General features: G+C 44.3%; 5 protein-coding genes, 3 long non-coding RNA genes and 4 pseudogenes across 11 annotated transcripts; 1 reads left to right on the top strand and 11 right to left on the bottom strand.

The window, feature by feature from the left end:
• Nucleotides 1–32525: 32525 nt before the first annotated feature.
• LOC136486186 (CBL-interacting protein kinase 32-like) lies at nt 32526–39211 on the top strand (annotated as a pseudogene).
• A 177-nt stretch (nt 39212–39388) lies between these two features.
• Nucleotides 39389–40834, bottom strand: LOC136486187 (calmodulin-like). Its single transcript, XM_066483040.1, has 3 exons — nt 40179–40834; nt 39656–40031; nt 39389–39521 (listed from the first exon to the last, which is right to left on the bottom strand). The coding sequence occupies exons 1-3, from the start codon at nt 40261–40263 to the stop codon at nt 39440–39442; spliced, it is 543 nt and encodes a 180-aa protein (XP_066339137.1). The 5' UTR covers nt 40264–40834; the 3' UTR covers nt 39389–39439.
• Nucleotides 40835–41660: 826 nt separating this feature from the next.
• On the bottom strand, nt 41661–48380 carry LOC136486185 (uncharacterized). Of its 3 annotated transcripts, XM_066483037.1 has the most exons (11): nt 48215–48380; nt 47249–48031; nt 47080–47174; nt 44982–46976; nt 44756–44874; nt 43510–44681; nt 43282–43421; nt 43119–43191; nt 42560–42672; nt 42169–42286; nt 41661–42015 (listed from the first exon to the last, which is right to left on the bottom strand). In XM_066483037.1, exons 3-6 carry the CDS (start codon nt 47096–47098, stop codon nt 44163–44165), a joined length of 2652 nt encoding a protein of 883 aa, XP_066339134.1. In that variant the 5' UTR covers nt 47099–47174; nt 47249–48031; nt 48215–48380; the 3' UTR covers nt 41661–42015; nt 42169–42286; nt 42560–42672; nt 43119–43191; nt 43282–43421; nt 43510–44162. The 3 variants fall into 3 exon arrangements, with proteins under 3 accessions (XP_066339134.1, XP_066339133.1, XP_066339135.1); XM_066483036.1 differs by having other exon boundaries at nt 43808–44681; nt 47080–48031; XM_066483038.1 differs by having other exon boundaries at nt 43119–43195; nt 47080–48031.
• LOC136487971 (protein HEAT STRESS TOLERANT DWD 1-like) lies at nt 41860–43548 on the bottom strand. Its single transcript, XM_066485044.1, has 4 exons — nt 43510–43548; nt 43282–43421; nt 42169–42286; nt 41860–42015 (listed from the first exon to the last, which is right to left on the bottom strand). The coding sequence occupies exons 1-4, from the start codon at nt 43546–43548 to the stop codon at nt 41860–41862; spliced, it is 453 nt and encodes a 150-aa protein (XP_066341141.1).
• A 5532-nt stretch (nt 48381–53912) lies between the features above and the next one.
• Nucleotides 53913–63153, bottom strand: LOC136486188 (uncharacterized). Of its 2 annotated transcripts, XR_010766728.1 has the most exons (4): nt 63027–63153; nt 62198–62301; nt 61912–62098; nt 53913–54434 (listed from the first exon to the last, which is right to left on the bottom strand). It is a non-coding gene; the product is annotated as an uncharacterized lncRNA (long non-coding RNA). The 2 variants fall into 2 exon arrangements; XR_010766727.1 differs by lacking the exon at nt 53913–54434 and having other exon boundaries at nt 61471–62098.
• An 858-nt stretch (nt 63154–64011) lies between these two features.
• LOC136486189 (uncharacterized) lies at nt 64012–64897 on the bottom strand. The gene is made up of 3 exons (XR_010766729.1): nt 64790–64897; nt 64446–64586; nt 64012–64228 (listed from the first exon to the last, which is right to left on the bottom strand). It is a non-coding gene; the product is annotated as an uncharacterized lncRNA (long non-coding RNA).
• A 496-nt stretch (nt 64898–65393) lies between these two features.
• Nucleotides 65394–68584, bottom strand: LOC136487972 (protein Rf1, mitochondrial-like; annotated as a pseudogene).
• Nucleotides 68585–71904: 3320 nt separating this feature from the next.
• On the bottom strand, nt 71905–73640 carry LOC136485387 (uncharacterized). The gene is made up of 3 exons (XR_010766438.1): nt 73370–73640; nt 72620–72721; nt 71905–72073 (listed from the first exon to the last, which is right to left on the bottom strand). It is a non-coding gene; the product is annotated as an uncharacterized lncRNA (long non-coding RNA).
• Nucleotides 73641–79162: 5522 nt separating this feature from the next.
• LOC136487632 (protein Rf1, mitochondrial-like) lies at nt 79163–88641 on the bottom strand (annotated as a pseudogene).
• Nucleotides 88642–116583: 27942 nt separating this feature from the next.
• On the bottom strand, nt 116584–118857 carry LOC136487973 (protein Rf1, mitochondrial-like). The gene has a single exon (XM_066485045.1). The coding sequence runs from the start codon at nt 118855–118857 to the stop codon at nt 116584–116586; it is 2274 nt and encodes a 757-aa protein (XP_066341142.1).
• Nucleotides 118858–129754: 10897 nt separating this feature from the next.
• LOC136486191 (metacaspase-9-like) lies at nt 129755–131898 on the bottom strand (annotated as a pseudogene).
• A 2224-nt stretch (nt 131899–134122) lies between these two features.
• On the bottom strand, nt 134123–138581 carry LOC136486190 (protein ZINC INDUCED FACILITATOR-LIKE 1-like). Its single transcript, XM_066483041.1, has 17 exons — nt 138250–138581; nt 137802–137842; nt 137597–137657; nt 137325–137427; nt 137061–137163; nt 136850–136903; nt 136693–136755; nt 136555–136604; nt 136394–136469; nt 135979–136149; nt 135811–135898; nt 135569–135654; nt 135380–135487; nt 135130–135174; nt 134885–134973; nt 134620–134663; nt 134123–134472 (listed from the first exon to the last, which is right to left on the bottom strand). The coding sequence occupies exons 1-17, from the start codon at nt 138407–138409 to the stop codon at nt 134372–134374; spliced, it is 1443 nt and encodes a 480-aa protein (XP_066339138.1). The 5' UTR covers nt 138410–138581; the 3' UTR covers nt 134123–134371.
• Nucleotides 138582–144179: the final 5598 nt, after the last annotated feature.

Genomic DNA, 144179 nt, shown 5'->3' on the forward strand with positions numbered 1-144179 from the left:
CTGACCTGTGGGACCTGACCCTACGGGACCCTTTTGCATCCGACATGTGGGACCCGACAGCTTACGTGTCACATCTATCTGTGGGACCTTTCTCCATCTCCATCCGACCTGTGGGACCCAACGTCATGTGTGCCGTCGGTGTTTAATAAAATCTAATTCAAAAAAACACTGGGACCTGGGAGTCAAACCCGGGACCTAGGGCAAGAAATGGAACGTATTCACCATTGCGCTAGATGTCTGGTTGTGTTGACATGTCTTTGGAGTCCTTATAGTAGTATATTCTCTGTGTGGATGCTTTACAAGTTGACCTATATATTGGATATCCACTGCAAGTGGATACAAATCTGTGCCTGTTGGACTTGCGGCGATGGCGGCTACAGCGGAGGATCCCCGGTGTGTTGTGCTGGCTCAGGCGTCCTTTTGGAGGCAAGGCGGTAGGGCTTCCTGGTGGAGCGCGGTGGCATTGGCGTCCGTGTCCCTTGTGTGTCGTGGCAGAGGTGACAGATCCGATCTGCAGGTCCCCTTTCTCGCCTTTTCCTGTTTGCTTCACTATTTTGGTCCTTGCTTGAACATGAGCTATACAAGAAACATTCTAGTGTTTGAGATCTGGTTAGGCCAATGATGATGAAAAGAACTAGGAGGTGGCGCTAGTTGGTTTTCTACTGATGTCTTGGTTTTCTGCATATGTTCAGTGTTCTTACTGTAAATGCTTATGTGCAAGAAGGCCTATTAATTGTCAAGTGCTTGCTTGATTATACATATTTGTCTAGGCAAATAAACAGGCCCAGTGCTTCTGCCTCTAAAACTATTGTAATTGTCGTCCTCTCAATCTTTGTCTGTCTCCTATGGAAAAGGAGCTCTGAGGTTGTGTACTGATTGTAGGTGTGATGGTTAGACTTGATTTAGCTGGAATTATAATGGTTACAGCTCCATTAACTGCTACTCTAGAACCATGAAAATTGTAAATGGTTATTAAAGTTACACTTTGGTATGAGTTGAGGACTTTGATCACTGATGGATCTTTGTTGGATTATTTTCCTCTTAAGTGATCTCATTACTGAGCAAGCTCTCAATAGATGAAATGGAGGAGGCCATCAACAAGAGGAACGCACTGGCCAGCCTCACGGACGATGCCATTGTTGAGATCCTCCATCGCCTCCCTGCCCACTCCTTGTTCTACTACAAATGTGTTTGTCGCTCCTAGAACTGCCTCATCTCAGACTACAACAAACATAAGGTGCTACCCTAGACTCTAGCTGGCTTCTTCTATGACACCCACCAAGGCCGTTGACACTACACCAGCATCACCGGTGAACACCCCTACTTATCTTTCTTGCCCTTCACCTTGGTTAATGTAGCTGTCTCAGATATCTACAATGGCCTCATTCTATGCTGTTGTTGAGGGGATGATGGCTTATACCGCTATATCGTTTGCAATCCGGCAACCAAGAAGTTCAAGGAACTGCCGCCTAGCATCTATTCTATTGATGAGGCTCGATTGGGGTTCAATCCGATAGCCTCCTCGCACTTCCATGTGATTGAATATATAGAAGAGGAGCAGGGTGATGAGTGCATGGGTGTGGACATCTACTCATCTAAAACTATAGTATGGATCTATAAATCTAAATGGGAACCAAATACTTGTGTGACATTTGAGAGATCAGAAATTGTGTATCTTAATGGTTGTCTGCACATTATGGACTATTCGTAGTGTTACATACTTGCTATGGATATGGAGGAAAATTCCTAGGCCACGTGGCTCTTTACCCTCCATCCATCAAGCTCAGGGTCACTTGTGACTCTTCATGGTCGCAATATGTCCAATCTTAAAATCTGGATCCTTGAAGACTATGGTACTAATAAATGGACATTGAAGCATACTGTCAGCACTCTACAGGTATTTGTGAAGACTAACATTGAATTTGGTTACTGGGATGTTGTTGAGTACTACTCAATGGTTCACCTAGAATGGAATTTGCTTCTCTTTATTAGGGTTGGGGAGGAAAATGACATCATCGCATATAACATGGACAACAAAAAAGTTCATGTCATCACTACACGTTACAGTGCATTTTTGAAACATGGCGTCCTGCCACAAATCAACTGTAGACCTTATTATCTTCCCTATGTTACATTGTTCTTGGAGTTAGAGTCATTAGCAGAGGAGTAAATAAAGTTTCATGATGTGTCTCTCTGTCATGACATGTTTAAATGGATCAATGTTGTTTGATTGTCTATGCATATGTTCAGTGTTGTTACTGTAAATGCCTGTGTGCAACTAGGCCTGTTAATTGTCAAGTGCTTGCTTGATTATACCTATCAGTCTAGGCAAACAAACATGCCCATTTCTTCTACCTTCAAAACTATTGTAATTGCTTCCATGGGCCGATCTGAGGTCATAGTGAGGTGGCCGACGATCTCAATTTGCACGTCGGTAGGGAGTGCCGTCAGCGACATGATTGTCGGCGTGGATGGAGCTACGGCGTGTGATGGCGGTGAGCCAGAGGGGTGGAGAGGCAGAGTGGCGCGACATGTGTTGATTGATGGGGAGGCGGAGGAGGCAGCCGAGCAGTGGTTACAGTAAAAGTTCTCTAAACACCCTCTGCGAACTGGCGTGGGAACTCGCAATGACGACATGGTTTAGATTACCGGGTGGGCAAGCGACTAGGTGCATTGAGTGTACACTGTTTCCAATCCTAGGAATCAAAATGTGAAACAAGGGACGCCAACCAACCATGAAGCCTCCATCGTCATGTCCTATGGGAGAGCAACCATTCGGCTCACCTCTTTAACCATCGTCGTGTCCAGTGGGAGAGCAACCATTCGGCTCTCCTCTTTAAAATGAGTAGTAGGTTGTAGAGAGCACCACTGACTAGGGTATTCTCTCATACATATGTACTAGTACATATCACATCACCTCCTCTGATCCCTACTCACCAGTCGATCCCTACTCACCGGCGGCGCGTAGAACGAGCAATGGGGCACTAGTCATCCGGCAAGTATTCCACCGACTATGAAGACGAGGATGGCAAGGAGGTGAATCAACTAACACCGAGCCTCGAGCATGAGGAGGAGCCCGCCGAAGACAACGGGGATCCCATCAATGGCAAGGAGGAGGAGGCACCGGCAGAGGAGGTGGACAACATCACCAAGACCATTCCACCGGGGTTTGGCCTCATGCCATGCAACAAGAAGCGCAGACTCAACCCTCCATCCCCCAACACGATCATAGAGGACGAGGATGACTCCTCATCGGAGTAGGACAACGAGGAGGGTGGCGACAACGGTGACGGCAGGGGCAGCGGCATCGATCAGTAGGTTTAGTTAATTAGTATAGTAGCAGTATATCTAGTACTAACTAGTAATAGTACAATGGCGGGTGCGTTGTAGTGCACTTTTGGTCTATTTCGAATGGCCTAATGTACCCAGATAAATATTAGGAATTAGGAATCAATATAATGGCGGTTTTAACTATTTTTGAGTGCTTTTCATGTATTTTGGAATGTGTTTTTCATGAGGGCGCACAGGTAATGGCTTTCTTTGAATAGTGAACAACATTGCAATGAAATGAATAAACTGATATAAACACTGAACAAGCACTAAATAAACAAGTGCACTACCAATTACAGATTGAGATACATCAGCATTATTGACATCTAGATACAAACCGCAATTAACTAAGTTCAAACCATTGCCAAACTCACCTTGTTGCCCTTCTGCTTTTGCACCATTTTTTGCATGTCCGGCCTATGGCAAAACGAGGGGGTGACCAGACTTCATATATATATGTGGAGTATAGCAACGATACGAGTTCAGACTACATAACCATGCCTTCATCAACCATAATAAGAGGAGAAACGTGCCACACTAGTCATACAACTACTACATAAACATACTAGCTCTAACTACAGATGATTAACATGACTTCGTAGTAGTAATGAGCACCAGGCAGCAAACTCGTCCTAACTACAAATGTTTATAGGACTTGATACTACTAATTAATTCAATGAGCTGTGCCATCCCATAGCTCTAAGCAAGTCATGCAACAAGGGTACCAACAGGCACGATCAAAATCCAATGCCTGCAAAATAAACCTGCCTAGGTTGAAACTAGCAAACCTCTCCGCCATGTTGAACCAGAGGATCACTTCACCTACTCCCACCGTGAGGCACCGGGAGCCGATCTGGCGAAGGTGAGCTAGACCACGATGGGTCCACCTCTGTAGAGCCCTTGGACATGTCCTCGACGGACGCCAAGCGGGACCGCGATGTTGCAGGAGACCCGCTCCCACCTTGGGGTGCTAGGAGCGGATCTGGCGATAGTGAGCTCGACCACGATGGTGCCACCGACTACGACAAGGTGGACCGCACCAGGAGCGGCGGTGGCGAGCGAACCACCACTGCCGGTGGCATCAATGTCGTCACTGTGGGCGATGGGGAGACCAATGCCAACCTAGGGGACAACGTGCAGGACCACGATGGTGCCTGCGATGATGACAAGGTGGACCGCACCAGGAGCGGCGGTGGCGAGCGAACCACCGATGCCGGTAGTGTCAACATCATTGTCGTGGGTGACTCGAAGACAAATGACAGCCTAGGAGATGGCATACGGGAGCATGATAGGTACCAGCAGTCAAGAAGGGTATGAATAGGCATCGAAGCAGGGTGCGCCAGCACATTGGAGGAAGTGTGGACCAGAGCCCGGCCATGGTTCCTCAAGGAGGACCTAGAGCGCTTCATGGGGATGACATTCATGGGAACCGATGGAGAGGTGGAGGTGGGGACATTGTGAGGCAGTGCGAGGCTAGGGCTTTTGGCAATGCAAGGGGGGAGTGAGGCTAGGTTTTGTACACACAGAGATGCCAGGGCTGGAACATGCTTCTGACATGACCGCATGACGTTCATCATTACTAGTACTATCCAAGTAGTGAATATTTTGGATGGTCGGGCCTTCTATCATCCGGTGAAGTATACATTGTAGTCCATTCCAAGCAGTCATAGGCTCACGGGCAGCCGAGGGGCAGCATCTAGCTAGAGATGGCTACATGGTTTCATAGGTTCTGATCATCTGCACACCCTCGGCTATTTTTGAAGTTGTCGCTTTAGGAATCCAATACCATACTACTTCAAGCATGCAGCCACAGACGGTGCAGCTCCTATTTGTAGCATAGCCGATCCAGCAAAAGTTCTACTCATAGCTGAGTACAAGAGTTACATGTCCAGCCCATTCAAATTTACACTGCTTGGACTATCAGGCGAACATATTGTTTACAAGAAACAGGTAAATGTGATTTCATCAAATATCATAGAGGGACGTGGTTGGGGGAAAAGTTGTGAGCGAGAAGGTTGGTAAAATACAAACAGGTGAGGGAAGGGGGGAGCCAGAAGGTAGGCAATTGATGCAATGCTATCGGATCAGGGAAGGGGACAAGAGTGAAGCGAATGCGACAGCAAAGCTGGACACAAGAAGTGAATCGAGAGAAAGAGCTTTTGACCACCATGACACGCTTAACACCTGAATGCCTAGTGCAGTTGTGATAGGTCTTTGTTATACTTATTTCACTCCAATCCAAGCTATCATAGCAGTCGAGGGGCAGACTGATTGCTACTCTGTATGACACTTTATTCTGTCCTTTGAGATCAAATACTCAGCGAGCGGACTTTCTTGCGTTCACAGTAAAATTCAACAGCTATGGCTCCTCTGTTCTGCATTAGATCAAGGTGAGACTTATTCAGATGAACTCCTTGCTCCATGGTTGTTTCAAGGTCAACAAATTTTACTGAAGACACGAGTTGGCCACAACAGAGATCAAAGGCACTCATGATGTTTAGCATATTATAGATCAGATCAAAGACAACTAGAAAGAAATCTGTAGCGAAAAGCAATCAACAGGGGCTACAAACCAGCTACAAAATGACCAAAGGACCTGAGTTACACCACGCTCAATAGAGTTTAACCCACCTAATACAAAGTTCAACAAAAGATAACACCAACACGCAAATAAGAGTTCACATATTTGCAAGGGTGTCCCACAGATCAAACCTATTCATGACTACTAATACTACTGATACATCCCACAGATAGGGCCGAGGCCAGCATGCAGGATTAGCTCCATGTCCACCTTTGCTAAGATGGCATTGGCAGCCGGCTCGAACTCTTGACCACATCGACGATGTCATCGTCCATCGATCCATGTGGAAAACCCTGCTCTGCCACCCAAAAGTTCACCGCTATGCCAATCTGAAGCTAGGCAACAGCTAGCACTATGGCAGCCCCCTGATGAATAGCTTCGATCACCACAGCTCGAAGGCGGACCGGTAGAGCTCGGAGGCACTCCTCTACATTGACCGAATTATCCACTGTTTCCACAGGGAGGCCGTGTCACAAGCGGCTTGCACGCATAACTGCAGGGTCTAGACCGTGTCCTTAGTTTCATAAGAAGAGTCATCATGTTATGGGCCTACTCCTTAACCATCGCCTAGTGGGCTTGTGCCTAGGAGGCCTCATTCTTGGAAACTTGAAGTGTGTCACGCGTGGTGTCTAGCTCACCGCGTAGCATCTCGGCATTCAGCCTAGACGATGACAACAACGCTTGGACCTTGCGGTAATCCTTCAATAATTGATGGTAGTCTATGTTGTCTGAGTATTTGTGCTCTTCTAACAATTCGCCCACTTTTGAACCAGAGGGATGTGCGGGGACACATGGGCTCAGTGGTGAGCGACGACGGGATGACTCTCCGGCAACACTAGGGGGAAGCCCCACAACCAAGGATGGCGTCATCATGGAGAAAGCGCTGCACAATGCAAGCCAAGTTCAAGCCCATATAGGATAAGGAGGAGAACGATCGGATTGAGAATGCAAACGACTTATGTGGAACTGACCGGCGTAGCATGGTATAGAATCGCGGGTGGCTGCCCCCATCGGTGGATGCCTCATGGGGACGCTTTCCGAGCATGACCGCGAATGAAGAACTAGGCTCTAGGGCCAATGAGGCTTGGGACACCATCACGCCCACATTCACCTATTGAGAAAGTAGGCACATTCCAAATACTAGTTAAATTAAACAGCATGAACACATACTAGCTAGTGTGAGCATTGCTGGCATATTCTAGTTAAATGAAGACAAACAACATAACAGCGGTATGGTGATGATCCACCTTCGAAGGGGGAAATGGTGGTAGGTCAGAGACCACACCAACAAGAGGTCTGTCTGTCAGAGGAGGATTGTCGGCGTGGAAGGCATTTGGGGCCTCCCCATCGCCACGATCCTGTGTGGACACTCCAATAGCTGTCATCATTAGATCATCTACCTCCTCCAAGCAGATGGGGATGCTCGACTAGATTGTAGGGTCCGTCGCACCCCAGAACTCCCACTAGGGGTGGCCCCTCATCTTCAAGGGGAGGACCTGATAGCTGAAGAAGGTACGGATCACCCTCGACACCGTCAGTCCCCAATCCTTTAGATCCTCAATCGCATCCAGCAATAAGCACAAATCCTATAGTTCCAACAAGGTTGGTGGCCTCGACCATGATTTCGGCGTGTCAGGATGCAGCCGGTTGTGAGAAAAAGTCAGCAGTGGCGACCACTCATTGTTGGGGATGTAGAGTCAGCTATGCTCCCAATCTAGGTCTACAGCATAGTGGCAGTCAAGGCTCAGGTAGCGCTCTTCCAATCCAAGATGAACTTCGATCGAGGCACCCCCCATCGAAAAATGACGGTGCCAAGAGGACGCTAATGAAAACACCCAGAAAAAGATACCGCCATAGATCATAATGGGCAGGTATTCCTAGGAAGCCCTCGCACAGCATGATGAAGACCGAGAGGTGGAGGATCCCCTCTAGGGTTAAGTCATGGAGGCGGAGCCCATAGTAGTAGAGCAACCACCTCAGTAAGGGGTGCACCGACAACCTAAACCCAAGAAGGTGGAAAGGGATGAAAGAGATGACCTCATTTTCCTTTGGCCTTGGCTCCACTTCGCTTCTCGTCGAGACTCTCCACCCAATCTCCTCGGTAGCCTCTAGGATCACCCTTCTCTCTCGCAACTGGTCGAACTCAGCCCGGTCGACAGACGACCTCATCCACTCCACCATGGTCCTAGTGGGAGGCATCGGCGGCATAGTAGGGTGGAAGACAAAAGCTTTGGGATGGAATTAGGGGCTCTGGAGAGAGAAGGCAACAGGGATAACCTTCCCTCTCACGCCCTTGTCTCTACTGCTATAGTTTGGGGGCCGTAGACCACCCCACGACTGAGACATTTGCGTGGGTGGGCGGCAGGGCTTCACCCTGTCCTGTCAATGTGACAGGCCAAGAGGCGATGTCCCCTAATGTAACAGACTGCTAATGCCACCCACGCATGTGCGCCTGCGCGGGAATATAGGAGCACGTCGTCTGTGTAGTCAAGATTTTAGACGACCGGACTTTGTGTGATCCTATGAAGTATAGACAGTGCAGTCTAATCCAAGTAGTCATGATAATCGAGGGGCAGACTAAGGACTTGCTTCAATTTCTCTTAGTTTGCAGAGGCACGCATTAGATTATAAAAACCAAATTCTGAATAAAATTATCTTTGATGCATGGTTCTTGCAAGTTCAACAAATCTTATCAAATACACGAAAATAAGACGAGTTGGGTTCAACATAGATCAAAGCCCCTCATGACTACTACTACTACTGATACAAATGCTATGACCGAGTGCACTCCATTGGCAATAGCATTACTCATAGCTTTGTACTGTATACTGTCCGACGAGATCAAATGTGTCGTATCTAGACTTTCCTGCGAGTGCAGAAAAATATGAACAACTATCTGGCTACCCCCTTTCACCTTTACTGATCGCCGCCTCCTCCCTAATCGTCGCCTCAGTATAGTTGCCTTGTAACCTTGCGAACTCACCTTTCCTGATCGTCACCTTCTCCCTAGGACCTCGTTCTTCAAGCTTGAACCATGTTGGTGCAGAAGCATCCAAGGGAGGAGATGATGTTGCAGGGCCTAGACATGACCAGGTAGGCTCTCCACATGGAGAACCAGGAGGCAAAGCTACTATGGTCAAGCCTCCTAGCTGTGGAGACAGCACTCGCTGTAGCTGATAGGGAGACGGACGTGGCTGAAGCCGCAGCGGGTTAAGCGCAAGCATAGCTCACTGCTAAGGCATTGTCATTACCGTATCTTCTTGTTTTGTATGGCACCACATTTTATTAATTGGTATGGTTTTCTTGTTACTCTTTCAATCGTCATGGAGCAGTTGAATGTCGTGTCCATGCTATTGGCGGGGCCGAACTTCCTTGAGCACGCCCGTGCTCTACCGGCATGGATCCGAGAGGTAGTGATGTATGGCCTTCGCCATGGGGCTATGTCAGCCCTAGCTACCGCCCACCTCCGTTCAAAAGTGGACTTGCGTGCGGTGGAGCCAAGGTTCCCACCGGAGCTGCCAGTCCAAAGGGCTTCATAGTATTTTTTCCTATAGGATTTGGATCCTTCGAAATTCCTATTTCTCCTCCATTCCAAAGGAGTCATAGCTTTTTGAACCGTAGTTGGACCCAGATCCCCTTTGATTCATCGATAGTAGGTCAGCTAATAGCAGAAGAACCACCTCGACGACGGTATAGGCCAGATCTAGATCCCCTACTTCGGCACCTATCATGACCTACTGGATCCAAACCCTTGCCGAAGCCAGATCTAGTACCCCTTCATCAATGCCGATCGCACCAGTTCCGCGACCACGATGACAAGACGGTTGTGCCAACGACGAAGCGTAGCCAGGGTATGTGGAGGAAGAGGTACCCAAATTCCTTTTATGATGTATGTTGTATTGTAGTGGTTCAACTTGGGATATGTAGATAGCGATGGGGTTGCATATTTCCTATAGTTGAGTGTAGCTGACATGTGTTTTATTAGATTAATGACTTCTGTATAAGCTGTAGTTACTAGTTAGGCGGTTATTTGCATACTCTTGCTCTCTATTATGTTGACATTCGCTAGAAGCTTTAGTTAATAAATACCTTTGTAATCTAGATGAATAGCCACTAACGGCTTTTGAATGAGAGCGGGAGGCACAAGTCACAAAGAATCATAGGAAGATGGAAGAACCAGGGCTGGTTGTTGAGGGATTTGGTGATGCAGATGAAACATATTTAGATTTACATGATGAGCCAGTGGCCCTTGCAGTTAAGGTGCTTGTTCTACCTTATATTGAGTTTGGGTGGGAGGTGCCGGGGGGTGGAGGGGGGTAGATAGCAATGCAATGCATTGCTGTCTGGATAGCAATGCAATTTGTACATGCTTCCTACTTAAATTTGTTTCTCCAATTTTAGCGTCCGGTTCAAAGAAGCCGCAGAGGAGGCTCCGCCAGCAGGACAAAAGGTAGCACTGATATCGTTCCTAGAGGAAGGCAGACCAAGAGAGTGAAGTCAACATGACCTGGAGAGTTGACTCATGGATCTGAGAAGAACAAGCAAAACCGTGCAAAAGTGAAGTGCCACCAGGCTACAGGATCTCGCTCCTATGATGTACAACTGCAATCATTTGTAAGTGATGGTTGTGTTTTATTGTTACTCTAGCCTTTGTATAAACAGAAACTCATGTGCACTGTTAATAGAAGCAATAGTGGTAGGTGCCTAAGACCCTCTTTGGAACGCAGGATCGGAAAAACGTAGGAACAGAAAAAATACAGGAATATGATTGGAATGCATGTGAAAAACCGAGGAATTTTGTTAGAAGGGGTGTTTGGTTTTGTACTGAAAAAACAAAGGAAACCAATACAATGAGGTTTCACTGGATGTTTTTTCCTATGTTTTTCCTATGAAAGTTGAAGGATAGGAAACTTTCCTATGGTTTTCCTTCCTCCATTTCTTCCTGTGAACCCAAGGCCTTTACGGTGTTGATTCCATAGGATTACTGATTCCTACATTTTTTCTTTGAAAATCCTATGAACCAAGGGAGCCCTAAATTTGGCATCATCATTTAATTTTGAAGTTGCAATACCTGTGCATTGTGCTTATGTAATCCATATCTGTAACCTATTGTTTACTGCTTGAATTTCACAGTATGCAATCCATATCAGTACTTGTGTGTTGTGCTTATGTTGAGGGTGTTTGGTTGAGGGCCACTGGCCGCCACGCCACAAACTGTGGCTCGCCACGGGAACCAGAGTAGTTGTTTGGTTGCTGAACTAAATGAGGCTGCCACAGCTTTACTCAGTAGAGAATGAGCCACAAGAGTGTGGCGGATGAAAACGCCGCCACCGCCACAACTCACCACAGTGTGGCTATGTGTGGCCAAGATCCAAACAGCCCCGTAATCCGTATCAATATGAAACCTATGTTACTTGTTATGAACTAATCTCTTGGGTTTTTAATTAAAGTTCTCTTCCACTATTTGTAACCTAATGTTTACTGCTTAAATTTTATAGGAAGCTATGGAAACTATATGAGCAGAACATGTTGCTGATGGGTATGAACCAATGACAAGTGCTGATGTTGTTCCCGCAGTCCTTTGCCTCTCCCATGACTAGGTCCACTCCTAGGTCAGCGACAACACCCTTTTTTTTGAAGAATACTGGTATCCCGACAAGCTTCGCCAGAACAGAGATATCGGTGAAGAGAATGCTTCGGAAACAGCTTGTTGCTGAACAGGAAAGTTCCGCTAACCTCTTCGAACAAGTGAATGAACTAAAGAGGAAGACAGAAAAGACTAAAAGAGAGTTTGAGGAGTTCAAGATACAGCAACAGGAGGAGTACAATAAGCTACATGAGGATATCATACGCTTCAGCTCTTCTTCTAATAACTCTCAGTCAACTATGTTGGCTTGATGTAGTGAACATTTGTGGTTTCAAGTGTGTACTCGTGTGCTGGTTTGATGTGGTGAAACTATTAGCGGGTTGTTGCCGATGTGTAAATAGTAATTTGTTGTATTTGATTGTCATGCTGAATAATTATGTAGACATCATCGAATAATTATGTAGTCAATCTGTGCAGCAGTGATGATCTTGACTTACTTATATGATGAATTGATTGTTGGGCACGTGGTAGAACCTCGGCAGGCCACATGATCAAATAAAAATACGACACATGAATGAACCAGTGTATGACATGTGAAATAGCCATGTCACGGCACGTGGGCTAATAAAAATCTGACACATGGAAGGAAGCCATCAAGCCACGTGGCTAAATCAAAAAACAAAACGTGGACGAGCAGCACCGTGACATATGGTCGAATAAGAAACGGCCATGTGGACCAATAAAAATACGACACATGGTCTAATGAAAAAATAACACGTGACCCAACCGCAACATGACACGTGTGCCAATAAAAAATAGACGTGTGGAACAACAGGGGCCTGACACCTGGTCTAATAAGAACCTAAAACGTGGAAGAACCAGAGATGACCATGTTATCCAATAACAAGGTGACACGTACCTGAACCATCTCCAATGCAACCGGCTATAGCAGGTACATGTGGAAAGCATCTCCAACAGAAGCAACCGCCAGCGTGGCTGCCCCCCTGCCACGCATGCCAAAGCAGTTCTATGGCGATCAGTTTTCGTCATAGATCTATCCAATTCTTTGATGATTTTCTAGAATCATCATAGGATTGCGAGAGTGACGCGACTTCTATGACGAACCGGTTTTCGTCTTAAATTTATCGTAAAACTGAAATTATGACGAATTTTGCTCATTCAGTGACGAAATCTATTCGTCATAGAAATGGATATTTCTAGTAGTGAGAGTAGAAATCCATCTTGAGAGGCGTGCGGCCCGTGCGACCACATGGGGTCCCAATTTTTGGGGCCCAACACTCTATTTTGCGAACCAACACAAACACATCAACTCTCCATATCTAGTTTTGTTTCCTTGTGGCTCACGCCTATCTCTCGTTTTGTCATCCTGATCAATTGGTAATGTGTTGTTCTGTTGTTTGTCTCATGCGGAAGGGTTGAGGTGTCATGTGTGGGCAAGGGTGAGGTGTTGTGGTGTAGACGACCGAGGGCAAGGCACGAGGCATGGATCTGATAGAGGCAACATGGTCTTGCAATGGCGGCGGTATAGATCTGATCAAGGGAGCACCACGTCTCTTTCCATCCTCTTCCTCTCCTCTCTAGCTCTCACTCACTCCCAATATCCTTGTCCTAGATCCACAATATGCTTGGAGGCGAGGATATGATGGTACGAACGATGATGTCGGCCTCTAGAGATTGTGACTAGGTGATCGGAGGAGGCGACGCAAGCGAGGATTGATGGTCGACAAGCTTAGAGGTAGGATTGGAGAGGGCTCAAAGGTGGGCTTGGAGAGCAGCAAGGACATGGAGGACCATCGTTTAGAGGCGGTTGAGGGATCAACGGGTTGGAGGCGGACTCGACAGCTGAGAAGCATTCTCAACGGGCTAGTAGTGGGTTGGATGGGTTGGTAGCAGAACTTTTGTTATTTTCAGATGCAGATGATAATATCAACTGGCTCTAGAAATAGATTTATAGAGAAGGCTGATATTCTGGCCTGTCTCTAGAGATCAATTTCTAGAGGCATAGTTATATACCCGGCCTTAAAGATGGATGATTCGTAGGGACACTTGTGTAGAGGTGGTTGGCCCATTTGTCTTTGTGAACCAAATCTACCTGCCCCTAAAATGCAATTCCGTACTGGTGCATTTTGTTTCAACTTTTAGGCGCGTTTGGATCCCTTCATTTTGGAGGAATTGAAATCTACGTAATGGATTAGACTATTTGGCTTGGAATTGTATATTCTGTAATATTCTCAAGCTCACAAATAAGCATATCTCAAATTCATAGGGTGGGAGATAGAAATGGATTCTAAAGATCACTATTCTATAATTCTATTCTCCAACTTATAGCACACTCTTCAACTCACTTTCCTACAATAGAAATACAACGTATAAGTATGTCCCTTGTATGCCTAACAATAAATATAAAAATATATTCTATATATAACTATATTAACTTAATTAATCTATGTTTAAATTATAATTATTAAAATAAATTCAATTCTAAGGATCCAAACGGACCCTTAGATATATACGTACAAATTAAATTAAACCCTAATAGCATACGTGTGTCTCTGTATATATTGGAGGTTTGGATCACACGTCGCCATGGACGAATGTGGGTACATGCGCCATGTAGAAGCCGTCGAAGAGCATACGTGCCAATAATATATATATATATATACACACATATTCAGTTCGATGACGGAATTTCCTTTTTAACGTACACAAGCTGAGAGTGTGCGTTCTCAGTCCTCACCACCGGCCGTATCTAGGGCAGGTTCAGGCGGACTATGAGTTTGTTGCATACTTGCATGGATATATGCATATACATATCAACCGGACACTGTATGGATACGGGCGGTGGGGTGGGCGCAGTGTAAGCACTCCTCTACTACCTGTGTGACAATAAAACTCTTCCATGAGTCCCTCCCTTGTCCCTTGTAAGTTTTTATTGACATGAAAAGGATTGGATAAAGCTATAGGGTAGAGATAGAGATTGAAGATGGGTCCTCTCTTCCATCAAAATTATAGATCCACCATTGTCCGTGAGTGCATAAGATGTTTGTTACTAACTTTAAAGCAAAAAGATCAAGCCATTCTTCAAAATTCAAGCGCTAGCTTCATGGTGAAGAGCAGCCGCAACAATAGAGGGAAGGCCCAAACGCGCGCCTCTGTTCTCGGGATGGAAGAGAGGAGGAAGAAGAGGACGGCTGCAGCCTTTTTGTGCTATAGGCTTATCACCGTCGGTTCTTGGCTAGAACCGACAGTGATAGAGCCCAATCACTGCTGGTTTATGGCTTGAACCGGCAGTGATGAGTGGCCGCCAAAATACTACTGGTTCAAGCCACAAACCGGCAGTGATGTGGTGCTTCACTGCCGGTTTTAACCTAGCCCTAATCATTTTCTCATTTTCGAGCTCATAACCGGCAGTGAAGGAATATCACTGCCGGTTCTCACAAATCCGACAGTGATGAGGCCAGCAGTGATGTCCAAATCTGGCATAGTGACTTCTGGCAAGATTTCAAGGAATACAGGTTATCCGAGGAGTACTTAGCACTGAGCAGGAAGAATAAGGAGAACTCACATAAAGTAACGAATCCTCATCATCTCGGCTCTCGTGGCTACGCTAAAACGATGCTAGAATTTGCAGCAGAACTTTAAAAGATAGATCGCTTTGCTGAGGAAGGCGTTCATGTTGAGACAGTCGATTGGGAGCCTAGATCGATATTATACTGTATGGGGAGGAATGTACGGCATGCCGAGGACAGGGGCTTTAGCTCCACAAATGAACCCATGAGCGAACTCATCTAGAGGATCTCCTAGGTAACTGAGGAGGTGAGGCAAGGGACTCACACTTCTAATAGGGAGAAAGACGTGCTCACAAAAGCACTCGGAACCAAAGAGCACCATGGTCGCACTAGAGGAACCAGTGTTGTTTCTTGGAAACTAGCATTCCTCCAAGAATCTAACACTTATCGGAGCCGCTCAAGGAGTAGAGCGAAACAGGAGGCAGAGTATTTGAGATGACTAAAAGAGATGGAAGACATAATGGAAGCACGGATTGAGGCGACTGTTGAAGCATGAGTCGAGCAAATTTTACTATCCAAGGGGTCAGGAGTACCACAAAACCCTACTCCTACTGCCTTTAGCCCACAGTTTAGGGGTCGCAGCAGCTGCGGATCGACCCCGCTTGACGAAAAAGAGGCAACTGTGCCTCAACCGGTGGACGGCATCACTGAACCCGTCAATGTCAAGTTGTACATCCGTCAGGAATGGACAAAGGACAAGGTGGTGCTTGGCCAGTCCTGGCCTGTGGGAGACGGGACAATTAATGGCCGCCCAATTCCATAGGGGTACGCTCACATCACCATTGACAGAATACTTGATAAGAAGTTTAAAAGATACCCATTGAGTACCTTGTAGCGGAAGACAGGCCGAAACTTGGTCAAAACAAGGGCTCTCAAGTGGCCTGGCGCGAGCGCTTCATTAAGAAGACAGACTGTGAGTCTTCGCCCACCCGCGATGATCACTCACCATCTCCCAACAGAGATCACTCCCCTCCTCATCCGGAGCCATCACCCCTAAGAAGACAGAGGTCTCCTTCTATTCCTCCTCGTCCGACTCCATCTTCATCAGCCCCAAGAAAAGATCCTCCTCCTCCCCCTCCTCCTCCATCTTCATCAGCGCTGGGAAAATAGAATTCTCATCGTCATCCTCCTCCACCTTAGCCCAAAACAAGATCAAGGACATCCTCGCAGTCGTAGAAAAGGTCCTTGGATTCGGTCGCTAATGCTCACAAAGTGGACCAACAGAAAAGAAAAAGGCCATTCAGTGGCAGCGTTACCACCTTGATGAAAGAAAAATTTACAGCACACATCCCAAAGGAAGATTGTGTTAGTTTCTTCAATCTCTGTGCCTCACTGCCTTCGTATCTGTTGAAGTCCGAATTCGAAAGGCAAACACAGAATAAATATGCTACAACAAGAGATGAAGAAATACACAATAAAGATTTAAGGAACATATAGAAGTATGTCGAAGACAATCCAGGATTAACCATGGAAGAGGCCGCAAATATCTATTATGATGTACAAGGGATGGGAACACCAGCAATAAAGTATGAAAGGGGCAATCTTTTGGTTCCCGATGATGAGTATAAAAATTTGACAACATATATGCACCAGTTGCATGAATATTACATGGCTCAAGCAATAGAGATGGACGACTTTGGTTTTGAGATTATTATCCGTTCGCCACATGTTTTCTATTATCCTGAAGAAGAGAAGTTCGATGTCGAGTGGGAGTACTTGTTCTAGCTATACCAGAAACGCTCTCTCGATGTTCAAATGTTGACGCTGTGGACTATGTAAGTACCCTACACGCATGATATTACAATTAACTATTCTCTCGAGACAAATTGTCTAGGCCCCTCAATATTACAATTAACTATTCTCTTGAGATTACATAGGCTTCTTGGACCCCTTGCGGGTCAATGAGAGAACATGTCTAGGCCTCTATGGATGTGACATGGAAGACCTGAAACAGAGATTGATTGCTATTTTCGACGAATTCACGATGAAGAAGAAAACCCACATACTTCTAGCCTACAACTGCGAGTATGTGTTCTTGGCTTTTAATTTTATGCTTCTTTTACGTTAAGATTATTCAATAATTAGGATTCTGTGATTGTAGCAACCATTTCGTCTTCATTTGTGTCAATCTTGCCAAAAATCTGATCGAGGTGTGGGACTCAAAGAAAAAATCATTTCATCATCTGGATGCACTGGTGGCAGTGCTAAATTAGTAAGCGATCCTAATAACATATTATTTTCTAATCACATATACTGCTTTCTAATGTATCTCCCTTTAATGTTGTTCAGTGTCCGAAGAAGACATATCGGTGGGACGTCGGTCCCATTCAAGGTTGTAGAAATGGAGGGGAAGTACCTGTCACAGCCGGCGGGAAACAATAAATGCGGGTTTTATGTAATGTGGGCAATGCTTCGCTACATCGGCGGAAAATCGAAAAAAGCCGATAAGTTGGTGTGTATAATCCCCATTTCATTTATGTCTGTTAATAATTCAACAAAATGATTTACTGTTCCTCTTTGGATATCATCTTTTTTGAACGATAGCGCAAGAAATATAACCACCAAAGGTTGTTAGACATGGAGATCGTCGCACTGCAATCGGAGCTCGCAAACTTCATCTTAGCCGAGGTATTGGAAAAAGATGGAGTATTTTCCATTGCACAATCCATGAGGTACAAGGACCGGTATAGCCTAGAGCGGCTCGCTAGATTATTGTAAGAAGTCCGAGAAGCATTGCACAATCTGTGAAGTCCGAGAATATTTCTTTTTTATTTTGAGGGATCGAGATCTGGATAAGAACATTTGAACTATAACCGTAACATTTGTAATGTTTAATATTGATGGACCTGTCATCTACGTAGCGTATATAAAGCAAAACCCGATTCCATGAAAAAATATAAATTAAAATCAATTATAAAACAATAAAATGCGAATGGGCCATCACTACCGGTTAGCAATGAACCGACAGTGTTGTCTTGCAAAACACTGCCGGTTATCAACAAACCGATAATGTTGTCTTGCAAAACACTGTCAGCTTGAGCCATGAACCGACAGTGTTGTCTTGCTCAACACTACCGGCTTGAGCCATCAACTGACAGTGTTGGCTAGCTCAACACTGCCGGCTTGTGCCATGAACCGACAGTGTAGGCTTTCTCAACACTGTTGGCTTGAGCTAAGAACCGACACTCTTGAAGCAACCATCACTGTCTTTTGGGACTATAAACCGGTAGTGTTGTTCAACTAAACACTATCGGGTGGAGCCAGAAACCGATACTGTTTCATGTAGATCAGTGTCGGTTTTTAAGAACCGACAGTAATGTCAACCCCCCATCACTGCCGGTATGCCACTGTCGGTTCAAAATCCGGCAGTGAAGGGAGGTTTTGAACTGATAGTGATGTCCAGATCTGGGGTAGTGAGTCCTTCTGCTTGCTAAACTGTCCACCATCAAAATCTGGCTCTTTATTTTGGAGAACAAAATTCTTGTACAATGTCCCCTTGAAATTCTTAAAGCATGTCCCCATGACTTCTTTTGCTTTTTTCTTGACTAACTCCCTGTCATACTCGGTTGGGAAAGTGAAATACTCTGGGATCTTGACATCCCATATGTAATCCTTCTCACTTTCAGGAACCCTCCATAGGTCATCATCTTTCTCAATCCACTTTCTATACCTAATCGGGATGAAGTCCCTAACAAGTAACCCGAGGATAGTCTTGTATTTGGTTAAAGCTATAGGCGGTGAGAGTGGATCATCGAATTCATCGAACTCAGTAATGTGTCAGTGTGCATTCCTACCAATAGGAATCTTTGACACGCCTCGCTTGGATCTGGCCTTCCTACTACCCGAACCCTCTGGCTCCTCGGCCAGCGGAGGCTCCTGCTAGAGACACTAAGTAAGCTATGACCCTCTCAATTGATTAGCGTGTGTGGCTACATAGTCACATGATACCAAAGTTACCTGGCCATCTTGGTCATTTTGACCCAGATTGAGCAGGCCGGACGAGGTCCATGGCTGCTCATTCTCACCGACCTGATTGACACCATCACCGTTTGTCGGATCATGCGGCTCTCCCATCCTAGCGATATCAGGCACTTCTTGTTGCCGATCTGTTCTTCGACAACGGGGTAACAGACGACGATGAGTCATGGCTGTGACACGATCGTGGTTAGTTTTGGCCACGGACAACTACTAATAGCATATGTTCATATATATATATATATATATATATATATATATATATATATATATATATATATATATATATATATATATATATATATATATATATAATGTTTAATGCAAAGTCTAATAATAAGTCAACATACAACAAAGTCAAATAATAGCATATGTTTACCTAAAACAAATTCATTGTTTGATTGACCATATACAACAAAGTCCACCTACTGTTCTACGAAACTAAGCCTACATCAACTTCCAAATAACAAAAGCAATGACCATAGCTATAAATAAAAGCATGACATCTTTCCAAGACCAAGGAGTATTTCTCCTAATCTTCACATCTCCGATGGATGGCTTCTCTTCGATCTCCAGTGCCAGTGGATGGCCATGATTTGCATTCATTGGACCATAGTAGGCCGGATGCCCATGGTTTGCAAGGTAGGCCGGATGACTATAGTAGGCCCTCAAAGCTTCAGCTTCTGTGTTGTATTTTTTATGCAAATTACCAGGGTAACGATTGACTTGAGCATAGCAATCTTCCCAGGTTCGATAAATCCTAGGCATGTGACCAACATGCACTACATACCATGCCATGGTTGCCTATACATTTAAGTAAATTAGGTTGTCATTCAAACATGATGTATTCTTATACAATTTAATATATTTACGAATAACACACAACCATTGCATAGATAGGAGTATTTGGAAAATAGCTATTCACATGCCTTAGTAATAGTTGTTAGCTGTAGGAAAGATATAAAGAATATTTTTTATTCATTAAAAAACAAATGATGATTTAGAGAGCCAGTTTAAGACTTTTGGATATACTCCTAGAGATGTCTCAGAGTCTTCAGTCTCACTATAAATCCCCCAACCATCGGCGCGAGGTTCTTTCACAAGTATCAGTGCAGGTAAGCATCTTTCCAAATTAGTGATACTTTGATCTGAAACTTACATGGTTGGTAGGGGCAAATATGCATCTCATACTATCCCAGGAAAGTGACATGCAAAAACTCATAATAAGATAGGATTATTGGAAAATATTCCCAGTTTAATGCACAAGGCTACATAACTATGTATTACTTGTAATCTTGCATAAGTTAATAATTATGCATCTTTATGCTGATAGCATGGAGAATTCCATGACAAGTTTGGACATATATTAGTTCTATAGGTCTAAAGTATATATAATCCATCCTCACATCCAAAAACATTGAGCATTGGTGGCACAGTTCCAAAAATATTGAGTATCCGTCTAATGGGAGCGCAGTTGCAATTGCAAGCTACAAGGTGAGGCCAGCCATTGGTTTCACATATGTATCCGGCCAAGCTCCAATGATGCACAAGATGGTTTCACAGAGAAAACATAAGTTTGTTTCACAGAGAAAATGCAAGTACTCCGAAAATAAACTATCATTAATGTTCAGAGAGCAATTTTTGTCAAGTATTACGAGTCCCTGCTATGATTATAATTGTAACCAAAAATAAAATTACACTTTTGTTCTTATTAGTATACTGATGAATAGAGCTGAGCAACATGCTACTAAGTAACAATGTACTACTTACTAGCAATGCGTCCAAAAACATAAAGAAACAGACAGCACACACTGTGTGGCAAACCTAGGTTCCAGCATTCACAGCTGCATGATCAAACTGTATGACAACACACACTGTATGATCAAACTGATTCAAGTAAGCAGCAGTGGGACATTTTATCAGACATGTAGCGGGCAGTGAACCACGCACTCACCGTGGGGGTGGGAAAGCAGCTGTCCGTGCGCTCCTAAAGGCCTCGGCGATGGGACGGACGACGCGGTGCTCCAGCTTGGGGTGGTGGACAGTGTGGGGCGGTGCTCCGGTGCGGGGTGGTGCTCCAGCGGCGTGGGGGGAGGGGTTGGCACGGGGTTGAAATGAATTGGGATAATTTCAACCCACGCCACTTTTATAGCAATAGCTCATCACTACCGGGTCACTCCCCAAACCGGCAGTGATATTCTATAGCAGTTAGGTGTTAAGTAGGATAAGTTTTTGTTTTCTTTTGAACTCCTACTGGCGCAACGGTTAAGACCCCTCAACTTAGCCCCCAAGACCCGTGTTCGAGTCCCAGGTGACCCAAATTTTTTTGTTCTATTTTATAAATTATTAATTTATTTCAGAAAATAGCTCATCACCGCTGGTTTTGCTTGCAAACCAACAGTGATGGGGTACATCACTGCTTGGTCATTCCCCAAACCGGCAGTGATGTTGTGTAGCAGTTAGGTGTTAACTTAGGTGTTAAGTAGGACAAATTTTCATTTTCTTTCAAACTCCTCCTACTGGTGCAACGGTTAAGACCCCTCAACTTAGCCCCCGAGACCTATGTTCGAATCCCAGGCGGCCTAAATTTTTTTATTCTATTTTATAATTTTTTAAGCGGCCTAAAGGTTAAAAGGAAAAAGTAAATAACCCTTGGCACGCATCCTATACTAGCGTAGCGGTTAAGTCTCTGAACTCTGTAGCTCGAGACCCACGCTCGAACCTGAGGACTGGCATAATTTTTTTTATTTTTTATATATCACTGTTAGTTTTCAAAAATAAACTGACAGTGATAACCAGTATCATTGTCGGTTTATTCTCATCAATGCTGGTTTTTTGAAACCGACAGTGATGTTTATATGTATTAAAAAATTTCTTTTATATACTAAATAAATAGAAGCATATGTATTCTTATGTCAAAATGGCTTAAAATTTTTTTGGCAAGCTTGTACACCCAAATTAAGACCCCACACAGGATCTTAGGTTTTTCTGATCAGTTTTTTTATTTATTATATTTTTCTGTGTGCTAAATGAGACAAAAGAGGGTGAATTTCATCTTGGACCCAATAGATTTTTTCATCCACCTCCACAAAATTCTTATCCCTAGGGCACATTAGAGACTGTGTAAAAGTTTGACACCATTCCGGATCTTTTCGTAGGTAGACTCAGTTCAACCTATAATTAATCGGTGTCGTCGTGTGAAAATTCAATTAAATCTCAAAAAGTAGCAAACCATCTCTGGAAAATCTCAAACTTGGTGTTTCCTTCACACGTGGTACGTGCAAGCCTAAGAAAAAGTTTGAGACGAATACGACATTGGAATGCCTATGAACCATAGAAACCTTGATAACCTATGTGTATAGTCATGGTTCGATAAAAGGGCACGTATACCTCTGTGAAGCATATATACTCCGCCTATGTCGAAATGACTTGGATTTTTTAACAAACATGTACACCCAAATTAAGACCCCACACAAGATCTGAGGTTTTTCTGATCTTTTTTATTATATTTTTCTCTATGCCGAATGAGACAAACGAGGGTGAATTTCATCTTAGACCCAATAGATTTTTTCATCCACCTACACAAAATTCTTATCCCTAGGGCACAATAGAGCCCATGTAAAAGTTTGGCACCATTCCGGATCTTTTCGTGGGTAGACTCAGTTCAACCTATAATTAAACGGTGTCGTCGCACGGAAATTCAATTAAATCTCAGAAAGTAGCAAACCATCTCCAAAAAATCTCAAACTTGGTGTTTCCTTCACATGTGGCACGTGGAAGCCTGAGAATAATTTTGAGACCAATACGACACCGGAATGTATATTTCTAGTTGTCCAACAAATATTACACGAATTACATACATGATAATAATTAAAATACACAAAGCCGTACATATTAAAATTAGAACCCAATTAAACTACGACCTTGAAAATCTAGCTAAATAAACATTAATTACTATCGGAATCACTGTCGGGATCGATCGGGCCACGCACACTAACATGCCTCTGTAGCCATATATGGTAATTGATGTCACGAATTATGTATCAGCTTGTATCGATGAAGTCCAATGCCCGTATGAGTGCACTCTCTCATGCCTCACAATACCGAAAGAATGGTCGACCATAGATGTAACTTACTGAATGACCACCACCCCTGTTAGTAATCCTTATGCAGTACTGGCGTCCTTCTATAGTGAGCTAGCCGAGGTTTCCATTGTAGAAGTCCCAATCGTACCCGAGTTGCTCCGTAGCTTGGTCTAGAACGGCCCACAAGCCACATGCAACATAGGTAAGGTCCTGGAGCGCAATCTGTATGCGGAGAAAAAGAAAAAAAAATTAGAGAATGTTATTACAATAATAAACAACAAATAACCATGACTCAGGTATAAGTGTCAATTTTACCACATCCACATGGTTGTAGCTTGCAAACCACTCGCTTGCTTGCGGGACGGGGATATCACCAGCATTCAAAGCAAGTGCCATGAAGTGCGAGAAATCAGGCACATCATAGCAAATACGTCGAAGTGCCTCTAAACAGATGCGCATGGCACTTAATTGGGCGCTTATCACGTCCAGGCTCTGTATTCCCGTCCCGTGGATATGGTTCCGATGATTTGAACCCCTCACAGGGATGGAAAAACTGAGTTCACACGTGCATAGCCAACCACTTGCATTAGATGCCGTGTTCTCAACGATGTCCGAGATAAAGAACCAGCTAAGTGTTGTTCGCAGCCAATCTATTAGGGATATAGTCTGCGACATATATGCATGCAACAATGATATTAAACTAATTACACTTATTTGCTAGCATCAAAAAACAAAAGATGTTGGAAAATATTTCATACAATAGCTAGAACAGGGAACCGTGGAATGGCCACATTAGGAGCGAATGGCTCATCGCCAAGGTGAAAACCTGGTTCTTGTGGTGGGGGAGGTCCGTTGTTCATACCACCTGATCGATAAAATACAAAAAAAATATGAACATAAAATATATGCACAAAAAATTCTTCCAAGTAAAATGTGGCAACATAATTAAATATAGATCAAATGCAAGGAATAAGAATATATATAAATATAGAATGCAAAGAAACATGAATATAAATATAGATCAAATGAATATAGATAGAATATTGTAGAAGACAACATATCAATACCATTGAAAAATGCTGGAGCCATGACCAAATCACGTAGAGAGAGTGGATGTCTTGAGAAGTGAGAGTGAAACGTGAAAAATGAGACTGAGAGAGTTCATGGGTGGGTTGGATAGATGTATGTGGCCATCAGTTTGTTTTATATAGGGGGGGGCATGGACACCACTGCAGGTTTTTAAATAGAACCGACAGTAAAAGTTACTATCACTGTCGATTTCTAAATAGAACCGACAGTGAAGGTGCATATATGTAAATGATATATTTATTTAGATACTACAGTGGGAAAGTTTTAACAACAACGATATATTTATTTAGATAATAATGAAATACATCAAAAAATTACAAAAAAATAGAAATAAGTTACATATACGATAACAAAGACCTTACACTAAAATTCCATATACGATAACAAAGACCTATTTGCGTACTGGTCAATGTTACCATCAATGTGGATCAACACATTATAATTTAACCACCTCAGTAGCATTCTTCTAACACCAACTAGGGTCAAACAACAACACTGAGGTGGTCTACGAGCTATACCGGTTGGAGATGATAAGGTGGCATCAATGAATCCATGCCTCTGCTGTACATGGCCTTTTTCTTGGTACAGTCCAGAGCACATCGAATTCATCTCGGCACCGCACCGATGAACCAATGCTACTCCGGGACAGGAAATTGTCGAGAGCACACCAGGTCTCTCTGGACATATAGTCCAGAGCGCACCACAACGGATGGCTCTGTGAACCTCGTGGCATCTCTAATCTCCGGCGTTGCTCTATCTTCAGTAGCATTCTTCTAGTACCTCATGCGTGCACTATTTTGGTGGACTACGATGCATAACGATATATGTGATTTGTTGTGAGAGAAAAACATTATATCATGGTTGATAAGACCTGGCTAAAACCAACATGCATGGAGTGGCTAGCTCCTGGCCGAGGGCCATTTTATAGGGGCTAGCAGTCGTGATACATTTTTATTTCTGAACTAAAGTTATCGAGATAGGTGGGAGCAGTGTTCTAACTGTGTGTGGTCATGGGAGCACTGTTGGCATATGAGGAGCATCTACACATCACTGTTAGTTTTAATTTAAAAACCGATAGTGAATTGGGCCTTCTGTGTTGGTTTGAGCAACCGACTATGATAGAAGCTATCGCTGCCGATTTTAAAACCAAAACTTACAGTGAAGGGCCCTGTCGCCATCTTTTAGTAAAAAAATATAAAAAAGTTTGGCCTGCCTGAGATTCGAGCGCGGGTCGCGGGGTCAAGAGTGTGCGGCCTTAACCGCTGAGTTAGGATAGGGAGTTCGGTTAGAATGATTTTATTTGTTCCTTTTATCCCATCGTAATGCACTACTAAATAATAAATGCAAAATCAAAAAAGTTTGGCCCGCCTAGGATTCGAGCGTGGGTCTCAGAGTACCGAGTGTGCGGCCTTAACCATTGAGCTAGGATAGGGAGTTCGGTTAGTTTGCTTTTCTTTATTTATTAATTAATAGAAATAATACAGTTAGTTTATATTCTAAAATAACACAAAATTTTGTGTCTTGATTATTTAATTCTATAATAATTAATTAATGGTCTATAATTATCAAATAATAGTATTTGTGAACATCATCTTAATATTTGATTACATAGTCCATAATTAAATTGTAGAGATGCGCACAAAATTTAAATTAAATATTCAGTGCGAATTACTGATACAACGTTTGCATAATGATTACATAGTTAACAATAATCTAACTATCTTTAGGTGCATCAACAATGAGGGCCTCATTGTGATCAATTCGTACGGAAGCAGGTTCGTCACCCTCTTGAAGGATAGGTAGGGGTACGTTCGCCCCGAATGGATGCATTTTCTGAGAGCCCCTATAGTCTTCTTCATTCGTCACTCCATTGACACCGATAATCTTTCTTTTCCCTTCTAGGACCACTTTTAGCCTTTCTTTTGTCTTGTTGTCCCTTCATAGAAGACTTGCATAACATCTTTTGCAAGCATAAAGGGGTCGTCTCTGTATGCGGTCTTAGTGAGATCAATGGTAGTGAACCCTTCGCTGTCAATGTTTATTTTCTCGAGCCAGACCCACTAGCAGCGAAAAAGAGCTGCCTTCAACAGACCGTAGGCTAGCTCCCATATCTCCTCTATGAAACCATAATATGTTGCCTGCACGTTGCCGTTTTCGTTGTGCACATCAAAATAAACACCACAATTTTGGTATGTGCTCTTTCCATCTTGCTTTTTTGTGTAAAATGTGAATCCATTGATCTCATATCCTTGGTACTTAAAATATGTACTCGAAGGCCCCTTGGCTAAGGCATCCAGTTGATTACCCAACTTTATTCCAAGCAAGCGATGTCGCAACCAGCTGACAAATTCTTCCTTATGTTTTTTATCCAGCCAAGCCTGTGACCTGCTTGGATACAGAGTTTGCAGCGATTGCCTGTGCTCATCAATGTATGGCATCACACCCTTGGCTTGCCGGAGAACAACGAATTGTGCCTGTCTGAAATAAATAGGGTCGTCTATTGTAACAGATTTCTCTCCGATCGTTCCTTTGCCACGTAGTCTTCCCTCGTGATGAGATTCTGGAACTCCGACCCTTTTGATGTCCAGATAATATGTGCATAACTTAATGGCCTCCTCCGTTGACCATCCTTCAACCATGCCCCCTTCTGGCCTGAATCTGTTCCTAACATACCTCCTAAAAACTTTCATCAATCTTTCGAAAGGGAACATCTGGTGCAGGTACATTAGGCTAAGGGCTCTAATTTGGTCAACAAGATGAATGAGCAGATGTAATGAGATATCAAAGTAAGTCGGCGGGAAATGCATCTCAAGCCTAATGAGAGTTTCGGCTATGTCTTGCTGTAGCTGCTCTAGCATGGACACATCAATGACCTTTTTTGAGATCGGGTTGAAGAACGAGCAAAGCTTTATGATTGGGGCACGGACCTTTGGGGGGAGGATACCACGCAGGGCAACAGGGAGCAGCTGAGTTATAATGACATGACAGTATGGGCCTTCATAGGGCCAAAGTTGAACTTAAGTTCTCTCATGTTCACTTGCCTCTTCGGGCTCGCACAGTAGCCTATCGGGACTTTGAGTTCATTGAAGAAAGAAATAAGCGCACGCTTTTCTTCCTTCTTCAATGTCTATGACGCAACCGGAAGTTTAAACTGGTCATTCTCTAGCTCCATGAGATGCAGCTCCTTCCTGATTCCAAAGTGTTGCATGTCCAAGCGTGTGGCTAGTGAATCCTTCATTGTCCCCCCCAGTGTCCATCAAGGTGTTAAGAGTGTTAGCGCACACGTTTTTAGTGATGTGCATGGGATCAAGACAGTGGCGTACACTTAGAAATGGCCAGTAAGGTAGTTTCTAGAAAACTAATTTTTTCTTCCAAACGCTCCCATCAGGCGCTACTACTACATTGTCCCCCTTTCCAAGGACAACCTCTAGTTTGTTGAGTTCTCGAAGTATCGCAGGCCCGTCTCGATATTTTGGAGCTAAACATTTCTCAGTAGTACCGCTGAAATCTTTTCTTTTCCTGCGGTAAGGGTGATCATTAGGTAGGAACCTACGGTGTCCCATATAAACTATCTTTGAGTTATTTGGCAGATTTACCGCATCGATGTCGTCCAAAAACTCGACACATCTAATATAGCCTTTTGTCTTCTCTCCGGACAACGAACCTTGACCTGGCAGGTTGGTGATTGTAGCGATAAGTACTCCCTTGATCGTGACATGTTCCTTTTTGTACTCGTCTCAAACATCCGGCACACCCTTTTCAAACATCTCCACTAGTTCATCGATCACTGGTTCTAGAAACACATCAATGTCATTCCTAAGTTGTCTTGGCCCTTGGATCAGTAGTGGCATCTGGATGTACGACTGCTTCATACAGACCCAAGGTGGAAGGTTGTATATATAGAGCATCACTGGCCAGGTGCTATGATTGCTTCTAACCTGGTCGAAAGGATTCATCCCATCTATGCTCAAAGCAAACCAAAGGTGCCTTACCTCTTCACCGATGTCCTTATAGAACATAGTATTGTCAGTCCTTCAGTCATGCCCATCGGCGGGGTGCCTCATCATTGTATCTTTCTTACGCTCTTCGCCATGCCAGCGCAATAGCTTGGCTGACTTTGTACATGCAAACAGCCTATGCACCCGAGGAGCTATAGAGAAATACCAAACGACCTTTACGGGACCTCCTCTGGTCTTGGTACCCTCATCTAACGGCCCTTCCTTGTACCGTGGAGCTCCACACTTGGGGCACTTATCCAAGTCTTTGTATTTTTCTCCACGGTACAATATGCAATCATTAGAACACGCGTGGATTTTATCAACCTCGAGGCCGATGGGGCAGATCATTTCCTTGGCCAAGTATGTCTTTTCTGGCAACTTGTTTTTTTCTGGAAGCATTTTCCTTATTATACCTAACAACTGATCGAAGCCTTTATCGTTCAATCCGTTTGTTGATTTAAACTCTAACAGCATGATGTCGGCTTTCAGTTTGCTCATTGGACAATCCCCATGCAATGGTGTTTTGCCATCTTGTCTCATTTTCTCTAACTTTCTCAACTGTCTTTCACTAAGACATTCGGTCTCTATATTACGTAGCAGCTGAGAAATGCTATCGTTATCCTTGGTGTCATCAGCTAGTGTGTTCCTAAACACATTATTAACTGTGGGTATAGGTTCCGTGTTGACACCAGGTTCCTCGTCACCATCGTAGATGGCTACGTCAGGTATGTCCACATCATCATCGTTTTTCTACAGAACATTCACACCAACCTCGCCATACATAGTCCATATCGTATAGTTTGGCATGAATCCCCTGGTAATCAAGTGCGATCGTATAGACTCAATTGACGAAAGTTCCTTTGATTCTTGCAATCTTTGCATGGGCAGAAGATAGGGTTCCCATTCCCAGCATGTGCTTTGGCATCGGTGATAAACTGGCTGACGCCATGCATGTACCGCTTGTCCGTTCGGGACAGATGCATCCACTCTCGATCCATCTTTGCATAAAAAAAATACTGAGACAGTAATTACAAAGAATTAATAAGAAATCGAGCTTCATGAACAACAATTGTAGCTCGAAAGTACCATTTTTGGAAAACATTATTGTACACTAATTATTAAAAAATTGAAATTGGTAGTCCCGGCCCTATAAATTAAAAATCGTAGTAAAAAACAATTATTGCATAATATTAAAGAACAACTATTCTACTCTACTTCTAAGAGCTAATTATAGCATCACATACTAACAATGATGATCTTGACCACCATGGAATAATTAACCACGAATTTAAATGTGTTCATAGACACCAACTGTTTTGATGATGGATTCACCACATTTTGAGCCTTGCATAAATGTCCAATTAGAAAAGTGCTCTCTAGATTGGAGAAAGAACTAGAATGAGAATCAAGCAATGTAGCCATCAAAACGAAGCTAATTAAGCAACTAAATCAAAGGAGTGGATGTTTGTTACTAACCTTAAAGCAAAAAGATCAAGCCATTCTTTAAAATTCAAGCGCCAGCTTCATGATGAAGAGCAGCCGCAACAATAGAGGGAAGGGCCCAAACACGCGTCTCTGTTCTCGGGATGGAAGAGAGGGGGAAGAAGAAGACGGCTGCAGCCTTTTTGTGCTGTAGGCTTATCACCGTCGGTTCTTGGCTAGAACCGACAGTGATAGAGCCCAATCACTGCCGGTTTGTGGCTTGAACCGGCAGTGATGAGTGGCCGCCAAAATACTGTCGGTTCAAGCGACAAACCGACAGTGATGTGGTGCTTCACTGCCGGTTTTAACCCAGCCCAATTATTTTTTTATTTTCGAGCTCATAACCGATAGTGAAGGAACATCACTGTCGATTCTTATAAATCCGGCAGTGACGAGGCCAGCATCGATGTCAAATCTGACGCAGTGGCCGTACATAACACGGCGTGCACATATGCAAAGCTTGTTTGGTTCACACCCTGACCTGGAATGGAAAGCTGTGCCAGGCAGATAGATCCAACTCGCCGTTCGTTAACTGTTTCTCGGATCATGGAATGGAAGGCTTGTTTGGTTCAGACCAGTTTCTCGGATCGGGAAGCAAACAAGCTCGCTACTCCCTTCGTCCCGATTTAACTGTCGTTTTCGGTGTCCGTGCCACAACTTTAACTTAATTTATACAAAATATGTGTAACATTTATGTCTTCAAATAAATTTATTAAAAAACTAGATTTAAAGATCTTTCCAATGATGCTTATTATGTATCATAAATAATAATATTTTTTAATATATATTTTGTTAAAGTTGTTTCTCGGAAAGCGAGAACGATAGATATTCTGGGACGGAGGGAGTATTCGTTAACTGTTTCAAACAAGGAATCTAATGAGCAGACGCTACCTTTCAAAAAAAAAATGAGCAGACGCTCGTCCCGCCATAAACGTGTGTGTATCCAGCCGTAGCAAGGTTGAATCGGAGTAGCGACAAGATGTCGTGGTCATTCCTTTCAAAAAAGATGTCATGGTCATGTGGCCGGGTCATTCGCTCATCATCACACACGACTGTGCTATACGTTTGTCCTGGCCATGGTTCGTGCCTGGCGCCGAGGTCGACATGCATGCATCGTTCTTCAAGCTTCTTTCAGTCCTGCTCTTGGATCGGAGCTGTAAAGAAACGAACTGATGTTACAAAAGGGAAAAAGTATCATTCTAAATTATAAGATGTTATGATTTTTTTAAATTCATAGTTTTTGTTATGTATCTAGAGATATCAAAATGTTTTATAATTTGAGATGGACAAAGTAGGTCCTTTTTCTTTAGGTCCATTTCAGTTGTTACAAAAAAAAAATCTACTGTTCCTTAAGGTTCTGTTTGGATCCTTGGAATTAAATTCATTTTAATAATCATAATTTTGACGCATATTAATTAATAAGCTAATATATGGATTATATTTGTATATTATTATTGGCTCTACTAGAGAGATACTCATGTGATGCATTTCTACCGTAGGGGAGCGAGTTAAAGAGCATGTTATAAGTTGCAAAATAGAAAAATAGGATGGTCATCTATAGAATCAATTTCTATCTCACCTTATGAATTTAAGATAGGCTTATATATGAACTTTGGAATATCAAATTTCAAACCAAATAGCCTAATTTATTGTAGATTTTAATTCATCTAAATGAAAGGATCCAAACAACCCCTCAGGGTTTTTAAAAAAAAAAATCTTTTTCCTTCAGGTTCATTTCAGTTACACATATAAAAGCCCATATTTCCTTCAGCTTAATTTCAGTTTTTTCTTAAAAAGGAGGGCTCTTTTTCCTTCAAGTTCGTTTCAGTTACAAGAAAAATAGGTCCTTTTTCTTTTAGGTTTATTTCAGTTTCTTATTTTTATTAAAAAAAATTGGCGCTGAAGTGTTCGGATTAAAAAGCTCCTTTTATTTCCTTTAGGTTAATTTCAGTTTGTTTGTTTGTTTTTTCCTAAAAAGCTCTTTTCCTCCAGGTTCATTTCAGTTATTACCAGAAAAAAGGGTCCTTTTCCCTTCCTTCAGGTTAATTTCAGTTTTATTTTCTTTTTAAAAAGTTCCCTTTTTCTTTGGCGCTGCAGACCTGCAGTGTTCCTGTTCGTATCAGCCATGATACAGGCCCTGTTCGCTTCTCTTATAATCCGTCTTTTTAGCTTATTTTTTTAGCTGAAACCGTATTTTTTTCTCACGACAAATTAGTCAGAATGGTGTTTCGGCTTGTTTTTTCAGCGAAGCGAACGGACAACAAAACAACATCAACAGGCTTATAAGCCACGGAACGATTAGGTTATTGCTGTCTGCCGTGCGAGATTTCTGACGGTGATGTGGCAACGGCGACTCGGCGAGCAGCATGCGTGCAGACTCTACGCAGCATACGTGCATGTGGCGCTGCCACCCACAGAGGCCGGCCGGAGCCGGACCGTACTGTCGGCTTCACCGTCGCCGTCGGAGATATTAAGCAGCGGCCAGCACTCAGCAGGTGCCGCTGTCGCGAGTGAATAAACGAGCTAGCTCCATGCCCCCATCGCCGTCGCGGCGGCCGGAGAGGCGGCCGGCGACGGACCAATCATGCACCCGCGCACCGCACGCCGCACGCCGCGCGCACAGTGCAGTCCACGACGACGGCGCGCGACACGATGGCACCCATCCGTTCCGGTCCGGTCCCGATGTGGACGGCTCCGTACCAGTCCCGCGGAGCCCACCACCTCTGACTGACATCGCAGGCCACTCCTTTTTTTTTCTTCTTTCTTTCTTTCCAACAAGAAAAGGCTTGGCTGGCAGGAAGCTTGTCCATTTCCCGTCAGCTTGTGCAGTCCATGTGGTGGATGCTGTTGGAATTCATTCATTCCTTCCGGCCGTCCTTCGTCTTCGTCCCCCACCTCTCGCTCTATCTCCACTCCATCTCCCTCCCTGCTCTGCTGCTGCTGCCACTGCCACTATAATACTATAGAGGCCATCAAGCTGCCTGTCCTCCCGTGACAGCAGCTGCTTGTCTGCCTGCTGACCCCGAGGCGCCACCGCCCCAGCAGCCGCTTCCCGAGATCCTTTTCGCCACCAGGATACAGGGCATCTGCGTGCTCTGCGCTCCTCGGACTCGACTTGGTTCATCCATCCAGCTGCCGGAGCTCGATCAATACCTCTACCTGCCTGTAAGTTCCCCTTCACCTTCCTTGCTGCGCTTGCCCTGATGCTCTCTCCTCTGTCCTCTCTGCAGGCCAATCCCTGCGCTCTGCGTGCGTGCGCTCTCATCCTCCCTCCCCAATTGAATTCCTGTCGGTGTTTGGATTAACAAAAAAAGAATTCCTTTCTTTTTTTTCGAGATCCATCCACGGCCTAAATTGGAATTTCTTTTCGTGTTTGGATTGATGATTATAACAACAACAACAACCAAAAAGGGGAGAGATTTCTTTCGCCCGTGCTTCGTCCCAGGCAGCAGCAGCACCGCCTGAAATCTGGCGGGCCTCGGTTGAAGTGTCTCCGTCCACGGCCTCCCCTGCTTGCTGTTGTTAGCCTTTGCTGCAGTGCAGAGCTTCTTCTGTCTCTCCGTCCGTCCTGCTGCTTCATCTCCCTTCCCCAGCCTGAAAAATGCCTTTTTTCTGCTGACCATGTTTCTTGGATAGTTGTTGCCAAACTCGTACGGATGGATTAGGAAAAGGAATATGGACATGAATATGCCCCTCGCCTGCTGTCTTGCCCTTTGTGGATGACTGACTGAATATTCAATTCAATGGAGTGCCTAGCTTGATTATTCTCTGCAGTTCCCATCCTGTCTGATGATATTGGCATATTGCCACATACGGAGTACTCCAATATATTCTGTCCAGATCCCAAGGAGGCAAAGCCAAAGCCAAAGCCAAAGGATGGTCTAACTTCTCTTTGACTCCCAATTGATTAGATTATTCTAGTGGGACAGAGAGACAAGGGAAGAAAACAGACTTAGGATTTCGTGAGATCTTGTCTAGGTACTTAGCAGCCCCATGCATGAATTGAAATGTTGAATTGTTCACCAATTTTCTGAGGAAAAAGTCTACCTGACCCCCCCAACTATCATACTTGGTCTACTTCACCCCCTCAACTATGAAACCGTCTGTTTTACCCCCTGAACTATCTAAAACCGTCTGTTTTACCCCCTGGGGCGGTTTTCAGCGGCGGTTTTGCTACAGTAACAGCGGGTTTGCTACAGTGACGGTGGGTTTGCTACAGTGACCCGTGGATTTGAATTTCCTTTTTTTTATTTATTTTCGGTGAATTTTTGAAAAATCATAGTAAATCATAGAAAAATCATAAAATGAAAAATCTAATTTTATTGGACTCCACATGAGTAGATCTACATAGTGAATATACAATATGGTATACTTTAGTAGAAAATTTTTACTGTAGCCTTAGATTAATTGGAAAATCTAATTTTGTCTGTAATTAATTGAAATAATTCATAGCTGCAGCTTCTATGGTCCAATTGTGGTGAAATTTTTATGGTACGCTAATTATTGTATGCTTGAACTATAGTAAAAATTTCGTACTCATTGGACTATGTATAACTTAGTTATAGATAAATTATAATTAATTACAGACAAAATTGGATTTTCCAATTAATCTAAGACTACAGTAAAAATTTTGTACTAAAGTATACCGTATTATATATTCACTATGTAGATCTACTCATGTGGAGTCCAATAAAATTAGATTTTTCATTGTATGATTTTTCTATGATTTACTATGATTTTTCAAAAATTCACCGAAAATAAATAAAAAAAGGAAATTCAAATCCACGGGTCACTGTAGCAACCCGCTGTTACTGTAGCAAAACCGCCGCTGAAAACCGCCCCAGGGGGTAAAACAGACGGTTTTAGATAGTTCAGGGGGTAAAACAGACGGTTTCATAGTTGAGGGGGTGAAGTAGACCAAGTATGATAGTTGGGGGGGTCAGGTAGACTTTTTCCAATTTTCTGATGACTTCCTGTTCGGTTGGCTGGTTCGTGAAGAAGTACTGTTGGCTGGTTTGTGTGAGAGAAAAAATACTGTTCAGGCTGAAAATTTACGATCGTTTACGACAAGCCACAGCCAAACGAACAGGTTGTCGTGGACTTTCTTCAAACAAGCTGAACCGACGGCTGTTCACCTGTCGACTGTCGTGGACTTTTCTTCAATTGGGGCGCCTTCTACTTCTGCAGGCCAACATAACAATTGACTACTGCGTATCATTGTCCTTCGGTGCTTTCATCAAAGAGTAGCTAGACGACATGCAGCATGCTGAATGCATCACGCACGCATCCTGATTCAATTCAACTCGTGTCTATCCTGCTGCCATCTTTTTCACCGTCAGCTGTACAGTAAGCCCTGTAACAATCTGGGTGAATTTTTTTTCCACGCAGGACAGTGAAACCACAGGACCAGGCGTAGAAGATTCCTGATCTCCTGGTGTTACATTCCAAAGGGAGTGAGAAGGCAGGGAATGAGTACAACCAAGGTGAAGAGACGTGTGGGCAAGTATGAGCTCGGCCGCACCATAGGCGAGGGCACATTCGCAAAGGTCAGGTTCGCGAGGGACACGGTGACCGGCGAGGCCGTAGCCATCAAGATCCTAGATAAGGAGAAGGTACTCAAGCACAAGATGGTTGAGCAGGTCAGGTCGCTTTCAGTCACGTACTTTGAATTATTGCTGTGTTTTTTCTTTCTTTCCAAAGTTTGGTGGTGGTTCACATCTCGTTGATTGTGGGGTCTGTCTCTGCCCGCCACCCCCCCCCCCCCCCCCCCCCCCCCACCCACCCTAGTGTCTCTGCTTTTGACTAGTCTACTATGGGCTTAGCAACTTTGTTCAGCATTGAATTAGCAGTTCCTTGTTGGTGAAATGTTTATTTACATGTTTGATTGAAAGCAGATTAAGCGGGAAATCTCGACGATGAAGTTGATCAAGCACCCTAATGTCGTCCGCATATACGAGGTACCTTCTTGGTCTTTTAGTTGATCTCACAAAGTCGTTGATCAGAAAAGAAAAGGCAGAATATTTCCTAGCATAATCATTTAGTGTGCAGATTTTCTTTTCACTGGGAGCATGCGGAATTGATGTTTTCATTAATTTGTAGGTAATGGGAAGCAAAACAAAGATCTACATTGTGTTAGAATTTGCTACCGGTGGCGAGCTCTTTGATACAATTGTAAGTGATATGCACATTGCCCATTCCAGTTTATGCAGTTTCTGCTATACCCACCGCCTTACTGTTTCAGTGTCCACAGAGTTCAATGTACCAGCCGACAGGTTTTTATTAATTGTCTGTATTCCTCATTGTAAAGGTTAACCATGGCCGAATGAGGGAAGATGAGGCAAGGAGGTACTTCCAACAATTAATCAATGCAGTTGATTATTGTCATAGCAGGGGTGTGTACCACCGGGATTTAAAAGTGAGCTCAATTTCTGTCTCTGTGTGTGTGTGTGTGTTTTTTCTGCAATTGAGAACTCTATTTCAGAATCTAAACTATGATACTTGCAGCCTGAAAATTTACTGCTTGATTCATATGGAAACCTGAAGGTCTCTGACTTTGGGCTGAGCGCGCTATCTCAGCAGATCAAGGTAATGACTTCTTGTATGCCTCCAAGTTACCAATGAGTACTTGATTAATTACAGGGTAAAAATTAACACATTTTGCTCAACAAATAACCATAGCCCTTCAAGCTTGAAAATCTTCAGACCCATCAACATATTTTTAAGCATGTTTTTTTTTTGTCTTTTTTACCTTGTTCAGGATGATGGACTGCTGCACACGACTTGTGGGACTCCAAACTATGTTGCACCAGAGGTAATGCCAGAAAAGTATATAAAATGAAGCGAAAATGCATATTATGGAAATTACTGTTTGTTGGGAATACAATCATTTAAATATTTATATATAAAATGAAGCAAAAATGCATATTATGGAAATTACTGTTTGTTGGGAATATGATCATTTAAATGTTTATATCAACTTCGTTATAGGTCCTTGAAGATCAAGGCTATGATGGTGCAATGGCTGATCTGTGGTCATGTGGAGTTATCCTGTTTGTTCTGCTAGCAGGGTATTTGCCATTTGAGGACTCTAATCTCATGACTTTGTATAAGAAAGTGAGAATTTCATGGCTTTTAGGTCACTGGTGCAGTCTTGCTTATTCATGCTTATTTGACTTTACCCTTCTTTTCCTGGCAGATATCAAATGCAGAATTTACATTTCCACCGTGGACATCTTTTCCTGCCAAGAGGTTGTTAACAAGAATACTTGATCCAAATCCAATGACGGTATGCCAGAGCACAAAAGCTGCTTGAAAATAAAAATACTATTGAAGCAATCCTAAGATAATGGAATAGAACAGATCTGCATTCACCATATAATGTATCCCACAGTAGGCTCATAAATCACCTGATGCTGCCAATATCCTTTAATTAATTGGTATTTCCATCGATCCAGCATTTGTAATGTAACTCAAATCAACACAAATTTTAGAAGTTCCTAATTCACTTATGAGTATGCAGCCGCTGTTAGATGCAGTTGAGGGAAAAAACTATTGGTGAAAAAGTATAGGCAATTTGGCAATGCACATATCACAAAATGAAACCCTTTGTGCCAGTAAAAAATTGCAAATTTGCAACTTCCAGTAGAGGATGGGTTGAGAATGTGCTGAGCCTGAGTCTGGTTTGAAAATGAATGAGCCTCCATAATTTATCTTACTCCATTGGATTAGACTCCATTTGGTAAACCATGGCAGAGAATAACAATTCCAGAAATATTAGAGGACTGAGTGGTTCAAAAAGGGCTACAAGCGCCCAGAGTTTGATGAGACAATATGACACCACATTGGATGATGTGGATGCTGTCTTCAATGATTCAGAAGTGAGTAAATGGTGCATTTTTATTATCCTTCTCATGCATAACGTCACAGATTTTACTTACTAACTAGTTTTACAATTGTTATTTGCCATCATTCAGGAGCACCATGTGACAGAAAAGAAAGAAGAAGAACCAGTAGCTCTGAACTGCATTTGAACTGATTTCAATGTCAGCAGGCCTAAACCTTGGAAACTTATTCGACTCAGAGCAGGTAAAGAGATGTTCTTGAGTGCTCTGTAGTAACATAGAACTTCTAAATTGCAACGTGTGCAATAGCTTAAATCATCATGATTTTCTAAGGACATTGTCTGCTGTGTGCTGTGCACTTGGTTTCCTTTGAATTATGCCAGTAAAAGCCAATTACACAATTGCAAAGGATGTGGCAAGCTAATTCTAGTTCTATATGCCTATGTGGTCAAACTGTTAGTTCCAACAGTACTTACAATTTTTTTTTCAGTTTAGGATTTCCCATCATGGTCATCATGATTTTACAATCCTTACTATTATGTAGTCTCTACTCTAATTTTTAGTCACTGTATCTGCAGGAGTTCAAAAGAGAAACAAGGTTTACATCAAAATGTCCACCCAAAGAAATTGTCCGCAAGATTGAGGAAGCTGCAAAACCTCTAGGATTTGATGTTCAGAAGAAAAATTACAAGGTACCTACACGTAACTCTGATAACTTATTATTTGAATATTTTCTTGAGGGCATGACTTCTTGAAACGAATACAAACTTTGAATATATCTTTCTGCATGCTAAAAGTTCTCTTTTTCATTGTGTGATCAGTTGAGGCTCGAAAAGGTAAAGGCAGGGAGGAAGGGAAACCTCAATGTTGCTACTGAGGTAAGCTTAATTGTTTTCCTTAACTGCAATCTTCTTTTTTGTAAACTTCTTCTGCCTAACATTTATTATTCATATTGATTCAGATACTGCAAGTTGCACCCTCTCTTCACATGGTAGAAGTCCGAAAAGCAAAAGGTGACACACTGGAATTTCATAAGGTAACTATGAGTCATGCAAAGATCATGCCAATAAAGAAACATATGTATTCATGTACTACAGTTCAGAAGCTGAATCATAAGCTGAACAAGCTGATTAATCCCTATCCATCTGCTTGCCCAGTCACCAGTAGTTTGAATTCACTAAGTTACTGGAATTCATAGTTTGTTTATTCTTTTAGCATCTTTTGTTTGAACAGTATGTACTTAAATGTGTAGCTGTAATTCTCTGCAGTTCTACAAGAACCTTTCCAAGACCTTAAAGGACATCGTCTGGAAATCCGACGATGTTCAAATGCAATATGCTGCTAAGTAGAACCTCAGAGAGGAAGAATGGCAAACTATTTTGTGTACCATCCTTCCAAGCAGATTCCGATTCCGTAGTCTGTACTGTGCACTGCATTCTGCATGTAATGGTGGATGGCCTGGGAAACGGTGCTGGTACTCCGCCATTGTTGTAAATGCTGCATTTTGAGAGATTCAATTGCTTGCTGTAGTTGAAGGGAAGTTCATTCAGTAGGTTTTGAGTATGTGAGTTGTGTATATCCGTATATTCCTATGAGTCATGTGGAAACACTATGATCAGTATCTACGAAATGAAGCCCAGAATGTTCTTGCCATCTTGCCCCAGTTCTCAGCACTGAACAGAAGGGCTTAATCGGCCTTGCATTTTCAAGAAAAAAAAATGGACTATTGAATTGGGAACTCATATTGGTATTCGGTCTTCATTTCAGTAGTTTTTTTTCCCAATTTACACTGCGAATCATGCAGATTCTTGCTTTGCTTTCTGTTAGTTACATTTCTTTCTCCTGACAGCTAGAAACTAAGGTGGCAGAGTGAGTTGAGTTTCAGAGGATTGTACAGGAGGGGCAGAGTCTCTTGGAGTGAGACGATTCACTCCCATGGTCTTCCAGCTCCTGGTTCCTTCGTCTGCACAAGAACCCAACATTACATTTCAGACTCCAGGTACAAATCATGCATGAACAATTCTGATGCAAAGGAAAAAAAAAAGGTTCTTTTTCTTCTTTTTGATCAGGATGAGTGGATGACAGACGGCGACTCACTTGGCGAGCATGACCTTGGCGAACTCGGTGTAGTTGATCTGCCCATCGCCGTCGGCGTCGGCCTCGCGGAGCATCTCGGCGAGCTCCTCGTCGGAGAGTTTCTCGCCGAGGTTCTGGAGGACATGGCGGAGCTCGTCGCGGGAGATGAAGCCGTTCTGGTCCTGGTCGAAGACGCGGAAGGCCTCCCGGAGCTCGTCCTCGTCGGCGCCGTTGGCCTCCCGCATCTGGCGCGCCAGCAGGGTGAGGAACTCCTGGAAGTCGATGGCGCCGCTGCCGTCCGCGTCCACCTCGTCCACCATCCCCTGCAGCTCCTCCTCCGTCGGGCTCTGCCCCAGCGACCGCATCACCGTGCCCAGCTCCTTGGTCGTGATCGTCCCTGGTTTCATTCATTCGTGCCGCCCTCCACTGTCAAATGCTGTTGCAATTGCAATCCATCGACCAAGAACGCAATGCAACCAAGAACGAATAATGCGATGCAGAGATTAGAAGAAGAGGAAATGGCCGACCGGCCGGCCTGCCGTACCGTCGCCATCTTTGTCGAAGAGGCTGAACGCCTCCCGGAACTCCTCGATCTGTTTCTTGGTCAGCTGCTGCTCCACCTCGTCCATCCTCCCTCCCTCCCTCCTCGCTCTCGATTCTTCAATCCACCGCTGCTCGATCGATCGATCTCTTTAGTTCCATTGGAGACGCCTCATGATCGATGGACGACGCATTGTTCGTACTCAATCACAGATTCACAGGCAACTGTTGTACGGACGGAGGCAAATTTGTTTCGATTGATCGAGGAAGGGACAAGGTGAAATTCCCCTCTCTTTGTTCCTCTGTTGTTCGCGCTCTTGCGTTGGCTAAAATAAGGAGTCTGGACGAATTATATACCAGCTCAGTGCTCACAAATAACAAACCTTTTTTGTGTGTTTTGTTTTATTATTACCAGAAAAACCTTTTGGAACTTTGATTCTGACCTTCTGGGTAACTATATGAGTTCAGAAACATTAGTACTTTTATGATGTTGTATATTTTTAGTATGATGAGTTCTAAACTGTATTGTACACAACAATTGTGTTATCTTACGATTTCATATGGTATTTTATAATAAGTGTATTAATGTAGTAACTTCTATAAAATGTTTAGTTTGGAAACTTAATAATACCATAAATGCATGAGATTATAAATGCATTTTATTAGAAAGTAGTGGTTAAAGTTGCATCCTAATAAAATTATATAAAAGGATAAGTGTTCTTCAGTTAACGCACGCAAATAGTAAAACATAGGCGTTTTTTTTTTGTCACACGTTACGTATTCCTTTGATCCTTTCTTTAGAGTTAGGTATAGTAAAACAAAAGCGTTCCTTTTTTTTTTTTTTTTTGCCATCAGTTTGGAAGTCTAGAAGACTAAATAGAGCTGATCAACGCTTCAGGGAGGACCAACTGCTTGTCACAGATACGCGCTACTTTATGCAAAATCTCACAACAAATGTTCTCAACCTTTCTTTTCGAGCACGTTTTTTTTATTGACCGCAGACCAAACTATTCTTAAGCCTGTTTTCAATCTCTCTCTTATGATATGTATATTCATTATTTAATAGAAAGAATATGTGCCTACCTGATATATTTAATTTTCTATTCTACAAAGTGAGCACATACTCAGCAGCATTTACAAATGGACGGCTGCCAAATTTTCCAAAACGAACAAAGCCAGCATCAGACCGCCGGCCAGGCTGTTGTCGTCCTTCCCGTCTATGCCTATTGCCTACCAGTGAGCCAAAACCTGCAGCAATTCTGTTTCTTACTTTCACAAACATTGCTACGGAAAATAGCATCAACCAAATCTAACCATGCAGCATGACAACAAATCAAATTTGTCCTTCTAGTCTCAACACCAGCACCACCTAAGCTGCTAGCTTGAAGCAACACCACAACATCAGGTGATATATGCTGGGCCAACATCCACCTGAATTATCAGGGGAAGAAACATAGGGCGTTCAACAGAGGACTGCCATCCAAGATACTATCAAAAGCATGTGCCTATTATATCTTATCATCTATATATACATATAGCATAGAATCTCAGACAATCAAGATTTCTCATCATGCCCGAACACGTCAACATTGCACTCAAGCTAAACTGGGACGCAATATACACACTACTGCAAGTGTAAACCTAGATGCCAGGACTTGTAAGTTGAAAATTGCTACCAAAAGCACCTATGGCTCAGAAGATGCCATGGTTGTATCAGTGTTGCCAGGAATGGTTGTATCAATGTTGCTAGGCATCAAGACATTGAAGCCATCAATTGCCGTCGATATGATCATCGAGGGTATCTGTGGATGCCAGTGCAGTTCTTTCAAATCTCTCTGGCCCTGCTCATACAAACAGATGTCATAAGTTCGCCTTTTCACATGTAACAAAAAAAACGAATAAGGCAAATCATATGCCCACAAAAGATGGGAGCCAAAAGTAAGTAACGTCCAATGCCATCATAATAAAATGAGCGGATAATTTAATTGTACTACCTGATGAACAAATAGAAGTTGTGGGGGCAAATCTTCTGGTGCATTTGCCTGCTCTTTCATCTTCGCTCTGAACTCAGCCTCCTCTTCTGCATCTCTTTCCAATGAAAGGTCCCAAATTCTAAAACCCAAACAATTCAGGAGATGTGTCAGCAAATAAAAAAAGGGCATACCCAGTGCAGAGAGCTCCCGCTCTGTGCGGGGTCTGGGGAAGGGTGTTAGTGGCAAGCCTTACCCTCGCCTGTGCAATGCGAGGAGACTGCGACTCGAACCCGGGACCTTCCGGTCACAAGCGATAAGACTCTACCGCTTGCACCAGCAAATACTAGGCAAAAAAATCAAGTAATCTAGTGCATCTAAAAAATGAATGACAAGGAAAAGGATGGAAAGTTACGTTAGTTGATGATCTTCAGAAGTTACAGCTAATGATGAAGCTTCATGTGGACTCCACTAGATTGATGGAATTGCTTTCTTGTGGTACTCAAAATGTGCAACCAACGAGCCCTCCTACCAGTACGATAAAAGGGGACAGGGGAAAAGATTCACAACTATTAAGCAATACTTGAAAAGGTACGAAACCAAAATTACTATCAGCAGAAGATAAATTGGGCAATATGGTACAGCCATGGTAGTTTGTCAGCTGCACCAATTTGCGCACAGTGACATACACATACTAGCAGTAATAGAACATATTTAGTGTAGGATACCTAACTTAAAGAAAATCTCGTGGCAAAATCATAGCTCATCTATTTTTCTTTATCCATGAGTCGCTTTAAAAACTTTCTAATATCTTCAGAACACCAAGTCGTGTGTAATTTTGTTACCGCATATTACACAGAGGCAAACAGAAGCCCAACTTAAAACAAATTATAGAAACAAAAAAAAAATGACATTGTTGGCTACATCTGACACTCACAAGCACAAAAAGTGTGGTTTATCAAGAAGGAAAATACCTGAATTAATCTAAGATTGCGAACTGAGAAACTGCCATCATCACACCCTGACGCTATCATGCGGCTAGCAAGCCTGACTTGCGAGTCAAAACCGTGAGTAAAACATTATGCACCACTAAGTTATAGTACTCACAAAATCAATAGATTTTTCGACTTGATATACCTATTCCATGAGATAACATTCACATCAGCTTTATGAGCCTTGATAGATATACGAGGTTCCTTCCCTGTACGTACATCCCATATTGATATCGTTCCATCAACGGAACAAGAGGCAAATACGTTGGCTTCCGTGGGACTCCACTGCAAAGATATAGATGTAATAGTTCAGACAATCACATTCAAAGAAAGAAACATGCGAATAGATATATGATACAGCATTCAGACATGCCTGTAAATCTTCAACACTGGCTGACAAATGGATTCGCATCTATGTTCCAGCTAGATGGAGTCGGTTCCAATGTTTTCAGGTCGTCTAGTCGAACCTAGTCGCTATAGGACCGACCAGGCGACTAATCGTGATTAGTCGTCGACCAGGCCGATTAGTCGAGCCTAGTCGACCCTGGTCGTCCATATAATCGTCCTATGCATCAGGACATATACATACTATATATATACCTATATGTACTATATAGTGTACACAATATAGCAAGCATCAAGACTACATTAGTGTTTAGCAAGTGACTTACTTGTGTCCTTGTGGGAGTTGTTTTCTTGCCTTTTCTTCACTGTCCAACTGTCCCAAACTCCATTCCTTTGCTGACTTGTTGCTGGAAGCCTGCAATACCAAAGAACACCATAATTAGCAACACTAATGTAGTCTTGATCTTGAGTTATTGACACATATCAATAGCAGCACTGCTGCAGTAGCAAATATCTAGCATTTAGCAGACCATGGCAGCCACACGGGCAGCATATTACATAACCAAATTAGTTTAGTACAGATAAGCAAATTAGTTTAGTACAGATAAGCAAAAGTGTTCAACACAAAGTCGCAAACATCAACACACAATAGTCCAACAAAAGTAGGCAACTAGTAGCCATCTAATAAAGCAAATCATCATTGAAATGGAAGCCTCCATGTCCATCTGCAGTTGCTGTTGGTGGTGGTGCAGATTCTTCATCCTCATCCATATGTGTTGCTGAATCAGATTCTACTTGCTGATCTTGTTCTTCATCATCTATTTCATCAAGATCTTGAGCCACTGTGTTCCTTGGACGCTTCCTAGCATAAGTATGCCTCATAGGGGCAGGAATAGCAGTACGAGCAGCAGCAGCCCTAGGCAAGTTACGGCCCTCTAGACCCTGAGTTGCACCAATAGCATCATCCACATTAGCCCAAGTAATAGCATTGGCAGCACCTTCATGAACTGGTTCACAATTGTCATTGACCCATTCATTTTCCCAATGAAATTCATCAAGCAAGAGTGGATTTGATCGCTTTCCTTTGGAACCCAGCTCTCTAATGTTTTTAAATCTGTTTTCCATCTTGCGGTTGTAGCTGACATATACCAACTTATTTAACCTTTTGTGCTCTAACCGGTTTCTCTTTTTTGTATGGATCTACACAAAAGATTGCAGAATTAGATACCATACTCAATTACTTAGCACAACAATAGCTGTAGCATAGCACTTACAGTAGAAAATTCACTCCAATTACGCTCGCATCCAGATGCAGAACAACAAAGGCTAACAATCCTTTTTGCTAAACATTGAAGTTCATATGTCAGGCCACCATATGCACCCCACCAAAGAACTGCAAATTCCATTCCAAAGTATAGAAATCCATTATTAGTTCATTGCTGATATCTTTCAGAAAAGGTAAGGAAATAATTATACAAAATTTCAGATTGGAGAACTTACTAGGATTTTTTCTATCTCTGTCTCTTATTGCTCCTGGCTTTGAGAAGGATTGGCCTTCAGACCTCTCATAGTCATCTGCTTGCTTGCTTATCTTGTTTTGGTCCTCATCATCACTCACCATCTTCCACATAACTTGATTAAACATAATTCTCAGCTTTGTGGCTTGTCTCCTATCTTTTTCCCTTATGGCAAAGTACTTGCCTGGATTCAAGTATAGGGCTGCTCCATACAACTGCTGCTCCATTTGGTTTTCCCATCTCTTGTCAAAATATTCTAGTACCTCTTTGAGTAAATTTGGTTTGTCTTTCAAAGAATCCTTGATTGCAGCCTTTGCATGATCCATGGCTGCCATAATCTCAGGAGCCGCAGGTGTCTCATCTCCATCTGCAATCCTAAGAGCAACAAGAAGTGGCTGTGTAGCTCTTATGCATAATTCCACTTTATTCCAAAATGGCATTGAAAGGATAATGTTCTCAACTTGCCGGCCTTCTGTAGTGCTAGAGAAATTGGTAGCTTGCCATTCCTCACTAACCACTAAATTCCTCAATCCAGTCTTGTTCTTATGCATGCTTGCCAATGTGAGAAATGAAGTGGCAAAGCGAGTTATAGCTGGCCTCACAAGATCTCCTCCAATCTTATCTCGCATGAGATCTAGAATCCTCCCATGCTTGTACATGAACCTACACACCTTCTTTGCCATGTTGATGCAAGTGTTGAATTCCTTGATCTTCCCAATGTCCTCTAATAACAAATCCAAGCAATGGGCAGCACATGGTGTCCAAAATAGATGTGGGATCCTCTCCATTAAAAGCCTCCCTGCAGCCTTGAAGTTGGCTCCATTGTCAGTGACAATCTGTACCACATGTTCCTTCCCAACCTTATCTATTTGCTTCTCCAACAAATCAGCCAACAATGGTCCATTTGCTATCTCACTTGAAGCATCAACAGACCCTAGAAAGAAAGTCCCTGCTGGACTGTTAGCAAGGAAATTGATGAGATGGCGATGGCTTGTGTCAGTCCACCCATCGGACATCATGGTGCAGCCATATTCCTTCCAAGCCTCCTCATGCTTCTTCCTCAACTCTGATGTCCTGTTCACAGCCTTTTCAAGCAGTGGTACCCTTATATCATGATATGATGGTGAGCGGTACCCAGGGCCGTATTGTCCAATTGACTCAATCAAAACTTCCCAGCTTCTAGAATTAATGACTTTCAATGGAATGCGATTCTCATAGAAGAAATCTGCAACATGATCATCAACAACTACTTTGGCCTCCTTACTTTTCTTTGTGCAATGCTCAAGTGTAGGTTGACTATGCTTGGATTTGTGCCTCTCTTCAACTACTTCTTCCGGTGACTTGCAAAGCATTGAGCTCACTGATCTGGACATTTTTTGATTGGCTGGTTTTGGTGCAGCAGTGACAGTGAAAGAAGAGATGGCAGCCTGAGCAATCCTCTTCTTTTGCTTGACTTTTGTTCCAGAGCTTGGTTCTGGTACAGCTGCTGGTTCTTCTGCAGCAGTAGCATCATCTTGTTGCTCTTCATCTTCACCTAATGTAGGATTCAAAGCTAGAATAGTTCTTGAGTTCTTTTTCAGGTAATCAGCCATCTCCTTCTTAACTACTTCTGGAGCACTAGGACATCCAACTGCATCTCCATACCCCCCGGCAAGGTGCTGCTTGAATCTTTTTATTCCAGAGGGGACAATCTTTTTGCAAAATATGCACTGCACAAAATCCTTCTTCGAAGCATCTGGCCACCACCCATACTTCCATCCTGGATCTTGTGATTTTGCCTTCCTCTTGGTGTCAACAGCTTGGGCAGCAAGCTCTGGAGGTAGCTTTGCAATAGCCCTCTCAACTAGTGTTGCAACATCTGGACTAGCTGAGGAAGCCGTGGCAGCTGCACCTGACCCAGATGATGAATGTAGAACACCTCCGTCAAGGTCAGGCATCGGCATTATCACTTCCACGTTTGCACGTCGTTGCTCCACAGCTGTACAAGCACAAGGCTGATAGTTAGCAGCATTACTAGCAGAGCCAGAGAGGATGCAGCCATGTAGGTCAGGAGAGCAGATGGGGAGGGAAAATGGACATACAGTCGTCAGAGCAGCTCATCACCAACGAGCAGAGGGCCGGCACCTTCAGGCCTTCAAATCAGAGGAATGCAGCTCTAACTCTGAGCCCCTGACCCCTGAGAGAACATGAAGCATCCAAATCAGAGGAGCAGAGATGAGAGGGCAGAGGAGCAGGGGATGAGGGAAGGACCTGAACGGCAGGGAGGCAGCTGCGGCGGGAATAGATCAGCAGAGGGCCGGCCACCTGCTGGAGCAGAGGGCGGCGGGAGGAGATGGCAGGCGACGGGAGCAGACACCTGAGCAGAGGGCTGAGCGACCAGGCACCTGCAGGAACAGAGGGCGGGCGGGCGCAGAGCCGCAGATGGCCAGCCACCGCGGAGCAGAGGGCGAGCGGACTGGCGCAGATGGCCGCCGGCGGGAGCAGGATGCAGAGGGCTGGGCGTCTGGCCACCGCGGGAGCAGAGGGCGGGCGGGACCGCCGGAGCAGAGGGCCGCCGGCAGGAGCAGGCTGCAGGGGCGCCGGCCACCGGCGGAGCAGAGGGCGGGCGCGACTCGCGAGTCGGGAGCACAGGGCCGGCGACGGCTGTTAATTTCCCGTGAAATTTTTGTCGCTACCAGCCAAAACCCCTTATCCCTCCCACGCTCGCGCGCGCCCGTGACCCGCGCGCCCGTGACCCCGCGCGCGCGCGCTCACGCAGCTGCGTTTTCGCGCTCTGGCGCGCTCGCCCAGTGGCCCGCGCGCGGCAGCCAAAAAAGACAGCCAAGCTGGTCGTCCCACCCCTAATCGGACGACTAATCGCGATTAGGCGACGATTAGTCGGACGACCAGGCCCCTAATCGAGCTAATCGGGTCGAGGTCCCTAATCGAGCACCCAGGACCGATTAGGACGATTAATCGCGATTAATCGCGATTAATCGGACGACTTGAAATCATTGGTCGGTTCCCACAGGTGAATGCTCTTATTGCAGTCACCTGCATAGAAAATGAATTAATTTAATCTATGAAAATGTGTACACGCCAAATTAAATGGTACCAATGATTTATGAGCACGGAATAGAGGGGAAGACATGACGTGTTATGTTCTCAACTATGGAAACATTTTAAACATCACAGCAGATGACAAATATTGTGAAATGTGCAAGATCATATGCACACCAGAAACAAGCCTTCCGGTAACAAGTGGACTCCAATCGATTGCATATCCCTCAGCTTTATGGCCACTAAATACTTTCACAGGTGTCTGTCTGTGGATTATGTCATCTTCTTTGGGTGCAGGTGTCGCTGACTCTGCTAAAGAATTAAGGATGGAGCTCAAGTCCCACACCTGCATATTTATCAACCAGGAACGGTTTAGCAATTCACAAAGAACTAGTCAGCATGGTGCACTCTGTTTCTAGACATATGTATTCAAAAAGAAATATAACACATATAGTATCCATTATGTTACTAGGCGAATATAAAAGAAAATTGCTGTACAGGTTTAGGAAGGCAACGATCACAGCAGATGAAAAGTAATGTGAGGTATGAACTGAATTACCTGAACATGACCAGTAGCTCCCCACGTAGCACATATATGTGGTTTTTGAGTCATTGAGTGTATCCGATTTACACAACCCGCATGAGCCACCTTTTTAGCTGGTACATTCAAATAGAGCAACAGAACAAACCACAAGCTAGTGAGCTACATATAAACATAGAATGCTGGATAATTGTTTTTTTTTGTAGCAAAGCCTAGAGTTACTATCTTGATTTAAAAAGAACATACATGTAGGATGGGCCTTGTATCCTCATTAGTTTCTTCATCTTCTTCATCGCTGCTGCTCTCACTATCCACATCAGCGTCACCATCAATGGCTGAAGATGGTGCAGGTTCCCGTTTCTTCCCGCTTATGTTGGAAAGCTTGAAAATGCCAATATAATTACTTGAAGCCTTGTCAGCCTGTCAAGCGTAAGCTCCATCAGTAAGAAAGAGTTTACCTCAATCATGGAATAAGAAGTTATTATCATGAAATGATTATTTATAACTCCACCAGTCGTATGCCATTATTTAAGCTGAAATGTCCAACATAAGCTCAATCCATTCAAGAAAGTGTTGAATTTATTATCTTACTATTTTAACCATCCAAATTTGCTCAATGACAATCCATCACAACTTCTAGCAACAATCAATATATAAGTGCAAGCAATCAATCACAATAAGTTTCTGGTACGGTTTTTCTGAGAATAGAATCAGCAACGGCACATGTTTTCAATTGAAAACAAACAAATCAATGTTCCTGTAATTCAGAAACTAAAATTAATACTCCTGTTTTTTAAGGTGTGAAGAGTATTGCAACCTGCGTTCCTGCAACACCATAGAATGTGTGGGGAAACTCTGATCGGACAAGTCCAAGTTGATCGCGCACAACATCAAAACTGTGACGGAAAGTTATTCATTGAGAATGGACAATGTATTGGCCTGAAGTTAAGGATACAGAGGTAATGAATTGTGCAGAAATTTTACCTCAAGCAAGACCAGCCAATGCCGAACCCTCGGATATACTTGTAAGCCTCAGGATCAAAGTGGAGCTCCTCTCCATCTTCCAGTGCATCGACACCCGGTTGCCAGACCTGAAACGAAGCACTAAAGAGGTAACTAACAAATTGGAAAAAAGAACAAATTAGAGAGAATTTTTTAAGCAGAAAAGGCAATTCAATTAGGCGTAACTTTATAAGAAAACACCAGTAGTTCAGATGCGTGACGTGAAGGATTAAGGAAAAAAAAGGTCAGTGATTTCTCCCTCACCTTAGCCGGACCAGAGGCGACCGCAGGATTAGACGATGACGAGGAAACTGGAGCTTTCCTCAGCCCGGAAACAGAGCAGAATTAGGTGGAAACTGGAGCACAAAACATACTGAACACAACGAAGAAGAGCACATCGATCAGAGCTCGAGGAACATATAGCATCTGGTTTACGGTACCTTGGCCTTCTTGGGTCCGGCCTTCCTCTTGATTTTGCGTCCCATCAATGAGGTGTATGTATCAGGGCTGGTGGCCGGCCAAATTTGCGACTGCGAGGGAGAGGGGAGGGGGAGGTCGTAGGCGGAGGTGGAAGGGCGGTGGCCGGACTCGGACCGTCGCCGTCGCCCGTCGGAGCGCGCGGGTATTGGCGGGCGGCGGCCTCTTTTATTCCCTCAGGTAGGGTTTCCCGTGTGGTGTGGACACTGGTCTCAAAAGCATTCCGGCCCAGGAAGATTTTTCCTTCCGGAACATTTGACAGCCCATGAAGTTTAAAAAGGTTGATCTATTTTCTCATAAAAAAACAATCAAACAAAACAAATCAAAGGGGAAAAAATAATCAAATGGGGAAAAGATATGAGTTGCACATACAAAATTCCCCAACTAGAGAACGTTTCCCTTTCTCTACAGAATTTCATTCATCATTCAAATCATACCATACAGCACGGGCAAAATTTTACAGCACGCGAGGAACTGAATAGACACTCAACAAATTTACATACTAGGCCATGTTTAGTTCCACCAAATTCCCAACTTTAACACTATGCAAAAAGAAGATTCTCCGTCACATCAAACTTGCGGTACATGTATGGAGTACTAAATGTTGACGAAATCAAAAACTAATTGCACAGTTTGGTTGTACTTTGCGAGACGAACGTTTTGAGCCTAATTAGTTAACGATTGGACAATTATTAACAAATAAAAACAAAACGCTACTGTGATTTTGCCGGCGCCAATTCGGGCCAACTAAACACGGCCCTAGCTACCAGATCACAGTGGATAGAAATTCAAAACAAAAAAGAGCAAAGGGGACCGAAATGATAGATATCCACAAAACAAATGTCTTTCCAGTAGCTACCCGTTGCCTTTCTATCGAGGGAGAAGAGTCGTGATTGCCGATCACCATGATTCCTCGAGTTTAGATAAAAATGAGATCCAGATCATTGCATGATTCCTTTGGAGAAATCTCTTTGACGCTTGAGTAGCTCATCTGGTAGCTCTTCCCCATGATTCCTTTGATCCATTACTGGACTATTACAGCCTCAACCCAGATAAAGCATCTGAAAGATCAGAATCAGACATGTAGGAAGCATTAAGCCCTTTGATCCATTACTGGACTATTACAGCCTCAACCCAGATAAAGCATCTGAAAGATCAGAATCAGACATGTAGGAAGCATTAAGATCTCTACTGCCACAAGCACTCATATTTTCTATGTTTGACATGAAGCGATTCTGGATATTTCTGTGATATTCAGCATTGCCTGGATCCATACCATATCTATCCAAAGTGAACCCATGTCAAATGCAGAGTAGTTTGCCATACCGCCACCACTAACTCTGCTCGGTCCAAACTGCCGTTCATCCAAGTCTCATTTACCATTAATTAAACAGGAGGCCAGGTGGTCCAACAGATAAAGATGCAGAATTACCAAAATGTTCCTGAAGCAAAAATATAAAGCCCAAAATTATTCCAAATGAACACATAATGAAAAAGAACTATAGAAAAAGTAATTTGTTGTCCCTTCTATGGAGCATTAGGCAAACAAGAATAAGGCATTCTCTTCCAACAGTTGGCAAACAAATGAAAATCAAAGTTAAACAAAAGAACATGAATCCATCTTTAAGAGGTTTTACAAAAAAAAAAAATGGGTACAATTAAATCATTAAGCATGCAAACGTAACAGTGAATGTCAGCAGGATACAAGGCAAGTGGACACAGAAAACGTAGTTCAGCACCAACCTAGTGGAAAGGAAAATTCCAGTTCACATTGTAAGCACTGGTTTTAGTCTCAGTACAAACACAGGAGTTCTAAATTGCAAAGAAATCTTATGATGTGATCATAGGAAAAACTGCTCAGTTTGCAAAGTTATAGGGTTTCATAGCCAACAAGTTCCGACCTAGTAGAAAAATGGGCAAAATATGCCCATAGTAGACAAGTGTCTAGTCATCCAGCTCAATGATCTTCACAACGGATGAATCTACCACTTTCTAGTAAATAGCGACGAACAGTCATGGGACTTGATCACACCAGAGACATTGCCGTGGTCAAGAGCAACCATCAGAATCCACTCATTTGTAGCACTGGTGGATTCTGCCAGAAAGGCACAATGAAGATTGACTAATACCAAGTGACCAGACAATCGCTCGTTAGTTCAGCCAGGAGTAAAAGGGCGTACCCAGTGCAGAGAGCTCCTGCTCTGTGCGGGGTCTGGGGAAGGGTGTCAGTGGCAAGCCTTACCCTCGCCTGTGCAATGCGAGAAGACCGCGACTCGAACCCGGGACCTTCCGGTCACAGGTGGTAAGACTCTACCGCTTGCACCAGGCCCGCCCTTCTAGTTCAGCCAGGAGTGATCAATCAATTTGCATCACGCAATAGAAATGCATGAAAACATGGCAAACTAACTTAATATCTGCTCAGTGGACTAAGACATAATCAGAGCCTAGCTGCAAAGCTGCAAGAACAAGCCAAGTAGGATCACCACGTCAAGCCTTATCAATTAAGGTTCACCCTAGCCTTCCTCTGTGATCCACCAAGCAGGTCGGGCTCTCCCTCTTTGATCCACCCCTGGCCTATGCATCCTTTCATTGTTTGTACTGCTGGGGAACCGCAAGAAAAGGCTTGAAGGGGAGTACGATCCCGATGGCCTCTATCAGATTCAGGGGCATGTTGCCTGCATGTATATTGTTGTTAGAAAATAACAATGTTGTGATTTTCAACCATGGAGCCATAGTTCATACTTCATACAGGGTACTTTCAACTAAGTTTCAGCAAGCCTTATGAGAGAAAGCAGAGTATTTTCGACAAAGTACTACAAATATATCATTGAGACTCTAGATTTCATTCTCTTGTTCATGCTTCTACAATAGCGACAGCAGCTGCTCAAATATGATGCAGTGAACCTGGAGTTCTATTAAGCAATGATCTGAGAGTTTGAAGAAGGCTTGGTATGCTTGTATTTGAAGGTCACGCACAAAAAATAATGCCAAACACTCAGGTCTTTGCTAAAACCCCCGCTCCAGCCTCCAGATGCCATCATGAAACCAAACTGCTCGAGTTCAGATAACCAGGATGGTTAGATGTATTGGCACCATATATGAAGGCCATGATGGGACATCCAATGCTCGATCTCTCTTTATAGACATGGAGCTGCAAGGAATCAATGGCATGGATATCAGGAAAGCGAGCCAAAGGAGGATGGTCTAACACAAAAGTTAAGCAGAATTTGAGGTAGTTCAGCATGGGCTCCCTCTAAAAAAATGTGAAGACATAGGAACAGGAGATTGTGGCGAACAAAGAAAACAAGTCATGGGAAATAGGCCACAAAAGCAACACTAGTATATATTGGATTTACCTGATCCATGGAACTACAGACAGGAACAGCACACGCTGCTAACAGTAGATATTAGTGTGAAAAAAGGAACTGGTAGCACTCAGGGGGGGGGGGGGGGGGGGGGGGGGGGGGGGGGGGGAGGGGGGGATACTTCTAACAGTGGGGGAAAACACGAAGCTTAGTGTATAGAAATCCATCAAGAAGTCAAGATGATTGACTTCATTCCTGGCTGTTAAGAATATCTTACAAACTAAGCACACAAAAGGAAGAAACTTATCTGCTCCAAATAGTTTGAAAATTGATTCCCTTTAAGACTGACGACAAGATAATTTTATAGGAGATAAACAGGATGCTGACACACACTAGCAGTACAACACTTCCATAGAGAATTTCACAAATAAATGTGACAACACCACATGGCAAGCAAATTAGAGCATGATGTAGACATTACCACTCAGCTGAGGATTTATTTCATTTGCCATAATCCTCATTTGTTGACCTCCTCAAGAAAATGGTACTTTTCAGGTAGGGACTTTGCATGGTGCTTATATTCCTCCGTCGAGAAAAGTGATATTAGCAAGGAAGTAGTAGAAGCCTCAAGTAAGAAGTTAATTTCATCAATTTTAGAGAGGTAAGCCCCAGTCCTCAATATCTCACCTCGACCCAACAGCCTCCTAACTATAGCATTTAGCATGCCTGAGTTTGGAGTGCATCCACTCTTTTCCATTGCTAAAAATAGATTCTCAAACTCATCAAGCAGCCCTTCTTATGAGATTTTCCATCATTAAGCCATAGGTCACCACATTCGGAACTAAACCATGGGCAGGGAAAGCAGCGAACAAATCCATGGCATCTTTCTTTCTGCCGCCTTTAAACAAAGCGTCAATCATAATGGTGAAAGTAATAATGTCAGGTCGAAGATCCTTAGAATCTCCCACTTTCTAGTAAACAGCGACGATACAGGCTTTGCCATGGTCAAGAGCAACCATCAGAACATAGGCTCTGGAGTCTGGACATACATAATCAGGGCCTAGTGGCAAGCCTGCAAGAACAAGCAAAGTGGGATCACCACGTCAACCCATTTTAAGTTTACATTCACCCTAACCTTCTCAAATCATTACATAGATAGACTCAATAACCAGTACAGTTTTTTTAGGAAAAAAAAAGGAAATATGCTTTGATTAGCCATGTTCTGTTAAAAACTGGACTGATGAACTGCATGAGTGGTCTTGCCTTCAAGCTGCATTCAGCTTATTGGAAGCAATAAGACCAACAATATTATTATGTTAACAAAGAGGGATATGTGTAGAGACTCATAGCACTCTCATACTAGTTTCCACAGAGCATCAAACTTCCATACTGACATCATATTACCATAGATAAATTGAATCACGGTGACATCTTATTACCATATATAAATTGAATAAACACTACTAGAAGAATATAAGGAATAGCAATGGTTATGTGCTTTGAAGAATCCATCCATCCCCAATTAAGAGTTCTCCGCCTATGTTGTCTCAACATAGCAGATCCCAAGCCCTGGTAAAAGAGGAGGGTTGTGATAGGCGTGGCGAGCCAACGTTAAATCTAGCGATTCTAATGGAGATGAAACCCGAAATTCTGGACTTCGCGGTAGCTTTTGATCTGATGATAGCCAACACTTTCTTTAGAAAGAGAGAATCTCATCTAGTGACCTTTAGTAGCGGACAACACTCTAGCCAGATTGACTTTGTCCTCGCAAGAAGAAAGGACAAACAAGCATATGCTTGGGTTGCAAGGTGATACCAGGGGAGTGTGTTGTTTCTCAACATAAGCTTTTGATGACAGACTTTCGTTTTCAGGTGCATGCCTGTAGAGATAAACAAGCTAAGATTGAAAAAACAAAGTGGTGGAAACTGAAAGAGAAGACGTCAGAGGTATTCAGGAAAAGGGTTATCAAAGAGGGCTCTTGGAAGGAAGAAGAGAACATAAACAACATGTGGGAGAAGATGGCAACCAACATTCGGAAGGTGGCCTCAGAGGTGTGTGGAGTAACCAAAGGAAGTGAAGGCGAGGCTAAAGATACTTGATGGTGGAACAAGGAAGTCCAAAGGGCTATTAAGGAGAAGAAAGAATGCTATAAACGCTTGTACCATGATAGGAGTGTGGACAACATAGAGAAGTACAATGTGGCAAAGAAGACTGCTATGGTAGAACCATCCGAAATAGCACCCTTACGGAGGCACTCGTCTTCTAATAGACACTAAGCGCCCCGAAAGTGAGATACTTCGAGCAGTTCCGTTGAACACACCCCAAGGGAGAACCCGAATAATCCATATTTTTCATCCAGGATCCAATAATAAGAATGAGTTTACAATACTTAGTCCATTTCATACAACAAGAGTTCTTGGAAATGAATTATTATAATACCAGAGTTCAGAGTGCGAAAATTAAACAGCGGAATTAAAATAAACATCTAACGGTAGAATACAAGGATCCGTCCATGCCCACCTGAAGAATCCTCCACACAACAGCTACTCTTGAAGCCGCACCTGCAACAGGGGTAAATAAACCCTAAGTATACAATGTACTCGCAAGACTTATCCGACTAGTGGGAATAATTTCCCGACTCCAAAGGATATGATAAGCTTTATGGTTTGCTGGGTTTTCTTTTTGCGGAAAGCAATACTAGTAGTGAATCCTTATGTATGTTTCTTATTAGCAGTCAAGATTAGTTCATTATCTAGCCATTCTATGTAAGCACATGTTCTACTTTCAAGCAAGAGTTGAGCAAATAGATCCATTTCACCATCTTTCATCTTCTATTTCTTATTACGGTGCTAGGTTGTAGACAAGCCGTACCGGATTACCCAGCGATTCATGAATCAATGTGCCCAGCTAGTTACCCCGAAACACACGCTCCGCTGGTGCCCCAGGCACAAGCAGGACCAACCCACCACTCTCCTATCAAGAGGTCCAGGTCCCCGTCCAAACTTGGACTCCCACACATGAATTCCGGACTCAGTGTGGTGCTTAGACCTCCACCATCCCCGCCTCCAATTAGTCGGTCCGGAAAGAGCCGAAACCCATGACAAGAGAGCAACGAGCCTTCCCTGCTCCCATAAACAAGTATGTGCTCAGGATAATAAGTCTGTGACTTACCTAGAATCTAATGCAACGGCCGGTCTTTAACCGACATGGACAGGGAAAACAGTGTAACCAAGCTATGCCCCGTTGGCCGCGGGACACAACCTCTTACACCCACCAATACCCGTATCATATCCCTGCCCGGTCTCCATTTTTCCTTTCACTATTTTATTATGAGAGTAGTAATGATAATCACCTGTTATGAGTAACGGCATGTTACTCACGCTACCGAAAAACATAAGCATAGCAGCTACTCGATCTATACTAGTAGGACTCATAGGTAGATATATTTATGCATGTAGTTTTCACCAAAGTTCTAAAACGTAATGCACATCTCATATATATATACCATGATTATTCAAAAATAAGGGTTATGCACCGGGGCTTGCCTTGGACAGGCGGGGTGTCAGCAAAGTCAGTCGTTGGTGGCTCCGAGGCTCCCTCCTGGATGAGGACCTCCTCCTTGTATTCCTCGATCACCTCCTCATACTCATGTTCTCCCGCGGTCACGAACTCCACTAGCTCGTTCCCTACATGCATGAAATGATGATGCAATGCTTTGTATTACGACAATAGCAACTCTTAAAATACAACTACATCTATCAAACTATTAAGCTAACTCTAATGGCTAAGATGCCAAGCTATCTACCATTTCTATTAAGCAATTACGAAACCATTCGAGCATTAACTTAATGACAGAAATGCATCTCCACTTTTATTAATGGTTCCATATATAGCAAAACAAAGGGTACTTAGCTTCCTCATTTCTTAACCTACTCTAGGGCTACAAAAATTATAGTAGGCACATAATAATCCAATTAACCTACTATAAAAGTTCCATGGCTAAAACTATTATCAATTTGCCACAAAAATTCCTACAAATATTAATCTAAATAATGCTAAGCTTTCCTAAATAAATTAATGGACGTAACATTCTCACAGATAAATGTAAACTAACTACATCAACAGATACATCACATGTTTATGAACCTAACAAATTTTATTTCACTATTTTTGAACACCTGCTCGAATTGATATGCTTTTTCCAAAGTTCTACTTACAACATAAAATAATAAGCTATTTCTAATCCTTAAAAGGAAAACGATTCCCTCTCGCACGGCCCAACTCGGCCCACGCAGGGCGCGGCCCACGCGCGCAAATGGCCCGCGACGGGGGAGCCCGCGTGCGCCGACCAACTTGCAAAAACGCCCTCGTGTTTTTCGATAATACTACTAACACTATGTGCACTATTTCAACAGACTACGACTTTGCAACAAAACCCTCACTCCTCTCCTTCGCAATGGAGAGGTCCTCGCCCTGGCCGCACACGCCGGCGTGGTGGGCCGATGGCACTGGTGACCCCCGCCGACCAACTGGGACCTTCACCGCCCTATCTAAGGGACCGGTGCTCACCTAGGCGTAGACGCGAATCGATGGGCGGTGAAAACATGGGCCAGGACGCCGTAGCAAGGCCTGGCCACGCCGGCGCGGATCTTGCGGCAACAACAAGGGCGTTCTGGTGAGCCGCCGTAACCACAAGGCGATAGGGGGGCAGGCGAGCAATGAAGACTCACTTGAGACCTATTCGGGGTGCGGGCTTGGCCAGAGCCAACCCAAGCGAAGCTGGCCACGTGCGCACGGCAGGGGTGACCGACGGCCGCAATGGCACAACCGCGTCCACGGCGAGGAGACGGCACCAGGGCTGCGGCTAGCATGCGCACGGCGCAAAGAGGCTTAGGGCGAGCTAAAGGTGTAGTCCATTTTACCGGGGACTCAGTGCGGCGGCTGACCACAACACGGGGGGGATGGGTCTTAACGGTGCGGTGGCGGGCGCCACTCCAAATTGGGGCTCGACTGAGCCGCAAACAAAGCGGGTGGGGCGGGCGAAGAGGGGCGTGGTGGCGAAGCAGTGGCGCAATGAATGGTGGGACGCGACATCTCACCCCAGGCGCATAGGCACCGCGCAGCAACGACAAGGGCAGGGGTGCGGGTAGAGAGGGAACAGACGATAGTGGGGACGCAGCCGCGACTCAACATGGCTTGGCGTGACGCTGTTGGCGCGATGGGAACACCCCGCGGCCAAGCACAAGCCGACGGGCACACCCCCACGGCCGGTGCAACCCGCGCGCCTCAACGCCATTAATGACGAGGCGACAGTGGCTCGGCTGCGCGCATGCCACCCCAGGCGAGCCAGAAACGCAGCGCTGAGCGAGGCCGTGGCACAGCGATCGGCGCACAGCAGCGCAGCGTCCGGAAGCACGCGGTGCGGTGCAGGGTAGCACGCAGCAAGGTGATGCGACGACAGCGGCGGCAGAGGCAGTGACGGGCGCGCAACAGGCGGCCACGCGCAGGGTGCACACGCGCCTACGCACCGGCGCCGCGATGTCGGGGCAGCGGGCGTAGGGACACATGGGCACGACAGCTGGCATGGGGGCAGCATCAGCGATAGCCAGCCGCGCATGGCAGCGCGAGTGCGCGCGCCAAGTACGCTAGGGCCGCGACATTGAGCTCGCCTGGCCCGGTGACCGTGCTCAGACAGAGGCGGCGGCCGGGAACAATGCATGCACAGTTTTTCAAGCGTGAAAATTTCCTAAACCGTTACTCCTACCTCCAAACCACCTCTTCCACCCCCAAGTTGGCACATAGGTCTACCAAACCGAGCTAAAGCACCCCTTCACTCCCTAACCCTATTCTCCTAAATAAATTGACAAACATGGTTATGTCAAGCTGTTCCCAACGTGAAATTTTCTCTAAGTCTTGAAGCAACTCTATTTCAGATTGCATTTCTAAGCTATTAGAAAATACGACTTAGCCATATTGTTTTTCAATAGCAAGTATTTCATCACCCTCTACAAAGTTTGCACTCCCAACCTTATTTAGGCCTCTCATGCATGTTCTATAGTGTTTTTGTTTAATAAAAATTCGCGAACATCCTTACTTGATAATTTCATAAGTCGCGAACAACCTTTCGTTTTAAGTTTTTACGGTTCGTTTAAATTACAATGCTTTACCTATCCATCACACCACATGCAATATCACTTAAGTATGATGCTCATGCCATGTTTTAGCAAGTGATTCACTGCGTAACACCGAGCGTGTTACAACTGCAAAGTGAGCTATAAGTGTGGCAAAGGGTAGAGCGTACGATGATCTTTACCAACATTTGAGTACGAAGGAAGTAAAGAAGGATATTTATAGGATGGCTAGGGTTCATGAGAGAAAGACAAGGGACTTCAACCAAGTTAAGTGCATTAAGGATGAAATGGGGCATCTCTTGGTGAAGGAGGATGAGATCCAACATCGATGGTAAGAGTATTTTGACAAATTGTTCAATGGTGAGAATACGGACACAACCTTTCAGTTGGATGACTCTTTTGATGACACCAATAAGCGTTTTGTGCGGAGAATCCAAGAATTTAAGGTCAGAGAGGCGTTGAAAAGGATGAAAGGGGGTAAGGCGGTGGGACCGGATGGTATCCCAATCAAGATGTGGAGATGCCTCGGGGACAAGCTATAGTATGGCTAACCAAGCTGTTCAACCATATTTTTCGATCGAACAAAATGCCTGACGAGTGGAGAAAAAGTATATTGGTACCGATCTACAAGAATAAAGGGGATATTCAAAGTTGTACTAATTACCAGGGAATTAAGTTGATAAGCCATACTATGAAGCTATGGGAAAGAGATATCGAGCATCGCTTGAGAGCAATAATGCGGGTCTCTATGAACCAATTTGGTTTCATGCCCGAAAGGTCAACCATAGAAGCCATTTTCTTAATAAGTCAAGTTATGGAGCGGTATAAGGAGAAGAAGGACCTACACATGGTTTTTATTGACTTGAAGAAGGCTTATGATAAAATACCAAGGAATGTTATGTGGTGGGCTTTGAACAAACATAAAGTCCCAACGAAATACGTCGGGCTCATTAAGGACATGTACAACAATGTTGTGACTAGTGTTCGAATAAGTGATGGAGACACGAATGACTTTCTGATTAGGATAGGACTACATCAAAGGTCAGTTTTGAGCCCTTATCTATTTGCCTTAGTGATGGATGAGGTCACAAGGGACATACAAGGGGACATCCCTTGGTGTATGCTTTTCGCGGACGATGTAGTGCTAGTTGATGAAAGCCAGACATGAGTGAATCAGAAACAAGAGTTATGGTGGGAGATTTTGGAGTCCAAAGGTTTTAGACTCAGTAGAACTAAAACTGAATATATGAGATGTGACTTCGGTACTACTACTCGGGAGGAGGAAGATATTAGTTTGGAAGGTCAAGTAGTGCCTAGGAATGATACATTTTGATATTTAGGATCAATGCTATAGAGAGACGGGGATATTGATGAAAATGTTAACCATAGAATCAAAGCAGGGTGGATGAAGTGGCGCCAAGCATCTGGTGTCCTATGTGACAAAAGGGTACCACAGAAGCCAAAAGACAAGTTTTATAGGACAACGATTAGACCTGCTATGTTGTATGGTGCAGAATGTTGGACTACGAAAATACGACATGTTCAACAGATAAGTGTCGCGGAAATGCGTATGTTGCGTTGAATTTACGGTCATACAAGAAGGGATCGAATTCGGAACAATGATATACGTGATAGATTAGGGGTAGCACCGATTGAAGAAAAGCTTGTCCAACACCGGTTGAGATGGTTTGGACATGTCCAACGGAGACCTCCAGAGGCACCGATGCGTAGTGGAATCCTAAGCCAGGATAGTAACGTGAAGAGAGGCAGAGGAAGACCGAAGTTGACTTGGGTAGAGGCAATAAAAAGAGACTTGAAAGGATGAAATATACCCAAAGACTTAGCCTTAGATAGGAGTGCTTGAAAAACAGCTATTCATGCGCCTGGACCTTGATTGCTTCTGCTGGGTTTCAACTCTAGCCTACCCCAACTTGTTTGGGACTTAAAGGCTTTGTTGTTATTGTGTTTTACAAGTGAGCAAATCCAACCAGTATGTGTTGCACATGTATACATTTAGTTAGTGAACTGGGACTGAACATAAGATCGTTTTTTTAACTTTAACAGGACAACATTTGTCCAGAGTTTGTTCAAACAAAAAGGAGACCGCGGATCATGGCCAGTAAATTAGAAAGAGCAGGAGCCAGACATAATCACTGCACCAGATCTGCCAGGTCACTTTTGAGCAGCTGACTGGAAATAGTCTCATTCACACTATAGGCTGGTGGTTAAAGGCGAATAGGGTGACCGAGACAGGGCCTGGTATGAGGGGACAATTTGCCAAGTAGCTGGAGCGCGTGGCTGAGGCCCAAGCTGCTCGACAAATTAGTCCCACACAGTAGGCCAGCAACCCCAGGAGCATCGGCTGCGAGCGGCACTCACGTGGCGGGAGGTGCTGGAATGGTGTGGTCGGCAGCGTACCTATGACAGAACAAACGCAGATGAGTGAAGGTAGCCACATATCTGTGGCACTCCTTGGGCCTGTTTGAGGTGATGCTGCGCCACTGTAGTGCACAACTGCACGGCAATGTCCATCTTTTGCTGCCTCATGGCTCTCACTGGTCTCGTACATCAGCTGACCGAGCTGAGAGGCAGGAGGGTGGGTTCCCTGCACATACAGCAAAGCAACATTACACCATTTAGAAACTTTGTTGGTTTGAAATTGGTTAGAAACCATACAATTAAAAGGGCACTGTGCTTTGGCCACCTGCAATTGCATTCTCCATATCTAGAGTTGGAGCCTGATCCTCCTCGCTCTGGATCAGCCAAGGAAACCTCAAACACTCTGTGCTTTAGACCCTCAGAGGCAATCTGAAAACAGAAGGAAGAGATTGAGATACAAGCAATTCTAATGAGAGCGCAGTGCAGGTGGACCAGAGATGCAGCGTATAACTCAGATAATCTAGTCACCGCCACAAATACATGTATACAGCTAAGGGGTAAGGATACTTATGCAAGTGTCTTGAAAAAAAACAAATGAATATAATGGCGAGTGCAAATTGCAAGTCACATGCATATAATGGTGGTTAGTTGCCATAGTCATAGCAGTGTGCGTTCCATGGAACACAAAGTGAAGGGATGCACACATGCCACGTTTTATGTCTTGGTACTGCTACTCCAGCAGTGCAGTGCACAATCTGAACTGAATGCAAGATCTAAAAAAATAGTTTCTTCCATCAGCATCTATCATTCATTCTCTTGTTTACTTGAAATCCATGATTACTTGAAAAGAAACAAATTGTGGCAATATGGGACTGTACTAGTGTACTATCAAGACATACAAAACAAAAACATGACTAGTTAAGATTGCTATCTTATGCAGTCCCACCATAATCCTGTTGTATGCACCACATAAACTTTTAATGCAAAGGAATTCACTGTTTGCTGTGTTTCAGACCAGATTTTTAGCTGACAGCGTTTTGACAGTTACCGCTTCTGATGTCTTGAACATTGGCTGATTTCAGTAATTAACCTCTACTATGCCCTAATAATATTGTTTTCACCCACTTGTTTATCAGAAAAGAAAATTTACTTACACGGACTCGTTCAGATAGTGTTTGATTCAAAATCCAAAACCTTGAGTGCTCCGCTAACATCGATCCACCACTAGTTTCAGAGAAATATGAAGAAAGCAGGGTCAGCAGAGAGAGGTTCTGGCCAAGGAGAGATGAAGCCCAAGCTAAGCATCTGCAGTTTGCTCCGTGTCGCCCCTGTACTACTGCTTGTCCGCTTTTCTTGCTGATGCTCCCATGGTCATTCCTCAGAGTTTTACTGTTGTTGCTGCCACCTTCATGAGGATACACATAAGTGGACAATTCTAATGAGAGCGATGCAAGTGCAGTGCAGGTGGACCAACCGCCACAAATATACATAGGGATAAGGATACGTATGCAAGTGTCTTGAAAAAAAATGAAAAGAAAGGTCTCCTAGCAATATAGTTTGTAATACTTAACTGCCTTGAAAATGGTGAGTGCAAATTGTTGAATATAATGGTGGTTAGTCGTCAGAGTCAAAGCACAAAGGGAAGTGATGCACACATGCCACATTTTATGTCTCAGTACTGCTACTCCAGCAGTGCCGTGCAGAATCTGAACTGAATGCAAGACCAAGCAAAAGTTTCCTCCATCAGCATCTATGATTCATTCTCTTTTTTAGCACTTTCAGTAGGGCCGAAATCCATGATTACATTAAAAAAAACAAATTCTGCCAATTTCGGACTGTACTATCAAGACATACAGAACACACAAACATGACTAGTTAAGATTGCGATCTTAGGCATTCCTATCATACTCCTGTTGTATGAACCACATAAATCTTTAACAGCAAAGGAGTTCACTGTTTCCTGTGTTTCAGAACAGAGTAGAGCTGACAGCTTTTGGACAGTTACTCCTTCTGCTGTCTTGAAGATTAGGCTGTTTTCAGTCATTCACCCTATTATGTCCTAATAATATTGTTTTCACCCACTTGTTTATCGGAAAAGGAAAATTTATTTACATGTCCTTGTCGAGATAGTGTGCTCAATTCAAAATCTGAAACCTTGAGTGTGCCACTAGCATTGATCCACCACTTGTTTCAGAGAAATATGAAGCAGGGTGAGCAGAGGGAGAGTCCGGGCAGGGACAGATGAAGCCCAAGCTCAGGAGCCACAGTTTGCTCCATGGCGTCCCTGCACTACTGCTTTTCTTGCTGATGCTCCCGCGGTCATTCCTGAGAGTTCTACTGTTCTTGCTGGTCATACCTTCATGAGAGGACACAGATAAGTGGACAGGGACACAAGGCACGAGAAAAGGTGTGCAAATTGCAAGTCACATGAATATAATGGTGTGCAAATTGTTGAGATAGTGTGCTCGTTTCAAAATCTAAAACGTTTTGAGTGCTCCACTAGCATCGATCCAACACTAGTTTCAGAGAAATATGAAGAAAGCAGGGTGAGTAGAAAGAGCTGGTTAAAAAACCTCTCTTGTTGGCGACGAGAGATGAAGCCCAAGCTAAGCAGCTGCAGTTTGCTCCATGTCACCCCTGCACTACCGCTTGTCTGCTTTTCTTGCTGATGCTCCCACGGTCGTTCCTCAGCGTTTTACTGTTCTTGCTGCCACCTTCATGAGAGGATACACATAAGTGAACAGGGGAACAAAAGGCACGTGAAAAGGTAAAACTCATCAAGCAAGAGATAGCAACAAATAATCAGAACTCTGCTCTCATAGTTTAGCCCAAGTAATCAACAATTCATTATGGACCAAAAAGTATTTCTCAGTGGGAAGGGTAGAGAATTCAGCTTTGAGCTTTTTTTTCTTATTACCTTTTCTCTTGTTGATGCTGTTACAATAGTGACATCAGCTGCTTGAATATAATGCAGTTAACAGAGAGTTCTATATTAAGCAATTCTCTGAGAGTTCGAGGATAGCTAGGTATTCTTATATTTGAGAATCATGCACAACAATAACGCCAAACACTAAGGTCTTTGCTAAAACCCCTGCTCCAGATGCCATCATAAAACCAAACTGCTCCAGTTCAGATAACCATGATGGATTGATGGTTAGAGGTATTGACACCACAAATAAAGACATGATGGGATTTCCAGTGCTCTACTTTCTTTATAGACATGGAGCTGCAAGGAATCGATCAGTTGGATATCAGGAAAGTGCAAGCCAAAGGAGGATGGTCTAACACAAAAGTAAATACAAAGGTTAAGCGAAATCTGAGTAGTGCATGGGCTCCCACTAATACAAAAGTGAAGGCATTGCAGTGAACAAAGAAAACAAGTCATGGGAAATAGACCACAAAACTACAAAAGCATCAGAAAACACTAGTATACAAACAAACTGTGAAAAAGAAAAATTAAGAAAGTATAGTTTGAAAATGAATTTGTAGGAAAGGGGTACCAATTGCTGCAAATTCCCACTTCCCAGCCTCCAAAGTTGAATCAAATATTCAACTTCATCCAAATATGGCACATATGAAACATAATATTCGACTTAAGGAACAAGAAAAAGTTCTAAAAAGTAATACATGCATCTGCCTAAATGCACCAAGTCAACAAGTATTAACAAGGCTAACCAGAACGGAGGACGGAGCACTGGTTCTACATCAACAGAGAATATAAGATGAATATCTATGAAAACATCTAAGCAACAAGCAATGTAGAAGAAATCAAGTCAAATTTGGTACATCCACTACTATCTTGTTAACCTCTTGATCCATGGAAGATGATATATATTGGATTTACCTTTTCCATGGAACTACAATCAGCACACAGTGCTAGCAGGATATTTGGGAAAATAAAGCTCCAAACAGTAGTTATTAGTGGGGAAAAAAGGCACTGCTAACAACAAATATTCAGGGGTGGCGGGGGATACTGCAAACTGTGGGGAAAAACACAAAGCATAGTGTATAGAAATCACCTTAAGGATTAAGAAGTCCAGACGATTGTACTCCCAGCTGTGAAGAATTTCTTACAAACTAAGCAACAAAAGGCAGAAACTCATGTGCTCCCAATAGTTTGAAAATTGATTCCCACTGTAAAGATAACTGGGACTGAAGACAATATAACTTTATCAGGTGATAAATAGGATGCTGACACGCACTAGCAGTACAACATTTCCCTAAAGAATTTCATCAAACAAATAGAGCATGAGATAGACATACCACTCAGCTGAGAATTTATTCCGTTTGACATAATGCTCACTTGTTGACCTCCTCAAGAAAATGGTACTTTTCAGGTAGGGACTTTGCAAGGTTCTTATATTCCTCCCTGGAGAAAAGTGATATTAGCAAGGATGTAGTGGAAGCCTCAAGTGAGAAGTTCATTTGATCAATTTTGGAGAGGTAAGCCCCAGCCCTCGCTATCTCGCCTCCACGCAACAGCCTCCTAACTATAGCATTTAGCATGCGTGAGTTTGGAAGGCATCCACTCTTTTCCATTGCCAAAAACAGATTGTCAAACTCATCTAGCAACCCTTCTTTTATGAGATTTTCCATCATTAAGCCATAGGTCACCATATCTGGAACTAAACCATGGGCAGCGATAGCAGCGAACAGATCCATGGCATCTTTCTTACTACCACTTTTGAGCAAAGAACCGATCATAATATTGAAAGTAATAATGTTAGGATGAAGATCCTTAGAACACAGGCTCTGGAATATTTCAAATGCTTCATCAACACAATTATTTTTGCAAAGCCCATTTAGAATTATGTTGTATGTGTAAATGCCACAATGTTTTCCACTTTTAATCATATTGAGGTAGACTTCCTTTGCTTCAGAAAATCTCCCTGTCTGAAATAAACCTTGCAGTATAGTACTGTAAGTCACAGCTCCAGGCGTAACTCCCTTCCTCAACATTTCTCGGAAAAGACAATATGCATTATCTATCCTGCCAGCTTTACAGTAGCCATGAAGCAATGTATCATAGGATAAAATGTTCGGTTTCAAGCCAACTGAGAGCATAACATCAAGTAACTTTGCTGCTTCATCAGTTCTACCAGCTAAGCAGTGGCCACCTATTAATGTAGTATACGAGATAACATCAGGTGTCATGCCTACACATTCCATCCAGTCAATGACACTCTGGGCTTCCATGACCCGTCCTTCTTTGCATAAATTAGACATTATTGTGTTGAAGAACACAACGTCGGGACGGATTCCTTGATCCAACATTTCAAAAAATAATTCCTCGGCCTTCTCCCATCTGTCAATAGTGCATAGTCCATAAACCAGGGAGCTAAAAACAACAATGTTTGGAGTCACCCCTTCATTGATCATCTGATTGAATTTAAGCACAGCATCATCCACTCTTCCCAACTTGCAAAGTGCATCGATTAATGTTCCATAAGTGACTACATCAGGACTCAATCCTTGCTGCCTCATTTTTCTAAGAATGTGCATTGCCTCATCTATCATTGCCTTTTTAGCATATGCATAGAACACTATGTTGAAGATGTAATGATCAGGTGAAATACCATTTGCTACCATCAGATCTAGGAGATCAGTCAAATCAGCAAGGGCTCCTTTAGCAGCATACCCGTGAATAAGAATGCCATAGATAGTTACATCAGGTTTTATGCCCTTCCTAATCATGGAATCAAAAATCTTTCTGGCCTCTAAGCATTTTCCATTCTTGCAGAGATAATCCAGCAGCAAACCATAAGTAACAACATTTGGCTGAAGACCACGTGCGGACATTTCTTCGAGCATTCGGACCACCTCTTTCCATTGTCCTGTAGAGACATACCCAAGGACCAGACAGTTATATGTCTGGACGTTTGGCTTGACACCTTTATCAATCATCTGCTGAAGGACACCCTCGGCCTTGTCAACAGCTTGAGCTTTGCACAGGCCATCAATCATCGTAATGTATGTCACAACATTTGGTGTGCAGCTTCCATGTCCATCATCAGCCATCATGTGCAGCAGCTCAAGTGCCTCCTCAGCTCTCTTTTCATTGCATAAACCCTTGAGAACCGTGTTGTAGGAAACTACATTCGCCGTGCAGCCAAACTCAGGCATTCGTCGGAGCAATATGTCCATGGCCTCGTCCACCCTCTTCACGTCACAGAGGACGTTGAGCAGTTGATTGATGACTATGTTACTGACCCTCCAGCCCGTCTTAAGGATGAGGCCAAAGGCGGCGAAACAATACTCCAGGTGTCCCATGCGACCAAAGCATCCAATGAGGATGCTGTACTGGCGCGGGCCATCCGCTTGAAGAGGGAGACGACAAGCTCGGATGTTGAAGAGCATCGGGCGCGAGCGACAACGGTAAGCAGGTGGTTGAAAGCATGAACCGAGGTAGGCCTGGCGTGGGGCAGCAATTCATCGAACAGCTTCAACGCATCGTCGACGCCAAGGCTCCCCGACCTTGCTCGGTCTACGATGACGCGCTCCACCTCCAAGCACCGGTTACGGCGTTGCGTGGTTACGGGCGAGCTTTTGTTACCGGGATAGGACGGGGTGCCCTTATGTTACGTGGAGACGGGAAAGGGCGTGATCGATGCACTCGAACGGGAGCCGCGTTCGGGCGCTAGCCCTTCTAACATATATTTTAACAAACACCTTCTCTTATTTCTTCATGATTAACCTTGGACCCTTGGTCCATGCAATCGATGGTCTAGAAGCACTCTCTTCCACTAAAACCAAAATATAGCTCTTATGCTAAATCCACCAACCAACTCCAAAACCTAAACATGCCTCAATATCCAATGGTCTAGAACCTGACCAAAACACATTTGTTGATTCGATAAAAGAACATTGACGGTTGAATCATGGGTACTACACAAGCTACAGATTGAGTATCTCACTACTGGAAACAAAAAATTTCCTGTCGGTAAAAAACCGACAGAAAAAAAGCAAAAAATCGACAAGAAAAATTAAAAAAAATTTGTCGGTATATCGATAGAAAAATTCCGACATAACTAAAGAGACAGGGGAATAACTTTTTTCTGTCGGTGGTATTATTTTACTGTCGGTTTACTATTTTTCTTGTCGGTGGGCGTCGACAGGAAAATTGTGGGTCGCCAAGTCTAGAATTTTTGCTTCTGTCGGTAAATGACGACAGAGAAAATATGTGTACCGACAAGGAATAAAATTTCCTGTCGGTGTTAAACCAACAGAAAAATAAACTCGTACCGATAGGAAATATTGTTTTTTTTGTCGACGAAGCCACGACAGGAGAATTACAGTTTTCCTGTCATCCCCTCCCGACTGTATAATTACAACATACCGACAGAAAATAATTACAGTCACCGGGCCATAGAAGCACCTCATTTATTTATAATTTCATACAATATTCATGATAACAGTATAGGCACAAACATGACATCTGATTCTATAAGGTTTTCAACTAGAACACAAATATATTGCATCAATTTGTCATCATCCACATGCCATACATATAGATTAGATGCCCACGATTGGCATCAACAGCCACAAATTAAGATGTCCATAGGTATTGCATCCACAGCTACATAATTAATATGTGGAAAAAGTCTACTTAACCCCCCACCTATCAACCATGGTCTACTTCACCCCCAAACTATAAAACCGTCTATTTTACCCCCTGAACTTTTCAAAACCGTCTATTTTACCCCCCTCGGGCGGTTTTCGACGGTGGTTTTGCTATAACGGTGGTTTGCTACGCTACCTGTGGTTTCACCTTTTTCTTTTTTATTTATTTTCGCTGAATCTTTGAAAAATCATAGTAAATCATAGAAAAATCATAAAATAGAAAATCCAATTTTGTTGGACTCCACATGAGTAGATCTACATAGTTAACATATAATGTGGTATGCTTTAGTACAAAGGTTTTGCTGTACCTTTAGATTAATTGGAAAATCTAATTTTATCTGTAATTAATTGGAATTTATCTATAACTAAGTTGTACATGGTCCAATGAGTACGAAATTTTTACTATAGTTCAAGCATACAATAATTAGCCTACCATAAAAATTTTACCATAATTGAACCACAGAAGCTGCAGCTATGAATTGTTTCAATTAATTACAGACAAAATTGGATTTTCTAATTAATCTAAAACTACAGCAAAAATTTTGTACTAAAGCATATTATATTATATGTTCATTGTGTAGATCTACTCATATGGAGTTCAACAAAATTAGATTTTCTATTTTATAATTTTTCTGTGATTTACTATGATTTTTTAAAGATTCACCAGAAATAAATAAAAAAGAAAAAGACAAAACCACCATCACTATAGCAAAACCGCCGTTACTGTAGCAAAACCACCATCGAAAACCGCCCGGGGGTAAAATAGACGGTTTTGAAAAGTTCAGGGGGTAAAATAGACAGTTTTATAGTTTGGGGGTGAAGTAGACCATGGTTGATAGGTGGGGGCTTAAGTAGACTTTTTTCATTAATATGTCCATAGGTTTTGCATCCACAGCTACATAAATAAAAATTTCACAAAAGCATCAACAAGTTGATTGTCTTTCCCAAAAACTAGCATCAACTTTTTTGCTACACCTTTACTATCTAAAGGTTAGAAGTGGCAACTACCAACAGCTTCTACAAACACAAAATAGCATTATCTGTTTGTGATGACTCCCACCTTCATGCATGGTTTGGTTCAGTGTTTCCAATGCAGCTCTGTATGTGGCATTGAGATTGTCTTCATCGTGGCCATATGTGGCATTGTCATTGTTGGTCGATTCTGAGCCAACATGAGAAGAACCAGTGGCCTATACATATATGAAGAGAAATATTAGTTAGATTGCTACAGGTAGTAGTAGTAATCTTCCAGATGCTAACAACAACCAGTAGGTAAACACATTCCAGATGGAAGCAAAGAGATTATTTGCCTTCAGCATGTACTACCAATTAGCCATACATAAACAAAAATGTACCACCAATTGTCCATCCCAAGGTGTACTTGTAGTTGTACCATAGATCTATCAAAGCATACACTCAGAACAAATCACTAATTTCACATAATGCTCACAAAATTTATCATCAAGCAATATTACAATCTTACAGAAGACGTCTAAAAAATGCTAATCTTATTGTTTCATTTAACATTTATTCATTCATAAGGAAAAAAATCATACAATTAGCTAATCAGCCAGCTAGGTAAACTAGAGAAAAACTGCCATGCATTTTATAGAAAAGATAATAAGTTAGGCTAGCTGTACTCACAATTGCTTGCGCTGCTGCTGCTGCTGCTACAAGTTGTGAGGATGCCTCTGGAATTTCCTGTCCCTAGGCCATTAGAGATAAAAGCATTTGTTCTAGAAATCTCATAATTCTGTTTTTTACTCTAGAGAAGCTGGCTTCAGAAAGGCCAACACTTAGGACATCAGAGCCCAACCATTTTTATGTGGGTTGAGCAGAGAAGCCCAGCTAGACAGAAAATACAAACAACTCTACATTTGTTGGACTATAATCTATGATGAAAAGAATTTTAAAAGTATAAACACAAGAATGATTTCTGAGATATACGTTTTGAACAATAGCCTCACTGACAACATTATGTAAGTGCATCTTTGGTCATTATCAGAGCATGATGCTGATGAAGTTTTGATAATTAACGTATGATCTTTTGCAACCTTCTTCGGCTAAACCAACATCTTCCAAATTTGTTAGTTCTCTATAGTTGTTACTACTTACTAGTGCATCTTTGGTCTTTTATTAGAGCATGATGCTGGAATAGTGGAATATGTATCATTGGTTCAGTCCTTGAGTTTAGTCACTTGATGAGGGTTACTACTTACTAGGTTGTGACTAGCTTGCTGTGGAACAAATGTTCCACTTCTCAAGTACAAGTAAATGCTTAAGTGAAAGTGATTTATGGAAAAACAACTAAGTAACACCTCAGTTCTACAGCTACTCTTATTCCAATTTTCTCTATGCAAGACAATGACTAATTAATGGAGCAAAACTAAATCTTGAGACACATACAAATTATCAACCAATTTAACAGAAATACTAACTTAGCCAATAGAAAGAGATAACAACAGCAAAGGGTAAAAGTAGTGTTGAATTTGAAGGCATTTAACAAACTTACACTCAGAAGCCAACCCGAAATAGTGCTTCAGAAGTCAGTTGTATAAACAAATTTACTATAAGATGAAATCTGTAAAAGAGAAAGCAAGAGTTCATTTTACCAGGTCTGACTAACACTGTAACCTATATGCAGTGTTCACTTATGCAGCAAATAAAGGAACATACAAAAGGGTGGAATTTGTCGAGAACTATTTTAGCAGGTCTGAATTCAGTAAAGGGATTTAAGCTCCAGTTCAGCAGCAGACTAAAAGTGAGGGAAACATGGAACACTAGCACAGACAGCTACTTGCAGGAAATTAGTCCCTAGATTATGCTAGGCCGTTGTGAGCTATGTCATGGGTGGGGCAGTTCCTCTATTTTACAACACATGTGAGACCAACTCATTAAGGATTGAAAGAGATTTCCATATCCAATTTGGTCCAAGCTTATTCATTTGTCTCCATAGAGATAGAAAAAAGGAACTTAATTCACCCTCTAAAGTTTTCTATTTCTCAATCTGAAACAAATTACAGATGAGTATTCTTAACTAGGTATAGGTTTGATTGAAATGCTTTGGAGTATGCAAAGACATAGCTAGATAAATTAAAGAAAGAGTCTGGCTAACCAGTTAACTTACTTTTTTTATCAACAGATAGCGGCTTGGACAAATTCAGGCCCATATGCAGAATTTTTTGCTGCTGCTCTTATTTGCCCTGATTCAGTATATAGTGAAGATCCACTGCATAGAACAAATACATGCCTCAGAAAGCTCATTTTGGTTGTCTGTTACATGTAATGCAAATGTATGATATGTCAAAGGTTGGCCCTTCCAATTCCTTCATACTGACCAAACAGAAAACACCAATGCTAATTTACCAAAATCTAAAACACCCATTACATGAAACATATGCTGCTTACGGTATAAAAACTAGGCCGATGGGAGAGACTATAGTGTGCTGACAGTATTATTAAGTGTACCTTTACACCACTCAGTATAATTCAAGTTTTTCAGTTCCTTACTTCTCCCTACAGAACACAAAATTATGCATAGGCTGAAGAAAGAAAAACAACTTTTATAGCCACACATAGTATTATGTTGAATACACAATCAGGACTCAGTAACTCATCAGGCCAATAAATTATGAGAATAAATGACAACACATACATTCATGCTACAACTGTGTTTGCATTGCATTAATCTATCAGCTATATTGATTTTCAGTTCAGAGTGGAGAAGGATCTCGTTTCCGGCTGGTTTCTATGTGGAGATATACAAAGATATATTTCATAATACTACAAAAATCGGGAGGTTTTTGGCTGGTTTCTGTGTGGATATATGCATACGAAAAATTGAAGATATGAGATTGGGAGAGACGAGATTTAGAACCTGCAGCATGAAAAGCCAACGCTGGACAACCGGAGAGGAGCTGCTGGACGCACGGCACCACAGCATTCCTCGAGCGTGGAGCTAGTGTTGGCTTGACCAGGAACATGGAGAGCACGCGAGGTAGCCGGATCCGCCGCCGTAGCCCCAAAACGAGGTGGAGACGAGGTGAGGGTGCCCGATCTGCCGTCACCGGAGTCAGATCCGGGGGTGGGGGCGCCGCTGCTGCTTGGGGCCACGAGGTAGCAGGATCGTCGCCGCTCGTACCAGGGACGCCGCTGCTTGGGGCCGCGCGAGGGAGTCAGATCCACCGCCGTCGCCGCCCTAGCCTTGCGCGCCACCACTTGGGCGCCAATGGGGAGGGTGCCGCTGCTTGGTGACAGGAGGAGGCGCCGTAGCTTGGTGACCGGAGGAGGCACCGCGGCTTGGGGGTCGCGCCGTCGCGGGGCGAGCGAGCCGAGAACCGGATCTCCCGCCGTCGCGGTCTCACGAAGTGCAGGAGGCGGCGAACGGGTGGGAGAGGAAGAGAGACAGAGTGTGGCGCTTGGGTTTGGGGCACCGCTTTTATATGCCACGGCATAACCCGCCCGTTTTTGGGCCGGCTGAAAGGCCAACGCAGCCCAGGCCCAAGTTGGATGCGCATTTCGTTCTCCGACGCTCGTCAAAATGAATTTTTACGTCGGTGTCACCAAAACACACAGAAAAATTGTATATTTTTCCGTCGGTAGCTGGAAAATCGACAGTAAAATTATATTTATTCTATCGGTTTCGTTATTTTTTTGTCGGTTAGTAGGTAACCGACATAAATATACAATTTCCCTGTAGGTTTGTCTTGAATCGACAGGGAATTTTAAGTTTCCAGTAGTGTCACCAACCATTGGTTCATCAAGGTGGACACCTAATTTCTCCTCTGTGGCCATAATTGATGAGATTGACAACCCAAAGTTAATATCCCATGGGAAGTGCCCGTGAGCATCATTTCCAGGCACCATTTCCCTTATAGATAGCAACTACAAACTAACCTCCTGCCAAGAAAATCCAACAACACCAATGTCGTGGCCATTATTTGGACTCAATCTAAGTAAATTTAAAGAATTGCTTAACTGCAAACAAAGGATGGGGCACTCTCCGTACCACTGGCGGCCTCGCCGAAGAGAAAGAGGATCTCTCCTAAATTATAAGACGTTTTGATTTTTCTAGATATATTATTTTTATTATATATATAGACATAGGGTATATCTCAGTACATAACAAAAACTACTTATCTAGAAAAGACAAAATGTCTTATATTTATAGAATGGAGTATTGTCAAAGCATATAAATCATTTTGAATAAATAATGGCCTGATTGTTTGATGTTGTAATAACCTCTGCACGACTTTCAAAGCAGTGGAAATAAAAAAAACTTTCTGAGAAGCAATTTTTTTGAACGAGATTCTCTCTGCTTATATTAAAAGCAAGTAACAAGATAATCTCTATTTACATCGAGCTGCTTATATTAAAAGCAAGTAACATGCAGACAATCTCTATTTATATCGAGTGTGTTGCTATTGCTCTTATCGCGTCTTGCATATGCCCGGAAATCCGGAATTACTGATATCTTCACAAAGGGCTGCCTTCTCTTGGCTACCTGAAAATTCCGTCCATATAAACATAGGTGATCAGAACCACCACACATTCACACTGTGCGACGTGTTAAACACATTGTATAGTAGGCTATTGGGCTTATGGGATGTCTAGCGCCTGGAAGTCCGGACGCCTCACGCCTGCTGCCCGCCCCGTATTCGGCTTTCCCGCATAGCACCTGCGCGTGCTCCTTCCCTCGTGCCTCTGCCGCTATGTCTCGATTTGACCGTGCACGCTTGTGGGGGCAAATCATCACGCTCGCTGCCATCAGGAGGAGCAGCGACGGGCCACGCCTGGGCGCACACTCCTGCTGCCCGCATGCTGCTGTTGACCGGCCGCATCCAACTGGAATAAGGAGAGACAGAGAGAGCAGCCGAGCATGGATGCAGCTTCGTGCTCCACGCCGCTTTGTGCTCCGCGTCTGCTGTCACGCCCGCTTGGCTTCCCGCGCGCACGCGTGGACCGTTGCGCCCGAGGGGATCAACTCTGCCTCCACCCCCTAGGCCGACTGATGAAACACTTACAACATAAAAAGCATTTGCTGCAACATATGTTCGAAATAGATAAAACATTTACAACATATACTTGCAACATATATGTATGTGCACTGCAAACATATGCAATATATAGATAAAACACTTGCAACATATGTTTGTGCTGAAACAATTGAAACTTGCACTTGCAACATACGTATGTAGCCAGTGCAACATATGCAAGATCGAGTAAAACACTTGCAACATACGTTTAAAACAGCCGAAATATTTGGAACATACACTTGCAACATACGTGTATAGTTATTGCAACATATGCAACATCCAGGGGAACATATGCAACATACATCTGAAATGTATGAAACATACGATTGCAACATGTGCCCATTTACTTGATGCACCACAATGGAGGCTCCTCTACGCGGAGCTCGACGCAGGCACGGAGCTCGAGGTTGCCGACGGTCGACAGGCGGATGGATCTCGGCACGGCAGGAGGCATGAGGCATGAGGCGTGGGCAAGGGTGCACAACGCGAGGCACGAGGCGCGCGACGCGAGACGCGTCCGTCCCGTCCTTTAGCGCGAGGCACGAGGCGCAGGGCGCGCGACGCGAGGCCAGGCGCGTCCGTCCCGTCCTTTGGCACAAGGCACGAGGCGTGGGCGCGCGCGACGCAAGGCGCGGGGCAGGCACGTCCGTGCTGTCTAGAAAGGACGTATGTCCCGAGGGTATCATTATCGTTGGGTGTTTGGGCCCTAGGTGCATGCGCTCGAGCTCGTCAATTGACCTTAGTCCATGTGCATCTTTCCCTAAAAAAAAGTCCTAGTGCACCTGCTCGTTGGTTGCGTGCAATCAATGAATCAATCTAAACTAATCTAATAACCTATACACGACTCCCTCGCTTACACAGCTCAGTGATCTTCAGAACGTATGAATCTTCCACTTTCTAGTAAACAGCGACGATACAGGCTTTGCCATGGTCAAGAGCAACCATCAGAACATAGGCTCTGGAGTCTGGACATACATAATCAGGGCCTAGCGGCAAGCCTGCAAGAACAAGCAAAGTGGGATCACCAAGTCAAGCCCTTTCAGTTTACTTTTTCACCCTAACCTTCTCAAGTAATTACATAGATAGACTCAATAACCAGTAGAGCTTTTTTAGTAAAAAAAAAAGGAAATATGCTTTGATTAGCCATGTTCTGTTAAAAACTGGACTGGTGAACTACATGAGTGGTCTTGCCCTCAAGCTGCATTCAGCTTATTGGAAGCAAGAAGACCAACAATATTATTATGTTAACAAAGAGGGATATGTGTAGAGGCTCATAGCACTTTCATACTAGTTTCCACACAACATCAAACTTCCATAATGACATCATAGTACCATAGATAAATTGAATCACGGTGACATCTCATTACCATATATAAATTGAATAAACGCTACTGGAAGAATACAAGGAATAGCAATGGTTATGTGCTAGTCAAGAATCCGTCCATCCCCAATGATGAGTTCACGTGTTTTACAAGTGAGTAAAATCCAATCAGTATGTGTTGCACATGTATACATTTAGTTAGTGAACTGGGACTGAACATAAGATCGTTTTAACTTTAACAGGACAACATTTGTCCAGAGTTTGTTCAAACAAAAAGGAGACTGCGGATTATGGCCAGTAAATTAGAAAGAGCAGGAGCCAGACATAACCACTGCAACAAATCTGCCAGTTACTTGTGAGCAGCTGACTGGAAATCGTCTCATTCACACTATAGGCTGTAGGCGGTTGAAGGCGGATAGGGTGACCGAGACAGGGCCTAGCATGAGGGGACAATTTGCCGAGTAGCTGGAGCGCGTGGCCGAGGCTCAAGCTGTGCGACAAACTGGTACCACATGGCAGGCCAGCAACTCCAGGAGCATCGGCCGTGAAGGTAGCGACGTATCTGCGGCACTCCATGGGCCCGTTTGAGGTGATGTTGCGACTCTGTAGTGCACCACTGCATGGCATATCCATCTTTTGCTGCCTCATCACTCTCACTGGTAACGTACATCGGCTGACCGAGCTGAGAGGCAGGAGGGTGGATTAACTGCACATACAGCAAAGCAACATTACACCATTTAGAAACTTTGTTGGTTTGAAGTTGGTTAGGAACCATAAGATTAAAAGGGTGCCGTGCTTCGGCCTCCCCCAAGTCTATTCTCCATATCTAAAGTTGGGAGCAATTACTTAAAGAGAAAAACCATGAACAATTTTGTTCTCAGCGTTCCCATAAACATGAGATGTCTGTACTCTCTAGAACTGTTACCTATCTGATCCTGTAAGCCTGATCCTCATCAATCAAGCAAGAGATAGCAACAAATAATCAGAACTCTGCTCTCATAGTTTAGCCCAAGTAATCAACAATTCATTATGGACCAAAAAGTATTTCTCAGTGGGAAGGGCAGAGAATTCAGCTTTGAGCTTTTTTTTTCTTATTACCTTTTCTCTTGTTGATGCTGTTACAATAGTGACATCAGCTGCTTGAATATAATGCAGTTAACAGAGAGTTCTATATTAAGCAATTCTCTGAGAGTTCGAGGATAGCTAGGTCGTGGGCGCGGCCAAGCTTCCACTGCTGCGACCTTCTCAGCATCCATGGTTGAGATCAAGGCCTTGGTCCGCACCAACTCCATCGCTGAGAAGTTGTGGACTCCTTCATAGGTCGCCACTATAGGCGCAGGATGAGGAGGGCCACGGCCAGCAGTGGCTAAGGCACCATATTTAGGAAATAAGGAATAATTAGGGAGGATTTTTAGGATCTCAACTAGAGTTTGTTGGACAATGCACCTGGACTATAAAGGTTGCACTTAGGAATGTAATCAGGGACATCGAAGAAGAATAGAACCTCCCAAGCGGGTGGGGTTCCTCTTCGACGGTGGCTGCGCACGGTTCTGCCGCTGCCGCCGGCGATACCCCCACCGCGCCATTGCCTCGCTACCCTCTCCGTTCCAATTTCCAGTCTCAGCTCCTTCTACGTTCTCCCCTGCGTACTCCACGGCAGCAACGCCGTATCACCCGCTAATACAAAAGTGAAGGCATTGCAATGAACAAGGAAAACAAGTCATGGGAAATAGACCACAAAACTACAAAAGCATCAGAAAACACTAGTATACAAACAAACTGTGAAAAGGAAAAATTAAGAAAGTATAGTTTGAAAATGAATTTGTAGGAAAGGGGTATCAATTGCTGCAAGTTCCCACTTCCCAGCGTCCAAAGTTGAATCAAATATTCAACTTCATCCAAATATGGCACATATGAAACATGATATTCGACTTAAGAAACAAGAAAAAGTTCTAAAAAGTAATACATGCATCTGCCTAAATGCACCAAGTCAACAAGTATTAACAAGGCTAACCAGAACGGAGGACGGAGCACTGGTTCTACATCAACAGAGAATATAAGATGAATATCTATGAAAACATCTAAGCAACAAGCAATGTAGAAGAAATCAAGTCAAATTTGGTACATCCACTACTATCTTGTTAACCTCTTGATCCATGGAAGATCATATATATTGGATTTACCTGTTCCATGGAACTACAATCTGAACACAGTGCTAGCAGGATATTTGGGAAAATAAATCTCCAAACTGTAGTTATTAGTGGGGAAAAAAAGGCACTGCTAACAACAAATATTCAGGGGTGGCGGGGGATACTGCAAACTGTGGGGAAAAACACAAAGCATAGTGTATAGAAATCACCATAAGGATTAAGAAGTCCAGATGATTGTACTCCCAGCTGTGAAGAATTTCTTACAAACTAAGCAACAAAAGGCAGAAACTCATGTGCTCCCAATAGTTTGAAAATTGATTCCCACTGTAAAGATAACTGGGACTGAAGACAATATAACTTTATCAGGTGATAAACAGGATGCTGACACGCACTAGCAGTACAACATTTCCCTAAAGAATTTCATCAAACAAATAGAGCATGAGATAGACATACCACTCAGCTGAGAATTTATTCCGTTTGACATAATGCTCACTTGTTGACCTCCTCAAGAAAATGGTACTTTTCAGGTAGGGACTTTGCAAGGTTCTTATATTCCTCCCTCGAGAAAAGTGATATTAGCAAGGATGTAGTGGAAGCCTCAAGTGAGAAGTTCATCTCATCAATTCTGGAGAGGTAAGCCCCAGCCCTCACTATCTCGCCTCCACGCAACAGCCTCCTAACTATAACATTTAGTATGTATGAGTTTGGAGTGCATCCACTCTTTTCCATTGATAAAAACAGATTGTCAAACTCATCAAGCAGCCCCTCTTGTATGAGATTTTCCATCATTAACTGATAGGTCACCACATTCGGAACTAAACCATGGGCAGGGATAGCAGCGAACAAATCCATGGCATCTTTCTTTCTGCCGCCTTTGAACAAAGCATCAATCATAATGGTGAAAGTAAAAATGTTAGGTCGAAGATCCTTAGAACACAGACACTGGAAAATTATGAATGCTTCATCAACACAATTATTTTTGCAAAGCCCATTTAGAATTATGTTGTATGTGTAAATGCCCCACTGTTTTTCACTTTTAATCATATTCAGGTAGAGTTCCTTTGCTTCAGAAAATCTCCTTGTCTGAAATAAACCTTGCAGTATAGTATTGTAAGTCACAGCTCCAGGCGTAACTCCCTTCCTCAACATTTCTCAGAAAAGACAATATGCATTATCTATCCTACCAGCTTTACAGTAGCCATGAAGCAATGTATTATAGGATATAATGTTCGGTTTCAAGCCAACTGAGGGCATAACATCAAGTAACTTTGCCGCTTCATCAGTTCTACCAGCTAAGCAGTGGCCATCTATTAATGCATTATATGAGACAACATCAGGCCTCACGCCCACACGTTCCATCCAGTCAATGACACTCTGGGCTTCCATGACCCGTCCTTCTTTGCATAAATTAGACATTATTGTGTTGAAGAACACAACGTCGGGACGGATTCCTTGATCCAACATTTCAAAAAATAATTCCTCGGCCTTCTCCCATCTGTCAACGGTGCATAGTCCATAAACCAGGGAGCTAAAGACAACAATGTTTGGAGTCACTCCTTCGTTGATCATCTCATTGAATTTAAGCACTGCATCATCCACTCTTCCCAACTTGCAAAGTGCATCGATTAATGTTCCATAAGTGACTACATCAGGACTCAACCCATGCTGCCTCATTTTGCTAAGTATATGAATTGCCTCATCTATCATTGCCTTTTTAGCATATGCATAGAACACTATGTTGAAGATGTAATGATTAGGTGAAATACCATTTGCTACCATCAGATCTAGGAGATCAGGCAAATCAGCAAGGGCTCCTTTAGCAGCATACCCATGAAGAAGAATGTTGTAGATAGTTACATCAGGTTTTATGCCCTTCCTAATCATGGAATCAAAAATCTTTCTGGCCTCTGAGCATTTTCCATTCTTGCAGAGATAATCCAGCAGCAAACCATAAGTAACAACATTTGGCTGAAGACCACGTGCGGACATTTCTTCGAGCATTCGGACCACCTCTTTCCATTGTCCAGTAGAGAGGTACCCAAGGATTAGACAGGTATATGTCTGGACGTTTGGCTTGACACCTTTATCAATCATCTGCTGAAGGACACCCTCGGCCTCGTCAACAGCTTGAGCTTTGCACAGGCCATCAATCATCGTGGTGTATGTCACAACATTTGGTGTGCAGCTTCCATGTCCATCATCAGCCATCATGTGCAGCAGCTCAAGTGCCTCCTCAGCTCTCTTTTCATTGCATAAACCCTTGAGAACCGTGTTGTAGGAAACTACATTCGCCATGCAGCCAAACTCAGGCATTTGTCGGAGCAATATGTCCACGGCCTCGTCCACCCTCTTCACGTCACAGAGGCCGTTGAGCAGTTGATTGATGACTATGTTACTGACCCTCCAGCCCGTCTTAAGGATGAGGCCAAAGGCGGCGAAACAATACTCCAGGTGTCCCATGCGACCGAAGCATCCAATGAGGATGCTGTATGTGCACAGGTCAGGAGCCTGTTAGATTGATCTACTGACCAATAGGCCCAACGGCCTATTGGGCCTTGGTCTCGCGCCCTGATCGGGGCGCCCAACCCTACATGGTTGGTGGGCCCCCGTCGCACTGCGCTATATAGAGAGGTGGGGGCCGGCGGCTCAAAGTACGAGGTTCGCCGTGAGCCGCAAAACCCACCGACAAACCCTAGACCGATCTTGAGAGGGCGCGCAGCCAGCGACGGGAAGCTCCGCTGATCCTCGCCGTCGTCACTGCTATGCCCGACCGCACTGCATCGATGTCCGTGCAACCTCTACTCCACCCGTCGATGCCCGTGTGCTGCCTCCATCACTGAACCCGCGATGGCTAGCACAACCGCGACATCATCTGGAGGCTCAGGTTCATCACCAGCCCTCTCTCCCCTATCTCCCTCTCGGTGTAGTGTTCTAGGTCTAAATGTGCTTGTGTTTCATGGTTCTATGAGTTCATCCGCCTAGATCTACTCTAGTCAATTCACAGAATTTCAACAATGGTACCAGAGCCTACTAGCACGTAGATCTAGAACGGGTACCGATTAGAAAAGGAAAAGTTGATTAGATCCAGTGTGGATCTAAGCAGAAAAGGGGTCACCTGACGTTCGGTTGAACCCTAACTCGATCCGTCGGATCTGAGAAAAGAAGAAGGGCTCGGTTTTCATGCAAAGAAGGAACCCTAAAACCCGAAGGTGATTCGGGGAAAAGAAAACAGTGGCCGTCTCAACCCTAACCCTAACCCTAATCGTCAAATCGGGCTAAAATCCGAACAAATGAATCAAAGAAAGGGGAAGAGGGTGGCTCGGTCACCTCGCCGTCGAGCACGCCGGCGCGCGGGGTAAAAGGAAAGGAAAGGAACCGATTTCAAATCGGAAAACCAAACCCTAACCCTAAAAAGGAAGCCTACCTGGGCTTCTACCCACCGCCGGCAGCATCGCCACCGTGCGGATAGGAGACCGCGGCGTCGCTCCCGAACGGCGCGCGGGACAGGGCCGAGATCCGCACTGCACCTCGCCAAGCGGTCATGGCAACAGGGCACCACCCTGCGGCCCCTCGACGGCGGCGTGCTCAGCCTCGGGCGAGCACGCACGCCGGCGAGAGGGCGCTGGACAGTGCCGCCCTTCTTCTCCCTCGGCCACTGAGGACGGCTGCTGCTGCGGGTCTCTCAGAGCTGCGCTGCGGGGTGAGAGAGAAGGAGAGGAAGTGAAATGAACCTAGGGTTCACGGAGAGGGGCTGGCCGGGGGGTTTTGTTTGGGCGAAACGGCCGGACAGCCGTCCGATCCGATCCAGCGATCAGGATTTGCTGGACCAGCTTTAGGCCTAGGCGGGCAAACGAAATCCCGGCCCAGGCCCAGGTTGCGGCCTGGGCGCGGGGGAGAAAGCGCCGCGCGGCTGGGCGCGGGGGTGCGCTGAGCGCGCGGATGGGCCGCGGCTGCTGGGCCGTTTTCGCTGACGCGCGCGCGCGCGTGGGCAGACTGTGGGCCGCGCGTGTGCTGGCTGGGCCGAAATGGTCAAATGAACAGATATTGTCACAGTTTTGTTTTTCTTATTTTCCAGAAAACAGTTTGATCAATTTGAATTGATTTTTTATGATAATTTTCTGTACAAAATTTATCCAACGATATTTTTTGTTCAGTAAATAGTAAATTTGCTTCTGGAAAATAGGAAAAAGATTATTAAATGTTAAAGTTTCCGCTGCGTATTTAAAGATGTAATTTTCATTATTAAATTCGAACCAATGGGAGAATTTAATTTTGAAAATGGATATGTTTTAAATTGATTATAATGTTGTTGTTATTCTGACCAACGTTGATTAATGACAATATTATAATGTTTTTTGTTATACATTAATTCTATTTCTGCCCAACGGTGATGTAGAATTAGTGTAGAAAATAATTGTATGTTTTAATTTTGACCAACGTTAAACTAAGGCATGCAATTATTGTTATTTCTGTTCTCACCCTATTTGAATTATGTTTTCAGGAGGATACAACTTGATGAGTTGTATCAAAGAAATCCCCACTCTAAAAGGTGATAACTATATTGAGTGGAAGAAAAAGATAGACCTGGCATTTATCCTCGCTGAGGTGGACTGGGTTGTCACCACACCGTGCCCTAAAGAACCTGAGGCACCGGTGAGGGAAACAGATGAGACTGATACTGCATGGCAGAACAGAGAGCGGGATTTTGCTCCCGTAAAGATGTCCTATGACCTTGAGTATAGGAAATGGGTCACTGCCAACAAGAAGTGTCTGGCAGTGATAAAGAACACGATTGAGCCCGCTATTGTGGGCTCAATTCCAGACTGTGACACGGTCATAGAGTACCTAGACAGAATAAAGAGACAGTTCACTGGCTCTTCAAAGACATATGCAACCCAGCTGATCAAGCAGCTGGTCACAGAAAGGTACTCTGGTGGCGGCAGTGGCATTAGAGAGCACATACTGAGAATGAGCAATCTGGCATCTAAGCTCAAACCAATGGATCTGGCACTCAAGGATGAGTTTCTTATTCATTTGATTTTTGCTTCTTTGCCCAAAGAATTTGACACATTTGTTGTTAATTACAACATACAGCCTGAAAAATAGGATTTGGAAAAGCTCATAGCCATGTGTGTGCAGGAGGAGGAAAGAATAAAAGTTTCACAAGGTGGTTCTGTCAACTACCTAAAAGATAAGAAAAAGAACTATAATAACAGTTCTTCCTCCAAATCATCTGGAAAAGGTCCCATGCAACAGTCTCAGAACCAGCAATTCCCAGTGGCTAAAGACCAGTGTCTCCACTGCAAGAAGACAGGACATTATAAAAAGAATTGTCCTGATTTCTTAAAGATGATTATGAAGAATAAAGGTGAGAACATTATTACGTTCGTAAATGAATCCTTGTATGTAAAGTTTTCAAAATCTACTTGGTGGATTGATTCAGGTGCAACTATTCATGTTGCTAATTCATTACAGGGATTCCGTTCGATGAGAACTTTGCAAAGAAGCGAAAGTTTCATTAAAGTAGCAAATGGAGAACAAGCAGATGTTGAAGCCGTTGGTGATCTTCCGTTAGAGCTTGCTGATGGCTTCATAATTATTCTTAGAGATGTTCTTTATGTACCTTCTTTGCAAAGAAATTTGATTAGTGTTTCAAAGTTGGACCATGATGGTTATGATTGCCATTTTGGAAATGGCAAATGTCAGATATTGTTTAATAATAAATGTATTGGTCTTGCCTTCCGACAAGACGAGCTTTATTTGTTATCACTTCGTGAAAATGTTAATTCCGTATGTGATGTGAATGAAAATGTATCCTCATCGAACAATGGAAACAGAAAACGAAAGAGAGCTCAAGATGCGTTGTCAAAATTATGGCACTATCGTTTAGGCCGTATTTCGAGGGGGAGAATAGAAAGACTAGTTAAGAATGATATTCTTCCTCCATTAGAGCTCTCAGAGTTAGAACAATGTAGAGATTGCATAAAAGGAAAGTATGTAAAGAAAATTAAGAAAGATGCCAAACGAAGCGCAGGAATTCTACAGATTATTCACACAGACATATGTGGTCCTTTTTCTGTGAAAAGTGTGGATGGTTATGATTCATTCATAACATTCACAGACGATTACTCTCGTTTTGGCTACATTTATCCAATTAAAGAAAGAACAGAAGCGTTGGATAAATTTAAAATATTTAAAGCAGAAGTTGAAAATCAGCATGATTTAAAGATTAAGATAGTCAGGTCTGACCGTGGAGGAGAGTACTACGGTCGGCATACCCCATATGGACAAGTTCCTGGACCTTTTGCAAGGTTCTTACAGGAGAATGGTATAGTCGCCCAGTATTCAACACCGGGCGAACCTCAGCAGAATGGAGTAGCTGAAAGGCGTAACCGTACCTTGATGGATATGGTGCGTAGTATGATAAGTTACTCCACTTTACCCACGAGTCTGTGGATGGAGGCGTTAAAAACCGCCATTCATATTCTCAATAGAGTACCAAGTAAGTCGGTGCCCAAAACACCGTATGAGTTGTGGACAGGAAGAGTACCCTCACTTAAACACTTGCGTGTGTGGGGGAGCCCTGCTGAGGCTAAAGTTTTTAACCCAAACATTGGGAAGCTAGATCCCAAAACAGTGAGTTGTCATTTCATTGGCTACCCAGAAAAGTCAAAAGGTTTTCGTTTCTACTGTCCTAACAGACATACAAAGTTTGTGGAAACGAGACACGTTGTCTTCCTAGAGGATGAAATGATTAGGGGGAGCATGGTAGCTCGAGAAATTGACCTTGAAGAGAAGCGGGTGTATGCACCCACTCCGATCATTCATGAGCCATTTTTCTCACTACCTGCTGTTGCTGCACCAACAGTACAAGACACTGTGGTGCCAGCACCTGTTGTTATCCCGCCTGTGGTAACAATGAATGATGATGAGGAACCTGTGGCTCAGGATCCTATAGAACCTATTGCCACACATGAGGGGGAGCAACAACAGCCTCAAACAGAAAATGTGCCAATTGAGGAGGCCCCTAGAAGGTCTCAAAGAGTTAGAAAATCAGCTATTCCTACTGATTATGAAGTGTACAACACTGAAGAATTTCAAATGGAGGATGATCCCACCTCATTTGAAGAAGCCATGAAAAGTGACCATTCATCAAAGTGGCTTGAGGCCATGGAAGATGAGATGAGATCAATGAATGCAAATAAAGTTTGGGATTTGGAGATAATTCCTAAAGGAGCCAAAACAGTAGGCTGTAAATGGGTCTACAAAACAAAACTTGACTCTCAAGGGAATATAGAGAGATATAAAGCCCGACTTGTGGCAAAAGGCTTTACACAAAGAGAAGGGATTGATTACAATGAGACCTTTTCTCCAGTCTCATGTAAGGATTCCTTTAGAATCATAATAGCATTAGTGGCACATTACGATTTGGAATTACATCAGATGGATGTAAAGACGGCATTTCTCAACGGAGACTTAGAGGAAAATGTTTACATGGCACAACCGAAAGGTTTTGTCATGGAAGGAAAAGAACGTTTGGGATGCCACCTAAAGAAATCTATTTATGGATTAAAACAAGCTTCAAGACAGTGGTACTTGAAGTTTGATCAGACAATAAAGAATTTTGGGTTTAAAGATAATGTTGAGGACAATTGTGTCTACGCAAAGTTTAAGAATGGGAAGTTTATCTTCCTTGTCCTGTATGTGGATGATATCTTACTTGCTAGTAGTGATGTCAGTCTACTACTGGAAACAAAGAAGTTTTTGTCCTCAAAATTTGATATGAAAGATCTTGGTGAAGCTTCGTTCGTTCTAGGGATCGAGATTCACCGAGATAGAAGTAAAGGGGTATTAGGACTGTCACAAAAGGCATACATAGAAAAAGTCTTAAAGAAATTTAGTATGCACAAATGTAGTCCCTCACCTGCTCCTATAGTCAAGGGCGACAGATATGGGGATTTTCAATGCCCCAGGAACCAATATGAGATCGATCAAATGAAAGTGGTTCCATATGCTTCAGCTGTCGGAAGCTTGCAATATGCTCAAGTATGTACAGCGCCCTGACTTGGCATTTGTTACCGGGTTACTTGGCAGATTCCAGAGCAATCCTGGAATAGTACACTGGAAATTGGTAAAGAAAGTCTTGCGTTATTTGCAAGGAACGAAAGGCCTCATGATGACGTATAGAAGATCTGATTCACTCAATATAGTGGGATATTTAGATTCTGATTATGCGGAAGATAATAGAAAATCCACGTCTGGATATGTGTTTACTCTCGCAGGGGGAGCTATTTCATAAAAAAGCTCAAAACAAACCGTCACTACATCGTCCACAATGTATGCCGAGTTTGTAGCGTGTTATGAGGCAACGGGGCAGGTGAACTGGCTAAAGAAGTTCATACCCAGTTTGAAGGTGGTTGACGACATCAATAGACCACTGAAATTATACTGCGATAATAATCCAGCAGTACAGTATGCTCACAACAATAGGTCAAGTGGTGCTGCCAAACACATTGACATAAAGTATTATGTTGTGAAGGATAAAGTCCGGGATCAGATGATAAGTCTTGAGCATATAAGTACCGAAAAGATGCTCGCGGATCCGCTTACAAAAGGCTTACCACCCAACGTGTTCAGAGAACATGTAGCCGGCATGGGTTTAAGGGAAAGCCTATGATTCCTGGACCATAAAGGGCCCAAAAGTTAAAGTAACTGTTTCAGATCAGAGACGTGCATTGTAGCTGTCAAATCTATCGGCGATTGACCGAGACGATGAAACATGCTCTATGCATCATCTGTGAAGAAATGAGTAAGGTTTAAAGGATTGAAGTTTAAAGTTTAAAGATAAAAGTAATAGTGAGATCAAAGGGGAGAATGTTAGATTGATCTCCTGACCAATAGGCCCAACGGCCTATTGGGCCTTGGTCTCGCGCCCTGATCGGGGGCGCCCAACCCTACATGGTTGGTGGGCCCCCGTCGCACTGCGCTATATAGAGAGGTGGGGGCCGGCGGCTCAAAGTACGAGGTTCGCCGTGAGCCGCAAAACCCACCGACAAACCCTAGACCGATCTCGAGAGGGCGCGCAGCCAGCGACGGGAAGCTCCGCTGATCCTCGCCGTCGTCACTGCTACGCCCGACCACACTGCATCGACGTCCGTGCAACCTCTACTCCACCCGTCGCTGCCCGTGTGCTGCCTCCATCACCGAACCCGCGATGGCTAGCACAACCGCGACATCATCTGGAGGCTCAGGTTCATCACCAGCCCTCTCTCCCCTATCTCCCTCTCGGTGTAGTGTTCTAGGTCTAAATGTGCATGTGTTTCATGGTTCTATGAGTTCATCCGCCTAGATCTACTCTAGTCGATTCACAGAATTTCAACAGAGCCACCTTGTTGGAGCTAGCGCGGGCCATTCGCTTGAAGAGGGAGACGGCAAGCTCGGAGGTTGAAGAGCATCGGGCGCGAGCGACAACGGTAAGCAGGTGGTTGAAAGCACGAACCGAGGCAGGCCTGGCGTGGGGCAGCAATTCATCGAGCAGCTTGAGCGCGTCATCGACGCGAAGGCTCCCCAACCTTGCTCGGTCTGCGATGACGTGCTCTAGCTCCAAGCACCGGTCGCGGGGGGCGCTCACGCGACGGGACATGCCGACGGGGGGTGCGCGCGAGTGGATACTGGCCCGGCGCGGAGAGGCACGGACGACGCTGCGTCCGCCTCTGGATCTGTGAAGTAGAGCAATTCACGTGGGCTAGGCGGAGCCGCGAGTGCTGCGCCGTGCAGAGCTGTGACGGGGTGAGCGATTGAGCGCAGGAGCGGGAACGTCGGGAGGCGGTGGGCGGCGGCGGGTTGGGCGATGGCCTACGGGCGCAAGTGGGCCGTGGGCGCGTCGGAGTCGTAGGACGGAAGCTTTCAACTGGCTTGTAACTGTTTCTTTTTGCTGCCGTTGACACGTACGGAGAGATTCGTATGGAGGAATTGGAGGCCTCTTGTTTCTTTGTTCCGTTCAAAACAAAAATGCCTCTTGTTTTTCTTTTCAAAGGACAGGGGGGATTATTATATTAAAATTTAGCATAATACATCCTTAAATTACATATGAAAGAATGTAAAATAAAAATACATATTCGATAATGATTAGAATAAGACATCCGTCCACCCTGTCCGCCCGAACGCACCCATCGACCCACTCAAATCCGCTTGTTCAGAACGCCTTATCCACCACGCTAACGACCTCTGTGTCCGACTCCACCAGACGCCCGCCCACTGCTCACCTTCTCCGCTGCTGGGTCGCTCTCTGTGGGGGACCGCACCCACCTGCCCTATCGCTGGAGCCACGTAGCCGCTCACCGGAACCGTGCAGCTGCCTACCCGTTGGCGTCCCCCCTCGCCACTCAGCGTCATCGAGCTTCGCGTCGATGATCCTCCATTTCGTCTAAGCAGCAAGTAGATGTTGCGCTTAAAATCGCATGTTGCAAGCATCTGTTTGAAGTGTTTCAATTGTTTAAGAGGTATGTTGCAAGTGTTTCATATAGATGTTGCAAAAGTAGATCAGGATATTGCATATGTTGCAATGGTTGTATACGTATGTTGCAAGCTTCTGTTCCTAATGTTTCATCTGTTTTTTCACACGTATGTTGCAAGTGTGTTTTCTCTGGATGTTGCATATGCTTCACACGTATGTTCCAAATGTTTTATTCGGATGTTGCATATGGTTTGCAATGATTTTTAAGTGTTTTTGCAAATGTTTCAGATGCATGTTTCAAGTGTTTCATCTGTCTTCAGACGTATCTTGCAAGTGTTGCATCTAGATGTATCAAAAGTAGATCGGGTGTTGCATATGTTGTAATGTGACCCACCTGCCGCAGGCCCCCTGCTGCTGCTACTGGGGCGCCGATGTGGGTTACCATGCGGGCACCTGAGGCCATTAGATGCCTCCGCGACGTGCATCCACAGGCGGGGTGAGGCGGACACGGGGGCACGCTCCTGTTTTGTTACGGCGTTGCATGGTTACGGCCGTGCTTTTGTTACGGGGATAGGACAGGGTGCGCTTATGTTACGTGGAGACGGGAAAGGGCGTGGTCGATGCACTCGAACGGGAGCCGCGTTCGGGCGCTAGCCCTTCCAACATATATCTTAACAAACACCTTCTCTTATTTCTTCATGATTAACCTTGGACCCTTGGTCCATGCAATCGATGGTCTAGAAGCACTCTCTTCCACTAAAACCAAAATATAGCTCTTATGCTAAATCTACCAACCAACTCCAAAACCTAAACATGCCCCAATATCCAATGGTCTATAACCCGACCAAAACACATTTGTTGATTCGATAAAAGAACATTGACGGTTGAATCATGGGTACTACACAAGCTACAGATTGAGTATCTCACTACTGGAAACCAAAAATTTCCTGTCGGTAAAAAACCGACAGAAAAAAGCAAAAAATCGACAAGGAAAATTATAAAAAAATTGTCGGTATACCGACAGAAAAATTCCGACAGAACTAAAGCGACAGGGGAATAACTTTTTTCTGTCGGTGGTATTATTTTACTGTCGGTTTACTATTTTTCTTGTCGGTGGGCGTCGACAGGAAAATTGTGGGTCGCCAAGTCTAGAATTTTTGCTTCTGTCGGTAAATGACGACAAAGAAAATATGTGTACCGACAAGGAATAAAATTTCCTGTCGGTGTTAAACCAACAGAAAAATAAACTCGTACCGACAGGAAATATTGGTTTTTTTGTCGACGAAGCCACGATAGGAGAATTACAATTTTCCTATCATCCCCTCCTGACTGTATAATTACAACATACCGACAGAAAATAATTGCAGTCACCGGGCCACAGAAGCACCTCATTTATTTATAATTTCATACAATATTCATGATAACAGTATAGGCACAAACATGACATCTGATTCTATAAGGTTTTCAACTAGAACACAAATATATTGCATCAATTTGTCATCACCCACATGCCATACATATAGATTAGATGCCCACGATTGGCATCAACAGCCACAAATTAAGATGTCCATAGGTATTGCATCCACAGCTACATAATTAATATGTGGAAAAAGTCTACTTAACCCCCCACCTATCAACCATGGTCTACTTCACCCCCAAACTATAAAACCGTCTATTTTACCCCCTGAACTTTTCAAAACCGTCTATTTTACCCCCCCCCCCCCCCCCCCGGGCGGTTTTCGACGGTGGTTTTGCTATAACGGTGGTTTGCTACGCTACCTGTGGTTTCACCTTTTTCTTTTTTTATTTATTTTCGCTGAATCTTTGAAAAATCATAGTAAATCATAGAAAAATCATAAAATAGAAAATCCAATTTTGTTGGACTCCACATGAGTAGATCTACATAGTTAACATATAATGTGGTATGCTTTAGTACAAAGGTTTTGCTGTACCATAGGTCTTGCATCCACAGCTACATAATTAAGATGTCCATAGGTCTTGCATCCACAGCTACATAAATAATAATTTCATAAAAGCATCAACTAGTTGATTGTATTTCCCAAAAACTGGCATCAACTTGTTTGCTACACCTTTACTATCTAAAGGTTAGAAGTGGCAACTACCAACAGCCTCTACAAACACAAAATATCATTATCTATTTGTGATGACTCCCATCTTCATGCATGGTTTTGGTTCAGTGTTTCCAATGCAGCTCTGTATGTGGCATTGAGATTGTCTTCATCGTGGCCATATGTGGCATTGTCATCATTGGTCGATTCCGAGCCAACATGAGAAGAACCAGTGGCCTATACATATATGAAGAGAAATATTAGTTAGATTGCTACAGGTAGTAGTAATCTTCCAGATGCTAACAACAACCAGTAGGTAAACACATTCCAGATGGAAGCAAAGAGATTATTTGCCTTCAGCATGTACTACCAATTAGCCATACATAAACAAAAATGTACCACCAATTGTCCATCCCAAGGTGTACTTGTAGTTGTACCATAGATCTATCAAAGCATACACTCAGAACAAATCACTAATTTCACATAATGCTCACAAAATTTATCATCAAGCAATATTACAGTCTTACAGAAGACGTCTAAAAAATGCTAATCTTATTGTTTCATTTAATATTTATTCATTCATAAGGAAAAAAATCATATAATTAGCTAATCAGCCAGCTAGGTAAACTAGAGAAAAACTGCCATGCATTTTATAGAAAAGATAATAAGTTAGGCTAGCTGTACTCACAATTGCTTGCGCTGCTGCTGCAAGTTGTGAGGATGCCTCTGGAATTTCCTGTCCCTAGGCCATTAGAGATAAAAGCATTTGTTCTAGAAATCTCATAATTCTGTTTTTTACTCTAGAGAAGCTGGCTTCAGAAAGGCCAACACTTAGGACATCAGAGCCCAACCATTTTTATGTGGGTTGAGCAGAGAAGCCCAGCTAGACAAAAAACACAAACAACTCTACATTTGTTGGACTATAATCTATGATGAAAAGAATTTTAAAAGTATAAACACAAGAATGATTTCTGAGATATATGTTTTCAACAATAGCCTCACTGACAACATTATGTAAGTGCATCTTTGGTCTTTATCAGAGCATGATGCTGATGAAGTTTTGATAATTAACGTATGATCTTTTGCAACCTTCTTCAGCTAAACCAACATCTTCCAAATTTGTTAGTTCTCTATAGTTGTTACTACTTACTAGTGCATCTTTGGTCTTTTATTAGAGCATGATGCTGGAATAGTGGAATATGTATCATTGGTTCAGTCCTTGAGTTTAGTCACTTGATGAGGGTTACTACTTACTAGGTTGTGACTAGCTTGCTGTGGAACAAATGTTCCACTTCTCAAGTACAAGTAAATGCTCAAGTGAAAGTGATTTATGGAAAAAATCAACTAAGTAACACCTCAGTTCTGCAGCTACTCTTATTCCAGTTTTCTCTATGCAAGACAATGACTAATTAATGGAGCAAAACTAAATCTTGGGACACATACAAATTATCAACCAATTTAACAGAAATACTAACTTAGCCAATAGAAAGAGATAACAACAGCAAAGGGTAAAAGTAGTGTTGAATTTGAAGGCATTTAACAAACTTACACTCAGAAGCCGACCTGAAATAGTGCTTCAGAAGTCAGTTGTATAAACAAATTTACTATAAGATGGAATCTGTAAAAGAGAAAGCAAGAGTTCATTTTACCAGGTCTGACTAACACTGTAACCTATATGCAGTGTTCACTTATGCAGCAAATAAAGGAACATACAAAAGGGTGGAATTTGTCAAGAACTATTTTAGCATGTCTGAATTCAATAAAGGGATTCAAGCTCCAGATCAGCAGCAGACTAAAAGTGAGGGGAACATGGAACACTAGCACAGACAGCTACCTGCAGGAAATCAGTCCCTAGATTATGCTAGGCCGTTGTGAGCTGTGTCATGGGTGGGGCAGTTCCTCTATTTTACAACACATGTGATACCAACTCATTAAGGATTGAAAGAGATTTCCATATCCAATTTGGTCCAAGCTTATTCATTTGTCTCCATAGAGATAGAAAAAAGGAACTTAATTCACTCTCTAAAGTTTTCTATTTCTCAATCTGAAACAAATTACAGATGAGTATTCTTAACTAGGTATAGGTTTGATTGAAATGCTTCGGAGTATGCAAAGACATAGCTAGATAAATTAAAGAAAGAGTCTGGCTATCCAGTTAACTTACTTTTTTATCAACAGATAGTGGCTTGGACAAATTCAGGCCCATATGCAGAATTTTTTGCTGCTGCTCTTATTTGCCCTGATTCAGTATATAGTGAAGATCCACTGCATAGAACAAATACATGCCTCAGAAAGCTCATTTTGGTTGTCTGTTACATGTAATGCAAATGTATGATATGTCAAAGGTTGGCCTTTCCAATTCCTTCATACTGACCAAACAGAAAATACCAATGCTAATTTACCAAAATCTAAAACACCCATTACATGAAACATATGCTGCTTACGGTATAAAAACTAGGCCGATGGGAGAGACTGTAGTGTGCTGACAGTATTATTAAGTGTACCTTTACACCACTCAGTATAATTCAAGTTTTTCAGTTCCTTACTTCTCCCTACAGAACACAAAATTATGCATAGGCTGAAGAAAGAAAAACAACTTTTATAGCCACACATAGTATTATGTTGAATACACAATCAGGACTCGGTAACTCATCAGGCCAATAAATTATGAGAATAAATGACAACACATACATTCATGCTACAACTGTGTTTGCATTGCATTAATCTATCAGCTATATTGATTTTCAGTTCAGAGTGGAGAAGGATCTCGTTTCCGGCTGGTTTCTATGTGGAGATATACAAATATATATTTCATAATACTACAAAAATCGGGAGGTTTTTGGCTAGTTTCTGTGTGGATATATGCATACGAAAAATTGAAGATATGAGATTGGGAGAGACGAGATTTAGAACCTGCAGCATAAAAAGCCAACGCCGGACAACCGGAGAGGAGCTGCTGGACGCACGACACCACAGCATTCCTCGAGCGTGGAGCTAGTGTTGGCTTGACCAGGAACATGGAGAGCACGCGAGGTAGCCGGATCCGCCGCCATAGCCCCAAAACGAGGTGGAGACGAGGTGAGGGTGCCCGATCTGCCGTCGCCGGAGTCAGATCCGGGGGCGGGGGCGCCGCTGCTGCTTGGGGCCGCGAGGTAGCAGGATCGTCGCCGCCCTAGCCTTGCGCGCCACCACTTGGGGGCCAATGGGGAGGGTGCCGCTGCTTGGTGACAGGAGGAGGCGCCGTAGCTTGGTGACCGGAGGAGGCGCCACGGCTTGGGGGTCGCGCTGTCGCGGGGCGAGCGAGCCGAGAACCGGATCACCCATCGTCGTGGTCTCACGAAGTGCAGGAGGCGGCGAACGGGTGGGAGAGGAAGAGAGACAAGAGTGTGGCGCTAGGGTTTGGGGCACCGCTTTTATATGCCACGGCATAACCCGCCCGTTGTTGGGCCGGCTGAAAGGCCAACGCAGCCCAGGCCCAAGTTGGCTGCACATTTCGTTCTCCGGCGCTCGTCAAAATGAATTTTCCCGTCGGTGTCACCAAAACACACAGAAAAATTGTATATTTTTCCGTCGGTAGCTGGAAAATTGACAGTAAAATTATATTTATTCTATCGGTTTCGTTATTTTTTTGTCGTTTAGTAGGTAACCGACATAAATATATAATTTCCCTGTTGGTTTGTCTTGAATCGACAGGGAATTTTAAGTTTCCAGTAGTGTCACCAACCATTGGTTCATCAAGGTGGACACCTAATTTCTCCTCTGTGGCCATAATTGATGAGATTGACAACCCAAAGTTAATATCCCATGGGAAGTGCCCATTTCCCTTATAGATAGCAACTACAAACTAACCTCCTGCCAAGAAAATCCAACAACACCAATGTCGTGGCCATTATTTGGACTCAATCTAAGTAAATTTAAAGAATTGCTTAACTGCAAACAAAGGATGGGGCACTCTCCGTACCACCGGCGGCCTCGCCGAAGAGAAAGAGGATCTCTCCTAAATTATAAAACGTTTTGATTTTTCTAGATATATTATTTTTATTATATATATAGACATAGGGTATATCTCAGTGCATAACAAAAACTACTTATCTAGAAAAGACAAAATGTCTTATATTTATAGAATGGAGTATTGTCAAAGCATATAAATCATTTTGAATAAATAATGGCCTGATTGTTTGATGTTGTAATAACCTCTGCACGCCTTTCAAAGCAGTGGAAATAAAAAAAAAACTTTCTGAGAAGCAATTTTTTTGAACGAGATTCTCTCTGCTTATATTAAAAGCAAGTAACAAGATAATCTCTATTTACATCGAGCTGCTTATATTAAAAGCAAGTAACATGCAGACAATCTCTATTTATATCGAGTGTGTTGCTATTGCTCTTATCGCGTCTTGCATATGCCCGGAAATCCGGAATTACTGATATCTTCACAAAGGGCTGCCTTCTCTTGGCTACCTGAAAATTCCGTCCATATAAACATAGGTGATCAGAACCACCACACATTCACACTGTGCGACGTGTTAAACACATTGTATAGTAGGCTATTGGGCTTATGGGATGTCTAGCGCCTGGAAGTCCGGACGCCTCACGCCTGCTGCCCGCCCCGTATTCGGCTTTCCCGCATAGCACCTGCGCGTGCTCCTTCCCTCGTGCCTCTGCCGCTATGTCTCGATTTGACCGTGCACGCTTGTGGGGGCAAATCATCACGCTCGCTGCCATCAGGAGGAGCAGCGACGGGCCACGCCTGGGCGCACACTCCTGCTGCCCGCATGCTGCTGCTGACCGGCCGCATCCAACTGGAATAAGGAGAGACAGAGAGAGCAGCCGAGCATGGATGCAGCTTCGTGCTCCACGCCGCTTTGTGCTCCGTGTCTGCTGTCACGCCCGCTTGGCTTCCCGCGCGCACGCATGGACCGTTGCGCCCGAGGGGACCAACTCTGCCTCCACCCCCCTAGGCCGACTGATGAAACACTTACAACGTAAAAAGCATTTGCTGCAACATATGTTCGAAATAGATAAAACATTTACAACATATACTTGCAACATATATGTATGTGCACTGCAAACATATGCAATATATAGATAAAACACTTGCAACATATGTTTTTGCTGAAACAATTGAAACATGCACTTGCAACATACGTATGTAGCCAGTGCAACATATGCAAGATTGAGTAAAACACTTGCAACATACGTTTAAAACAGCCGAAATATTTGGAACATACACTTGCAACATACGTGTATAGTTATTGCAACATATGCAACATCCAGGGAAACATATGCAACATACATCTGAAATGTATGAAACATACGATTGCAACATGTGCCCATTTACTTGATGCACCACAATGGAGGCTCCTCTATGTGGAGCTCGACGCAGGCATGGAGCTCGAGGTCGCCGACGGTCGACAGGCGGATGGATCGCGGCACGGCAGGAGGCATGAGGCATGAGGCGTGGGCAAGGGTGCACAACGCGAGGCACGAGGCGCGCGACGCGAGACGCGTCCGTCCCGTCCTTTAGCGCGAGGCACGAGGCGCAAGGCGCGCGACGCGAGGCCAGGCTCGTCCGTCCCGTCCTTTGGCACAAGGCACGAGGCGTGGGCGCGCGCGACGCAAGGCGCGGGGCAGGCGCGTCCGTGCTGTCTAGAAAGGACGTATGTCCCGAGGGTATCATTATCGTTGGGCGTTTGGGCCCTAGGTGCATGCGCTCGAGCTCGTCAATTGACCTTAGTCCATGTGCATCTTTCCCTAAAAAAAAGTCCTAGTGCACCTGCTCGTTGGTTGCGTGCAATCAATGAATCAATCTAAACTAATCTAATAACCTATACACGACTCCCTCGCTTACACAGCTCAGTGATCTTCAGAACGTATGAATCTTCCACTTTCTAGTAAACAGCGACGATACAGGCTTTGCCATGGTCAAGAGCAACCATCAGAACATAGGCTCTGGAGTCTGGACATACATAATCAGGGCCTAGCGGCAAGCCTGCAAGAACAAGCAAAGTGGGATCACCAAGTCAAGCCCTTTCAGTTTACTTTTTCACCCTAACCTTCTCAAGTAATTACATAGATAGACTCAATAACCAGTAGAGCTTTTTTAGTAAAAAAAAAAAAGGAAATATGCTTTGATTAGCCATGTTCTGTTAAAAACTGGACTGGTGAACTACATGAGTGGTCTTGCCCTCAAGCTGCATTCAGCTTATTGGAAGCAAGAAGACCAACAATATTATTATGTTAACAAAGAGGGATATGTGTAGAGGCTCATAGCACTTTCATACTAGTTTCCACACAACATCAAACTTCCATAATGACATCATAGTACCATAGATAAATTGAATCACGGTGACATCTCATTACCATATATAAATTGAATAAACGCTACTGGAAGAATACAAGGAATAGCAATGGTTATGTGCTAGTCAAGAATCCGTCCATCCCCAATGATGAGTTCACGTGTTTTACAAGTGAGTAAAATCCAATCAGTATGTGTTGCACATGTATACATTTAGTTAGTGAACTGGGACTGAACATAAGATCGTTTTAACTTCAACAGGACAACATTTGTCCAGAGTTTGTTCAAACAAAAAGGAGACTGCGGATTATGGCCACTAAATTAGAAAGAGCAGGAGCCAGACATAACCACTGCAACAAATCTGCCAGTTACTTGTGAGCAGCTGACTGGAAATCGTCTCATTCACACTATAGGCTGTAGGTGGTTGAAGGCGGATAGGGTGACCGAGACAGGGCCTAGCATGAGGGGACAATTTGCCGAGTAGCTGGAGCGCGTGGCCGAGGCTCAAGCTGTGCGACAAACTGGTACCACATGGCAGGCCAGCAACTCCAGGAGCATCGGCCGTGAGCGGCGCCCACACGGTGGTAGGTGCTAGAATGGTGTGGCTGGCAGCGTACCTTAACAGAACAAACACAGATGAGTGAAGGTAGCGACGTAACTGCGGCACTCCATGGGCCCGTTTGAGGTGAAGTTGCGACTCTGTAGTGCACCACTGCATGGCATATCCATCTTTTGCTGCTTCATCACTCTCACTGGTAACGTACATCGGCTGACCGAGCTGAGAGGCAGGAGGGTGGATTAACTGCACATACAGCAAAGCAACATTACACCATTTAGAAACTTTGTTGGTTTGAAGTTGGTTAGGAACCATAAGATTAAAAGGGTGCCGTGCTTCAGCCTCCCCCAAGTCTATTCTCCGTATCTAAAGTTGGGAGCAATTACTTAAAGAGAAAAACCATGAACAATTTTGTTCTCAGCATTCCCATAAACACGAGATGTCTGTACTCTCTAGAACTGTTACCTATCTGATCCTCATCAATCTGGATCAGCCAAGGAGACCTCAAACACTCGGTGCTTTAGACCCTCACAGAAAATCTGAAAACAGAAGGAAGAAATTGAGATACAGGCAATTCTAATGAGAGCAATGCAAGTCAGCAAGTGCTGTGCAGGTGGACCAGCAATGCGATATATAACTCAAATAATCTAGACCGCCACAAATATATGTATACGCCTAAGGGGTATGGATACTTATGCAAGTGTCTTGGAAAAAAAAACAAAAAGTCTCCTGGCAATATAATTTGTAAGTAATACTAACTAACAGTCTTGAAAATGGTAAGTGCAAATTGCAAGTCACATGAATATAATGGTGGTTAGTTGTCATAGTCATAGCGCTACTCCAGCAGTGCAGTGCAGAGTCTGAACTGAATGCAAGATCCAAAAAAAAGTTTCTTCCATCCACATCTATGATTCCTTCTCTTGTTTACTTGAAATCCATGATTACTTGAAAAAGAAACAAATTGTGGCTATATGGGACTGTACTAGTGTACTATCAAGACATACAAAACACACAAACATGACTAGTTAAGATTGCTACATTATGCAGTCCCATCATATTCCTGTTGTATAGGTTGCATAAACTTTTCTGCAAAGGAGTTCACTGTTTTCTGTATTTCAGAACAGAGTAGTAGCTGACAGCGTTTGGACAGTTACTGCTTCTGATGTTTTGAAGATTAGGGTGATTTCAGTAATTAACCTCTACTATGCCCTAATAATTCTGTTTTCACTCACCTGTTTATCAGTGAAGGCAAATTTACTTACACGGACTTGTTGAGATAGTGTGCTTAATTCAAATTCCGAAACCTTGACTGTGCTTAGCATCGATCCACCACTTGTTTCAGAGAAATATGAAGAAAGCAGGGTGAGCAGAGGGAGGGTTCAGGCAGGGAGACATGAAGCCCAAGCTGAGCAGCTACGGTTTGCTCCATGGTGCCCCTGCACTACCGCTTTTCTTGCTGATGCTCCCACGGTTGTTCCTGAGAGTTTTACTGTTCTTGATGGCCATCACTTTCATAAGAGGAGACACATAAGTTGACAGGGAGTCAGGGACACAAAAGGCACAAGAAAAGGTAAAACTTATCAAGCAACAGATAGAAAAAAATAATCAGTACTCTGCTCTCATTGTTTAGCCCAAGTAATCATCAATTCATTATTGATCCAAAAAGTATTGCTCAGTGGCAAGGGCAGATAATTCAGTTTTAAGATTTTTTTTCCTTATCTTTTCTACTGTTGTGGATATCACAAGCTCATTTGCCCAACAAAACTGTAAAAAATAATCGATTTTCAATCCGCATGAAGGGTGAGAAGTAGAAAAATATCATTCTGAGAGGTGAGAAAGGAAGTACTCTTGCTTACCAACAGAATTGGGTATCATCAATAATCACAACCCGTGGTTGCAGGGCTTGTCTGTAGCTGGCCAAGTCAAGCAGAGACAGTGGGAAAAATTCCTCGACGTGCTAGTCTGTCAGCTGTCCAACATCTATTGTGAGCTACTGTCCACATGAAGAACTTGCACTTCCCTGGGGCTCAGCTCTTCCAGATCAACTCCCAAGGACTGAAATGAGTGGCTCCAATGAACAAGGCCTCATAAGCCGATTTATTAGAATACATACCGGAAGCTGAAAGTTTCCAGATATGTGTATCTTCCACCTCAGGATGCAGTACCACATTTGACAAAAGCCCCCAAAGGTGAAGGTATTCAATCAGAACAGGCACACTTAAAGCACCTCTTATATCAGAAACCCATTTCCCCCCCGTGACAGCATCGTAAACTGATCTTTTCCTTGCTCTGGTTGCTATAGCGCTAAACAAATGTGGCATGGCCTGTTCTAAGCTCTGACCAAGCAACCATCTATCTGTCCAAAAACGAGTATTTTTTCCATTGCCTACTACTGTCTCAACAGCCATAGCAAAGAAGGCTTGGACTTGAGAATGAGCTTGGATGGGGAAAAAACCCCAGGCTTTGTCAGGTTCTGTTTTCTGCAGCCATAACCATCGGAGTTTTAAAGCCCATCCCAAGTTTTGAAGATTAGAAATACCAAGACCTCCCAGATTCAGAGATCTAGTGACCTTTGGCCAGGCTAGCAAACAGTGCCCCCCCCTGACATCTCTTCTTCCTTTCCATAGGAAACCCCTTCTTATCTTATCAATTGCCTTCAAAGCCCATGAGGGTAGATCAAGTGCCATGATGATGTAGATCAACATTGAGGTGAGAACAAACTGAACCAAGACCACTCTTCCAGCTTTCGTAAGCAAATCAGCTTTCCAGCTTGGTAGTCGATCTGCAATTTTCTCGATGATGGGCTGAACCTGTTCTTTGGATAGCTTATGAGGAGAAAGGGGGACCCCTAGGTATTTACAAGGGAAGTCGGAAAGCTGACAAGGTAGGGTTTCCTGCAGGACTGCTCTGTCATCCACATTACACCTTATAGGGAGAACACTACTTTTCTGAAGGTTTGTTGTAAGGCCGGATGCATTTCCAAAAAGTTGCAAGATATCCAAGGTTATTTCAATGTCACTGGTTGTTGGACTCAAGAAGAACACCACATCATCTGCATACAAGGAAATCCTATGCTCCAATGCCCTTCTGGCAAGTGGCTGCAACAAATTCTCATCTGCAGCTTTCTTCACCAAGTAGTATAGCACATCCATGACCAAAATGAAAAGCATCGGTGACAATGGATCCCCTTGCCTTAGACCACGCTGGTGTTGTATCCTTTCCCCTAGAGAACCATTCAATAGCACTTGAGTGGATGAAGTGGCAAGCAAGCCGCTGATAATATCACACCAAACTGATCCAAAACCCAAACGTCTCATAACTTCTAATAGAAAAGGCCATGACACCGAATCGAACGCCTTATTGATATCCAATTTTAAGAGGATACGAGCTTGTTTCTGTTGGTGCAAGAATTTTGTAGTATGGTGAACCAACATGAAGTTGTCTAGAATGAAACGACCCTTGATGAATGCACTTTGATTAGTGGAGACCAACTGATTCAGAGAAGCAGCAAGCCTGTTAGCTAGGATTTTGGTCTTGATCACCCAACGCAGTGTCCACTCTGTGATCAGGCTGGTGAAACAATAGACCATCTTCTGATCTCTTGTGTCTTCGCCCGGCAAACATGGTACAACATTCTGCAATCTTTTGGACTGCAAGATGTGGCTCCACAAATGGTTGATTTGATTTTTGTGGACTGGTGGGAGGGTGCTTGCAGCAGGCTTTCTGGTCAAGTGAAGAAGGGGTTCAATTCCATTATTATTTTGGGAGCTTGGTTAATTTGGAAGCATCGAAATCATTGTGTTTTTTATGGTGGAACTCCTAACCTAGCTAGGGTCCTCTCAGCTTTTAAGGAAGAAGCTCAACAGTGGTCAGCAGCAGGGGCTCGAGGAGTTTCTTATCTCCTTGCCCTGGCTCCTACCTCCTAGCTCTTTTTGGGTCCGGTGGTTTTTTTGATCCTGCCTTATAGTTCTCTAGAGACACAACGTAGTTTGGGTTCTTAGGGTGGGTTGCAGACCCTTTTCTCTGTAACAGTTTTTTGTTTCTGTGTTTTTGTAACAGTTTTTTGGGGCTCTTTTCCCCCTCCTTTTTTCTTCTTAATATATTGATGCGCAGTTCTCCTGCGCGTTCGAGAAAAAAAAGTGGGAAAAATTCAGGACCGATCAACATGGACAGCCTCGAGATGCAATTCATCAAACAAACTGCTCCAGTTCAGATAACCAGGAAGGTTAGAAGTGTTGACACCACAAATGAAGGTCATGATGGGACTTCCAATGCTTGACCTCTCTTTATAGACATAGACCTGCAAGGAATCAATGACATGGATTTCAGGAAACCGCAAGCCAAAGGAGGATCGTCAAACACAAAAGTAAATACAAAAGTTAAGCGGAATTTGAGGTAGTTTAGTTCAGCATGGGCTCCTCTAATAAAAAGTGAAGGCATAGGAACAGGAGATTGTAGCTAACAAAGAAAACAAGCCATGGGAAATGGACCACAAAAGCATCAGAAAACATTAGTATATACTCCCTCTGTTCCAAATTGTAAGTCGTTTTGGCTTTTCTAGGTGCATAGCCTTTGCTATGCATCTAGATATACACTTGTGTCTAGATACATAATCAAACTTATGAATCTAGAAAAGCCAAAACGACTTACAATTTGAAAAAGATGGAGTATTAGATCTAGTTGATCCATGGAACTACAAATAGGAACTACAAACAGGAATCAAAGTAGGGTGGATGAAGTGGTGCCAAGCATCTGGTGTCCTATGTGACAAAAGGGTACCATAGAAGCTGAAAGGCAAGTTTTATAGGACGATGATTAGACCTGCTATGTTGTATGGTGCAGAATGTTGGCCTACGAAAAGACGACATGTTCAACAGATAAGTGTCGCGGAAATGCGTATGTTGCGTTGGATTTGCGGTCATACAAGAAGGGATCGTGTTCGGAACGATGATATACGTGATAGATTGGTAGCACTGATTGAAGAAAAGCTTGTCCAACACTGGTTGAGATGGTTTGGACATGTCCAACAGAGACCTCCAGAGGCACCGGGGCGTAGTGGAATCCTAAGCCAGGATAGTAACGTGAAGAGAGACAGAGGATGACCGAAGTTGACTTGGGTAGAGGCAATAAAAGAAGACTTGAAAGGATGGAATATATCCAAAGACTTAGCCTTAGATAGGAGTGCTTGGAAAACATCTATTCATGTGCCTGAACCTTGATTGCTTCTGCTGGGTTTCAACTCTAGCTTATTCCAACTTGTTTGGGACTTAAAGGCTTTGTTGTTGTTGTTATTGTTGTTGTTGTTGTTGTGTTTTACAAGTGAGCAAATCCAACCAGTATGTGTTGCACATGTATACATTTAGTTAGTGAACTGGGACTGAACATAAGATCGTTTTTTAATTTTAACAGGACAACATTTGTCCAGAGTTTGTTCAAACAAAAAGTAGACCGCGGATCATGGCCGGTAAATTAGAAAGAGCAGGAGCCAGACATAATCACTGCAACAGATCTGCCAAGTCACTTTTGAGCAGCTGACTGGAAATCGTCTCATTCACACTATAGGCTGGTGGTTGAAGGCGAATAGGGTGACCGAGACGGGGCCTGGTATGAGGGGACAATTTGCCAAGTAGCTGGAGCGCGTGGTTGAGGCCCAAGCTGCTCAACAAATTAGTCCCACACAGTAGGCCAGCAACTCCAGGAGCATTGGCTGCGAGCGGCACTCACGTGGCGGGAGGTGCTGGAATGGTGTGGTCGGCAGCGTACCTATGACAGAACAAACGCAGATGAGTGAAGGTAGCCACATATTTGTGGCACTCCTTGGGCCTGTTTGAGGTGATGCTGCGCACTGTAGTGCACAACTGCACGGCAATGTCCATCTTTTGCTGCCTCATCGCTCTCACTGGTCTCGTACATCAGCTGACCGAGCTGAGAGGCAGGAGGGTGGGTTCCCTGCACATACAGCAAAGCAACATTACACCATTTAGAAACTTTGTTGGTTTGAAATTGGTTAGAAACCATACAATTAAAAGGGCACTGTACTTTGGCCACCTGCAATTGCATTCTCCATATCTAGAGTTGGAGCCTGATCCTCCTCTCTCTGGATCAGCCAAGGAAACCTCAAACACTCTGTGCTTTAGACCCTCAGAGGCAATCTGAAAACAGAAGGAAGAGATTGAGATACAAGCAATTCTAATGAGAGCGCAGTGCAGGTGGACCAGAGATGCAGCGTATAACTCAGATAATCTAGTCACCGCCACAAATACATGTATACAGCTAAGGGGTAAGGATACTTATGCAACAACAACAACAACAACAACAACAAAGCCTTTAAGTCCTAAACAAGTTGGGGTAGGCTAGAGTTGAAACCCAACAGAAGCAATCAAGATTCAGGCACGTGAATAGCTGTCTTCCAAGCACTCCTATCTAAGGCTAAGTCTTTGGGTATATTCCATCCTTTCAAGTCTCCTTTTATTGCCTCTACCCAAGTCAACTTCGGTCTTCCTCTGCCTCTCTTCACGTTACTATCCTGACTTAGGATTCCACTACGCACCGGTGCATCTAGAGGTCTCCGTTGCACATGTCCAAACCATCTCAACCGGTGTTGGACAAGCTTTTCTTCAATTGGTGCTACCCCTAATCTCTCACGTATATCATCGTTCCGAACTCGATCCCTTCTTGTATGACCGCAAATCCAACGCAACATACGCATTTCCGCGACACTTAGCTGTTGAATATGTCGTCTTTTCGTAGGCCAACATTCTGCACCATACAACATAGCAGGTCTAATCGCCGTCCTATAAAACTTGCCTTTTAGCTTCTGTGGTACCCTTTTGTCACATAGGACACCAGACGCTTGCCGCCACTTCATCCACCCTGCTTTGATTCTATGGCTAACATCTTCATCAATATCCTCGTCCCTCTGTAGCATTGATCATAAATATCGAAAGGTATCCTTCCTAGGCACTACTTGACCTTCCAAACTAACATCTTCCTCCTCCCGAGTAGTAGTGCCGAAGTCACATCTCATATACTCAGTTTTAATTCTACTAAGTCTAAAACCTTTAGACTCCAAAGTCTCCCGCCATAACTCCAGTTTCTGATTCACTCCTGTCCGGTTTTCATCAACTAGCACTACATCGTCCGCGAAAAGCATACACCAAGGGATGTCCCCTTGTATGTTCCTTGTGACCTCATCCATCACTAAAGCAAACAAATAAGGGCTCAAAGCTGACCCTTGATGTAGTCCTATCTTAATCGGAAAGTCATCCGTGTCTCCATCGCTTGTTCGAACTCTAGTCACAATATTGCTGTACATGTCCTTAATGAGCCCGACGTACTTCGTTGGGACTTTATGTTTGTCCAAAGCCCACCACATAACATTCCTTGGTATTTTATCATAAGCCTTCTCCAAGTCAATAAAAACCATATGTAGGTCCTTCTTCTTCTCCCTATACCGCTCCATAACTTGTCTTATTAAGAAAATGGCTTCCATGGTTGACCTTCCGGGCATGAAACCAAATTGGTTCATAGAGACCCGCGTTATTGCTCTCAAGCGATGCTCGATAACTCTCTCCCATAGCTTCATAGTATGGCTCATCAACTTAATTCCCCGGTAATTTGTACAACTTTGAATATCCCCTTTATTCTTGTAGATCGGTACCAATATACTTCTCCTCCACTCATCAGGCATCTTATTCGATCGAAAAATATAGTTGAACAGCTTAGTTAACCATACTACAGCTATGTCCCCGAGGCATCTCCACACCTCGATTGGGATACCATCCGGTCCCATCGCCTTACCTCCTTTCATCCTTTTCAACGCCTCTCTGACCTCAGATTCTTGGATTCTCCGCACAAAGCGCCTATTGGTGTCATCAAAAGAGTCATCCAACTGAAAGGTTGTCTCCATATTCTTTTTTTTTTCTCGAAAAACGCAGGAGATCTGCGTCTCATTGTATTAAGAAGAAAAGAGGGTATAAGAACCCAGACTTACAAACACCCTAAACACAACACACACACGACACAAGCTACAACAGCCAAGGCACAAACGCAGCTTGGCTGGTTGAAGTTGACCTGCAGAGATCCCAGGAACTAATCACCTGGGAGATGGGCGGTCAAGAGGGAGAGCCCTCGAGCCCCTGCACTGGTCCACAACCGACGTTCTTCACTGGCCATTACAACAGCCCCAACCACACTTGGAGCTGCTCCATCAAAGACACAGCGATTGCGATGTTTCCAAAGAGTCCAGGCCCCCAAAATAATTAGGGAATTAACTCCTTGCCTCACCATATCTGAAGTAGCATTATTAGCTCTCTCCCACCAATCCATGAAGGAATTATCAGTAGGTTGGGGAGATAAAGCCTGGAGACCGACCTGCCGAAGCAAAATGAACCAAAATTCCCTGGCGAATACACATTCCACAAGGAGATGGCTGATTGATTGATTCCTCTTCTTGATCACACAGCGGACAATAATCTGGGTGAGGCATTCCACGTCGTGCAAGGCGGTCAGATGTCCAACACTTGTTGTGGGCCACTATCCACATGAAGAACCGACATTTTGGTGGCGCCCAAGTCTTCCAAATTCTTTCCCATGGTTCAAAGAGATTAGCTCCCAAGAATAAACCCTCATATGCCGCCTTAGCCGAATATTGGCCATTAGATGAAAGCTTCCAGACATGTTTGTCCTCCTGTCCAGGTTGCAAAACAATGCCTGAAAGGGTATCACATAACTGAAACACATCAATTATCAGTCCAACAGTAATAGCCCCTTGAATGTCTGCTATCCAAGCCCAATTATTAAGTGCCTCCTTGACTGTACGATCTTTGATCTTTCTTTTAGAAACGACAGCCATCAGTCGAGGAGCCAAATCTGTGATGCACTGACCATGTAGCCACCTGTCAGTCCAAAACAGGGTGTGCTCGCCATTACCAACTTCGGTGATAACAGCCACAGCAAAGAAGGCCTTCACCTGGTCAGGGACCTGAATAGGGAGATGCGCCCAGGGGCGGTTTGGCTCTGTTTTCTGCAACCACAACCATCTCATTCTCAATGCCCAACCAAGCGTTTTTAAATCTGAAATACCCAACCCTCCAAGTTCAGTTGGGCGGCAAACCTTTACCCAAGCTACAAGACAATGTCCTCCCCTTGCTTCCTTGCGGCCACGCCAAAGAAAACCACGTGTCTCCATATTCTCACCATTGAACAATTTGTCAAAATACTCTTGCCATCGATGTTGGATCTCATCCTCCTTTACCAAGAGGAAGTGTCTTGAAAAAAAACAAATGAATATAATGGCGAGTGCAAATTGCAAGTCACATGCATATAATGGTGGTTAGTTGCCATAGTCATAGCAGTGTGCGTTCCATGGAACACAAAGTGAAGGGATGCACACATGCCACGTTTTACGTCTTGGTACTGCTACTCCAGTAGTGCAGTGCACAATCTGAACTGAATTCAAGATCTAAAAAAAAGTTTCTTCCATCAGCATCTATGATTCATTCTCTTGTTTACTTGAAATCCATGATTACTTGAAAAGAAACAAATTGTGGCAATATGGGACTGTACTAGTGTACTATCAAGACATACAAAACAAAAACATGACTAGTTAAGATTGCTATCTTATGCAGTCCCACCATAATCCTGTTGTATGCACCACATAAACTTTTAATGCAAAGGAATTCACTTTTTGCTGTGTTTCAGACCAGATTTTTAGCTGACAGCGTTTTGACAGTTACCGCTTCTGATGTCTTGAACATTAGGCCGATTTCAGTAATTAACCTCTACTATGCCCTAATAATATTGTTTTCACCCACTTGTTTATCAGAAAAGAAAATTTACTTGCACGGACTCGTTCAGATAGTGTGTTTGATTCAAAATCCAAAACCTTGAGTGCTCCGCTAGCATCGATCCACCACTAGTTTCAGAGAAATATGAAGAAAGCAGGGTCAGCAGAGAGAGGTTCCGGCCAAGGAGTTATGAAGCCCAAGCTAAGCAGCTGCAGTTTGCTCCGTGTCGCCCCTGTACTACTGCTTGTCCGCTTTTCTTGCTGATGCTCCCACGGCCATTCCTCAGAGGATTACTGTTGTTGCTGCCACCTTCATGAGGATACACATAAGTGGACAATTCTAATGAGAGTGATGCAAGTGCAGTGCAGGTGGACCAGCCGCCACAAATATACATAGGGATAAGGATACGTATGCAAGTGTCTTGAAAAAAATGAAAAGAAAGGTCTCCTAGCAATATAGTTTGTAATACTTAACTGCCTTGAAAATGGTGAGTGCAAATTGTTGAATATAATGGTGGTTAGTTGTCAGAGTCAAAGCACAAAGGGAAGTGATGCACACATGCCACATTTTATGTCTCAGTACTGCTACTCCAGCAGTGCAGTGCAGAATCTGAACTGAATGCAAGACCAAGCAAAAGTTTCCTCCATCAGCATCTATGATTCATTCTCTTTTGTAGCACTTTCAGTAGGGCCGAAATCCATGATTACATTAAAAAAAACAAATTCTGCCAATTTCGGACTGTACTATCAAGACATACAAAACACACAAACATGACTAGTTAAGATTGCGATCTTAGGCATTCCAATCATACTCCTGTTGTATGAACCACATAAAACTTTAACAGCAAAGGAGTTCACTGTTTCCTGTGTTTCAGAACAGAGTAGAGCTGACAGCTTTTGGACAGTTACTGCTTCTGCTGTCTTGAAGATTAGGCTGTTTTCAGTCATTCACCCTATTTTGTCCTAATAATATTGTTTTCACCCACTTGTTTATCGGAAAAGGAAAATTTACTTACATGGCCTTGTCGAGATAGTGTGCTCAATTCAAAATCTGAAACCTTGAGTGTGCCACTAGCATTGATCCACCACTTGTTTCAGAGAAATATGAAGCAGGGTGAGCAGAGGGAGAGTCCGGGCAGGGACAGATGAAGCCCAAGTTCAGGAGCCACAGTTTGCTCCATGGCGTCCCTGCACTACTCTTTTCTTGCTGATGCTCCCGCGGTCATTCCTGAGAGTTCTTGTCAAGAGCAGTGAGCCCAAGGGTAGGAGGACCTCGGCTACGTAGATCATAGCCGCTGTCCGTGGTGGCCGGCCGGGTTATACCCCCCTTGCCGCCGTTCCTCGTCGGTGGGTTATGCCCCCAGCCGCCGGCTTAGATAGAAGAGAGGGAGAGAGATTAGATGGTAATTCTTTCTTAATTGCCAAGTGTCTGGTTACAAGATATGTATAGCCTCCGGCTCAACCAAAAGGAGTAACAAAGTCCACTAATTAAGGACTAACCAAAATAGCTAATAGATTTCCTACTTTCCCTCCTAGCCACTGCTGGAGGACGCCCCCTGGGTGCTGGCCGTGCGCACAGCAGCGCGTTCCTGGGCCCTGCGCACATCTCGGGCCCTATGGCGCCTAGTGTAGACTTGTTTGAACATGACATCTCCCTCCCCGTCGAGAGCCAGCTCGTCCTCGAGCTGGAATTGGGGAAACTTGGAGCGGAGTGTGGCGACGTCTTCCCAGGTGGCCGACGCGGCGGAAGCTCCCTTCCACTGAACCAGTGCTTGATGCACACCCCGGGCCAGCCAGTACCGCACCGCGCGCTCCGGCTCAGGATCAATGGCACCATGGTGAAGTAGCGGCAGCTGTGGAGGCTCGGTCGGCGGTGTCCCTTGGTACTTCTTGAGCAGCCCCACATGGAACACGTTGTGGATGCGGGCGCGAGGGGGTAGTTCCAGTCGGACAGCAACCTCGTTGATGAGTTCGACGACGCGGTATGGGCCGAAGAAGCGCGGCTTCAGCTTGCCGCCCACAGCTTGAGGTAGAGACGACGCCGTGCGCTGACGGAGTCGAAGCAGCGCCCAGTCACCCACCTGATAGGTGACCTCTCGGTGCACGCGGTCATAGAAGCGCTTCTGGTATGCCTGTGCCTGCTCCAGGCGATAGCGGATGTCCGCTAGGAATGTCGCACGCTCCTCCATTGTCTTGGCGACGGCCGGCACCCTGGTGTCCCCAGGTTCATAGGAGCGGATGGAGGGAGGATCACGCCCGTAGACAACGCGGAAGGGAGTGTCCCGCAAAGACATCTGGTACGCCGTGTTGAAGAGGTACTCTGCCCATGGCAGCCACCGAAGCCATTCGCGCGGCCTGTCCCCTACTAAGCACCGGAGGTACATGATGATGACGCGGTTGGCCGACTCGGACTGCCCGTCGGACTGGGGGTGAAATGCCGAGGTCATCTGTAGCTTGGTGCCCATCAACCACATCAGCTCCTGCCAGAACGACGACGTGAACACCGTGTCCCGGTCGGAGACCATGGACTGAGGGACACCATGGAGCCTGACGATGTCGTTGAAGAAGGCCTGGGCGACGGATTCAGCAGAGTACGGGTGTGCCAATGGGATGAAATGGCAGTACTTGCTGAACCTATCCACCACGGTGAGGATTACCGACTTGCCGCGGACTCGTGGCAGCGCCTCCACAAAGTCGAGCGCGACATCAGTCCACACACCCTGGGGAACCGGCAGAGGAAGGAGGAGGCCCGCAGGGTGCTGGTGCTCAGACTTGTAGCGTTGACAGACTTCACATGTACGCACCCGGTCCTGCACAACTTGCTTCATGTTAGGAAAATGGAAATCGCGGCGCAGCCTGTGGAGTGTCCGCTGTACGCCTTCATGGCCGTCCTCATGTATGGCCCCCACGATCTCCTGGAGCAGCGGGGAGTCAGCCGGGATGTACAGCCGCCCAGCAAACTGCACCATGCCGTCCACCAGCGCCCAGGGGGCTGGTCTGGTGCCTGCTGCGAACTCAGCCTGGAGAGCAACAAGTGCCGGGTGTTCCAGCTGAGCTTGCCGGAGCTTGGCGATGAAATCGAAGCGCGGAGAGGAGAGGGCCAGCAGCTCGCCCTCCACTGTGTCGCGCCTGGACAGCGCGTCGGCGACCGCGTTCGTTGCACCCGGCTTGTATTCGACGGAGAAGTCGAATCCCAGCAGCTTGCCAACCCAATGGTGTTGCGGAATGGTGGCCAAGCGCTGGTCCAGGAGGTATTTCAAGCTGTAGTGATCTGTCCGAACGGTGAAGCGGCGCCCCCAGAGGTATGGACGCCAGTGACGCACCGCCTGGACCAAGCCAATGAGCTCACGCTCATATGCTGCCAGGGCGTGATGTCGAGGTGCGACCTGCTGGCTGAAGAAGGCGATGGGGTGTCCCTCCTGGATGAGGACAGCACCAAACCCGTGGGACGATGCGTCGCACTCGACGACGAATGTCTTGGTGAAGTCCGGCATAGCGAGCACCGGTGCCAAGGTGACTGCCTCCTTCAGGGTGAGGAAAGCCGAAGTAGCCTCAGGACCCCAGGTGAAGCCCTCCTTCTTGAGGAGCGCGGTGAGCGGCGCGGCGATGGAGCCGTAGTTGTGGATGAACTTGCGGTAGTAGCCCGCAAGCCCAAGGAAGCCGCGCACCGCCCGTGCGGAGCGAGGTACCGGCCAGTCGTGAATGGCCTGTACCTTGGAGGAGTCCATGGCCACCCCTGCCGCCGAGATCGTGTGGCCGAGGTAAGCGACAGAGGCGACCCCGAAAGCACACTTGGAGCGTTTGACGAAGAGGGTGTGCTGACGAAGCTCGCTGAGGACGGTGCGGAGGTGTCGTAGGTGGTCGGCCTAGGACTTGCTGTAGATCAAAATGTCATCAAAGAAAACAAGGACAAACCGGCGGAGGAACGGCCTCAAGACGTCGTTCATGAGGGCCTGAAATGTTGTCGGGGCATTGCAGAGGCCGAACGGCATCACCAGGAACTCATATAGGCCGTCGTGTGTGCGGAACGCCGTCTTGTGTACGTCCTCCGGCCTCATGCGCACTTGGTGGTACCCCGAGCGCAAGTCGAGCTTGGTGAAGTACTTGGCGCCATGGAGCTCATCCAAGAGCTCGTCGACGACGGGGATAGGGAACGCATCCTTCACCGTGACCGCGTTGAGTGCGCGGTAGTCGACGTAGAATCGCCAGGACCCGTCCGGCTTCTTGACGAGGAGGACCGGCGAGGAGAAGGCGGAGTCGCTGTGCCGGATGATGCCGTTCGCAATCATGGTCGCGCACTGCTGCTCCAGCTCCGTCTTGTGGGCGGCCGGATACCTGTAGGGCCGCACTGCCACCGGCTCGGTGCCGGGCTTGAGGAGGATGCGGTGTGCGTGGCCACGCACTGGAGGGAGGCCCCGCGGCTCCGCGAACACGTCGGCGAACGCGGCGAGCAGCTCCTCCAGGAGGGGCTCGGCCACCGAAGTAGAGTGGAGGCGCGGTGGTGTTGGCGGAGCGACGCTGCGCCAGCAGACCTGCTGGTCTGCCATCTTGAACGCCATGGTCCCTGCAGCCATATTCCAGACAATATCGCCCAAAGTCGCCAGCCACTGGGTGCCCAGCACTAAGTCATATCCGGCCAGGGGCATGATGTACAAGTCGACCGCGAACGGCCGGTTGTCGATGACAACGGGCGCTTGGCGCAGAACGCCCGGACAGGAGATGCGTTCGCCATTGGCCACGGTCGCCGTGAGCCGAGGCCGAGGCTCGACGGGCAGGCCAGCCCGCTGCGCGGCTGCTTCGCCGATGAAGCAGTGGGTGGAGCCCGTGTCGATAAGGGCGAGCAGCGTGGCCGCGCCCACCTGCACCTCAAGCTGGAGGGTGCCGCACACAGGGACGCCGGCGACGGCGTGTAGAGAGTAGACCGGCGCCTCCTCCTCGGGTACCTCCTCATCCAGCACGACCCCGTCGATGTAGAAGATGCGGCGGCATACTCTGTTGTGGCCGCGGGAGTAGGGCTCATTGCAGTTGTAACAGAGGCCGAGTTTACGCCGTTCTGCCTGCTCCTCCATGGAGAGGCGCTTGCCCCCAGCCCTTGGTGGTGGCGCCGGTAGGGCCAGGGGTTGCGCCTGGGAAGCTGGCAGCGTCTGGAGCGCCGGGGTCGGGGTGACGGGCGCTGGCAGGGCCGCCAGGACGCCTGGGCGCGGTGCAGGCGGTGGACCAGGCGCGCGCGGCATAGTCTTGGCGTGGGTGGAGTTGAGGCGGTCCAGTTCGACGAGTTCCAGGGCCCGCGCCAAACTCATGGCCGCCGCCAGTGTTTCGGGCGCGTGAATGCGCACTTGGTGGCTGAGCGGTGGCAGCAACCCGCCGGTGTAGAGCTGCACCCGCTGGCCCTCCTCGAGGCGGCCCGCGCGAGGGAGGAGCGCCTGGAAGCGGTTGGAGTACTCCTCGACCGACCCCGTGCGGCGGCACTCGGAGAGCTCGAACAGCGGGGCGGACCGCAGCACCGGGCCAAAGCGAAGGTTCAGGAGCTCCTTGAAGCGCCCCCATGGCGGTGTGCCCTCATCCTCCTGGAGTTGGATGAACCACAGTTGGGCCACGTCCTCCAGATTGTACGACGCCATCCACACCTTCTCCTCCGGCATGGTGCGTTGCTGGCGAAAATACGACTCACACCGATTAATAAAAATCAGTGGGTCGGATTTACCGTCGAAGCGCGGGAAATCCATCTTCTGGAACCGCGGGGGGCGATCCGTGTGATGCTGGCCGTCGTGGTGGGTGCTAGACTCGGACGTCGAGCTGAGCTTCTCCTGCATGCCCGCCATGTCGGATTGCATCTGGGACATGTTGGTGGTCAGGGTCTGGAGCATCTTCATCATGTCAGCCATGGTGGGCGGATCGGCGTCACCCATGTGTAGCAGCGCGGACGTGGCTGTGGACGGAGATGAAGGGGATGGTGGTGGTGGCTGGAAGGGTGGTGAGGCGGCTGTGGAGGACTGGGAGTGGTGGGAAGAAGAGGATCGTCGGCTCTGGGATACCAGGTTGTCAAGAGCAGTGAGCCCAAGGGTAGGAGGACCTCGGCTACATAGATCGTAGCCGCTGTCCGTGGTGGCCGGCCGGGTTATACCCCCCTTGCCGCCGTTCCTCGTCGGTGGGTTATGCCCCCAGCCGCCGGCTTAGATAGAAGAGAGGGAGAGAGATTAGATGGTAATTCTTTCTTAATTGCCAAGTGTCTGGTTACAAGATATGTATAGCCTCCGGCTCAACCAAAAGGAGTAACAAAGTCCACTAATTAAGGACTAACCAAAATAGCTAATAGATTTCCTACTTTCCCTCCTAGCCACTGCTGGAGGACGCCCCCTGGGTGCTGGCCGTGCGCACAGCAGCGCGTTCCTGGGCCCTGCGCACATCTCGGGCCCTATGGCGCCTAGTGTAGACTTGTTTGAACATGACAGTTCTACTGTTCTTGCTGGTCATACCTTCATGAGAGGACACAGATAAGTGGACAGGGACACCAGGCACGAGAAAAGGTGTGCAAATTGCAAGTCACATGAATATAATGGTGTGCAAATTGTTGAGATAGTGTGCTCGATTCAAAATCTAAAACGTTTTGAGTGCTCCACTAGCATCAATCCAACACTAGTTTCAGAGAAATATGAAGAAAGCAGGGTGAGTAGAAAGAGCTGGTTAAAAAACCTCTCTTGTTGGCAACGAGAGATGAAGCCCAAGCTAAGCAGCTGCAGTTTGCTCCATGTCACCCCTGCACTACCGCTTGTCTGCTTTTCTTGCTGATGCTCCCACGGTCGTTCCTCAGCGTTTTACTGTTCTTGCTGCCACCTTCATGAGAGGATACACATAAGTGAACAGGGGCACAAAAGGCACGTGAAAAGGTAAAACTCATCAAGCAAGAGATAGCAACAAATAATCAGAACTATGTTCTCATAGTTTAGCCCAAGTAATCAACAATTCATTATGGACCAAAAAGTATTTCTCAGTGGGAAGGGCAGAGAATTCAGCTTTGAGCTTTTTTTTCTTATTACCTTTTCTCTTGTTGATGCTGTTACAATAGTGACATCAGCTGCTTGAATATAATGCAGTTAACAGAGAGTTCTATATTAAGCAATTCTCTGAGAGTTCGAGGATAGCTAGGTATTCTTATATTTGAGGATCATGCACAAAAATAACGTCAAACACTAAGGTCTTTGCTAAAACCCCTGCTCCAGATGCCATCATAAAACCAAACTGCTCCAGTTCAGATAACCATGATGGATTGATGGTTAGAGGTATTGACACCACAAATAAAGACATGATGGGATTTCCAGTGCTCTACTTTCTTTATAGACATGGAGCTGCAAGGAATCGATCAGTTGGATATCAGGAAAGTGCAAGCCAAAGGAGGATGGTCTAACACAAAACTAATACAAAAGTTAAGCGAAATCTGAGTAGTGCATGGGCTCCCTCTAATACAAAAGTGAAGGCATTGCAGTGAACAAAGAAAACAAGTCATGGGAAATAGACCACAAAACTACAAAAGCATCAGAAAACACTAGTATGCAAACAAACTGTGAAAAAGAAAAATTAAGAAAGTATAGTTTGAAAATGGATTTGTAGGAAAGAGGAATCAATTGCTGCAAGTTCCCACTTCCCAGCCTCCAAAGTTGAATCAAATATTCAACTTCATCCAAATATGGCACATATGAAACATGATATTCGACTTAAGGAACAAGAAAAAGTTCTAAAAAGTAATACATGCATCTGCCTAAATGCACCAAGTCAACAAGTATTAACAAGGCTAACCAGAACGGAGGACGGAGCACTGGTTCTACATCAACAGAGAATATAAGATGAATATCTATGAAAACATCTAAGCAACAAGCAATGTAGAAGAAATCAAGTCAAATTTGGTACATCCACTACTATCTTGTTAACCTCTTGATCCATGGAAGATGATATATATTGGATTTACCTGTTCCTTGGAACTACAATCAGCACACAGTGCTAGCAGGATATTTTGGAAAATAAAGCTCCAAACAATAGTTATTAGTGGGGGAAAAAGGCACTGCTAACAACAAATATTCAGGGGTGGCGGGGGATACTGCAAACTGTGGGGAAAAACACAAAGCATAGTGTATAGAAATCACCTTAAGGATTAAGAAGTCCAGATGATTGTACTCCCAGCTGTGAAGAATTTCTTACAAACTAAGCAACAGAAGGCAGAAACTCATGTGCTCCCAATAGTTTGAAAATTGATTCCCACTGTAAAGATAACTGGGACTGAAGACAATATAACTTTATCAGGTGATAAACAGGATGCTGACACGCACTAGCAGTACAACATTTCCCTAAAGAATTTCATCAAACAAATAGAGCATGAGATAGACATTACCACTCAGCTGAGGATTTATTTTGTTTGACATAATCCTCATTAGTTGACCTCATAAAAAAAATGGTACTTTTCAGGTAGGGACTTTGCATGGTTCTTATATTCCTCCCTCGAGAAAAGTGATATTATCAAGGATGTAGTGGAAGCCTCAAGTGAGAAGTTCATTTCATCAATTTTGGAGAGGTAAGCCCCAGCCCTCACTATCTCGCCTCCACGCAACAGCCTCCTAACTATAGCATTTAGCATGCGTGAGTTTGGAGTGCACCCACACTTTTCCATTGATAAAAACAGATTGTCAAACTCATCAAGCAGCCCCTCTTGTATGAGATTTTCCATCATTAACTGATAGGTCACCACATTCGGAACTAAACCATGGGCAGGGATAGCAGCGAACAAATCCATGGCATCTTTCTTTCTGTCGCCTTTGAACAAAGCATCAATCATAATGGTGAAAGTAATAATGTTAGGTCGAAGATCCTTAGAACACAGACACTGGAACATTATGAATGCTTCATCAACACAATTATTTTTCCAAAGCCCATTTAGAATTATGTTGTATGTGTAAATGCCCCACTGTTTTTCACTTTTAATCATATTGAGGTAGAGTTCCTTTGCTTCAGAAAATCTCCCTGTCTGAAATAAACCTTGCAATATAGTATTGTAAGTCACAGCTCCAGGCGTAACTCCCTTCCTCAACATTTCTCGGAAAAGACAATATGCATTATCTATCCGACCAGCTTTACAGTAGCCATGAAGCAATGTATTATAGGATAAAATGTTCGGTTTCAAGCCAACTGAGGGCATAACATCAAGTAACTTTGCCGCTTCATTAGTTCTACCAGCTAAGCAGTGGCCATCTATTAATGCATTATATGAGACAACATCAGGCCTCACGCCCACACGTTCCATCCAGTCAATGACACTCTGGGCTTCCATGACCCGTCCTTCTTTGCATAAATTAGACATTATTGTGTTGAAGAACACAACGTCAGGACGGATTCCTTGATCCAACATTTGAAAAAATAATTCCTCGGCCTTCTCCCATCTGTCAACGGTGCATAGTCCATAAACCAGGGAGCTAAAGACAACAATGTTTGGAGTCACTCCTTCGTTGATGATCTCATTGAATTTAAGCACAGCATCATCCACTCTTCCCAACTTGCAAAGTGCATCGATTAATGTTCCATAAGTGACTACATCAGGACTCAACCCATGCTGCCTCATTTTGCTAAGTATATGAATTGCCTCATCTATCATTGCCTTTTTAGCATATGCATAGAACACTATGTTGAAGATGTAATGATTAGGTGAAATACCATTTGCTACCATCAGATCTAGGAGATCAGGCAAATCAGCAAGGGCTCCTTTAGCAGCATACCCATGAAGAAGAATGCTGTAGATAGTTACATCAGGTTTTATGCCCTTCCTAATCATGGAATCAAAAATCTTTCTGGCCTCTGAGCATTTTCCATTCTTGCAGAGATAATCCAGCAGCAAACCATAAGTAACAACATTTGGCTGAAGACCACGTGCGGACATTTCTTCGAGCATTCGGACCACCTCTTTCCATTGTCCAGTAGAGAGGTACCCAAGGATCAGACAGGTATATGTCTGGACGTTTGGCTTGACACCTTTATCAATCATCTGCTGAAGGACACCCTCGGCCTCGTCAACAGCTTGAGCTTTGCACAGGCCATCAATCATCGTGGTGTATGTCACAACATTTGGTGTGCAGCTTCCATGTCCATCATCAGCCATCATGTGCAGCAGCTCAAGTGCCTCCTCAGCTCTCTTTTCATTACATAAACCCTTGAGAACCGTGTTGTAGGAAACTACATTCGCCGTGCAGCCAAACTCAGGCATTCGTCGGAGCAATATGTCCATGGCCTCGTCCACCCTCTTCACGTCACAGAGGCCGTTGACCAGTTGATTGATGACTATGTTACTGACCCTCCAGCCCGTCTTAAGGATGAGGCCAAAGGCGGCGAAACAATACTCCAGGTGTCCCATGCGACCGAAGCATCCAATGAGGATGCTGTATGTGCACAGGTCAGGAGCCACCTTGTTGGAGCTGGCACGGGCCATCCGCTTGAAGAGGGAGACGGCAAGCTCGGAGGTTGAAGAGCATCGGGCGCGAGCGACAACGGTAAGCAGGTGCTTGAAAGCACGAACCGAGGCAGGCCTGGCGTGGGGCAGCAATTCATCGAACAGCTTGAACGCGTCGTCGACGCCAAGGCTCCCCGACCTTGCTCGGTCTGCGATGACGCGCTCCAGCTCCAAGCACCGGTCGCGGGCGGCGCTCACGCGACGGGACATGCCGACGGGGAGGCACGGACGACGCTGCGTCCGCCTCCGGATCTGTGAAGCAGAGCAATTCTCGTGGGCTAGGCGGAGCCGCGAGTGCTGCGCCGTGCAGAGCTGTGACGGGGTGAGCGATTGAACGCAGGAGCGGGAACGTCGGGAGGCAGCGGGCGGCGGCGGGTTGGGCGATGGCCTACGGGCGCAAGTGGGCCGTGGGCGCGTCGGAGTCGTAGGACGGAAGCTTTCAACTGGCTTGTAACTGTTTCTTTTTGCTGCCGTTGACACGTACGGAGAGATTCGTATGGAGGAATTGGAGGCCTCTTGTTTCTTTGTTCCGTTCAAAACAAAAATGCCTCTTGTTTTTCTTTCCAAAGGACAGGGGGAATTATTATATTAAAATTTAGCATAATACATCCTTAAATTACATATGAAAGAATGTAAAATAAAAATACATATTCGATAATGATTAGAACCATTTAGAAACTTTGTTGGTTTGAAGTTGGTTAGGAACCATAAGATTAAAAGGGTGCCGTGCTTCGGCCTCCCCCAAGTCTATTCTCCGTATCTAAAGTTGGGAGCAATTACTTAAAGAGAAAAACCGTGAACAATTTTGTTCTCAGCATTCCCATAAACACGAGATGTCTGTACTCTCTAGAACTGTTACCTATCTGATCCTCATCAATCTGGATCAGCCAAGGAGACCTCAAACACTCGGTGCTTTAGACCCTCACAGAAAATCTGAAAACAGAAGGAAGAAATTGAGATACAGGCAATTCTAATGAGCAATGCAAGTCAGCAAATGCTGTGCAGGTGGACCAGCAATGCGATGTATAACTCAAATAATCTAGACCGCCACAAATATATGTATACGGCTAAGGGGTATGGATACTTATGCAAGTGTCTTGGGGAAAAAAAAACAAAAGGTCTCCTGGCAATATAATTTGTAAGTAATACTAACTAACAGTCTTGAAAATGGTAAGTGCAAATTGCAAGTCACATGAATATAATGGTGGTTAGTTGTCATAGTCATAGCGCTACTCCAGCAGTGCAGTGCAGAGTCTGAACTGAATGCAAGATCCAAAAAAAAGTTTCTTCCATCCACATCTATGATTCCTTCTCTTGTTTACTTGAAATCCATGATTACTTGAAAAAGAAACAAATTGTGGCTATATGGGACTGTACTAGTGTACTATCAAGACATACAAAACACACAAACATGACTAGTTAAGATTGCTATATTATGCAGTCCCATCATATTCCTGCTGTATAAGTTGCATAAACTTTTCTGCAAAGGAATTTACTGTTTCCTGTATTTCAGAACAGAGTAGTAGCTGACAGCGTTTGGACAGTTACTGCTTCTGATGTCTTGAAGATTAGGGTGATTTCAGTAATTAACCTCTACTATGCCCTAATAATTCTGTTTTCTCTCACCTGTTTATCAGTGAAGGCAAATTTACTTACACGGACTTGTTGAGATAGTGTGCTTAATTCAAATTCCGAAACCTTGACTGTGCTTAGCATCGATCCACCACTTGTTTCAGAGAAATATGAAGAAAGCAGGGTGAGCAGAGGGAGGGTTCAGGCAGGGAGACATGAAGCCCAAGCTGAGCAGCTACGGTTTGCTCCATGGTGCCCCTGCACTACCGCTTTTCTTGCTGATGCTCCCACGGTTGTTCCTGAGAGTTTTACTGTTCTTGCTGGCCATCACCTTCATAAGAGGAGACACATAAGTTGACAGGGACACAAAAGGCACAAGAAAAGGTAAAACTTATCAAGCAACAGATAGAAAAAAAAAATAATCAGTACTTTGCTCTCATTGTTTAGCCCAAGTAATCATCAATTCATTATTGATCCAAAAAGTATTGCTCAGTGGCAAGGGCAGATAATTCAGTTTTAAGATTTTTTCCCTTATCTTTTCTACTGTTGTGGATATCACAAGCTCATTTGCCCAACAAAACTGTAAAAAATAATCGATTTTCAATCCGCATGAAGGGTGAGAAGTAGAAAAATATCATTCTGAGAGGTGAGAAAGGAAGTACTCTTGCTTACCAACAGAATTGGGTATCATCAACAATCACAACCCGTGGTTGCAGGGCTTGTCTGTAGCTGGCCAAGTCAAGCAGAGACAGTGGGAAAAATTCAGGACCGATCAACATGGACAGGAAGCAAGACAGACCATAGTGCAAATCAGAAACTAGCCGAGTCCTAACCATGGATGGGAGGCAAAATTACTTATAAATCGGTAGAGGGAATAATCTTCTGGCAATGGCTTACTGACTCCTGTCACTAATGAGCAATCTAGTTAAGTAGTTGAAAGTTGAAACGTAAGAATTAGTAAGATAGTTTTGGAAAACTGTGTAGAGTTAATGCTATCTTTGCATGAAGGAAATCTGTGTACAACTCAACCATTTATCTGATGCTGTCTTAGCTGCAGGTTGGATCAAATGAACTTGTAAGAGTTTCGAAAAAAAAATAGTAAGAAACTTAAACATCTGTAAAACTCACAATCCCTTGTACTCGACATGGTTAGCATCAAATATGGTTGTTTCAAAAATATACAATGTTGTGTTTTTCAACCTTGGAGAGTTGGAGTCATGGTTCATACTTCATACAGGGTACTTTCAACTAAAGTTTCAGGAAGCCTTCTTAGAGAAAGCAGAGTACTTTCGACTAAGTACTACATATATACATATCATATCTTAGGTGACACTAGTAATGATATTACTACTAATGGTACTACCGGGCCTCTAGATTTCATTCTCGTGTTGATGTTATTACAATAGTGACAGCAGCTGCTTGAAAATGAAGCAGTGAACCGGGAGTTCTACTAAGCAATGATCTGACAGTTGGAAGATGGCTTTGTATGCTATTATTTGAAGGTCGTGCACAAAAAAAAAATGTTAAACACTCAGGCCTTTGCTAGAACCCCCCGCTCCAGCCTCGAGATGCAATTCATCAAACAAACTGCTCCAGTTCAGATAACCAGGAAGGTTAGAAGTATTGACACCACAAATGAAGGTCATGATGGGACTTCCAATGCTTGACCTCTCTTTATAGACATAGACCTGCAAGGAATCAATGACATGGATTTCAGGAAACCGCAAGCCAAACGAGGATCGTCTAACACAAAAGTAAATACAAAAGTTAAGCGGAATTTGAGGTAGTTTAGTTCAGCATGGGCTCCTCTAATAAAAAGTGAAGGCATAGGAACAGGAGATTGTAGCTAACAAAGAAAACAAACCATGGGAAATGGACCACAGGCACAAAAGCATAAAAAAACATTAGTATATACTCCCTCTGTTCCAAATTGTAAGTCGTTTTGGCTTCAACCAGCAGAACCTGATAAAGCAAAGACGTTGCACTTACTGCAACACCATTTACACCCAGACCTGAAGTCTAAGTATATGAATGAGGATGATCCACTAGTTTTATGGCAGTCCCTGAAGGACCGCTTCAACCAGCAGAAATCAATTGTGCTCTCTGGAGCACAACGGGACTGGATCACCTTACGCTTCCAAGACTGTACATCTGTGGCGGCATACAACTCTGCTTTACAAAGGATTGTGTCGAGACTGCGTCTATGTGGCCAGAAGATCACTGACGCTGATATGGTCAAGAAAACTCTTTCTAACCTCCATCCCGGCAACATAGTACTGCACTGGTAGTGCATGAACTCAAAGTACTCCAAGTACTCTGAGTTGATAATAGTACTATTGATTGCAGAGCAAAAGAATGAGGTTCTCATGAACAATCATTCTGCACGGCCTACTAGTTTCACGATTGTGCCTGAAGCACACGTCAATGTTGCTGAGATTTCTCGCAACTGCAAAAGAGGCTGTGGAAAGGAAAAATGGAAAGGGGAAACGAGATGCCATGTTTAAAAGCAAAGGAAAGGGAAAGCCCAGGGGTAAAAGTGAACCCAAGAAGGTAAAAGGTGAAACATCTAAGCACCGGGATCACTGCTGTAGATGTGGAGGCACGGGACATTGGCCCCTCAATTGTCGTGCCCTGAAACACCTAGTTGAGCTCTACAAAGTCTTTCCAGAAGCAAGGACGTAGAAAGTTCACATAAGTCCCACTTCACCACTGAGCCTGAAGCTCTAGAACATAACGACATACTTGTCGACGCAAAGAGAAATGGTGAAGACTGAAAGCATCTAGGCCCCTAGTTTGGTTTCAGTGATTAATGACGACATGAGATTACTATGACTAACGTGTGTTTTGCAGAGGCAATTTAAGTTAGGTCATGATAATGGCAATTTATTGGGCAATTATGGTTTTCATGCCCCCGTCGATGGAATTCGTTTCGGTTTTTAAAGGATGGACGACAAGGTTAAGGACGGCTAGCTCTAAGTGTCATTTAGAGTTGAAGAGACACTTAGAGTAGTTTAGGACTTTGTTTTTCCTTTGGCCATACTATTAAGGGGGTATGGACTAGTAGCTTGACCTAGGTGAGTCTAGTGGATTAGGTGTGGTGCACACTTGTCAACCCTAGCACTAGGTAGCTTAGGAATAGCCCTAAGATTAATTGGAGTGAACTTCATTCACATAGGATTTTGAGTTGGAAGTGAATGGAGGGTAAAATGACTGACCAGACGCTGGTCTGGTTGTGACCGGACGCTGGAGGGTGAGTCTGATCAGTTCATTTGATCAACTGTAGTCGTCTGGTACTGACCGGACGCTGAGTGGAGGAGCACCGGACGCTGGGGTGCCTGCATCCAGTCGACTCCAGAGAGGTTCTAGAGAGGGTTTTTCTTGACCGGACGCGTCCGGTGGGTGCTGATCGGACGCTAATCAGAGTCCGGTCAGAGCTTAATGGCTCTCTCTAACACAGTGGCGGGTATAACTGACCGGAGCATTTAGTCAGCCCATAGAGTGATGACTCAGCCTCACGTTATGTTTTGAATGAGAGGGTATAAATACTTATTCCACTCGTCCATGGGAGGTCTCTTGCCCATTTGTTCAGCTGAAAAACACCTTTGGAGTGCAAGGGAGAGCAAGATCCTAGTGGGATAATTGAGATTTGATAATCCAAGATCAAGGACCTCATTAGTGTATAGAGAGTAGCAAGTGTGCATCCACATTTCTCATTAGGCTTGTCTTGGTTAAGTGAGAGTTTGTGCTTGTTACTCTTGGTGATCGCCATCACCTAGACGGCTTGGTGGTGATTGGGAGCTTGATGATCATTCGGCGGAGCTTGTGGATGACCCAAGTCATGTTGTGAGCGGTTGTGGGTGATTCACCGCGATGGGGTGTCAAAGAATCAGCCCGTAGAGAGCACTTGATCCTTGCGCGGATCAAGGGGGAGCTACACCCTTGCGCGGGTGCTCCAACGAGGACTAGTGGGGAGTGGCGACTCTCTGATACCTCGAGAAAACATCACTGTGTTCCTTTCCCTCTCTTTACTTTGAGCATTTACATTTGGACAATTCATTTCATGTCTTTATATTCCTAGAATTGCCATGCTAGAGTAGGATTGGAACCTAGGATACAAAACTTTTGTGCGGGAAAACAATAGAAGCACATTTTAGGCACAAGTGGTGAAATGGGCTAAGTGTAGGACTTAGGTATTGCAAAAATTTAGAATTATCTCAATTCACCCCCCTCCCTCTTGGGCATCTTGATCCTTTCAAAGATGTCCAAATGGACGAAAGTGAGGATGACCTTCTTGTGGATGACTTTGATATATTTAGGGACCTATAGTAATCCCTAAGATATCATGTTCATAGTGCAATGTCTGCAAATACTAGTAGAGTTTGGCCATGCTTGTTCTTGAAGAGCATTTGTAACATGCTAAATGGCCAGGCATGCTTCTGAAGTGCATTTACAGCCCTAAAGTTATGATTGTTGGCTTTTCCCTTCGCAGGATATGCTAAATCCCCAAATTCTCATACCTCGTGGGAGCCACGTTTGTACTACATAAAACCCATTGAGGGATATGTTGCGATGAAAGCCTATTCAGAAAAATATGGCGTGACCGTTTGGGTCATCTAGAGTTGGGTATGATGAGAAGAATTATCAAGAATTCTGCTGGCCATAGAGACTTCCCTAATCCTAAAGATTTCATTTGCATCGCATATGCAAAAGTGAAGCTAGTCACTAGGCCATCCCTCCTGATGATTAGGGACAGTGTTATCCTAAACGCTAAACGGTAAACAGTCGGTCACCTACCGTTTAGCCCATTATTCGGGCAAAACGGGTGTTTAAACGGTTAAACAACCGATTAAACGGAAATGGTGTACCACTGTATAGCGTTTAAACGGTGTGTAGACGGGCTAAACGGCCGTTTAGGCGAACAGTGATTAGGGATGAGCCACATAAAATGGTCTAACTGAATCATTGATCAAAGGATCAAGTGGATTACATGGCCATTGCTGCATAATTGTGGGCTGCCAACTAGCAGTTGGGTCCATGTAGTGCTGCACACTGCACACTGATCCAACTCGCTTTATGGAAGAGAGGTTTTTGGGCCTGCAATCCCAACACCTCCAGAAGTCATCCCTGAAGGATGCAAATGGGTCTTCCTTCTAAAGAGGAATAAACATGGCACAAAGCGAGGCTAGTGGCACAAGGGTTCTTGCAGAGACCCGACATCGATTACGATGAAACTTTCTCTCCAGTTATGAGTGGCACAAACATTCCGATACTTAATATCTATGGCAGCTAACTTGAATAAAAAATGCAGTTGGTAAACGTGTGGCCGCATACTTATATGGGTCACTTGATTCAGAGATCCACACGAGTGTCCATGAAGGACTGAGATCCCTGGACCGAATCAAAACCGCAACATATATAACATCTGCCTACAGCGGTCGTCGTAAGGCTTGAAACAATCCGGAAGGATGTGGTTCAATCGTTTGAATAATTTCCTCCTAAAGGGAGATATGGTTCTGCTTGAGCCTACAACTTAAGCACCTCCCTGAAGGAGTGGACGTGCACCAGTCTACAGAGAGGGTACTTGAGAAATTCAACATGGGCAAATTCCTCCCTCTAAAATTCCCCATGGTGGCCAATCCCTAGAAGTGGATAAGTCCCAAATTAGACCCAAGGATAATGATGAGGAAGTATTGGAACCTGAAGTTCCTTACTTGTGCGCCATTGGAGCACTAATGTACCTAGCGAACTACATAAGGCCTGGTATTGCATTCGTTGTTGGCAAGGTACAGTGCTACCCCAACTAGAAGATATTGGGTTGGCGCATAGACTGTCCTCAGGTACCTACGCGATACCCAAGACCTTGGTCTATGGTTCCAGAAGAACCAAGTCCCAACCATGGTGGGGTATGTGGGTGTTGGCTATATATCTAACCCGCATAATGCCAGATCACAAACTGGTTTTTAGTGTTTCTCTGTGGTGGTGCAGCCATGGCAGTCTGTGAAGCAGACCTTGGTTGCCACATCATCCAACCACTAAGAGATAATTACCCTGTATGAAGCTACATGAGAATGTGTTTGGCTCAAATGGATAATCGACCATATCCAGAAGTCATGTAGCCTGAGCTTTGAAAGCTCCCCCACCATTATCAATGAAGATAATGTTGCTTGTGCTGCGCAAATACGTATGGGCTATATATGTGAAGAGCAATATCGTAAAACATATTGCTGAAAAGTTCTTTTATCCCCATGAGCTCTAGAAGAGCGGGAAAATAAATATCCTACAAATTGAGTCATATGCAATCTAGCATATTTGTTCACAAAAGTCTCTGTCAGGCCCTAACTTCCACATATGTGTCCATGGAAAGGGTATGGGATGACTTAAAGAGTTGCTGGGCTCAGGGGAGAAGGCTCCCTGAATAATATTCCATAATTGTAATCCAGAAGATCATAATCTGGTCTAGAAGACCCGATTCTGAAGATCAAACTGTTGTACTCTTTTTCTCTTGGTAAGTTTTTTTCCACTGGGTTTTCTCACGCAAGGCTTTTAACGAGGCAACAGGTGCAATACAGCTTGCGCGTGTGATGTACTCTTTTCTCCTACCCTTTTTTCCCACTGGATTTTTGGGGGGAGTTTTTGACGAGGCATGTACACAAGCACGATTCACCCAAGGGGGAGTGTTGTGAAACCGTGTGGGTGAATCATTGTTTAGACATATGATTATTAAGCACAAAGGACAAACAAATGGGAGGAGTGAAGCATCTACGGGAGTATCCAATGGCCATCGCTGCTTGCCCGTTGGCCTGCTTCCGGCTCTATAAATAAGAGACCTAGGGTCTCCTTTGCACACAGGTAACCAGAAGCAAGAGAAGAAAATAAAGAGAGCTCCCATTCCTCCCTATCTCTCTGTGTTTATCCTGTGCCTCTGTTCATACAAATCGATTTCTCAACAGGAGCGTTTCTTTTTTCTTTATTTACTTACTTCTTTCATCACATTTACATGATACGTATGCAGAACGTACTCCGGTTTAAAGCAATGGAAATAGATTTTTTTAAAAAACTTTTCCCCAGAAGCAGGTCTCAAAAGTTTGGTATTTGCTTAAAAATCAAATATTTTTTTTTGAAAAATTGGATTATTAAAAATGAACTTATTTATAGCTTTTGCCAGATATTATTTTTGTTTCAGCTTCTCACTAGACTAAAACAAACACGGCAAATATGAAGAAATGCTATTTATTCAGAGATGCTGTGGTGCAAGCGTCCGTCCGTCCTGATATCTCGCGCCCACTCCGCCTCGCTGTTGTCATGCGCCCCATCCTGCGCCGCTTGCTCTTCGCCCCCGCCTGTCGCGCTCTCCACCCGTGCCTCTCACTCCTCGCTCTGGCCGCACCCTGCTTTCCTCAGGTGCACGCCCCCAACCGGTATCTCTCTCATTATTCGTTTCTCTGCCTTGCGTCCGCCATAGTTGGGGAGAGCAGAGCTCCGAGCTGCCGCACCACTACGCTCCTCGCGCCTCGTTGTGCCTCCTCGCCACCACCGGGGTCTAGCCACTCTCCGTTGTCGTCGGCTAGCCGAGCCAACCCAGTAGTAGTCACGCAGGCGCGCAGGCGCCGACTGCTGCGTGTGGCCAGGCGGCCAGGAGAGGGCTTTGTCGCTGGCCAAGACCAGGCCAGGCGCAGGCGGGGCCGCGCCACCATCCTCGGCCACCGGCTTGTCGGAACTGGTCGTTCCTCAGCTCTGCGTTGCGTCGTACGGGAGAAGAAGGGTGGAGAATGCACGTTGCAAGTGTATATTTCAAGTGTTTCATATGTTTCATAGGTATGTCGCAAGTGTGTCATGTTGCAAAAGTAGATCGGGATGTTCCACTGGTTGTACACGTATGTTGCAAGCTTCTGTTCCCAATGTTTCATCTGTTTTTTTCAGAAGTATGTTGCAAGTGTGTTTATCTGGATATTGAATATGTTTCACACATATGTTGCAAGTGTTTTATCTGAAAGCTGCGTATGTTTTACAATGGTTTCATGTGTTTTTCAGGTGTTTCTGCACGTGTTTCAGACGCATGTTTCAAGTGTTTCATCTGTCTTCACATGCATGTTGCAAGTGCTGCATCATGATGTTTCAGAAGTAGATCAGGTGTTGCATATCCCTCATCGCCTTCTGCGCCCTCACCTCGACGTCTCCTCCTATTGGCGTCGGCTGGGCATCCGATACGACGCCGCGGCCGAGGCACACCGCGGGTCCTATATCCAACCAGAGGTGCAGGCGAGCGACACCCCTCCCCCTCTTCTCGATGTCGGTGACGTTTGGGTGGAGCAGGCCCCGCGTGGGGCGCGCAAAATGGAGTGCGGGCATGGGCATCCGGGCCTCCGTCTTGTGCTGTTTCTTTTTTTTTCTTTCATCACATTCACATGACAGGTACGCATAGCATACTCCGGTATAAAGAAACAAAAATCGATTAAAGATACTTTTTTAGAAGCAAGATTCAAAAGTTAGGTTTTTTCTTAAAAAGCAAATATCTTTTACAAATTTGTCTATTAAAAGTGAACTTACTCCCTCCGTCCAATAAATTGTGTCTTTATCGCTTTTTGAGAAGTCAAATATTTTTACCTTTAGACAAATATATATTTAAAAATGTTAAAATTATGGTGCATAATTGGTATTATTCGATGAATCGCTGAATATATTTTCATAATAAGCTTATTGAAATACAAATTTTGTTAATATTTTCTATAAATCTAGTTAAATTTAAGGAAGTTTGGCCAGCATTAACTCCATAGCGATACTCTTTTTTGGACAATGGGAGTATTATTTATAGTTTTTGTCTTTTTGCAGCTTCTCAGTGAAAGCCCAAACAAACAAGGCCGATAAGAATAAATGTGATTTTCTCGGTTCTAAATTACAAGACATTTTATTTTTTTAATATATTATTTTTATTGTATAAGCTATGCACTCCCTCAGTCCAGGAAAGAATGCAATTATGGAATTTGTACCGGTCAAATTAGTTCAAGTTTAACTAAGTTTATAGTAAATAGCATTGATATTTATGTCTCCAAATAAATTTATTATGAAAATATATCTTATAACGAATTCAATGATACTTATTTTGTATCATGAATGTTAGTATTTTTTTTATATAAATTAAGTCAAAATTCAAACTGTTTGACTTCTCAGAAAACGAGAATTGCATTTTTTTTGTGGATGGAGGGAGTATCTAGAAAAATCATACGTCTTATAATTTGTAATGGATGGAGTATTTTTTGGTTTAGTATGAAGATAGATTTGCACACAGAATTGCAGATATATAGTGGACAATAAAAGGAGAATTCTGTCATGCATAATCATGTTGCATGGCTCCTATTTCTCTCCGCATACAATGTTACTCAGTCCGTTCTAAATTATAGGATATTTTGGCTTTTTTAGATACGTAGTTTTTCTATGCACGTAGATATACCCTATGTCTAGATACATACTAAAAGCAATGTATCTTGAAAAACCAAAACGTTTTATAATTTGGAATTGAGGGAATATTTCAGTAATAAATAATAATAAGCACACGCACAAATGGCAGGGGATCAAGCATGAGAGCAGGAACGGCACCTACACACTACTAGAGGTCTTTAGCATGGCGGCGGCAGCGGCGGCTTCCTCCTTGCTCAGTTGCTCTTGGCCTTGGTCTCCTGCTGGCCCAGGAACGGCGCGTCGGCATTGGCGTCACTGCAGTAGAGCAGGGGTGCTGCTGGAACCCCTGCTTGCTGAGCACCTCCCTGGCACGGCGCACAACCTCCCGGTTGCTCATCGGCGCCAGGTGCGCCACCAGCACGGCCTGCAGCGCGGCGCTGAACGCCCCGCACGCCCTGCCGCCGACCGCCGCGACGTCGTCCCCCGCCACGTCCGCCGATGTCTCGTCTGTCTGGCACCCGCTCAGGAGGATCCCGGCGCCCTCGGTGCACGTGGCGCCGCTGCTGTTGCCATCGTGGTCGCGGCGGTGGAGGTGAAACTTGGCGCTGGCGTCGGCGCCGAACAGCGCCACGAGGTGGTCGGTGATGTGGTGGGACGCGGCCATGCCCGACGTGCCGAACAGGTGGCCGAGAACCGCGGCGTACGGGAGGAACCGGCCAGCAGCGTGGGCGTGGAGATCGGGGCCGGCGGCGGCGGTGGGGCCGATCTGCTCCTTCTCCTGGTCGATGAGGCCGCCGCTGTGGCACGAGTCGGACACCATGGTGAAGGTGGCGCCCGCCGGCACGCGGTCCACCAGCTCCCGGAAGTCCACGTCTGCCGGTCCGACGTCGCGTGCGGTGCGTGCGTGCATACAGGCATGTCAATCACGCACTATGTCAGTCAGAGATCAGGATGACGCGCCTACACGAACCTGTAATGAGGTTGAAGTCGCAGGGCACGATGGCCTCGTCGTTGCGGTCACCATGGCCGCGGCGTGGCCTGCCGCTGACGGGCGGGACGAGCGTGCCGTGGCCGCTGAAGTGGAAGAAGAGCACGTCCCCGGGCGCCGCGCGCGCCACCATGTCGGACAGCGCGCGCCTGACGCCGGCGCCGGTCGGGAGCACTCCGGCGGCGCCGCGGCCGCGGTCGTCGTCGGTGAGCACGGTGACGTCGCCCGGCGCGAAGCCGAAGCGGTCGAGGAGGACGGCACGCATGGCGTGGACGTCGTTGATGCAGCCCTGCAGCTCGTACGGCGTGCCGGCGTAGTTGCAGCCCACCAGGGTGGCCAGCATCTTGTTCTTCCCCTCGCGCGCCTCCATTGTCGTCTTCTTCTTCTAGCTCTAGCTCGATACCTCTGGTACGGTGTGCTAGCTTCAGTGAGATATCGATTTCTTGCGTGCGGCTTCCATCATAAATAGACTTCGTGATCACCAGTGTTCAGTAGTTGTAATTGAGTACGCATTGTCTTGGATTCGTTCATTTGTTGCTTGCCTTGTGGATGCAAGCTAACAATAAGGAAGATTTGCCTTTGGACTTTGGAGTAAAGCAAGCAGCTGGACTTGACTGAGGCTGGCTTGCTTGCATTGCATGCACGCACTTGCAGTGAGATGAGATTGGATGAACCATCACGCACAAATTCATCCGAACCTGGCAAAGACGTACGTAGCTAGGTGTGTGTATAAAAAACCTTAAGGACGATCGACGACTCGTCGTAACGATCGAGAATGTACGTACAGGAAGATAACGAACGAACCAACATCTCGTCCATTCATCATCTTGCCGAGACGTCCACAGTGCAATTAGGTCGGTCGGTCGTCAAGAACAATCCTTTTTAAGCCGGGGACCTTGCGTGCAAGAAATGAATTTGCAGTCCCAGTCGGCCCCTTCAAGTGTACTAGTAGTATATATCTATATTTTATTAATTAGTATATAACCTTACTTATAGCTCAGTAAATAAATATGATTCAACTACTGGGACATTGCTTTTTGAACTTCCATGGTGTTGTGAGCCCTGCTGTGTGAACGTCAGAGCGTGGAAACTCTTTTTTCTAGTTAAGCATGCTGATTTGATTCCTCGTTTGTGAGGAAGAAGACGAAAGTTATTTCCATCATTTGAAAACCACTATATGAATTATATAACGTTTATTTTTTTGCAAATATGTATGACCTCCCTCACTCCCTGTCAAAAGAATATAATGGCGAGTGCAAATTTACTTACATGGACTTGTTGAGATAGTGTGCTCGATTAAGAATCCGAAACCTTGAGTGCTCCACTAGTATCAATCCACCACTAGTTTCAGATTAAGGATGCTGATTTGATTCCTCATTTGTGAGGAAGAAGACGAAAATTATTTCCATTATATAAAAACTATTATATGATGCATTATATAACCTTTTTCCTTTTTAAAAAAAATATATGACCTCCCTGTAGTATAATTAGCGTAAGACAAGGCCTGTTTAGATTATCTGGTCAAAAGTTTAATGGCTGAAGTTAAAGAATAAAATTTTAGAGAGATGGTCTAAACTTTTTTCTTTTTTGCACTAAAGAGATGGTCTAAACTTTAGACAGCACTTTGGACCTCTTGTTTGGAGCCTCAAGAGCTAAAGTGGTCTAAACTCTAAAATAACATAATCCAAATAGGGCCTAAATGTAAGTCCTTGCCTTCAGATTGCTTCCACGTCGGCCTAAACCTAATCTGTCTTTGTTCCCTGTAGCAACGACAGTGATCCCTATTCTCATCCCCAATGAGAAAAAACTACCATTCGAGGAATTTAGCTTGCTCTAGCGGATCCTGCCGCCATGCACACCCGAAGCTCGAGCTCACCTTGGCGCCGCCGTGGAGGGGAAATGACATGTGCCTGGTGGAGGAGAAGAGGAGAGAGTACCATTGGCAAAGGAGAAGAGGAGAGAAAACACCGGTGGGTAGGGCTCAGGCTGGGCATTCGGTTTTAACCAAAAAATTGGTTCGGTTTCTTCGGTTTTCAAAAACTTCGGTTTCTAGCATCAAATGATCGATCGGTTTGTCACAAAACATAAAACCGACACTATCGGCTTTGGATTTTTCGGTTCGCTTTTCGGTTGGAACCGAACATAACAGCAGACATAGAGAAGAGAAGAAAAGAGGAGTCGCTACCTACGTCGCTCGTAGTCGCAGATGCGCTGCCCGCCCGCTGTGGTGCCGCGGCAAAGGAGCCCTAGGCGCCACCGCCCCACGTTAGCCCGTGAGCCTCTCCGCTGTTGAGTAGCCGTCGCCGCCCGCCGAGCAGCCACACCACCCCCGCGCGAAGCACCCCTGCCGGCCGCCGCTCCACCCGCACGGGCGTGCCCCCGCTATTGAGGGTTGAGGAGCCGTGCCGCCCTAGCGAGCGCGGAGCGCCCCCCGCTTCAGATGCGCCGCGCCGCCGCTACACTTGGGAGTCCGTGCTGCCGCTCGCCCGCTCCGTGGATTAGGTTTTGACTTGAGTGGGAGTGGGGACAAGGAGGGTGCGGTGTTTATGGGCCGACCGAGGTGTGGTGGGCTGCTTGCTGGCTTGTTGGACTCGTCGCACGAAGCGGAGTGGAGGTAATTGGGTCGCTAGGAGCCAGTGTATTCGGTGATTGCTCGGTTGTTCGGCTCTGCGGTACGGTTTCAGGTCAAAACTGAAGCTGACATCGAACACCGAACTTCTGGATTTCAAAACCAAAGCCGAAACCAAAAACCGAAAAAACTGACATTTCGGTTCGGTTTTCGGTGTAAATATGCCTAGCCTAGAGGGGTGCTGATGACACGTGCGGGGATCCGACGGTGGCGGCAACGCGGGTGGGGATCTGGTGGTGGCACATATACTTGGCCAAACAGGCCAGGCCCGCTGGACCAAGGGTTTGGACCCAAAAACGTGGCCCAAGCCCAGTGTGGCACGACCTTCTCGTGCCTATGCTTGGCCTGGCCCATCACTAGTGCCCGTGCCTGGGCCTCCATACCGACCCGTAGTGCCACGACACGGGCCTCCATATATTTTAAACTATGTATGTGGATGTGCATTTTGAAAGTTTATTTGCTGGTCTGGTGCCAGCTTGGACCACCACATCAGCAAACGGGTCGACCTGTGACATACCCCGATGTGTATTTTAAAAATTTGGAAACCTAGATGATATCCTCTGCCAAGTTTAAAGGCCGCCGCTGCATTTTACTCTTGGGACAGGGAGACCTGCCAAGTCCCACCACTATAGCAAAAAAGGTGGCATGCATGTGCGCAGCTGAAGTTTATAGAGCAGCTCCTATATCATTTTGGTAAAAAAAAAAAGTTTGACTTAATAAGCAACTCTAAAAGTTTTTTTTGGAAAGGGTAGCAACTCTAAAAGTTGATCTACGTTAGGACGGGGCAGCCGAGTACTATGGAGTACAATCAGAGGCTAACAGCCAACAACAGAGAGAAATCGCTTAAAAAAAACAACAAAGTGAAATCGAGGCAGTACGCCAGTAACCCATTTACCGAACTAGTAAAAAAGCTTTGCTTTTTTTTTTCTGTCGACTATACAAGTCAACAACAGCGGCATCAAACGATGGACTCAAAACTGAATTCCGTTGCACACCTGGCTCTGTTTTCAGTCTTGTGTATGTATGTATGCACTGACAGCATGCATGGCTGGCACGCTACGGCAAACTTCTACTTCATGTTATCACCCTCGTCTCGCCCTCACACTACCTCTATATGCTTGCAGCATGCTTTCACAGTTTCATTGTTTATACTGCTGCGGAACTGCAAGGAAAGGCTTGAAGGTGAGCACCAGCCCGATGACCTCTGTCAGATTCAGGAGCAGAAACACCATCTGGTCGCCTGCATGTATATATATACGGAAAAAAAATGTGGGGATTAATCACAATCCCTTTTTAACCTTTCTTTCAGATCTGAATCCTCTATGTGGTTTTACTGCAGTAACTACTTGAAAGATCATAGTGCAAAACTGCATATACATAAATTTACCTGGAAAGAATGCGGCATGCTGACGCTTTTGTGCCCATGAGAACCTACAACCAGAGGCGTTTCAGCGGTGAGCTTCTTGTTCAAAATACATGTACATACACATACACTAGCTTGTCCTGCCTGGCCCATGCTTTCATGCTTATCACACAACAAGCAATCACTGAGAAGCTAGGAATGATAGACTAACTAGCAACATTTTCAAGACCGCGATGAACATCAAACGAATAACAAGAGGGTTAGGCAGCACTGCTAGCTTTGCACATACAAGATGCCTGCTCCGGCTGGAGCGAACGCCTTGGACAGAGACATTGCCGTTGTAGCTATCCCGTTTGCAGCGCCCCTTTGTTCTTGAGGCTGCAGATAGCATCCGGTTCAGATGTTAGGTTTATCTGACATATTGACATCAGCACTGATAACAATTACTGATCTACGTTAAAAAAAATTTATTGATCAGTTCTTGGAAGGGCATCGGATGATAATCAATATAACTAGCATAAGTTGGGCATGTACCACAGCATTGTTTTGCAGGAGCGAAGTGCCGGTAGTTCTAGTGATCTGATCAACATACTTAGACATTAGTATCCCAAAGCTGAACATATGAATGAAGCACAAAGGCAGAATAGTAAAGCAAAATACATGACCAGCATCTTTTGTCCTGGATTTCTAATTCTACACATCAGTGTATGAATTTAACAATTTAGTGGTTGGTGATGTGTTTTATGTGTTGAAACTCAGAGCTTAATCATAGTGAAGTACTTACTGCAAAAACGCTTTTGAGCATTGCTGCGATATAGAGAGGCACATCAAGTCTTATTCCTGACAAGTGTGTCATGAAGGGATAAGCAGCAATTATTGGTATAGATAGTGCCTGCGATGCTTATTGGTCAACTGATAAGAATTATGAACAATTTTGAAAAGAAAAAAAAATAGAGAAACATCAATAACTCACCGATGAAACTCGGGTTGAATTGATTGGACCAAGGACTCTATCGATCCAACGGTAAGCAAAGATTTGATATACTAGAAGACTGGCACCTACAGTTGAGCAGAGGATAAGTATTGACGATATATCCAAAAATTGCATTTACTACAGTGTACAGACTTTATTATAACCATAAAACACACAACTGATCAAGTGGATGCCTCGGATTTTTTTAAGTACTTGGGAAGTATTGGCTGGAGTGGAATTACCTGCGACCGTAAGAACTTGACCCACATCTTTAGATGCAAAGCTAAGCCCGCCATATTTTCTGTCACTCACGGTCCATAGAGAAAATATCTGATGTTGAATCCCAACATTATCCAACTTTTATAACAATTCATTTCAGCGTAGAAGCTGTTGTGGTCAGTAAGTGGTACCTCAGAATATGCGGTGTCGTGAAGGGAGAAGACACAGTATGATATAATGGAGGACATCAGTGGCCAGTTTCTGAGTAAGCTCTTCTTAGGTGGCTCTGCACTTTCTTGAGTTGTAGTACCTTCTACCATTTCAACTGCTCTCTCAAGGCCTTTGTGCTTATGTAGGGTCTCCTGTTTAGTTTAGTTACTCGATGAATGACAATAGAAATAAGCTGACAACAAAGTGCAAAATTATCAAACAGAATTTTGTGTAATTTAATAAGGTAGTATAGCATATTCACATGGACTTGGCTATTTTAGTGTGCCAACAACAAGACATATTTATGAGTAAAAAATCATAAAAACATAAAAAAAACCTTCATGACAACAACAAATCTGAAAGCATACATTCATATAGAGAGCAGGTTGTGCTTACCGGGAGCCATACACAGCTTATGAGAACCAAGGTAGCCAAAAATGATATACATAGACATGGCAATAAATATGGGAACCTGCATGATGTTGGGACAAGAAGAAAAAAATCATTCTAACTTAGTGTTAACAAAATAATTTAATTCCGGTCGAAAGGAATACTACCTTCCGAACACTGAATTCTCATGAAACAGATGTGGGTATTGTTTGACAGGCTGGTAATAGGAAGGAAGGAAGACAGAGAAGGTGAAAAGTAAGTAATCCAAATGGTTGAAAAACAGTAAAAAAATATTTGTCAGATACCTGTGCTAGATAGCCCCCAATTGCCGGGCCAATTATAACACCCATTCCCCATGCTGTGCTGACCTAAATCAAATTAAATGGATCAGACAGAGTCTATTCTGATCAGTAATTATGTTATACTATTACGTATAGTGTTATGTGTAGAGTAGGAGCTTACAACTGATATACCCAAGGCCTGTTGGTCAGGTGGGCAAACTTCAATGGAGTAGGCCTGTAGCAGAAAGCAGTAACCACATTCACACTACATTATTGACTAGACTATTTGCTGGAATCAGGGCACAGCAACTGACAGCGACATAGTTCCTTTGTCTCTTCTTAGCTAGGAATTGGCACTTTCAAGTTTCTAACAACAGAGTAGGAGTACGTACCTTTACTGGTGCAAGGAAGCCGTTGAGTGCACCAAGAAGGAACCTTGTGGCAATCGCCATCCAGTACTTGACACTCAGTCCAAACAGAGTGTTGAACACAATGCTGAAACATAGGTTCATTTGGAAATGAATTAGTAATAAATAAATAAACGGATCAAAATATTACTACTAAGATTTAACTTTGACTAATTATGGATATTTTTTTTGTGTGGTAGCTGTTTGTTATGGAAAGAAAAGAAAAACGGCGATGGATGGAGCGCTTACACCGAAAAGACAGAGAACGCGAGGACAGGCTTTCGGCCAACACGATCCGCTGCCACACCCCAGAAGACCGACGCGACACCTCTGCCGATCATATATGCCGCACCTGAAGAAAAGACGGGGAAAAAAGGAGGGGAAAGAGATTTCACATGGACCAGAAAAAAAAAAAAGAACGAGTAGTGTAAAGAAACACGCATGGATTTCTGTCAGCCATTGGCACTTGGGTTGGGTTGAGTTGAGTGTGACTGTGTGAGTGACAGCAAAAGTATACGTACCGAGGAAACCAGCGTAGAATCCAATGTCTTCCTCCCTCGGAGCGACGTGCAGGTCCTTTATCTGTTTCATCACCATCAGGGGGAATTAAAGTAAAAGTCATCAGTATCTTTTATTTGCAAAAAAAAAAAAAAAAAAAAAAAAAAAGCATAGATGATTTCAGAGGACGAATATGCCGCCAGCCAAGAGAATGGCAGGCAGGCTTACCATGAAGTAGAGGAAGGGGAACAGGGACGTGATTGGCAGAGCTGAAAAAAGGACAAGAGCAGTGGCGTTGAGAAATCAGTTGAGCAGCAGAGTTGAAACGTTTCAGAAGAAGCATCAGTTTTTATTCATTCAGTATCAGTAGCTGCCATGGCACCGCCGGCCTGGCCGAGAAGAAAGAATGTCCAGTCCAGCAGACCCAAAAAAAAAGAAGATGCCAAATCTCGTAGAAACTGTGTCACATGTACTAGTATAGAATACCCAGATCGAACAAGAGAGTAGCACGCAGGCAGTAAAATAAGACCGTCTGTCGTCCTTCCTCGGACGACATGGTCTGGCTGGTCTGGTCTCGGCAGTTGGAATGGATGGACCGATAAAGAAATGGAAGGAGCAGAGCAGGTAGCAGGAGGAGCATCAGCATCATCAGCGTCAGGTGTGGGGAGAGTAGTACCGGAGGCGAAGGTTGTGGTGGCGACGAAGAGCAGCTCCTTGTAGGGGACGCCGGCGTGGGTCTCCTTCTTCCGGTCCATGGCGCAGCCGGGGCACCCGTCGTAGTACACCTTCGCCGCCGGCGCCGGTGGCAACGACGATGCCGGCGACTCCTCCCCCATTTCGTCCGGCTCTGCCCGACTACTACTTTGTGACGAATGCACGGAGTGCTCTGGAGGCGTCAGAACAAGAAGACAGAGCAGGAGGTGAAGGAGCAGGGGATCGGAGGTGGAGCCGTGGAAGGAAGGAAGGGCGGTGTACTGCACTGATGGTGGCCTGGGCCCCTTGGTAGGCGTGCCAGGCCGTGCGTTACCAGATGTGAATGTGATGACCTCTCGTCTCGTCTTCCACACCACAGGCGGGCGGACGGAGGCGGCCGATAGTCCGATAGATTGAGATGGGATGACGACAAAGTGAATAGATGGGACGGGCCCGCCCCGGCGCGAGTGACAGATGACCGCCGCCGAGCTGGGCCTGCTGCGGCCGTGGAAGCACGACCGTCGTCGTCGTCGTCACTCGTCAGCGCGCGCGACCGAGGCGTCATGGCGTGAAGGGAAGAAAGAATGGGGTGGCTTTCGCCTGTGCAACGCCGACGCAAGCCTGTGTCACGTCACGGAGAGCTACGGCGGCATAGATGTCCTGTACACACTCTGGAGTATATGACGTGGCGGGCGTGCATGCCAGTGCGAGCGTCCTAGGCCGGCATCGAGCAATGGCGCCGGCGGCGGCGGATCGGTCGAGGCGATTGGTAGTTGCTACACGCCTACACTACACAACCCGTTCCGTTCCGTTCCGTCCCAAGGATAAGGATTAATGTGCATGCGGGTAGGTTCTATGAATCATTATTCTCCTAGAATTGGATTTTAAAACACAATTCCTGACGGTCGGCTTTCTTCTGCTCGACACCTGCCGGAATGGACTTGACTACTTGAGGACCACACCTGTTCGGCAGTCTATAACTGTCTGTATCTTGCTTGGCTTATCAGTCAGCCAACAGTATTTTTCTCTCACACCAAATCAGCCAGCAGTACTTTTAGCCCACGGCTTATAAGCCAATCTAGCCGAAACGAACAGACCGACACGCCTGGCCACAGCCACCCCACAGCTGACAGCACACTTGCCAGTCATACACCCTGCACCGGGGCCTTGCATTACAACTTATACAAGACATTTATACTTAGTCCAGTCTACTAGTTGTAGTTAACTGTTTATTTGCCTTGTATTAATTAGTCATTTAGCATTACAATAGTTGCCCAGCCTTGCATTACGTCAGTTTTAATAGGGTTTTATCTGGATTTTGTTTTTATTTAATATATATATTTATTTATTTATTTATTTTAGCATATCAATGGCTTGACAGGTTAATTACTGCTAGGACGTGCAATGCATGCGGTCTCTAGTGCGCACTTTATTAGTCCTACTATAGATCATAGAACTTTTTGGCTTGTTCATGGAAAAAAAGAAAATGAAAATAAACTAGCTCCTTCCTCCACTCATCACAACTCACAAGTGAGAAACAAGTGACATTTCGGACGTTATCGATGGATGATATGATAATTTTTTTTCTATAATATAATTTCCTAACACATACTCCTTACGTTCACAAAAAAGGATAGATACAATTCTAGAACAATATCAAGTTAATCTTTAGTTTGACTAATGATAAATAAAAAATATTTATATTTATATTATCAAATAAGTATTGTTAGATGTATTTCCATATTATACTTATTCAATGTCGTAAACATTAATCAATTTGTCTATATATTTGATCAAACTTTAGACATGTTAATTAAGAATATACATAGAATTGTATTTTTTTTATGGACAGAGGTAGCAGTACATAGAAAATGAAAAATGTTATTATGAAACCACCACTTTACATTATGATAAAAAAAATATCTACTACTAATTTGATATATTTACTAATGAAATTAATAACTAAAAACGTAATTTTTAGTCTACTACTCGATCGGTGTTCAATGCTAGCATCGTCGTCGAACGTGCTCGAAATTCCTGGCGGTCGATTTTCTTCCGCTCGACAGACCTGCCGGAATGGTCTTGAGATCGACAAGGACGCTTGGCCACAGTCAACAGCCACCCCACAGCGCAGTTGCCGATCATACACCCTGCATTACAAGACATTATACTTACTAGGCCAGTCTACTAGTAGTAATTAGCCATTTATTTGTACAGTATTACTTAGTAATTTAGCATTACAAATATAGTTGCCCAGCCTTGCATTAGGCTAGTTTCAATGGGGCTTTATCTAGATTTTATTTACAAAAGGTGACATCTCGTATGTTATCGATGGATCGATCTGTTCTCCGAGATAATGATAATTTTTCCCTACAATTTTTTTCCTAGCACATACTCCTTCCGGTCACAAAAGAATACAATTCTAACATAGTATCAAGTTTAAGTATCTTGAGTTTGACTAATTATAAATTAGATATATTAATATTTATACTATCAAATAAGTACTTTTAGATCTGTCATGAGCCATACTATACTTATTTGATGTTATAAATATTAATATTTTTATCTATATATTTGATCAATCTTTAGACACGTTAATCAAGAATGCGCGTAGAATTACATTCTTCTGTAGATAGAAGTAGTAGTCCATAGGAAATGAACGAATGTTATTATTGTGAAATCACTTTATATTATGATAAAAATAATATATATTCCTACTAATTTGAGATATTTACTAATTATTAAATTTAACACACAAAAACGTAATTTTCTAATCAGAATTTAGATGGCCGGCTCTAGCTAGACAACCTAAACACAACATGCACGTCTCCTATTTGTGAGCCGAGATAATACTCACCCACGAGCCCACGACACGATAATCTACCCTTTTTCAAAAAACAAAGGACACAATAATGTACCACATGTTGGCGACGAAAGCATGTTAATGAGTACTATATAACTTGATGTGCTATCATCGCAGTGGAATCATCCTCCTAAAGCATATTTCGAGCTGTATATATATATTTGTCAGCGCAAAAAAGTGTCGATGCGCCGAGCACACAGCAAGCCAGAAGGATCTGCTTGACGGAACAAGGCTGGAGATCCGCTTGGATTCAACGCAGGACCAGTCGACCCTGCGAATTCCTTCCGATGGCGTGCGAGTCAATTTGACCTGCAATTGACAAGGAGAGAAAGTTTATCAGTAATTTAAGGTGGAACATACCGGTCTTGCCCAGACAGTTCCAAGTGTGCTGCTTCGGGAGCAGCCAGTGTTAGCCCACTGGATCTTCAGCACTGAGATGTCCGACCACTCACTAATGTTGCCAAGCACGCACTAGTGATGCTGACCACGGACTATCGTTGTCCTCCCTCTAGTCATAGTGTGTGGTCGGACAACGTTAGTCGTGGTCGGCAGCGCTGGTGAGTGGTCGGCAACACCGGTGATCCAGTGGGCCAACAGCCAGACGGGAAAAGATGTAAGTAAAATCATCAGCTAAACAAAATATAACCAGTATGAAGCATTGAGCCGATGAGTCTGACGAGAAAGGATATAACACGCCAACAAATCGACTATCTAATATGAAAAGTTCTACAAACGCTTCGAATCTAATCCGTTATCATCAATAGTGAGGTCCGACCGGATCGATGCAGCTATGATAATAACAACAAACTAAAACCAAAGAATTCACAAAACCATCCATACCTTGACAGGTTTCGGAAAGACATGCTATATCTGTGAAGCCGCAGGCGAATCGGCTAAAAGAGACGATTCCAGTAGAAAAAGGGCGACAGCATGTGAACAATCGACTATTCAATACGAGCAGACCTATCAACTCCTCAAACCTAACCTATAATCTTTAACAGTGGAGTTTGACCGGATCGATGGCAGCCATGATAAAGATAACAGATTAAATCTTTAAAGAAAACGGATCTACTCATATTTAGCAGGATCATGAAGACATACTATGAGCATTAAAGTGCAGGCGATTGGCTATTTAGCCGATGCAGGCATAACAAACAACTAAGGTCACGCCTAATAGGAAACAAATCTATCAACTAGCATCCTTCAATCTAAAGTGTCATCAGTGGGGATCGACTGAATTGTTGCAGCCATAATAGCGAACTATAGACCAGATTTAATTAGCCAGCAAACCTCTTCAAGATCATACGTGCCTTAACCGCGTACTATACACGATCAAGATCGAGGTAGAATAGCCAATAAAACGTAACCCGTCGCTAAAAGTAAGAAATATCGTATCGTCACAAAGCAAATGACGGACTAAAATGATATGAGGCCGATCTAGTTCGATCTTGATCGGGCAGGTTGATGTTGCTGAAAGACTATTGACAGTAAAAACATCAGCAAGATCGGTAACTTAATGAATCTACCAGAAGGACGCTACCCTTAGGTAGAGCCGATAACTTGACCTTAATCTAATTTGAACAGTGGAGGTCGAACTTAACCGATGCAGCCGTACTTGAACTAGATAAAGATCGATAACTAGCTTATACTAGAGCTTGCAGTGGAGGTCGAACTTAACCGATGCAGCCTTACAAACCAAAGTATAAGCCATGACGGTACTTACAGATAAGACGGAGGTCGACCGAACCGATGCAGCCCTAGTTGTTGAAGAACTTGCTGAGATCTACACTACTCCTACTCGTAAGGGTTAGCACGGAGCCAAAAAAAAGTAATTTGTATTGATTTATTGGATTAGCTTTTTACAATGGCCGCGGTCCAATATTTATACCCAGAACCTAAGCATGAATCCTACTTAAGTACGATTCATTACAATCTTTGGCATAAGATAAAATATTCCTAATTTAAGATAATTTGGACCATAATCTTTTTCTTTTTTAGAGTCTGACATGTTTTTCCCGACGCCAATCGTAGTTTTTTGTCCTTATCTGCTGGCGTCATCTGAAGAGAGCCGATTCCAGTGCTGTATTTGAATCAGCTGATATCGATCCTCATGCAATCGATTCCTTAATGACACGATCTTAGAAGTTTCGAGTTCACGCGTTCTTCTTCCCAAATTTTGGTGTAAACAATATCACTGCTGTGCAAAGCCCCATTACTACTATACTGCTCCTATGTAATTGTTTTTTTAGACGACTCCGATCCTATGTAATTGTTGTAGCACATGCATGATGCATGCATGCTTATATAAACTTTAAAGGGTCCGGCTAAGTAGGGTAATATTGGGAGCTGTCACCGTCCCCTGAATCATCTTTATTCCCTTCACAATAAGATTAGAGACCGCATGCAGTGGCGCACGCAGGTCAACAAAGATATGGCACTAGCTGGATATATACATAGTCTATTACAGATAAAAAGGAAGTACACCAAAGTGAAAAGAAGAGGTATGCCGCAGGACAATAAATACTCCCTTCGTTCCTAAATAAATCAAGTTCTAGAATTATGTTAAGTCAGATTTTTTATATTTAAACAAAGTTGTAGAAAAGAGCATAAATATTCGTGACACTAAATAATCAAATAAAAAATATTTTTTATGGAGTAATGATACTAATTTGTTGCCATAAATCTTGATTCTCTTTTCTATAAATTTAGCTAAAGTTGAAATTTTTTTATTTATTAAGACAACTTTAGAAATTGATTTATCAAGAGGCAGAGGGAATAACAAGTTCGAGTGGCGAGAGTACCATCATATATTAATTTTAAAAGTGCCTTGGGGAAAACATTAGGATGGTTTGTATGTCATTAATTAGAGTGATAAATAAGCAAAATGGCGATGTAACGTTAGATTAAGAAGGAGAGAGAAGAAAATTGGTTTATTATACAATATAAACTACGTCTACGCGGAACTAAGATAGGAAGATGTGTAACAGCCTAACATGTACGTAGATAATATGAGAGAGAAGGCAAAGATTGGCTGAAATTTTATTTTGAAG

This window comes from Miscanthus floridulus, chromosome 10, assembly GCF_019320115.1.
Source record: "Miscanthus floridulus cultivar M001 chromosome 10, ASM1932011v1, whole genome shotgun sequence".
In the NCBI taxonomy this organism is placed as follows: domain Eukaryota; kingdom Viridiplantae; phylum Streptophyta; class Magnoliopsida; order Poales; family Poaceae; genus Miscanthus; species Miscanthus floridulus.

What these genes read in the sequence shown, in the direction of transcription:
- LOC136486187 (XM_066483040.1), bottom strand. Translation starts at nt 40,263, where the DNA reads ATGGACGAGGTGGAGCAGCAGCTGACCAAGAAACAGATCGAGGAGTTC. An exon ending in CTTCGACAAAGATGGCGACG is followed by an intron (nt 40,032 to 40,178) that starts GTACGGCAGGCC and finishes GAATGAAACCAG; the next exon opens with GGACGATCACGACCAAGGAG. An exon ending in GCCAAGGTCATGCTCGCCAA is followed by an intron (nt 39,522 to 39,655) that starts GTGAGTCGCCGT and finishes GTTCTTGTGCAG; the next exon opens with ACGAAGGAACCAGGAGCTGG.
- LOC136487971 (XM_066485044.1), bottom strand. Translation starts at nt 43,548, where the DNA reads ATGCGAATCCATTTGTCAGCCAGTGTTGAAGATTTACAG. An exon ending in AATGTTATCTCATGGAATAG is followed by an intron (nt 42,287 to 43,281) that starts GTATATCAAGTC and finishes TTTGGGTTTTAG; the next exon opens with AATTTGGGACCTTTCATTGG. An exon ending in AACTTCTATTTGTTCATCAG is followed by an intron (nt 42,016 to 42,168) that starts GTAGTACAATTA and finishes TTGTATGAGCAG; the next exon opens with GGCCAGAGAGATTTGAAAGA.
- LOC136486185 (XM_066483037.1), bottom strand. An exon ending in CAGAGATAGAAAAAATCCTA is followed by an intron (nt 44,875 to 44,981) that starts GTAAGTTCTCCA and finishes TGGAATTTGCAG; the next exon opens with TTCTTTGGTGGGGTGCATAT. An exon ending in ATTGGAGTGAATTTTCTACT is followed by an intron (nt 44,682 to 44,755) that starts GTAAGTGCTATG and finishes TCTTTTGTGTAG; the next exon opens with ATCCATACAAAAAAGAGAAA.
- LOC136487973 (XM_066485045.1), bottom strand. Translation starts at nt 118,857, where the DNA reads ATGTCCCGTCGCGTGAGCGCCGCCCGCGACCGGTGCTTGGAGCTGGAG.
- LOC136486190 (XM_066483041.1), bottom strand. Translation starts at nt 138,409, where the DNA reads ATGGGGGAGGAGTCGCCGGCATCGTCGTTGCCACCGGCGCCGGCGGCG. An exon ending in GCTTCCTTGCACCAGTAAAG is followed by an intron (nt 136,904 to 137,060) that starts GTACGTACTCCT and finishes TTTCTGCTACAG; the next exon opens with GCCTACTCCATTGAAGTTTG. An exon ending in AGGCCTTGGGTATATCAGTT is followed by an intron (nt 136,756 to 136,849) that starts GTAAGCTCCTAC and finishes AATTTGATTTAG; the next exon opens with GTCAGCACAGCATGGGGAAT.